Raw genomic sequence first — 126,933 nt, forward strand, 5'->3', positions numbered from 1 at the left:
AAAAGAAAAAAACTATATGTTGGATTTCATTAAAGTCAAGAACTTCAAAAGATATTGTAAAGACAATGAAAAGGTTGAAAGGAAATATTTACAAATCACATACCCAATGAAGGGATTGTATCTAGAAATATATAGTTTTAAAAACTCTAAAAGTTTGATAATAAGGGAAAAAAGAACACCATTTTTTTAAAATGGGCAAAAGATTTGGACACAATCTTTGGATGGGAATTAGGCATGTGAAAAGGAGCTCAGCACCATTAATCTTAGGGAAAAACAAAGCCATGATAGGATACTACTACACACCTATTTAAAATGACTATAAATAACTACACAAACTGACCATACCAAGTGTTGACAAGCACAGGAAGCTTCTTCTTCTTCTTCTTCTTTTTTTTTTTTCAGGAAGCTTCTTAAACTCTGATTTGTCGATGGTAGGAATGGAAAATGGTCAGCCAGTTTGGCACTTTCTTAAAATGTTAAATATATGCCTACCATATGACTCAGCTCTTCAATGCCTAGGTATTTACCTAAGAGAAATGAACTGGAACCTACCCAACTGTCCAGTAACAGGTGAATGGGTAAACAAATAATGGTTTGTTCATACAGTGGACTACTTGGCAATGAAAAGGAGTGTTAATACACTCAATAACATTGATGATTCTCAAAATAGTTATGTTGGCTTACAGAAGCCATTCAAAAAGGAATATAATCCCACTTGATGTAAAAGTCTAAGATTCTAGAAAATGCAAATTTATCTATAGTGACAGAAAGCATATCTGATTGCCTAGGAGTTGGGGGGGACAGGGAGAAGTGGGAGACCAGTATTATTTTGGGGAGTATATTATTATGTTCATTAACTTGATTGTGGTGATGGCCTTATGGGTATATACATGCGCCAAAACTTCTATGTTAATTTCATTCTATGTCACTTATTGCCCCAATAAAACAGCACCTCTGCTATCTCCATACAAAGGCTACCTTCCAGAATCAGAAGAGTGGAAACCATTGAAACCGCTCCTGGCCCTTTTAGGGTTAAGGTCTCAGGATGCATTGTTTCATGCAGTTGTTACAAACATAAATGCTCAGAAGAGAGTTTTAAGAAAGTTATTTATTTCCTATTAAGCAGGAAATGTTACCTTCTAGGGGGTAGGAAAACAGTACAGGAATCAAATGCCTTGAAATTAAAAGTAAAATTTGTTAGTGTTCCTAGAACTTTTTTTTTCACTTTCTAAAAAAGGAAAATTTTACCTTAAAAAATGCAAATAGTAAAAAAAAAATCCAATTGATAGCCAAACAAATTCTAATTTCAGATTAGATGCTTGGATGATAACTTCCTAAATTCTCTAAAATTCTTATTTTGTGAGGATTTAAATCCTGTGGAGAATTCTGGGACATTTTCCCAGAAAAACAGATGTGTGGGAGAGAAAGAACCAAGCGTCTTTCTAGTGCAGAAGATATTACTGTTTCCCATTAATAACTGAGAACTTACATTTCCTACAACAAGCTCCTTAAACCAATTTCTGCAACCTGCCATAAAACATCTGCTGGCTACAATGGTTTTTGCAAAGGGACCTTTGGCGGGATAGATGACGTTTTCTAATTGGTTGAAGGGTTCACCAAATACACCCAGGCTGCTCCCTCAGGATTGGCTAAGTCTGGCTTCCCACTCTCCCTGCTTTCTCAGGATTGGGGAAAACAGACTTTCCATGCCTCCTGCTGCTCCCTTGGGATTGGCTGAGTCAGCTAAGTTCTTCCCGCCTTCTCCCAGCTGCCTTCTTGTTTTCTTCCTCCTTGCCCTCACTAGGGCTAGGGAGGGAGGGCCGTGCTTTTCTTCTGGTTTTGCATTTCTTCCCTTCCCAGGTTCCTCAAGACTTCCCTGTCAAGTAGTGTCCGCATCCCTCACAGTTAGAGAACCTTTAGTCTGAGATCTGGCTTATTCAATGAATGTGGACAAGGAGCTTTGTCAGGATGGGGTGGTTCCCAAGGAGGAGGGAGAGAGAGTAGGCCCTGAGAGAGGTCAGGGTGGATTTCCTCATGGAATGACCGCATTTCTCTCTCCTCCTCTTTTTTAAAGATTTTATTTATTCATGAGACACACAGAGAGAGAGGCAGAGATATAGGCAGAGGGAGAAGTAGGCTCCTCATGGGGAGCCCAGTTCAGGACTCCATCCCCGGGATCACGACCTGAGCCAAAGGCAGAAGCTCAACCACTGAGCCACCCAGGCACCCCTCTTTCTTTTTTTTTTTTTTTTTTTTTTACCCCTCTTTCTCCTTAAAGATGAGAGAGGGCAAGGGATGCAAACGCAACTGTCCTGAACAGTTTCTGTTCTTGTGTTTTAGGTGGAAGAGGAGGGAAGAAAGAAGACATCAGGACAGATGGGCTGTTTCCTCACATGACTCAGTTGGCCTCTCCATTCTGGATAGCTGTTTTTTCTCATGGCCTCTGGGATGGCTCTCCCATAAAGTTTGCTGGCAGCAGGATGGAACACATACTTTTGTTAATGGTGCTAATTTGGTCTTATGCTTCGGAGCTGAGTGTGAGAAAATGGCCATGGTTCAGATCTTAACTCCAATATGTCCTGGTTTTATGACCTCTGCAGGTTACTTAACCTCCAAAAGTCTCAGTTTTTGCACATTTATAGGACTGCATAGCATAAAACCCTGCATGGTACAGTTGTCGCAAGTTACATGTGTGAAGAGCTTGGTACAGTGTCTTAGACTTTGATGTGGTGACAAATGACTGGCCCCAGATTCTGCATGGCTCCACATGACAGGTTTTAACTTCTGTTGTTGATAATACCTGTGATGTGTGTTTGGGGGGGGGGTAGGGTGAGGAGGAGCAGCTGCTCTTCAGTCACTCAGACACCAGGAAGACTGATCAAGAGGTTTTTTTTTCTTTTTTTAAAGATTTTATTTATTTATTCATGATAATCACACAGAGAGAGACAGAGAGGCAGAGACACAGGCAGAGGGAGAAGCAGGCTCCATACACCGGGAGCCTGACGTGGGATTCGATCCCGGGTCTCCAGGATCGCGCCCTGGGCCAAAGGCAGGCGCCAAACCGCTGCGCCACCCAGGGATCCCTGATCAAGAGGTTTTGAAGCTGTACCACTTGGAAAACATGGCCTGACAGGTTGCCGCAGAGAGGATGGAGAGAGTGCAACATCTCATGGAATCTGTGTTAGTTCAGGCTGTTGTAACAAGTAACCATAGACTGGATGGCTTAAACATCAAATATTTATTTCTCCCAGTTCTGGAGGCTGGACATCTAACATGCGCCAGCATGGTTGGATTCTGGTGAGAGCCCTCTTTTGAGTTGCATACTGACTTCTCCTAATGTCACAACTAGCTCTCTGACCTCCTCTGAGGGCTCCACCTTCACACCTAATTACCTCACAAAGGCTCCACCTCCAAATACCATCGCTGGGATTGGGGTTTCAGCCTGTGAATCTTGGGGAGACACACATAACATAATAAAGTTATTACTTTCTTACTCTTTGGTTTATCTATAAACTTCCTTATGTCAAAGAAACTGAAGTGCCCCCTGCACCACAGAGCATGTAACCGCGCTCACACAAGATGCAATATACATTCAGATGGATTCCTTAAAAACACCTAAAAGCCGCTAATACCTTGAACAGCACTCTGTCTGCATACGCTGGTCCCTGGCTTACTGGGTGCGTGCTCTACCTCCAGTAAGGGGGTTTATCCCCATTTTACAGATGAGGAAAGTGAGCCACAGAGAGCCACCCAAAGGTATCAAGGTCTGATAAGCTGGAGAGTTGGGATTTGAGCCCAGGCACTCAGATTCAGAGCCCCAGCTCCACATCTTTGCATAGCTGCTTCTCAGACACAATCTAAGAACACACTTGTTCAAATAGACACAAACATGTTTTTACCTACAGTCATATTTCCATCAACATGATGTCATATAGCCAGCTCTATGCCTAAACAGCAAAGCAGTGTCTTTCTTTTTTTTTTAATTAATTTATTTATTTATTTGAGGGTGAGAGAGAATGCACAAGCAGGGAGAGGGGCAGAGGAAGAGGGAGAGGGAGAGAATTTCAAGGCGACTTCCTGCTGAGCACAGAGCCTGGTGAGGGGCTCAATCTCACAACCCTGAGATCATGACCAAAATGAAGAGTTGGCCGCTTAATCAACTGAGCCACCTAGCCTCCCCAGGTGTCTTTCTTTTACCTTACAGTGTGAGGAGGTTGCAGATCCCAGATTTCTAGGAGTTTGGAGGCTTATTTTTTTTTTTAAGATTTTATTTATTTATTCATGAGAGACACAGAGGGAGAGAGGCAGAGACATAGGCAGAGGAGGAAGCAGGTTCCATGCAGGGAGTCTGACGTGGGACTGGATCCCGGGTCTCCAGGATCATGCCCTGGGCCGAAGGCAGGCACTAAACTACTGAGCCGCGCAGGCATCTCGAGTTTGGGGACTTAATAGGGCATTCTGCTATGCAATGCTGGAATTGTCAGATCATAGGCATGTGACATCTCATAGCTGGAAACTCACTGCACGATCCATCCCTTTGCTCTTTCTGGGTGGAAGTGCTGAAGTCTGGGCAGTTGAAGGGTCTTGACCAAAGTTATCCACAGCAAGGGACAGGCTGTCCCTGCTTGGAATTGTCTTTGCAAATGTGAGCTGACCCCCTCTTTAGGGTGGGACTCTTGTACAGTGCTGCCTTGAGCCTTAAAAGTCCACAAATAAGAGTGCATATCTTTTCCCTGTGGGAGAAGAAAGATGTTTGTAGAGGAGTCTAAAATCTTATTTAGACTAAATCGATCTAAAGTCCACTCCTCCAATGAAATCACCATTGACAATTGTACAGCTATCCTGATCTTTCCCATGACTTTATATGCAAATATAGTAGCTATAGAGGAAGCATAGTAGAGTGCTGTTGTATTCCTATAGGTCTTTTAATCATACAAATTTGAAGTAATGCTAATAAAATATTAATAATCTAATAGCCCCAAATTTAAAATAATACAAATTCATTAAATTATAAATTTAAAATATACTATAGAATAGTAAAGCTGACATGCTTTGCTTGCAATTCAAGATAGTGTCCCTCTAGTTGATATTCAGATGTTAATTCCATTCTTTAGATTCCTGTGAATGAACCATGTCTGGAGTATCCATACTGTTCTGTACTGTTATGTTTGTGGGTTTGTCTTTGTTTGTTTTTAAAAAGACTTTATTTATTTATTTGAGAGAGAGAAAGAGATAGCAAGAGAGAGCATGAGCGAGGGGCAGAGGGGGAGGGAGAAGCAGGGTCCCTGCTGAGCAGGGAGCTTGATGTGGGACTCCATCTCAGGACTCCAGGATCATGACCTGAGCCAAAGGCAGATGCTTATTGATTGAGCCACCCAGGCATCCCTGTCTTTGTTCATTTTTAAAAGCACATATTTGTTGATATTCTTTAGAGTACACAAGCAAATAAAAAAAGGACCCTATCATGTATTTATTTGGTAGTATACTTTGATTCCAAAATCGATTATGAACATTGTAACATGTGAGTTATTTACCTTACATTATTGTTATAAATGACCACCACTGGGGTGCCTGGGTGGCTCAGTGGTTGAGTGTCTGTCTGCCTTTGGCCCAGATTGTGATCCCAGGATCCTGGGATTGAGTCCTACATTTGGCTCCGTGTGAGGAGCCTGCCTCTCCCTCTGTCAATGTCTCTGCCTCTTTCTCTATGTCTCTCATGAATAAATAAAATATTTTTTAAAAATGGCTACCACCTTGTGCAAAATATTTTGCACATTCATTGACTAGACATTTAAATAGTCTATAAATTTATATTGCTTCCATTATTTTTCTATTACAAGTAAATTGAACGTGATTTATATACATACATCATTGGGTGATTATTTCATTAACATTCACTACAAAGTATGGAATTACTAGATCAAAAGGTAGTTTTGTTAATAGAGTAGCTTCCAGAAAGTTTGTATGAGTTATCCTCATACTAGACATGAAAGAAATGAATATTTTTCTAAGTTTGTACCTACCCTGGATATTAGTATTATTTTACCCTTTTCAAATTTTATTTTCCAAAAATATCTTTTTAAAAATTATTTATTTATCTTAAGTAATCTCTATATCCAACACGAGGGTGGAACTCACCACCCCAAGATCAAGAGTCTTATTCTCCTAAGAGTGAGTCAGCCAAAAATGCCCTAAACATTGCATGTCTGTTGTTTGTCATGAAGGACTTTTTCATATATTTATCTTCCACATACAACTTGTCTTACTAATTCCCTTTTCATATCTTAAAGGAGTGACAATAGTAATGCTGATTTTTTCAATGATTTGTAAGAGCTGTTAATAAATTAAGATCACAAAATCTTTTCCTGGTTTGTCTTTAAGCTTTCTTCCAATTTTTAATCTGAAACTGAAATGTGTAACTTTCTAACATAAAACTAGTTAGTTTTCAGCTTAATGATTTCTTAGTGTGCTGTCCCGTGTTTTCCCATCCATGGATTGTATATTCTGAAATTCACTTATGCTTTAAGAATTTGCCTTTGAAAAAAAAAAAAAAAAAGAATTTGCCTTTGAGGGGATCCCTGGGTGGCTCAGCGGTTTAGCGCCTGCCTTTAGCGCAGAGCGCGATCCTGGAGTCCCGGGATCAAGTCCCACGTTGGGCTCCCTGCATGGAGCCTGCTTCTCCCTCCTCCTGGCCTCTCTCTCTCTCTCTGTCTATCATAAATAAATAAACCTTAAAAGAGAAAAGAATTTGCTTTTGAATTTTAAAACCTTGAATCCAGGTGAAACATACTCTGATGTGTGAGCTAGGGACTTAACCTTAATTGTATTTGAGCGTGGTCACTGTTTGAACTAACCATGTATTACATACTTTATTCTCCTACCAATCTCAAAGTCCCCTTCATCAGCGTTACAGTGCCCTCCACCTGTTCTCTGGCTCCTCATGAGCCCTTTTTATTTTTTCTTTATGGTAAAACTGTCAGAAGGATGCACTACTACCCGTTCAGGATAGTCATCTCTGGGAAAAAGTGGGAGATACTTTCGTTTTTAGTGTCTGTGTATTTTGACTTAAAACTTCAGTTTTTGTGTATTATGTCTTAGAAGTTTATTTGCCTTTATTTCATTTTCATTCACATCTTTAAAAATTGCTTGGCTGGGCAACTGATTGCAAGGGCTATTTTTTTTTTTTAAGATTTTATTTATTTATTCATGAGACAGAGAGAGAGAGGCAGAGACACAGGCAGAGGGAGAAGCCAGGAGCCTGACGTGCCGGGAGCCTGACGCGGGACTCGATCCCGGGACTCCCAAGATCACACCTTGGGCTGAAGGCAGGCGCCGAACCGCTGAGCCACCCGGGCTGCCCAACAAGGGCTACTTTGGTCAAAAATTTTCAAAATTTTTGAAAATATAGATTTTCAAAAATCTATATTCCCGAGTGTGTCTGCCTTGTTTGGCAGCTTTGGGGAGGCCCCTCACCACCTGGCAGGAGAGGTGGCAGAGCTGGGGTTGGGGAGACTTGGGAGACTCGAGGTGATGTGGAAGCGTGGAGGGGTGGGAGTGGGGTGATGTGGGGGCAGGGCGGGATGGGATCGAGGTGACATGCAGGCAGGGCGAGGTGCGAGTAGGGTGATGTGGGGTGGGGTGGGGTGGGAGTGGGATGACATGGGGGTGGGGCGCGGTGGGACTGGGGTAACTAAGTGGGGTCTTAGTTGGGTAGGAGTCCAGGTGATGTGGGAACGGAGTGGGGTTGGAGTCAGGGCGAAGTTGGGGAGGAGCGGGGAAAGTAGGAGAAGGGTGATGTGGGAGGTGGGGTGGGGTAAGAGTGGTGACAAGGGGGCGGGCGGGGTGAGAGTGGGCTCATTTGGGGGCAGAGTGCGGTGGGAGTCGCGGTGAAGCTCGGGAGGGGCGAGGGGTGGACGTGGGGCGGTGTGGGGGCGGGGCGGGTGCGCGCAGGCCCCGCCCCTCGTGTGGGCGGGGCCTCCCGCCGGGCTCCCTGCGCGCCAGGCCGGCGGGCGTCGGGCTCAGTGCGCAGGCGCGCTTCTCTCCGCCGCGGGGCGTGCTGGGGGGCTGGGGCCTGCCCAGGGGCGGTGCGGGTGCGGGTGCGGGTGCGGTCGCGCGAGGGCGGGCAGTGTGTCCCAGAGGACCTGGCCGAGGTCCGCGCTGGCGGCCTGGGGCTGCGGCGCGGGGCGTGGGAAGGGGGGCAGCAGACCCCAGCCCGCTGCGGTCGCCCCCTCCCGGCGGGGGCAGTATCCACCCGGAATAAGGGCGCCTCGGGGGGGCCCGAGCGCACGCGCAGGAAGGGAGGCTGCGCTCGCCGCGGGAGTCTCCATCCTCGTAGGTGCCGAGGGGGCCCGACTGCGGCCCGGAGGACCGCGCGCCGGCCGCCCCCGGCGGGGGGGTCGCCGAGGTAGGACCGGGACCCGGTGCCGTGCCGTGCATGCGCTACACCCGTCAGAGCCCGGCACCGAGGCCCCGCACGCGTGACCGAAATGCGCGTGTGACTCCTGGGGCTCCTTAGGGTTTCCCTGGGTTGGTGCACGACTGGGCGCGCGGGAGCCGCGGGGCCGCTCCGCCGTGTACCGCCCCCCCCTCCCCAGGCGCGGGGGACCCGCCTCTGCGCTGTCCGGGGGCTGAGCGCGCTTCTGGGCGGCCAGCCCGCCTTTGTCCTCGGGCCCCTGCTTTGGGTTCCTTGAGAGCAGCCGTGTGTCCTCAGGGAGGCGGGTCTGGGGCCCCCGATGAAGGCTCCAGCTGGAGGGGGTTTGTCCCCTCGGCTCTCCCGGAACAAAGCAGCTCCACTGAGGCAAGAAGAGCCTGGCTTCAGGAACAGGAATCTCACCGGGAGAACCCACCCTCTTCGGAGTTGCAGAAGAGAGGCAGAAAGAGCGAGCCTAGGGGGCACGCCACGGCTCGGGTGGCTTCACCACATCCAGAAGCTGTGAGTCACTCTGCAGTTGGGAGAAGGGAGCCGGGGCCAGGTGCTGGCAGGGGACCCGCTGTGTGACAGATGTCACCTCCTTGGCTCTACAGCTGGGAAGCTTTTATTTCCGCCCCATCCCGAAGGCACTCTTTCCTCCTTTCATTCTCCACTGATTCTTTCCAGAAGGTGGGCAGCTCTCTGACAGCGACTAGTCACCAGGTCAGGCATCTGGAGATGTGTTCTTGTGCCTCCCTGATCTTACAGGGTCAGGTGTCATAGTTCACGGAGAGTTTGCCAGGTTTTCTGGTTTTGTCTCATTTGACAGAAAAGGGGAAAAGAACCTGAAAGGGGAAATGACTCGTGTAAGATTCCTAAGATTTGAATAGAAGCCGAAGTCCCTGACCCCTGGCTTGGTGCTGTCCACACAATCACATCAAAATAAGTTTCCTCTTTTTTAAAGATTTTTATTTATTTATTCATAGAGAGACAGAGAGAGAGAGAGAGAGAGAGAGAGAGGCAGAGACACAGGCAGAGGGAGAAGCAGGCTCCATCCAGAGAGTCTGACGTGGGACTGGATCCCGGGTCTCCAGGATCACGCCCTGGGCTGCAGGCGGCACTAAACGGCTGGACCACTGGGGCTGCCCAAAATAAGTTTTCTCTTAAAAGATCCTTTGAGGTCTGCCCAGAGTCCCGGGATCAAGTCCTGCATCCACCTCCCCACATGGAGACTGCTTCTCTCTCTGCCTGTGTCTCTGTCTCTTTATGTCTCTAATGAATAAATAAATAAGATCTTTAAAAAAGGATCTTTTGAGAAACAGTTTTTTTTTTTTAAAGACTTATGTTTAAGGTACCTATCCCTTTTTCCAAAGCTTTGAGGATTCTTGGACTCAAGGGGTGAATATTATTGTCAGTAAATCAGATACACAAAATAGCCTTTAAGGTTTGTTTTCCCCTGCAACATCAGTTGTTTTATTTTGTTTTTTAAATTATTTAGAAAGAGAGAACATGTGCAAGTAGGAGAGATGCAGAGGGAGAGGAAGCAGGAGAACCCCAAGCAGGCTCCAGGCTGAGCCTGTGGTGGGGCTCAATCCTACAACCCTGGCTGGACCCAGAGTCGATGGCTCAGCCAACTGAGCCACCCAGGCGCACCCTGCAAGATCAGTTTTAATGAAGACATTGTATTTCTTATTTTGACCTGCAGGTATTTGCTTAATAGTTCTGTTTTTAGGGGCACCTGGGTGACTCGGTTGACTCTTGATTTCTGCTCAGGTCATGATCTTGGGGTCATAGGATCAAGTCTCTTGTTGGGCTCTGCACTCAGTGCAGAGTCTGCTTGTCCCTCTCTGCTCACGGCTGCCCCCCCACCCCCCACCCCTCAAGCTCTCTCTCTCAAACAAATAAAATCTTTAAAAAAGTCTTGTTTTAAACATTTCTGTGTTAGTGGGAGAGGGACATAGCTAAGCAGTAGGAAATATTGCAGGTTTAAGAAGTCACAAAGGGACAGATGTTACCTTCCTTGTCTTCTCCAGGATTGGAGATTACCCAGCTGGTGTGTAGAAGTTTGTACAAGAATCAAGGTGCTGCAGGGCCAGCCAGCTCTCATTATCCTGTTGCTTTTTACTTGTCTTATAGGTATGCCTTCCCAGGTTTTGACATTCTTTCAACAACAGAAAATGAACAAATCCCAGGTGAGTTGTTTCTTTCCTTCATTCCCTGTTTCATTTTCCAGGAGATTTTGTGATTCTTGTAAGTGTGTTCATATCTTAAAGTAGAAAAGTAGAAATAGATAAAAAGCTAATTCTGGGTAAATGAAGAGTGAGTGGTACCTGTGTAGCCTGTAGTGGTGGCTGTAAGTCATGTGACCTCACAGTCATCAAAGGTTTGTCCTTTGAGTTTCCTGACCTACGCAGGATTTTTAGTGACCACAAAGAGGAACCAGCCAGTTACTCCTGGGACAGAAAGACTTAGTGACTCTAGAGTCTGGAAAAAAATGTCTTTGAAGCTCTTCAGGTAGTAAGAACCTTATGGTGACCCCCTGCTGCCTGTAGTCCTTCTTTACTGGAAGTAGAGGTCAGAACTCAGGTTTTATTAGGACCAAAGTGCTTCTGGGCTCTGGAGAGCTTTCTGAACATCCGCTCTGATCTGGTGACAAAACCCTAAGGCTGTCTGGAGGCATGAAAGAAATGGATGGCTTTTTCTTAACTCCTTAAAGAGTTGGAAAGCAGGTTGTTCAAACTTAGAGTGTTTGGTAAATGCTTATGCACTATCCATTCACATTTCTTTTACTTTTTAAAAAAGATTTTATTTATTTACTTGGCGGGGGAGGGAGAAGCAGGCTCCTCACTGAGCAGGGAGCACAACATGAGGCTGGATCCCAGGACCCTGAGATCATGATCTGAGCTGAAGGCAGACGCTTAACTGACTGAGCCACCCAGGTGCCCCCGCATTTCTTTTATTATGATAAAATATATATAACAGAATTCACCATTTTATTTTATTTTACTTTAAAATTTTTTTTAAATTTTTATTTATTTATGATAGTCACACACAGAGAGAGAGAGAGGCAGAGACACAGGCAGAGGGAGAAGCAGGCTCCATGCACCGGGAGCCCGATGTGGGATTCGATCCCAGGTCTCCAGGATCGCGCCCTGGGCCAAAGGCAGGCACTAAACTGCTGGGCCACCCAGGGTTCCCAGATCTCACCATTTTAACCATTTAACCATAAGCATACAGTTTGGTGGCATGAATTACATTATGTTGCACATCTGTCACATCTACTTTCATAGCCCCAGACAAATCTCTGTAATACTTTTTTTTTTTTTTAATCTCTGTAATACTTAATCAGTAACTCCTAGCCCCCCTAGTCACTGGTAACCAAATCTACTTTCTGACTCTATGAATTTCCATATTCTAGATATTTTGTATAAGTGGAATTACACAATCTTTGTCCTTTTGTGTCTGGCATCTTACACTTAATATTTTTCAGGGTTCATCCATGTTGTAGCATATATCAGAACTTCTTTCCTTTCAGTGTCTGAATATTGTTCAGATACATTGTACAGATGCATGACCTTTTGTTCATCCATTCATGTGGGTTTTTTTTTAAAGATTTTATTTATTTATTCATGAGAGACAGAGAGAGGCAGAGACATAGGCAGAGGGAGATGCAGACTCCCCATAGGGAGCCTGATGTAGGACTTGATCCCAGGGATCAGGACCTAAGCCAAAGGCAGAGGCTCAACCTCTGAGCCACCCAGGTGCCCCCATGCATGTGTTAATGGACACTTGGGATTGTTTCCATCTTTTGGCCCTTAGTGCTGAGTATCTATTTATCTGTTCACATTTTAATCCCCTGGATGAAACCTCACTTCCCTACTACTTGCCTAAATGTGTCCTGATAAAGCTTGGCAGTAATGTCTTTACAGTGGACGCCAATGGATGTTTTCCAGACCTTACTTTACCAGAACATTTGGCTGCATGTGGCAGTTAACCCACTTTGACCTTCTACAAAGGCCTCTTTCTCTGGTATTTTGTGACATTGTTCTTCTGGCTTTTTTTCTCTGATTTGTCTCCCTCATGGCATCTTCCTCCTCTTTTTCCCATTCTCGTGGCTTATCCCCAAATTTCCATCCTTCACTCTCTCCTGTAAGCCTGCCAGTCCTTTCTATTTTATACACTCCGTGGTGGTAGTACCAAATGTTATTATTATAGCCTGGGCTCTTCTCTTACATCTTGTCCTTCTATGTGCGGGTGACTAGAGGCACCTTTGTTTCTGCAGTTCCAAAATTAAAATGGTTATTTACTGCTTCCTCCCTTGCTGTTGGATGATGGTCCATCTGTGGGACACAGTTAAGGAAGCACCAGAATGGGATTCATCCCAGCCTTCCCTTCCTTAGCCATATCCTGTGTGTAACTCAGCTTTACTACTTTTAAGATGTCAGCAGTTCTTAAACCTGTTCTTCCTACAGAATTCCTCCTCCCTTATCAGAGCTTAATTTTCTCTCCCCTGGACTGTTAGAACAGCTCCTTGCTTCTTTCTCCCCCAGGTTAGGTCTGTCCTCCTGAATAATTATTCTGAAATGTTATTCAGGGGCACCTGAGGTGACTCAGTTGAGGGTCCGGCTCTTGATTTCAGCTCAGGTCATGATCTCATGGGTTGTAGGATTAAGCTCTGCATCAAGCTCTGCATTGCTTGGTGGGAAGTCTGGTTGAAGATTCTGTTCCTCTGCCCCTTATGCCACACCCAGATGCATGTTCTTTCTCTCTCTCTAAAAATAAATAAATCTTTAATATGAAATGCTATTCAGATTATGCCATTGTAATATGGAGACCCTTGAGTAGCTTCCTACCACCTGTAGGGCCAAGGCTAAGTTCTATATAAAATTAAGGCTGTCGAGAGTGTGACCACTTCCTATTCCCCTGTTTTATTAAAAAATGTTTTTTTGAGCTTTGCGCAGTGGCAGTATCGTAGCCAATGAGGTTTATCCGAGGCGCGATTATTGCTAATTGAAAAAATGTTTTTTTGGTTTGGATACTCTTTACATCTTATTCAACATTGGCTTACTGGGCATTTGTTCAATGTACCAGACACTGAATTGTGTGCCACAGACTCCACTCGAAATGATGTAGAAACCTGGTGCTTTTCTAATGGAATTCATAGTTCAGTGAAGAAGGTGGCATTTTAAAAGTAAACCTGTCGTGTTACTCTTTGGTGATTCCAATTCTGACATGGCTCCCTAAACACGTGGGGTTACTACCTGCCTGTGCATTTTTTTCACTTTCCTGCTCTGCTGGCTGACTTTGACCCTTACTGCATTTCCTTTTCGGAGTCTCAGAGCTCCACTGGGGGGAGCCAGGAAACCTTCTCCTCTCTCTTTGTCTGCCTCTAGATTAATTGCCTTTCTCCTCTGTGTTTCCATAATACTCCATGCTGTCCCTGTAACTGTATTTGTCCATTGTGCAGAAATGACTTGTCCCTTCAAAGTCCAGATGCACATCGTGTTCATCTTTATACTTTAATTTCCTCACCCTGTGCCTCACCCCTTGTAGGTGCTTGACACATATTTGTGGCGACTAGACAATCGGTAGGCTTTGTCTTCTTTGGGAACCAAACTCTGCTCTTACTGGGTAAACCATCCTGCCTGAACACCCAGCAGGGCCATCTGGGAGAACTGGGGTTTCCTTTCCCTTCTCTGAATGCTGTCTCAGATCATGCAGGGTGGAGTGTTGTTGTTGTTGCTATTTAAGAACTTGTTTTTTGTTAGAGCAACGTTAGGTTTATAGCAAAATTGAGCAGAAGGTACAGAGATCTCTCATGTACCCCAGCCACCCCCCTCCAACCACACTCTTCCCTATTATCAACCTCCTCCCAGCAGAATGGTACATTTGTTATAATTGATAAACCTATCCTGACATATAATCACCCAGAGTCCATAGTTTATGTTAGGGTTTACACTTGGTGTTCACTCTGTAAATTTTTGACAAATGTATAACATGTATCCACCATTACAGTATCATACAGAGTACAGGGGCACCAATTCCTTGCTCTAAGATTTATATATAACTTTGACTCCCCCAAAACTTAATTACTAATAGCCTACTATTGGCTAGAAGCCTTGCAGATAACGTAAGCTAGAGAAAAAGAAAATGTCATTAAAATCCTAAGGAAGAGAAAATATATTTATAGTACTGTATTTAAAAATCTTGAGTATAAGTGGACTCATGCAGTTTAAACCCTATTGTTTAGGGGTCAAGTGTGTTTTCACTATGCTTAGAAATCCTTTGTGCTTTACCTCCTTAATCCCTCCCTTCTCCCTCCCCCTGGGAACCACTGATATTTGTATTGTCTTCATAGTTTTGCCTTTTCCATGTCACATAGTTGGAATCATATAGTATGTAGCCTTTTTATTTTTATTTTTTTTATGTAGCCTTTTTAGATGAGCTTCTTTTACTTAACTGTATGCATTTATGATTCCTCCATGTCTTTTCGTAGCTTGATAGCTTATTTTATTTTATTTATTTTTATTTATTATTTTTAAAATAAAGATTTTATTTATTTATTCATGAGAGATGCAGAGAGAGAAGCAGGCTCCATGCAGGAAGCCTGACGTGGGACTCGTTCCCGGGACTCCAGGATCACGCCCCAGGCTGAAGGCGGCGCTAAACCCGAGTCACCCGGGCTGCCTGCTCATTTCATTTTAGCACTGAATAATGTTCCACAATCTGGATGGACCCCAGTGTATTTATCCACTCACTTACTGAAAGACATCTTAGTTGCTTTGAAGTATTGGCAGTTGTAAATAAAGCTGAAATAAACGTCCATGTGCAGGTTTTGGCAGGTTTTTGTGAGGACACAAGTTTTTTAACTTTATTGGGTAAATACCAAGGAGTGTGATTGCTGGATTCTATGGTAAGACTTCGTTTAGTTTTGTAAGAAACCATCAAACTGGCTTCCACACTGGCTGTACCGTTTTGCATTCCTACCAGTATTGAATGAGAGTTCCTGTTGCATCCTGACCAGCATTTGGTGTTATCAGTGTTCTGCATTTAGGGCTTCATCCTAATAAACGTGTAGTGGTATTTTGCTTTAATTTACATTTCCCTAATGACATACGATGTGGAGTACCTTGTCATATGCTAATTTGCCATCTATGTGTCTTTGGTGAAGTGTACCTTAAGATCTTGAGTTATTTGTTTTCTCAGTGTTGAGGGTGCTTTTTAGAGTTTGTTTATAAGTAATCTCTATGCCATGAGCTCAGGAGTTGCATGTTCTTCTGACTGAGCCAGCCAGAGGCCCCTCTTACTGTCAAGTTTTAGGGTTCTTTGTATATTTTGGATAAGTTCTTTATCAGATATGTTTATTGCAAATATTTTCTCTCAGTCTGTGGCTTGTCTTTGCATTCTCTTGACAGTATCTTTCACAAAGCAGAAAGTTTTAATTTTAATGAAGTCCCACTTATCAGTTCTTCTGTGGATCATGCCTTTGGAGTTCACCAAAGTGAACCCATTCACCAGTGAAGTATACCAACTATAACAGTGAATTCCTCTCTTTTTCCTTGTAGTTCTTTGAGTTTTTGCCTCATCTATTTGACACTTTGTTAGGCACGTTAAAGAGTTAAACCCGTTAAACTCATTAAAAAGTTTTTACCTTTTCCTGGAGAATTGACCCTTTTAATCATTATGAAAGCTTCTCTTTATCCTTGATAGCATCTCTCACTTTGAAGTCTGCTCTATCTGAAGATATTATAGTCCTTCCTGCTTTTTTTTGATTAGTATAGCATGGTCTATCTCTCCATGTACATTTGATAGGGGTTCCTTCTTACCTTTAATGCAGTTTTTTCCCAGTTTTTTAAATTGTAGTGTATAGGGATCCCTGGGTGGCGCAGCGGTTTGGCGCCTGCCTTTGGCCCAGGGCGCGATCCTGGAGACCCGGGATCGAATCCCACATCGGGCTCCCAGTGCATGGAGCCTGCTTCTCCCTCTGCCTATGTCTCTGCCTCTCTCTCTCTCTCTGTGACTATCATAAATAAATTAAAAAAAAAATCTTTAAATTGTAGTGTATAAAATTTACCATTTTATTTGTTTTATTTTTTTAAAAACTTTTTTCCATTTTAATTATTTTTAAGAGTACAGTTTAGTGGTATTAATACATTTATAATGTGTAACCATCACCGCATCCATTCCCATAACTCTTTTAATCTTATAAAACTAAAGCTCTGTGCCCATTGAACAATAACTTTTTATTCCTCCCTTCCTCTTGTCCCTAGCAACCACCATTCTATTCTGTCTCTATGACATTTTTTAATGTAAGTTATGTCATACAGTATCTTTCCTTTTGTGGCTGGCTTATTTCACTTAACATGATATCTTGAAGGTTCATCTATAGTGTAGCATGTATCAGAACATCCCTCCTTTCTATGGCTGAATAAAACTCTTTTATGTATATACCACATTTGTTTATTCATTCATCTGTCGATGATCACTTAGGTGGCTTCCACATTTAGCTATTGTGAATAATGCTGCTATAATTACAGGTGTAAATATTTCTTCAAGACCCTGCTTTCACTTCTTTTGGGTATATACCTAGAAGTAGAATTACTGGGTCACATGGTAATTCTGTTTTTCACTTTTTGCAGAACTACCATGCCCTTCCATAGAGGGCTGTACCATTCCACATCCCCAACAACAGTGTGCAAGGGATTCAATTTCTCCACATTCTCTCCAGCGCTTGTTTTTTGTGAGTGCATGTTTGTGTGTGTTTTATAGTAGCCATCCTAATGGGTGTGAGGTGGTATTTCATTGTAGTTTTAATTTGCATTTCCCTAATTACCAGTGATGTCGAACATATTTTCATGTGCTTATTGGCCATTTGTGTATCTTTGGAAAAATGTCTGATCAAATATTTGGCCCTTTTTAAAAACAAAACAAAACAAGTTTGTATGTATTCATTCATGAGAGAGACACAGAGAGAGACAGAGACATAGGCAGAGGGGGAAGGAGGCTCCCTTACTGATGAGGATCATCAGGGAGCCTGATGTGGGACTGAATCCCAGGACCCCAGGATCACGCCCTGAGTCAAAGGCAGATGCTCAACCACTGAGCCACCCGCTCAACCACTGAGCCACCCAAGTGTCCCTTTGCCTATTTTTGAATTGGATGTTTGCCGTTTTTGTGGTAGTGGTGTTTTTTTAAAGGAGTCTTCTATGTATTCTGGGAGCTAATGCCTTATCAGATATATAATTTGCAAATATTTTGTCCCATTCTGTGGGTTGCATTTTACTCTGTTAATAGTGTCTTTTGATGCACAAAAGTCTTAATTTTCAGAAAGTCCACAATTTGTCTTTTTTCTTTTGTTTCCTATGCATCATATCCAAGAAATTATAGCCAGATCTAGTGTCATAGAGATTTTGCCTTATGTTTTTTTCTAAGAATTTTACAGTTTTAAATAGTACATTTAAGTCTTTATCTACTTTAAGTTAATTTTTGTATGTGGTGTTATGTAGGAGTCCAGCTTCGAATGAAGCTTTGCCTGTGGATACCCAATATGTCTAGCACCATTTGTTGAAAATGCTGTCATTTACCCATTGAATGGTCTTGGCACGCTTATAAAAAATTGGGACACCTGGGTGGCTCAGAGGTTTAGTGCCTGCCTTCGGCCCAGGGCGTGATCCTGGAGTTCCAGGATGGAGTCCCACATCGGCCTCCCTGCATGGAGCCTGCTTCTCCCTCTGCTTGTGTCTCTGCCTCTCCCTGTGTGTGCCTCTCATGAATAAATAAATAAAATCTTTTTTTTTTTTTAAATTATCTGACCACATATGTGAGGGTTTAATTCTGGGCTCTCTATCCATTGGTTTATCTATTTGTGTACCTGTGCCACACTGTTTTCATTTCTGTAGCTTTGTAGTGAGTTTTGTAATCAGGAGTGTGAGTCCTCCATTTCTTTTTCAAGATTGGTTTTGGTATTTGGGGTCTCTTGAGATTCCATGTGAATTTTACAATGAGTTTTTCTATTTTTGTAAACAAAATCACTGGGATTTTGATAAGGATTTCATCGATTCTGTAGATGGCTTTGGATAGTATTGACATCTTCACAATATTAGGTTCTCCAATCCATGAATATGGGTTGTGTTCCCACTTAGCTATGTCTCTGATTTCTCTAAGCAGTGTTCTGTGGCTTTCATTGTACAATTTTTCACCTCCTTTGTTAATTCCTAAGTATTTTATTCTCTTTGATGCTCTTGTAAATGAGATTGTTTTTATAATTTCCTTTTCAAATTGTTGTTAGTGTACAGAAATGCAGCTGCTTCCTGTGTGGTGATTTGTATGCTTCCCACTACTTTGCTGAATTCACTTATTAGCTCTAGTAGTTTGTGTGTGTGTGTGTGTGTGTGTGTGTGTACTCTTTAGGATTTTCTACATATAAGATCATACCATTTGCAAGTAGATACAATTTTACTTCTTTCTTTCCAATTTGTTTTTTTTTTAATTTTTATTTATTTATGATAGTCACAGAGAGAGAGAGACAGAGAGAGGCAGAGACATAGGCAGAGGGAGAAGCAGGCTCCATGCACCAGGAGCCCGACATGGGATTCGATCCCGGGTCTCCAGGATCGCGCCCTGGGCCAAAGGCAGGCGCCAAACTGCTGAGCCACCCAGGGATCCCCCTTTCTTTCCAATTTGAATGTTACCTTTCTTTTCTTTTCTTTGTTTCCCCCACCTTTTTTTTTTTTTTTTTTTACATAATTGCTTTGTCTAAAATTTCCAGTACTAGATTGAATAGAAGTGGTGCAGGTGGGCATCCTTGTCTTGTTCCTAATGTTAGAGGAAAAACTGTGCTTCCACCAGTAAGTGTTTGCTGTGAACTTTTCATGTACTACTTTCATTATGTTCGGTGGGTTCCTACTTTCTTGAGTCTTTTTTTTTTTTAATATTTTTATTTATTTATTTATTTATTTATTTATTTATTTATTTATTTATTTATTTATTTATGACAGAGAGAGAGAGAGGCAGAGAGGCAGAGAGGCAGAGACACAGGCAGAGGGAGAAGCAGGCTCCATGCAGGAAGCTTGACGTGGAACTCGATCCCAGGTCTCCAGGATCACACCCTGGACTGACGGCGGCACTAAACCGCTGAGCCACCCGGGCTGCCCTCTTGAGTCTTTTTTTTTTTTTTTAATTTTTATTTATGATAGAGAGAGAGAGAGAGAGAGAGAGGCAGAGACATAGGCAGAGGGAGAAGTAGGCTCCATGCACTGGGAGCCCGACGTGGGATTCGATCTTGGGTCTCCAGGATCGCGCCCTGGGTCAAAGGCAGGCGCTAAACCGCTGCGCCACCCAGGGATCCCCTCTTGAGTCTTTTTATAATGAAGGTGGGTGTTGGATTTTCTCAGATGCTTCTTCTGCATCAGTTGAGATTACTGTGTTTTTTCCCCTTCATTCTGTTACTGTATGGTATATTGTGTTGATTGATTTTCATATTTTTTTTTGATTTTCATATTTTGAACCATCCTCACATTCCAGGAATAAACCACACTTGGTCATGGAATGTAGTCCTTTTTATATGCTTTTGAATTTGCTTTGCTGGTATTTGTTGAGGATTTTTGCTTCAGTGTTCATAAGGGATAATGGTCTGTAGGTTTCTTGCGGTCTTTTCCTGGCTTTGGTATCAGAGTGATGCTGGCCTCACAGAATGAGTTAGGAAGTGTTCAGTCCCCTTCAATTTTCTGGAAACGTTTGAGATGGGTTGGTATTAGTTCCTCTTTAAATTTTTGGTAAAATGAAACAGTGAAACTGTGAGGTCTAGGACTTGTGTTTGTTGGGATATTCCCCGTTGCTGACCCAGTCTCCTTACCAGTTACCTATTCAGATAATCTATTTTCCTTCTGACTTAGTCTTGACTGGGTTTTATGTTTCTAGGATTTTGTCCATTTCCTCTTGGTTATCCAGTTTGTTGGCATACAGTTGTTCATAGTACTCTCTTATAAACCTTTTTATTTCAACAGAACTGGTAGAAATGTCCTTATTTTCATTTCTGATTTTAGTAATTTGAGTCTTCTTGTTTCCCTTAGTCCATTTAAGTAAAAGCTTGTCTGTTTTGTTCATCTCTTCAAAAAATTGGCTTTTGTTTTCATTTTATCCATTGTTTTTCTTTTTTGTTTATTTTTATTTATTTCTATTTTTATTATTTCTTTCCTTTGGCTGGGTTTGGGTTTAATTTCTTCTTTTTCTGATTCCTCAAGTTATAAAATTAGGTTGTTGATTTGAGAGCTGTAACACTGATTGCTTTCATGTCCTCGCTGGCTCCTCATTATCTTCAGTGTCATCCCTGCCACCTGCAGAGGGCCCAGGATGCTCCATTGTAAAGGAAACAGTAGGTTGTCTATACTTAACTTTTAGCCAGGGGGGAAAAAAAAGATAAATTAAGCTTGTCATTATTATGTGAATTAGCAGAATGTATATATTATCTATCAAGAAATAAGTAAATTGGGGCAGCCTGGGTGGCTCAGTGGTTTAGTGCTGCCTTCAGCCCAGGGTGTGATCATGGGGCCCCGGGATTGAGTCTCACGTCGGGCTCCCTGCATGGAGCCTGCTTCTCCCTCTGCCAGTGTCTGTGCCTCTCTGTTTTTCTCTGTGTCTCTCATGAATAAATAAATAAAATCTTAAAAATAAATAAATAAATTGGAGGTACCCAAAACTTATCTCTAGGATGGGGTGAACTATTTTGGAGTCATTAAAGTATAGGAATAAACCCAGACTTGTTCTGTAATGTCTCTTTGGACACCTGTACAGATCTTTATCTTCTTACAGTCCTACATACCATTCTCCTGTCACACTTCTGAGTGCTTCTCATGGCTCCTTGGCTCTGCTTATGTAGTGGTGCCACATCAGTGAAAATCTCCTGCTATGTTCTGAAGCCCAACCTGACAACACAAAAGAACCGTATTTTCTACCATTATTTGATACTAATTGTAAATGACTCTAGCACAGTTCTTATGATACCTTATTACAGGATAAATGTTCCAAAATATGATTTGTCTCCTTATTAAGACTTAAGCTCCTGGGGCACCTGGGTGGCTCAGTCACTTGAGCATCTGACTTCTGATTTTGGCTCAGGTCATGATCTCAGGGGCCTGAGATCAAGCCCCCTGTCAGGCTCTGTGCTCAGTGGAGAGTCTGGTTCTCTCCTTTGCCCTCTGCTCCTCTTTCCACTTGCACATGCGTGCACATGTGCTCTCTCTCTGTCTCAAAAAACAGGATTGGTTTAGCTTAATCTTGGAAGGCTAGGACAATTTCAGAAACACAGAAGGAACTTTAGTTTTTTTGTTTGAATTAAGTTAATACTGGGTTTTCCCATCATATCACTTTATCCTACAGGGTATAAACAAGGGAAGGTATAGAATTGGCTGTACTATTTTATGGTAAACTCTCAAACATGTTAAGACTTATGTCCCTTATGTCTGTTTCATGTCACCCAATATTGATCTCTTTGGCTTGAACAGAAACGTGCTGGTCAGGGATCCGTGACATTCAGGGACGTGACTGTGGAGTTTACCCGGGATGAGTGGCTACAACTGACAGGCACACAGAGGACACTGTACCGGGACGTGATGCTGGAGAACTACAACCACCTGCTCTCCGTGGGTGAGGGGTGTTACCATGTGTTTCTTTTCTTCTTTTGTAGCTGCCAGAATTTGTGGGCTGTTGGAGTGTTTAATGATACTGTGTGTACATCTCTTGGGTCAAAGATGTTCCCATTTGGCACAGAAACAATATTGTTCTTGCCTCCCTGATGAAAGGTGCAAACAAGCACCTTTATCATGTGGCTCCTGCAGCTGCACCTTCCTCATCCCCCAGGGGCCCTGATATCCATGCCACTTGTCACAAGTTTTACCCTATATCCCACTCACAGGGTGTCACCTCACCAAACCAGAAGTGATCTTCAGGCTGGAGCAAGGAGAAGACCTGTGGCCATCAGAGGGAGAATTCCCAGACCAGGGTGATCAAGGTGAGTTAGTATTTGTGGAGGAAGAAAGAAGCCCACAGAAATCAGGTCCCAGATGGCTTGGTTTTGAGGTTGGTGTGTGTCTCTGTAGTTCAGTTTTGGTCCCTCAGACTTTCGGATGTGGCTGAACAGCAAGCTAACAGGCCTCCCGATCACCTAAATTGCCCCCACACTGTTACTTGCAAATACCAGTGCTGCCATTTTCTGCCTTCTACTTGCCACTTGTATTCTTGGTGTTGGAGATATGCCAGTGAACATAACAATGTTCCTGAGCTCCTAGAGCTTACAAGCTAGTAGGATAACATAGATGAAAATGAGAAAATTTACTAATCAAATGGTGACAAGACCCCTGAAGAGAATTAAAGCAGGCTAAAAGGAGAGAGAGTGGGGTGTACTCTTTTAAAAGGTGGTCAGAGAATGCATTTTTGATGGAGTGTGCATTAGAGCAGGAAGCAGGATTCTGGGGGTTCCAGACAGAAGGAATAGCTGGGCCATGCTCTTGTGGCAGGTGTTTGCTGAAATAGCAGTGGGCCATTATGGCTATAGGGATGCATTTGAGAGGAACGTTGATAGGAGATGACTTCAGGGACATAGCCAGAGCCCCTATATCTTGCCCTCTAATATCCTACAGAGCAAGGTAAGGACTTTGATTTTGCTTTAGGTGAGGCGGACAACTGTTCATGGATTTCCACAGAAGAATGTTTTAAAAGAATTTCTCTGGCTACCGTCCAAAGAAAATCAGAGATGGGCATGAAGGTAGTTGATGAAGGTAGAAGCAGAGACAGGATACAGAGCTGGCTCCCCCCAGAGGACCACCAGAATCACCTGCTGATATGGCAGATTTGAATTGATTGCTCACACTGACAGTCTCATACTACCTTGGAGGAAAGTGAACAAAGTCAGGTTATTTATAGGATTTGAGGGCATGGTTTCAGGTATATTTGTAACACAGGAGCTTGAGAACTATTGAGTAAGGACCATAACCTAATAGTTTAGGATGTATGGACACAACAAGGATTGAAGAGTCCTGGAGAATAAGTTTATTATTTACTGGAAAGTTGAACAAGTAATTTAAAAGATTTTTGGGGAAGATTCTGAACTGAACAGTAAACTTACTTGCAACTTTTAGTTTCCTGGGCAGGTTTCCTGGAGTAGTAAATTCTTGTTATGAAAACAGAATACTAATCAAGTTAACATAGATAGTGAGTAGGCTGTGTGGGTGTGGATGGTTTCAGCTCTCAGCGGAGCAGACATGTTTGCAGTGGTTCAGATAAGAAATGATGGGGACTTAGAGTTACAAGCTGGTGCAGGTGAGGAGGTTGGCCTGCATCATGCAGAGAGGAGGATTTGCGGCTGAGTCAGACGTGGCCTGTGAGAGAGGGAGTTTGCAAGGGTTTAATCGGAACAACATGATAATGAGGGTAGGTGGTGTTTACTGAGATGGGAGATTGGGGAGGAGTGATTTGGAGGAAGTTTAAAATTTAACATCTAATAATTCTAAAATCTGAAGTCCTTTATATTTTAATTCTATTTTGATAGCCAGTCTGGTAGGTTTGTTAAACAAATCAGTCTTCAAAAACAGTACTACATTCTGTATTACATTTTACCATTTCTTGACTGAAGTTCATTTGCTAGTAGTTTCTTTAAGAATTCATAAAAACAATATTTCCCTGCATTTTTGGATACTCAGACTCACTGGTGTTACTTCATCTGAGTGCCATTTTGTCTACATATAAAATTACTGAGATTTACTTCTAGTCCTTAAGGATTTGTAATTCTTTCTCCAGTGCTTTTAGCACTGAATTCTATTACAGATGTCTGAGATCAGCTTGATTTTTTTTTTTTTTTTTTTGTCTTAAACATGACTTCAAGTTCTGGGGATGTGATGCACAGCAAAGGGTCTATAGCTAATAGTACAGTAAGCACAGTGGAAAGTTGTTGACAGTAGATGTTGATCTTTGTAACCACACACAATTTACCTTTGTTAACTAAGTAAGGTGATAGACATTTTAGTTATCTTGGTCTTAGTAATCATAGGAAATGTATTAACATTTTTAAAGTACACTTCATTTTTCTTACTTATGACCTTATAACTTATGACCTTACAGACAGGAGTGAGGAAGACCAAAATGAACATTTGTGGCGAGTTTTACTCATCAACAAAAAGTCACTGACTAAGAAGAAAGATAATGTTTTCAGAGAAATACCCCATCAGGATGACTCACGTGGAAAAAGTTTGAAAAATGTTTCAGAATCAATTATTAGTGATAAAAATTATTCAAGTAAGAACTCTCATGAAATTAATACATGTGGGAGGTTGCTTTCTGATAATAACCAAGGAGACACTCACACTGGAAAGAAACCTGATGAATATAACCAAGATGAGAAATCCCCAAGCTGTAATAAGGACCGTACTGAGCAACAGAAAATTCAGACTTTGGGACCACTTTTTGAACGCGATGAATGTAGAGAAACCTCCCGTAATAAGGCAGCCATCGTTACACCTCCAAGGACTCAAACAGAAGACAAATCCTGTGATTATAAGGAACTGGGGGGAAATACCAGTGATGAGTCATCCCTGGAAGTTCTTCAGGAAGTTCACACAAGTAAGAATCATTGTGAGGTCACTGAGTGCCTGAAGTCAACCCTCTTAAAACATCAGACAGTTAATTTGGAATCTAATGAAAATGAGAATAAGTCCCATCTCACTCCACCTTCTGAAACTCACAGAGGAGAGAAAACCTTTGAATGTAGTTACTGCAGGAAATCTTTTTACCAGGAGTCCCAACTGACTCAGCATCAGAAGACACACACAAGAGAGAAACCCTGTGGAAGTAATAAATCTGTAAAAACCCTTCAGAAATCACAACCCACAGACCCTTCAAGATCTCATGCAGGAGAGAAACCCAGTGAATGCAGTGAAGCCCCTGTGCAGTCAGCTCTTTCTGATCAACAGAGGGCATGGTCAGAAGGGAAGCTTTATGTGTGTAATGAATGCAAGAAGTCTTTTCGTCATAGCTCAGCCCTCAAAGTCCATCAGAGAATTCACACAGGAGAGAAGCCCTATCAATGTACTGAGTGTGGGAAATCTTTCTATGCAAAATCAAACTTCAATCATCATCAGAGGACTCACACAGGGGAGAAACCATATGAATGTAAGGAATGTGGGAAATCCTTCTGTGTAAAATCGAACTTAACTAAACATCAGAAAACACATACAGGGGAGAAACCTTTCAAATGTAATGAGTGTGGAAAAACTTTCTTACAGAAGTCACAGTTTGCTGACCATCAGAGAACACACACAGGGGAGAGACCCTATGGATGTAATGAGTGCGGGAAGTCTTTCTACTATAAGTCAGCCCTGCATGTACATCAGGGGAAGCATACAGAAGAGAAACCCTATAAATGCACTGATTGTGGGAAATCCTTCTGCTATAAGTCAGCCCTAATTATCCATCAAGTATCTCACACTGGGAAAAAACCCTATGACTGTAATGAATGTGGGAAAACCTTCTGTGTGAAGTCAAACCTTACTAAACATCAGAAAATTCACACTGGTTTGAAACCTTATGAATGTAATGAGTGTGGCAAAGCCTTCTCTATGAGTTCGATCCTAATAGTACATCAGAGAACTCACACGGGGGAGAAACCCTATGGATGCAATGAATGTGAGAAGTCCTTCTATAAAAAATCAGCCCTCACTAAACATCAGAAAACTCACACAGGGGAGAAACCACATGAATGTAATGAATGTGGGAAGGCCTTCCATATGAAATCCACCCTGATCATACACCAGAGAACTCACACTGGAGAGAAACCCTTTAAATGTAATGAGTGTGAAAAATCATTCTATGTGAAGTCACTTCTTAATATTCACCAGAGAAATCACACAGGAAAGAAACCCCATGTATGTAGTGAATGTGGGAAAGCCTTTTCTATGAAGTCTAATCTCACTGATCATCAGAGGACACATTCAGAAGAGAAACCCTATGAATGTAATGAATGTCAGAAGACCTTCCGCCATAAGTCAACTTTAACCGTACACCAGAGAACTCACACAGGGGAGAAACCCTATAAATGTAATGAATGTGGGAAATCCTTCTATATGAAGTCAGCCCTCAGTCAACACCAGAGAATACACACAGGGGAAAAACCTTATGAATGTAAAGAATGTGGGAAAACCTTCTTCCAGAAGTCACACCTCACTAAACATCAGCGCACACACACAGGGGAGAAACCCTATGAATGTAAGGAATGTAAAAAAACCTTCTTCCAGAAGTCCCACCTCATTGAACACCAGAGAACACACACTGGGGAGAAGCCCCATGAATGTAACAAATGTGGGAAATCATTCTGTTATAAGTCAGCCTTAACCATACATCAGAGAACTCACACAGAAGAGAAACCATATAAATGCAATGAATGTGAGAAATCTTTCTGTATGAAATCCCACCTCACTGTACATCAGAGAACTCACACAGGGAAGAACCCTTTTGAATGTAAGGAATGTGGGAAAACTTTTTATGTGAAGTCAAACCTCATTAATCACCAGAGAACTCACACAGGGGAGAAGCCCTATGAATGTAAGCGATGTGGGAAATCCTTCTGTATGAAGTCGACCCTCACGGTTCATCAGCGCACACATACTGGGGAGAAGCCCTATGAATGTAACGAATGTGGGAAGTCCTTCTGCAAGAAGTCGACTCTCACAAAACATCAGGTAATTCACACAAGAGAGATACCCTAAGGTGCGGGAAATGTGGAAAACCCTCATGCGTGAAGTCAAGTTTTGTGAACTTGAGAACCCATGGGAAGAAATCTTATGACTGTAATAAGGTGGAGATCTCTTACTGTGGGGATTTAGTCTTTAATTGGAATCAGAAGACACACATGGTGTGGGAGTTGGTGGACTCTCTCTGGAATGGATATTGGGTACATTACTAAATATCAGAGAACTTGCATGGAGAGAGAGCCCTGAGAATGTCCTGTATGTTAGTGTCTACCTATGAATCTAATATATGTCTCAGAGGAATCAGCCAGAGGTCTAAAATTAGTAAGAATGCAACAAAAGTATAAAGGGATTTACAGAGTCACAACTTACTGATCATCAGGTAATTGATACTGGAGTGGAACTAAATAAAGGTTTTACATGCATGAACGGTGTTGAGGGAAAAAGATCACTCTGTATAAGAAAAGTATTAATATTGAGGGGAAATCTATCAGTTTGGGAATTGTGGATATATTGTTTTCTCTAGAAATAATGTAACACTAGAAGTCATGATTCTGATGTGGTACCAGATTTTGAAAATTGGCATAAGATGTGTCTGATGCTAATGATGCTTATTGTGGGAATATGAGGCCCTTGGAAGAGTATGGTGGCAGTGGCTACTTGACAGCACCAGATGCCTCAGGTACACCTGAGTAATCAAGGCTTTGGTATGTTGTACATAGCATACATATGTCATGTACGTTTGCCTTACATAGCGGGTATTGAAATGGGTGTCCATAGGAAGTATCTTCCCATAGCTTAATAATTATCATGACAGATTTCAGATTAAATGCCCCCAGTGTATGTTTGTATGTGTGTAGTACCGTATGCATTATGAGTGACATGTTTGACAAATTGAAATACTATATCCCAACATACTTTTAAGAAGAAAGGCAAAATACACACCACCGTAGGGCATGCTACTTTCTATGTAAGAGTTGAGAGGAAGTAATATACACATACCCACAATTGCTTATTTTTTGTAAAGAGAAATACTAGAAGGATAAACTACAAACTAATAAAAATGAGTTCCTATGGAGGCAGGAGTGAACATGGTGGAGTCAGGGATGGAAGCAAGATTTCTTTGGACATACCTTTTAATGAAAGTTTGACTTTTGAACAAATGTAAATTATTTATTTGTTCCAAGATAGAAAAATAAAGGCATTCTGAAATTGAAAACACATCAACTTTGTATCAAATTGGTAGCTAAACAGAGAAAATAATTGTTAAGAGAAACTTTTGAACACAGAATTATGACTATATGTCCTTAACAGGGTATGTTTAAGAACAAAGATCTGCAAAAAATTATGAACACCACTCATTAATTTTTTGTTAGTAATACTGGTGTTACTTTGGATCTAGTTTGTGTATATTGTAAGATAAAGCAAAATAAACTGTTAAAGTTAACCAGGAACCAAACTTCCATCTTAAGAGAAGATATGACCATAAAAATGAAAGAACTTACATAAAACTCTGCATAATAAGATACATGAACTGAAAGTATCAGTCATTTTTAAAAGTGTATATATGTCTTAGCTCTGTCCACTGAGGGTCTGGAAGCAGTTGCACCCCTTGTAGATGAGATTTGGCACCAACATGTCCCTCGAGGAACCAGGAGTCCTTGGAAAAACAGCTGCCTCTAGCTCTGGGTTCTGAAGTATCCAGGGTGAGGCTGGGACCTCTTGTGTCAAAAAAGCAAGACGTACTCAAAGATTAAGGGTCAAAGGTCCCAGAAGCTATCTTGGGGGGTTTCTCCCTGGCCAAATTTGATACTCTGATGGTCAGACAGACCTACTGTAATTGGCTCAACATTTGAATTTTTAAAAAATGTGTCCACATCAATGCAGAAAAAGAGAAAGGGGCTTGGGCTTATTTCTGCTGTTGGAGGCGAATCTTAACACAAGCTTCTTATTCTGTAATTAGAAGGAAAGAATTTTCACCCTGCCTTTTTAGTAGGAGCAGTTTCGGGAAGGCTGACTGTTATAGAAGTGTCAGCTAATAAATGTATAAGGAATGTTAGAATTTTAAAAATTGCTAACCCCTAGGACATCTAGGCAAAGATCGTCAGTGGATGCCAGGATCATTAGATGCAAAGGAAACAGTATTTGTGCAATGCCAGAGACTCTCCCACAGATATCTCCCTCACTGACCCTGGAAAATGTACACCTTCACAATGGAATGACTGCCCCACTTTCACCAGTGATAAAATGCAGCAGTCTCAACCGTGGTGACATCGTGTGCCTCTTGCGTGAGGTCTATGCGTTGCACTGTAGCATGCTCTTGCCAGAAAATACAAGAGAGGAAGAGGGGAACAACTTCAGTGGAGAAAACAATCAAATCCAGAATGTGGGGCATCCACCAAGACAGTTGGCCTGGTCTCTTCAGAAGATAGTGTCATTTTTTTTTTAAAGATTTTATTTATTTATTCATGAGAGAGAGAGAGAGAGAGAGAGAAAGGCAGAGGGAGAAGCAGCCTCCAAGCAGGGAGTCTGACATGGTTCTCGATCCCGGATCTCCAGGATCATGCCCTGGGCTGAAGGGGGCGCTAAACCGCTGAGCCACCCAGGGCTGCCCAATTAGTGTCATTTTAAAAAGAGGGAAAAGGCCAGCGGGACTCTTTCAATCCTGATATTAACAAGACATAATCAGATGCAGTGCATGATCCTTGATTGGATCCAAAAAACATCCAGCTCAGAAAGACACCATGTAGGTACTTTGGAGGCATTTGGAGGAATTTATTTTATTTTTTTATTTATGATAGTCACAGAGAGAGAGAGAGAGAGAGAGAGAGAGAGAGGCAGAGACACAGGCAGGAGGGAGAAGCAGGCTCCATGCACCGGGAGCCCAACGTGGGACTTCGATCCTGGGTCTCCAGGATTGCGCCCTGGGCCAAAGGCAGGCACTAAACCACTGCGCCACCCAGGGATCCCTATTTGGAGGAATTTAAATGTGGAATGGGTATTGGAAAATATTAGGGAATTAGAGTAATTGTCTTCAGTGTGATAATGGTTATGAATGTGAGTTTCTAGGACACTGCGCAGAACAGGTGAACTGTCACATCTGCAGCTGTGAAGTGGTTTGGGAAAAGAACGTGTACACAATTAAATGAAGCAAAAAAATAGGAAAACAAAATTTGAGCAAGTGTTGAGCACGGTTGTCAGCACATGGGTATTCACTCTTTCCTAACAGCTCTGACAACTGTTCAACAAAAGCACCTCACCTATTCTCTGCGTTTTTTGGGAATAAATAGTGATGACTGTTGTTACTGATCTCTTCAATAAAGCCAAATGCCTTAAAAAAAAGTGTCTTGGGCTTGCCTGGTTTAATGAACACACATTCATAAAGTGCAGAAGCAGGATCTAGCTGTTAGCAAGCGCTTAAAATAGAGTTGTGTACAGAAAACACCCTTCTCTTTCCAACTCCCGTTGGGATTGGTGAGGGTGCAGAGGCACGTGGTGCAGGCCGCGTGTGAGGAACCCAGCGGCCATGTGCACAGGCACATTGTCAGAGACTGCCCTGATCCTTGCTTCCTGCTGCAGACAGGTTGCTTATAGCGGGTTGGCAGCTCCCATCCCCTTCCTCCTTGATGTGGCCTGCTTATCTTCCCTAACCACGAGGTGTTTGGGACTGGAAGAAGGACCAGAAACTGAAGTATGCAGGTGGTTTTGGGGGGAAGGTTTTGTCATCAATAAAGAATCAGGAACAGAATGGCATTGTCCATCTGGATCCCCATTGATTGCATCTTGTGACTCAGGGCTGACAGGATAGTGAGCTGAGGGAGGGCAGGACCACGAGCAGGGACACTAATTGGTGGATTCTCCAGCTCAGAAGCTGCTGTGTACCAGGAAGACTGAGGTCATTATTAGCTTTTTTAGTTTACGCCTGTTGGAGTTGAGGTTTTTTGATTACTTGGAGCTATGAGGCATCCTAATGTATACAGAGGTATGCATTATTTTTTAATTCTGTAATTTGGAAGTGTTAGATACAGGAATTTGGGAGCAAGAATGATTTGAGAAAATGATTCAGTGACTGCTTTCTGCCCTGTGAATTTCCATGCCATGATGAAATCATGTTATTTCTGGTTTGAAAGAAGCAGGGCACAGGAAATTTCTTTTTACAACCCAGTTAAGTATTATTCTTTATGTGAGATGACTTTTTTAAAAGAAGATTTAGTTATTCATGAGAGACACAGAGAGAAAAGCAGAGACATAGGCAGAGGGAGAAGCAGACTCCCTGCAAGAAGCCCGATGTGGGACTCGATCTCAGACCCCAGGATCATGCCCTGAGCCAAAGGCAGATGCTCAACTGCTGACCCACCCAGGCATCCCAATAGGAGTTGAGTTTTAAAAATGGAATCATTCATTGATCTTTTCCCACTTTTTTCTTGATGTGACTGATTTTTATTTTAACGAAGTGTTAGTTGTCCTTACTCCACTGAATTAATCTTTTTGTCCCCGACTTGAAATACTATCTTTATCACAGACTAAATTATCATTTGCTTTCCTTTTTGTCTGTTTAGTGCTCGTCTCCACATTCTTCCAGAAAGGGAAGCTGATACTACAGAGCTGGCACATTCCCTGGTGGGCCAGTCACAGGACCCACCCTTTGGGCCCAGTTTAGCTGTTCCTGGGATGGACACTTAATCTGAGGCCAGTGGGGGTCCAGGGGAGCTCCTCCTAGGGCTTTTGGTAGACACGTAGCCCAACGGTTGCTGGTTTGAATGGCAGGGCTGCCAGCAGCTTGGTTATCTTGGGTTTTCTCCTGTTTGCAGGCAGTCCTGACTCGCAGCTTGGAATACTGATTCTAGGTATGTTTTCTGTTTTACTGACTTATTTTCTTTTTCTTTTTTAAAAGATACCCCCCTGGGGACCCCTATAGGATTTTTTAAGTAAATATTTTATTTATTTATTTATTCATGAGAGACACAAAGAGGCGGAGACATAGGCCGAGGGAGAAGCAGGCTCCATGCAGGAAGCTTGATGTGGGATTTGATCCCCAGACCCCAGGATCTCAACCTGAGCCAAAAGCAGATGCTCAACCACTGAGCCACCCAGATCCCCCCTTATTTTCTAATCATGCTGAACAAGATGTTTTCAATTACTGTTGCTTTACTATGTTTTTCCATGTATTGAAAAGCACATGTCTCTTCATTCTATTTTTTAAATCTTTCTTGGCTTTTCCCACATTAGTTCTTAGAGATAGTCTCCAGAGTGGACTTACCAGGCTCCTCTCCAAAGCCTCTGGGATTTTGCGTTTAGACCCAATCATCACCCACCAAGAGTGGCACACTCCTGACCTAGCTGGCTGGGACCAATCCCCAGTGACCAGAGACGAGGGATTCGTGGCGACAGAGGTCGGGTTCTCTTTCCTGTGACAGGAGCAGACCTTCTAGTTCCTTTACATCTCTTATTATTTGCTGAAACCTATACTGTTTAATGTTATAATGTGGCAACTCTGGAAACCAGATTCTCACCCTCTCCCAGAGTTTTTGTTGTTTTGTCGGTTCTTTTTATGTGCTTTTTGACTTTTTTGTTTCAGTAGTTATGTATTGTGCAGCCACTAAATTTTGTTCCATCAACCCAAGGGTTAGGTGTGTTTTGCCAGCTGGAGCTGAAAAAAGTATTTAAAAAAAGAGATAGGAGGGGGAAGAAAAAGAGAGGAAAAAATGACCAAGGATGGTCATTCCTTGCCCCAGCTTGCTACAGCCAGGATTTGTGCCTTTCCATGCTTGCAGCACAAACCATCTGGGAAGCTGCCCAGACCTGTGACTGAGTCCAGGAAACATGGGAAAGCCCATGCAGCCCTCCTACAGATGGTGGTCCAGCAGGTGAAACCCACCCTGAAACTGTTTGAGGTCTGTAACTCACCCCCTGGCCTCAGGACTTGGGACCGCAGGCTATTACCATGTGGCAGCTGATTGGAGGTGTGGGGGATGGCAGGTGGGCCATTTAAAGTCCCAGCTCTGGCTGCACAGCTGCCCCCCTCTCATCAAGTCTCCCCTAGTGGTTTTGAGTTTTGGACTAGATTCCAGAGTTTGGCAGAGGTTGCCAGCTCATTAGTTGTTCCTGCAGGGTGGGAGGATAGAGCCCTCCATTTCCCTTGTCTGCCACACCCATCAATTCTTGAGTACTTCCCTTTTACAAGTAAATGTTCTATGCTTTTAGTTTCCTGATCAGCCTTGGTTAAAGAGCTTTGGTTCCATTTGGTGAAGAGTAATATTTAGAAATAAAGATCTGAGCACGCATTTTTCTCAAGATAAAAATACGGCATATTTTATTAGGATTACTGCTGATTCTGCTAGAATTGTATTATAAAGGTTTTGAGTGGGCCGCCCTTAACTCTGCTTTCTTCCCATGACTTTCTTCTAGCCGTGTATGTACCACTAGGTTTGAGAGGAACACATCTGTCACAGTTTAGAAGTGACGGTAGTTCATTTTTGTTGGCTAATTCTGTATTAGTGTTGGATTAGCTGCCAAGATAGACAATTGCTATCTCACATACAATCCCAAACTAACAGGTGGTCCAGGGAGGTAGGATAGCCCCATTCCAGGTTGTTCTCCAGAGAATAGAGTCCTCTTAATCTTGGTACTTTCCCATTTCCTAGAGAGGAGTCACTAAGGTACAGAGAATTCATGGGTCACATTTGGAGTGCTGCCTCTTTGGCACAGCCTGTAAACCAAGAATGGGTTTTACATTTGTAAGTAATGTAATAATCACAATAATAGATCAAAATAATATTTTATGTGATGTGAAATTCAATGAAATTGAACTTTGTGTCCCATAAAGGTTTATTGGGACAGGTACATTCACTACAGAGGCAGGGCTGTTCCCACAAGCCTGAAGTGTTCTCACCTGGCATGTCAGCCAAATCCTGCCCTCAGGTGTTCTCCTTGTTCTCAGGGTAGAAGGTGGCTCAGCACCATGGTTCTGTCACAGCCAAGGAAGGGAGTACAAGGCAGTGGGAAATGACAGTTCTCTTTTAGGACTCAGAAGATGACAAATTACCCCACTCACACCCCCTCGACCTAAATTCAGTCCCTGGCCTCAGCTAGCTGATGCTGGGAAATCAGATCTGCAGTGGTGTGCCTGGCTGAAACTAGACGCAAGGGGGATCTCTCACAGAGGGAAGGAAGGTGGACACTGTGGAGTCCTGAGCAGTGCAGGTTGTCCCACTAAACGAGTCCTATGATGTGATGCAGATAACTTCAGGGTGGGCACTCCCTCATCCCAGGAAGAATGTTTAAAAGGATGTTTTAAATTAAAGTACAGAATGACCAACAAATGGAGCAACTACGACCATTTTACTGGAAGTTGCCTTGAGGTGAAGTTGCTAAAAAGGACACAGACATCATTTAGGCACCTAGGCTGCGAAACTCTGGCTGAAACTTAACAGCATAAAACACTGAGGATTTTTATTTCTCTGGTCCTTTAATTTTTGTGTGTTTTAATGTTTCTGGAGTCTTGGAGAATAGTGTTCATCATAACATTCAATTTAAAACATTGATTTTCAATATTGGCTTCTGCATGGAAACCATTCTTTACCTGATTCTTCATTCCAAACCCTGATTCTATTCTCTTTCCATTCACACTAGTCTGTATGACCTTGAGCACATTCCACAGCAGCCTGTGTAAGGAAATCTCACTCCATTTTTAAAAATTGTCTATCTTTTATCAAATGTGCTACCTCCAGATATGGCATATACTCCTAACTGCTGGATAGCACTCTACTTCTTGATCCGTGTTTTACTTACCTCTTCCTGTGACCTAGGCTATCTCGAAAACCTTGTTGACAAAATCATTCTGTATATACATCCACGTGTGTACAGAGTACCTCTGGGACAGAAAAGTGTATTAGTAGGGCCACTGTGTGGGAAGGCACACATGTGAATTTTAAAAGGTATTTCCAGGCCAGTTTACGCACTTCTACAGTATACAGATATTACCAATTACCGTTCATGTCACTATTGTTTCTGCCACTCTGAGCAGTGTAAGGGGTACTTTACTGGTTTAACTTGCCTATTTCTAATGATGGAGGATTCTAAGCCCTGCCCTTTTTTTTTTTTTTTTTTTAAGCCCTGCCCTTTTTTTTGCTACTTCGCTGGATATCCTCATGTATTCTAGTTATTAGTCTTTAGGTAAACCATTTTGCTTTACAGGCCCGAGACTTTTCTGTATCTTTCCACTTGGCAACACAAAAGCTCTTTTTAATTTCATTCTTTTTTAACTTGAGAAATTTTTAATTCATAATTTTCTTCCCATCCTATCTTAAGAACTCCAGGATACGGGTATTATGTCTACTGTGTTCTGAGTCTGTTTATCACATGCATCTCTTCTTCCTGGCATCCTGGGCAAACCACTTGCTGTTATCACACAATCCACTAACTGGTTTTTGGCTGTGTCCATGCCCTGTCCCCCACCTCTTTTAGAGTAACTGTTCTTACTTCATATAACCAATACACTTCTTTTGAAATCTGGATTTCTACATTCCATTAAGCTTGCCAGTTGTGCAGACGTGTGGTGCAGCTCTTAGTAAACTTATAGGTTTGCTTTTTCTAGCATTAATTTTCACTTGGGAATCTGCAAATCTCGGATGATATGACTAACAGGGTGATGGTCTAATCCCTCGTTCCTGTTCTTCAGGGTGGCTTCAGTAGACCTATGTATTACAGGAAAAAGCCCACCCCCAGCCACGAGGCACCCCCTTCCTGATGGATCCTCTGCTCTCAGGGCATGGTATCATCACCTAATGGTCCTCCTCCATCCAAAACAGAATGTGCCCACTTACTGTAATGACCTGGCTGTGGAGTGAGAAGAGGATGCTCCAGGCCAGCACTGTGCCTGTGTCTGTTGTGTCCACTCCTCATCTAGCTGATGCATCCTTTCTGTCTCATGAAGGCACCGTGCTGGGCAATAAGGTGCTTGGGATGCTACATTAAGAGCAGCAGAGTGTAGATCTCAATCCCAAGGTTCCCCAGCACCTGCTTCACCACTGTCTGGCTGCTCACACCTCATGCAGGAGCCCCTCCACTGTAGTCTCCTGGATGTGCAAACCACTCTTACTTCCATGGCAGCCCAAGTTGGGCTCTGGGAACAAGTCAATAGCCCATGTCAGTTCAGTCTGGCAGACATCACAGACTTTAAATTCAGGGAAGGGAAAAGCAATTTATCTGTGATGTAGTCACCTCTGTGATGAAAAGGATAAGGAATTTGCTTATTTACAGGCATTCTATAAAGTGGGCAGTATCTGGGCTGTAGTCATATGGATTATACAGCCTCCCTTGGGGAGCTTAACTGGACAGCCACCCAGGCACACAGCTATGGAATAAAGAGGGTGACTCTGGGATCTCTGAGAGGATAAGGCCTTGGTGTTATCGCCATAGCTTCAACTAGACCTATTTGATAAGTATGAATGAACCACTGTTTCACTGACTCAATGATACAAAAAATTGGGGGAATCTCACATGGCCACCTGCCAGAAGGGCTATTCCTTCTGCTGAGCCCTTGAAAACCCCTTTCAGAGTTCATCATCCATTCACACTTCAAATTATAAGGTGACTATATATAACGCACAAAAGCTCCCGCTCTGCCCCAATTCCACATTCAGTCCTTGCGCAGGATAGGAGACCTGACATCCTGCTAGTGCTCTTTCATGAACTCAGGCCTGTGCATCTTACACTCTTGCCAGGAACAGTTAAAAACTTTTCAAAAACTACATTCCATCAAATTTAAGACAAACCATTATTTTAAGTGCCTCTAGGGAAGAAGAAAAAAAATGTCACTATAGAAGAACATGCCACTGATTCCACTTTCAGAGATACAGAATGAAATTGCTGGTATCTTTGAAACTACAAACTAATCACATGACTACGTCATCAGATAGGCAGTTCAAGACCATTCCATGCACCAGGCCCTTTCCTGTGCAGGCACTCCGTAAGAGAAAAAGAATGTGGTGAATCATTTAAACTTTTAAAATATTTTACTTAAAATGCATACTGTGTATTTAAGCTATAATGACAAACTACTGTGGGAACTCTTTATAGGTATCATTTCAACAAATACACTATCAGTATATTTTCCTACACAAATCTATACAATCTACCAGACTTTTCATTCCTATTATATAGCATACTCACAATCAGCTAGAAGAATATGGAGGGAAAGTGCTGAGCAACAAAAACTGGTGCCACAAATGATCAGAATACATGAAAAATACGGCATTTCATCTCAGTGGGCAGGTGTCAATTATTCAAATATAGGCTATGGGGCTAATCACTGGAAAGCAAACGTCCTTACCTCCACACCATATATTATGAATTAACAGTGGAAAAATGATCCATGAATAAAAGAAATTAACCTAAACAAAATTTATGTCATGCATTGTAAAAAGGAAGGTATATCTGGCATTGTTATCAGGTTCTAAATATTCTTAGGTCAATGATGTAACCATTCAAGGAAACATACACATTTAATTGTTTCAAGTTGACTGGTAGTGCCCCGACTATTTACATCAAAATTTACAGAAAATTAGATCAACCTCTCTATCAGTACTTCTAAATAAATGATTTACCTAAAGTCCACTTCTCAATTGCATAATTCCTACAAAGGTATAACTTTGTATCTTCAGCTATCTGCTAACAGAGCAACCTAAATCAACCTGCTCCAAGGTAAATTTCATCTCCTACAGAAGCGACAGTCCAGAAGCAGAGGAGCCACAGAGGAGCCACAGCTGGTTCAGCGGCTCAACATCATTCAGGTCCCAGTCCTCCCAGTCTTTCTGCTCTGCCATGTTTAAATTATAATTCATTGTTGAAAGACACAGCCAGGCATCACATGCAATGAAGGCAATGTTCAACAGAAGACTCTGCTTAACTCTGCAGGATTCATTATTTGAACCTTTCAGAAATAACCTGTCAGCTATCTCCTTTATCTGCATAGAACTGGGTCCTGTGACCATTCTAAACCAATTGCTGGCAATGAAAAAGGATTATCATTATTAACTGAAACCTGTCAGGATTTCCCCCCATTCCATGAGGAGAAATGGACACCCAAACTCCGCCAGCAAACAATAAAGAGTGAGTAACCAGGATCACTCAACAGTGTCTGCCAAAAACCCATATGAAGAGTTCTTCATTCATTTACATAGGAATAGAGCACAATTTTTAAAAACACTATCGTTATAAAAAAAAATACAGATAATTCCTAAGTTACATAGTATGTGTGCTCTGCACACTTAATGTAAGCATCCAAATAAAACAACAGATGGAGAAAAAAAAACCTGATACAAATGGAAATATTTTAAGTACTTAAATATTTTAAGTAAATATAACTGATAGAGTACAGTAAATACTATAGGTGCTTCTTAGACTACTGGAAATATCTGGCAGTAACATCTTAAAATTATCTATGCGCTTTTCTACCATATGCATAGATTTCTAACTCTTGCTGACTCAGATACAGCTGAACATGTTCTAAAGACATTGGCTTCTTCACAGAAGACTTAGTTCATTAACAACAATCAAAGACATTTATGAACTCCAGGCGAGAGTACAAGAAGCAGCATACTTTATACTATCAGATGTTAGTTCAGGGGCAGTGAATATCAGGATCCTAACATGGTAGAGCTATTTAAAATGGGTTACCTTACCATGTATTACAAATTATTCTAATAAGGATACAATGACTTTTCAAACATGATTCAAACTGAACATACATTTCATGTAGCATCCTAAAAAGCAAGCAAAGAAACTGAAGACCCCTCAAAAATGTTAAGTCCTACATTCCCAGGAAGCACTCCCATGTGAGTGTAAGGTTGCTATGCTGTGGTCTTGATTACTATCAGGTGGTTTTACAGCTTCTATTTACATAAGTATCTTTATCTTCTGTATTTTTGTTTTCAAGAAGCTTAGTACTACATCAGAAGCATAACATTTTGTAATTTCCAAAGGAGTACATTTTCCACCTTCCTTAAAATGGAGAGATTTTTCCCTTGGCATGAATTCCCTGATATGTAAAACAGTTTGAGTCCACGGTGAAGTGCATACACATTCTAAATACATATAAATTTTTACTCCTGTATAGTTTGTTATCCAACAAGTCCTGTGGTCTTGGTACAGTTGGGGTTTCTACCCTGTGAACTTTCAGGCTTCAAGTCTAACACAAAGGCTTGTGCAGATCACCCGTGTAAGCTCTGATGTGGGTCAGCAGGAGTTGCCCACTCACCACATGGAAAGGTTCTCTGACTTCAGAGAAGCCTCCCCACATCCAGTACATTCACATTCCCTCTCCTGTGAATCCGCTGATGGCTATTGAAGGCTGATTTGTGATAGAATTTTTTCCCACACTCGTTACATTCGTAGGGCTTCTCTCCTGAATGAGTCCTATAGTGTACAGTGAGGTATGACATCCGAGAGAAGGCTTTTCCACATTCATTACATTCAAAGGGCTTCTCTCCCGAATGGATCCGATGGTGGATGGTGAGATAGGACATCTGAGAGAAGAACTTCCCACATTCGTAACACTCATAAGCTTTCTCTCCTGTGTGTGTCCTCTGATGTCTGTTAAGGGCTGAATTCTGGCAGAAGGTTTTCCCACACTCATTACATTCATAGGGTTTCTCTCCTGAATGAATTCGATGGTGTATGGTGAGGTACGACATCTGAGAGAAGAACTTCCCACATATATAACATTCGTAGGGCTTTTCTCCTTTATGTATTCTCCGATGTCTGCAAAGGGCTGAGTTCTGGTAAAAGGTCTTCCCACACTCATTACATTCGTAGGGTTTCACTCCTGAATGAGTTCTGTGGTGTATAGTGAGGTACGACAGCTGAGAGAAGAGCTTTCCACACTCGGTACATTCGTATGGTTTCTCTCCGGTGTGCACTCGCTGGTGTCTCATGAGGGCTGAATTCAGGTAGAAGGTTTTCCCACACTCATTACATTCGTAGGGCTTCTCTCCTGAATGAGTCCTGTAGTGTACAGTGAGATAGGATAACCGCGAGAAGAATTTCCCACACTCATTACATTCGTAGGGCTTCTCTCCGGTGTGTGTCCTCTGATGTGTGGTGAGAGTAGACTTGCGGCAGAAGCACTTCCCACATTCGTTACACTTGTAGAGCTTCACACCTGTGTGAATTTTCTGATGGTCATTAAGTGCGGACTTCTGGGAGAAGGTTTTTCCACAGTCATGACAAACATAGGGTCTCTCTCCTGAATGTGTTCTCTGGTGTTGTGTGAGGTGCGTCTTCTGACAAAAGGATTTTCCACAGTAACTACATTCATAGGGCTTCTCTCCTGAGTGAGTTCTCTGATGTTGAATGAGGTGTAACTTCTGGTAGAAGGTTTTCCCACATTCGTTACATTCATAGGGTTTCTCCCCTGTGTGTGTGCGCTGATGGACAGTGAGGGTCCCCTTCTGGCAGAAGGATTTCCCACACTGATTACATTCATAAGGTTTCTCTCCTGTGTGAGTCCTCTGATGTATGATAAACTTTGACTTTTTACAGAAGGATTTCCCACATGCACTGCATTCAAAGGGCTTCAATTCCATATGAGACCTCTGGTGTGCGCTGAGGTTGGACATTTGCAGAAAGGCTATTTCAGATTCATTCCATTTATAGGGCTTCTCCTCCATGTGATTAACAAAAACTGTATCCTTTTGAAAGGCTTTCTGGCATTCAATATATTCAAAGGGTTTCTCCAAAATATGAATGTTCTGATAAATACTTTCTTCATTTAGACTATAAGCTTCCCCATTTTGATTAAATTCATAAGATTCATCTCCTGGATGAGTTTTCTCAAGTTTAACATGGGGAAGTGGTTTCCCACATGCACTACATTCATCAGGCTTTATGCTTGCATAGCTGCCATCACTACTAATATATTCAGAAACAGATTTCAAACTCTTTTCACACGAGTCACATTTATAGGACATTTTTCTTGAAGGAATGGGGTTCGTTTCCACATTAAAAGTCTTACCAAGAACATTACCTCTCTCTTCAATCAGGGTTTTGCTGTTGAAGGATACAGCTTGCTTTGAATATTTCCCTTCATTTTCCTGGACTCTTTCTACCAGATCATCGGCTTTCCAGACTTCTAAAAAGAGGCAAAATTAACATAATTTTATATATCTTCCTACATAAGATATGGAAGGTGACTTACAGGCAAGCATTTCATTTTGGTGTAAATGTGAGCTCCATGGACTCACTGCAAGTGTACCTCTTTCCCCTATTGTTATGGTTTATAATAAACACACACATATAATAAACACGCACGCATGTGCATATACACACATACTTCTGAGGTAAGGAAAGGGAAAAACACAAGCACATTTGATCTTTGCTACTTTGTAAGATTTTGTTCAAAACTGGATACAAACAGTAAAATATAAACACAGCAGTTACAGGGAAAGGAAGGACAGTAGATGCATAGCTGACAGGCAGCAAACGGGGTGAATGAAGGGTGACAAGGAGCACTGCCAAGGAGGAGTGGTGCACAGGCGCCTCAGAGGCATCAGGTGTGGAGGAGGGGACCAGCACTGGGCACTATACCGCTCTGCAGCAAGTTGGAAGAAACAACTATAGTCTCAGGCACCATCACCTTTTACTGAGATTTTGTGGCAACATTCTCACTGGCCTAGGTCATTCCAAACTATTTTGCCCAGATTCCACACAGTAGGGCCAAATCAGCTTCTACCCAAACCCATGTTTAGAGTAGCAGCCGTGTGGCCAGGACTCTAGCTAATTGTGGTTCTATGTCACTTGGGAAGAGAGCCCCGGGAACTCTGTATCTCCAACAGGAAGAATAAAATAGACCAGAGCATAACAGCTCTTCAGAAGTTTAAGGTTTTGTAAATACTCTATTGATGTTATGATTTAAACTGACCTCATTCAGACTATGAACTTTACCTGTTTCTATCTGGACATGTATTCTGGCTGGGTGACCTGGGGAGAGTCCTTATGTCACCTGTGGCTCAGGATCACCCACAGGTGACATGGAGACAATGGTACCTAAGTTATATGGTTGCTGTTGGATTACGCCAATTCATAATGTGCTCAGATCAGCATGTGGCACAAAACACATGCTCAGTAATGCAGCAACTGTTTTTCCCATTTTCAATCTCCTGGCAATTTCCTTAAACTAGTCTTGCCTCTGATACACTGGTGTCACTTAATTCTGACTGTGAACAGACTTCACCACTCCTGATTTTCATTTAGTTTCATTTTCACTTACAAACCTTAAAAATCAGATTCCCCAAATTGCTATTTTTACTTATCTTACAAGATTTTAGACAAACTTGACTGTTATACTTGCTTTCATCCACATCAAATGAAACTGTACTGTGTCCTCCCAAGGATAAATGGAAGATAACATCTGACAAAGAATACTTTCCACCTAGATCTACAGTATGAATTCCAAACTGGGTTTATACTAGTCTACAAAGAATAACTTCTGCTCCAGAAAAACCAAGCTATTTGTTTGGCAAAGAGTGTCATCTGATATACCCAAGGGGGCTTGGGTGTGTGTGTGGAGGAGGGATCAACACTGGGCACCACACCACTTCATAATCACTTGGGAGAGATGGAGTACTATCTCAGGCACCATTAGCTTCTTCTGAGATTGCTGAGGTGCCAACAACGCCCAGCTAACCTTCAAACATAAGTCTCTGCTCTTATTGTTTTATTCAGTTCACTGGACCACCACCCTGATATACTCAAAACCATTCAGGGAGTCTCCATATTAAAAAAACAAAAACAAAAACAAAAACATAAATGTCTCAAATCCTTTCTCACCTCATTAGTGCCATCTCCCCTTAAAACTGAAAATAATTACTCTCCATGCAATGACTTTAACAGCGGTTCAGCTGTGCATCAGATCATCAACATTCCACATGAAATGCTGAGTTTTAAATTACACCATGCAACTCTCTTAAGCAAATCCGGTCTCTTAGAAAGTATGATCCTATTCCATATTTCCTTTAAACTCTTAAGTAGAAATCAGAGCAGTTGCTCTTAACCTGAATCCCATGCGTATCTTTCAGTCACCTGCAGAATAAATGGGGATGTGACTTAGGCATGCATATTTAGAATTGCTTATAAATTATTTTCCAATAGATGGACTAGAAAGTTCTTTCACCCGCCTGGCTCCTGATACTCAAATGCAGACTACACATTACATACTAAGGGGCAAGGGGGAACATGCCCTTCTCTTTATGGGATTATAATCTAGGGAAGAAAGAAGCTCAAGCAAAAAATATGTACTACCAAATAACAGATTACTTGATCAGACTTAACTTTTTTCAAGGTCTGGCCATGAGGTGGTCACCTTAGGAGAAGGAGCAGACTGGAATAATGATAAGAGCTAGGAGGGAAAATGTGGAGGAGGGGGTGGAAATGCTGAGTTCCGTCTGGAAGGATGTGTTGTTATCTGCCAACAGAGCACACCCCTCTGAGGTAAAGCTCCAGGGACAATGAGCACATCAACAGAAGGCATTTAGGAGTGAGGGCCCCATGGAGTTTAGCAAGAGTTCTGTGAAAACACAGGTAGCACAGGGAAGAGGAGGAATCAACAATCCCTCCAGAAGTGGCAAGGAGTCACTGAAGGCTCCTCCTGGGCAGCCAGTGACAAGGTCCCCTGGAAACTCCAAAGAACACATCCTGCCAGTGCCCTGAGCAACTACCACAGGAGATATTGGACGGGGGACAGGGATGGTAAAGCATCAGACAGTCAAATAACAACCCTAAGGACAGAGGTAGGAGGAGCACTTTGAAGAACTCAGAAACCAGAACCCACTGAAGGGGGAAGTAGACCTTTCAGGAAAAGGAATCATAACTCCTATGTACCACACTGAGTGTCACAGAGGACAGGATGCTAGTTGAGCGCTGGGACAGAACAGTAAGAGACAAGAGGGGCAGGCAGGAGACCCAGACACTGCTGTCACCAAACATAAGGCCTGGTTCTCAGGGAGGATGAGCAGCACCCAGGCATAGTGCCACACAACTTCCTGTCTCAGGCTCAGGATGGGGTTGAGAATTTGCCCTCGGAATAGTGAGCTGTGAAACCGGGGACAGAAACCAGTGTGAGGCATTTCACAGAAAAGAGGAAATAAAAAGGAAGGTGGCAAGAACCGAAGAGTCCCATTAGTTACTTTTCAATGACAGATTTATGGACACCTGAAAACAAAGAACCCGCGACATCGGGTGGCTGAAAATGCTGTGAGAGCAAGTGAGACGTGAGGCATGGGGGAAGGGGGACGTGACTGGTGAGGGCTCTGGGAAGGGGCACACATGGCAGTGCTCTGCAAACCCAGATTCTCATAAGGAAGAAGGTGCTGGGAGCGGGACCCAGGCTGCCAGAGCACACAGATGACTGTGTGTAGTCACTTCTGCAGCTTTGGGGCCATGAAGAATCCCCGGGAAAACCCTTCCAAAGCACCAATCTCCGCACTGCCTGCACTAACACACCTGGGTAACTCTGTGGTAGGAATTCTCCTCCTACTATCCATGGCTCTTCTCCTTGCTCCAACTTGATGATAACTTCCGGTTTGATAATGTGACAGCCTGTTAACAGAAATGAAAGAGAACTTGAGCCTGACTGCAGGGCTGCTGGGTCTCTGTCATCTGAGGATGGTGCTGCCTCATGACCAGCACCACACTTAGAACCTTTCACTGAGGAGGTAGAGACCAAAATGCCCTGCCTGGTCCCCAGAACAGGCCACTCACATCAGTCCCATCAAATTCAAAGTGAAAGTCGGCACATTCGAGGGAAATCCTGTGTATCTTAGCAATAGAGAAAGCGGGCTCTCCTTACCCACTGAGACAAGGTGGTTGTAGTTCTCCAGCATCACATCCCGGTAGGTGGTTTTCTGCTCAGGGTCCAGCTGCTGCCACTCTTCCTGGGTGAAGTCCACAGCTACATCCTTGAATGACACTGGCCCCTGTAACAGTACCATGATCAGAACTGGATAAGGTGAAGGCATATGAGGACGACAGCTTTCCAAGCTCACTGGTGAAGTTAACTATAAACACTGTATACCTTCTTTATTGTGGAAAGAAAACAAAGATATCAGAAATATGCCAAGATAAGTTCATTCAGTATACACAAAAAAGAAAATACCATCTTGCACTATAAGCCCGGAACAATCCTGGCTGCTGGGGACCCAAAGGCCACCAGATACAGCTCCTGCCCCAAGAAGCACAGGTCTGACCGGCACTCATAGAAATGCAGGATGCACTTTACTCCTCCTTTCTGCTCCCATAATATTATCAATGTTAGCTCCCCTCTGACCTCTCCTGCTGCTCCTTCTGTCTCCTTTACGAGCTTCCCTGTTCTCTATGTCATCCTGAAGTTAGAGGGCCATGGCTATTTTTGGTCCTTTACTCTTTCCTGTCTGCACCCTGCTGTGACCCTACAGGACCTCATGGCTTTAATTCCCATTTATATGTCAGCATGTCCCAAATGTATACCACCCACCCAGACTTCGCTCTTAAACTCCACACACATGTCCCAGATCCAAACTCAACAGCCCGAAATTCAACTGCTGGTTCTGCTCACACCTGTTCCTCCTACAGCTTACAGGAGCTGATCTGCTATACTGGCCACAACCAAGCAACAAGCAAGCTCGGCAAGAAACATTCCAGTTGTGTATTTTATTGCAAGGTAAGCATACACAGATCTGATCACGGCTGCCATATGAATTGTCAGCAATTGTTTGGTTCAGCTGTTCCTAATTCCCAGCCAGGGAATTCGGAATCCCCTTTCTTCCCATTTACACATTCCAGGGGGCCAGGAGCACAGTTCTGAAGAGGGCAAACAGCTCATAACAGACCCAGAGGCTGCCCAAACCAGACCTTTAAATGTGGGTCGTCTTCTTCTCTTTTTTTTTTTTTCTTCTTCATCTTTTTTCTTAAAGATTTTATTTATTTATTCATGAGAGACACAGAGAGAAAGAGAGGCAGAGACACAGGCAGAGGGAGAAGCAGGCTCCATGCAGGGAGCCCGACGTGGGACTCAATCCCGGGACCCCAGGATCACGCCCTGGGCCGAAGGCAGTGCTAAACCGCTGAGCCACCCAGGGATCCCAAATGTGGGTCTTCTGAATACTGTTCCATTCAAATACACTGGCCATTATAACGTCCTGCAGTATCACTAACTCTAAGATAAAACTAATAGTAAGGCCTTTCACATAACATAGTACCCGCATCAAATGGGCTAATCCATGGAAAGCCCTCAGCAAAGTTCTCTGGATATAATACATACTTCTCAATGACACCTATCTATGTGTTACTGTTGACCATCTGTTATGCGTCTTATTGCTCTTTTCAAATAATGACAGGAACTAATCAGAAGACACAGAAGTTTAAGCAACTAAAGGCAATGCAGGTATCAAGCTTATGCAGCCACCAAGGAAAAAATCATAAAGCAGTGTCAACGTGCTGTTAACAAAGAGGCCCCATGGATTCTGACAAAACATTGAGGAAGGAGTGGTGCAGAAGGCAGTGAAGGGAAAGGCGTGTCAAGGTCAGGGGCCATTGGAAAGGACCATATACTCTTGATGACAACTGGAAATCTAAGCTTCTTGATGTGGGACGATCAAAGAGTACAGAATGTGTCCTGTTGGCAAGATCCCCGAGATGCCTGGTCACTGGAACCTGTTATTCTCCCAAGCTCCAGGTGAGAGGACATCCAGGGGCCACGTTCTGCTGGCCTGGGAAGGGTAAAGGTGCTGGGGTCAGAGCACCAGCTGCTGGTGGGGCACTGAGCACTTTATAAAGTGGTCCCTGCCCAATCCAAACCAATGTGTGTGCAGAACTGGCCCAGCCTGGCCTCAGAAGATGGTCTCGCAGAGCAACAGTGAGCAGGTCTTTGAGGAGCTCTGCCCACCCTTCATTCAGACATCTCCAGCTAAGCCTGTGGCCACCCTGATGAAGATCGGAGCCCAAAACTTCACAAAATGTACAATTTACAAGGGTATTTTTTAGTGCTTGCATTTCTGCCTCATTAGGAAAAAAATTTTTTTAAATGATAGTTTTTGTTGTTTATGATGCACATAAAATACACACACTGTTGCTGCTTAAAAACAGCATTATTGTGAATGTTCCAAACTGAGTTTCTCTTTACTGATTGGTGTGAGTCACTTGGCAAGTTCACACTCACATGCAAAGGGAGGAGAAAACTGTATTGTTCTTTCTCCAGCTTCAAGCAAGCAGCTTTACAAATATTTGAAACTCAAAGAAAATGGGCTTCAGAAAACCTGATTAACGAATTAAGAAGCCAGCCAGAACTGCAGATATTTAGGGATTTAGGTGTGTTTCAAAAGGGAACAAACCTTGATGTCTTAAAAGAACACTGAGTATAATTAATATTCCAGAGATAGCTTCATAATCAAGACCTCAGAGCTGGCTACGTATCTTCACAGAAGCTAGATCAGATGTGTGAGTGAGGATACTCTGTGACTGTCTCAATTTGACAGTGCTGCTCCCTCCCCTGCCATGGGGTCGGGAGGAGGGGGTGGTGGTAGTTGTGATTGATGACAGGTTTTCTTTCCCCTTCTGAGATTCCTTTCACAAGGAAAGGTAAAGCACTGGCACTGCACCAGTAAACTGAGAAAGAATAGACCTCAGAGGAGTCTAGACAAAAATTCAAGCACAAAGAGACTCTAAAAAAGAGCCTCTGTGTGCCACAGCCACCTGTGCGTGTCACAGACGTCACTTGCATTGCTGGGACCCAAACAACAGAGACAGCAAGAGCCTCCTGGGGCCAGAAGACAGTAGTCCACGGGGCCCCACCGAGCCAGACTGCTGAACATCCAGGAGAAAGGACATTCTCGGACACACGAGGCCCTCCAGAGTTCGGAAGTCAGCACACTACGATGTGGCCTATCCAAGGAGAACAACTGCAGCCATCCTCCAGAGCCAGGAGAGGAAAATAAAATCTAGAAGGAAGCATGAGAGCATAAATTCCTCCCCACTTGCCACCATTGACTGTGAACAAAGCCATGGCACCAGTGCTGGCTGAGGAGGGTACTCTGAAACTAGGAATCCTATCCTCGCAAACATGCTCACCTTGAGAAATTTTAAAAATGTATAGTATGCAACTCATCAAAATGAAAATATTAAAAAGTTAAATGTTAATGCTGAAATGAAGTTAAGTTTTCTACGTAATGAAGATACATAGCCAGCTCTGAGTTCTTTCAGTAATGCCAAAAACACTGAAGTTTGGAAGAAAATGTTTACTAATGTAATTCAAGCAGGAAAAACATACAAATGTTCAAGTCTACTGTGTAAGTCATTAAGAAAAACAAAGAACAGTATTGTGACAGAAAGCCTGGCAGTGGGCATGAGCAAGCACTTCACACAAAAATCGAAACGGGCCCATCTAAAAAAGCCACAGGTTGTATGACTCCAACTGAACAACTGTATGAGTCCTTTGAACAATGCAGAGCTTAGGGACACTGACCCCACAGCTCAAAGTCCACATACAACTTTTGACACCCCCCCCCCCAAATTAACGACTAACAGTGTCCTGCTGACCAGAAGCCTTACTGGTAACATAAACTTGATTAACACGTGCTTAGTATGTTATGTGTGTGATAAACTGTATTCTTATGATTCAGTAAGCGAGAAAATAGTAGGAAAATATCTTTATTGGTACTATGCTGTATTTATTGAAATAAATACATGTATAAGTGAACCCACACAGTTCAGGCCATTCTGGAAAGGGCAAAATTATACACACAGTGAAAAGATAGGTAAGGGGAGGGAGGAATGAATACGTGGTACCCAAGGAAGGAGCTTTTAGGGCGGTAAACATGTTCTGTAGGATACTGTCATGGTGGACACACGCAATTATACAGATGCAGGACCCAAAGTGCACAACACAAGCCGTGACTTCTAACATTAATGACAGGCTTCAGATAATAACCCATCACCACTGACCCACCCAAGGAAACAATGTACCACACGAAGATGTTCACAACAGCGGGGAACTGAGACAGGGAGGGGTTGATGGTCTCCCTGTACCATCTGGCTAATTTTCCTACCAACCTAAACTGCTCTAAAAAATAAGCTTACTAATTGAAAAAAAAAAAAAAAGAAACATCTTCCAAACATGTGAAAATATACTTAAGCTCACTGGTGATTAAGAACAAACCCAGGGCCACCCACGTAGTATCAGGGCCTAGCCCAGCTAGAACTCTCTGTGTCTCACCAACAAGCCAAGCTTGCTTCCCCGCCCCCAGTCCCCACATCCACATTTCCTGCCACTCACTCAGGGAGCCCCTGAGGTGCTTTCCGAACGGTGGTAAAGCGATGTGATTAACATTTATGGAGAAATGCTCAATGTGGAAAATATACTTGAGCCAGCAGAGGAAGGAAGTAGCATAGAACAGAAACTTCTTTAATGGTCCATGGATGAAAGAACGAGCAATTTTAATGTGGCAAGAAAGGGATGAAGGGGAAGGGAGAGAAGCCACTTACAGGTACCAGGTACCACAACAACAAGGATAACACAGGATGGAGAAAGAGCTCAGAATGAATCCCATTCTTCTGGACAGAGTGACAGGCAAGGTAATGGAACAAAGGGCGGCCGGGGACAAGAGCAGAAGGCAAGGGCAGGGGGCTGCAAATAATTACTTCTGGATCTACTGGATCTATTAACCTGAGGTGTCCTCTGGACAACCTCCATGGAAACGCTGGCAGGTGGCCACACAGAGGCATCTGGTCCACATGGGAGAACTGACATAGTGGGCGGTTCAGAGCACTGGAGGGTGAGGTCCGACAGGTGTAAAGCAAAAAGTCATGAGTGGGGGTGCAAGAAATGACATATGGAGAGGTCAGAAGCAGCAGTCAGGAAGAGAGCAGGAGAGGCTCGTCACTGAAACCAATAGGGCAGACTCTGCAGAGGGAAAAGGCGGCAGAGTGGTCAAAGGCAAGGAGTGGCTCGACCAGGTCAGGTTCCGGGGAGGGGCTGGGCAGAACCGAGACTGTAGGCTATGGGAAAAACATGAGTGGGAAATAAGCAATCCTTGCCAGAGGTGTCACTGCCCAGTCTGAGAGGCAAATCAGACAGATGATCAGAGAGAAATATTTAGTGAGACTTACTGGAGGGTGGGAAGTCCATTCCTCGAGATTCCTCATCCTACCCCTGGCTTGAGCAGTAAAACCGATGCACTTATGGGATGCTCTTTTAGTTACCAGAGAAAGTATGCACTGGGAGCTCCCTGGACAGTATGCCTCCTTTACATGAGGCAGAAGTAAGGCACCACTGGCCATGGTTTAGGGACTGTCACTTAGAAAGCCTGTTCACAATTACAGCAACACAAAGAAATCGCAAAATGCACAAGAAAACAAAACTGTTTCAGCAGGTACGTGTAAGTCAAGCAATGAATAGTATTTGTCATTTTTTGAAACTAATCTCAAGCACAAGCAGCGTTCGTACTTTACCTTTAAGGGCTCTGAAGGATCATGCTATCCACACATATGAACATGACAGAGGTGCTTGCTGCAACTCTGGCACTCCACGTGCTGCCCAACCACACCTCTCTTCCCCTTCTACCTTCGCATCCCCACCTTAAAATCTGAACTCCTCACCTCGTAGGGAATATTATATAAGCAAGTGTGGAAAAATTCATAAACAGAAACACTCACCACAGATTTATTCATTTTCTACTGCTCTTGGAAAAACACAGAGAACAGTGAAAGTAGGAGCACACCTGGAGAAAGAAAAGAGAAGTAATGAAGTTGTGTGAGATGGGGATTGCCAAGGAAAGTACTCTCAAGAAACATTCCTTAAAGGACACCTATGTGACAACATACCTTAAAACCTTCAGAAGTGACTGGAAGAATGAGGGGGCATCTACCACTCTGCAGCTCCCACCTGACCATGTGGCAACTGAGTGAATATGCATCTGTCTCACTAGTGAACAAACACTAAATCATACTGAAATGATCCTCTACCATTAAATACAAGATAAAACAAGATAGCCTCTTACATTCACCTATTTTCTTACTACCTCCTTTAACTACTTAGATCAGGACAAGGTGCTCTCGGCAAAGAGGTGGACTCAGGCACGATGTTTCAAAATTATTCACAAGAACTTAAATGTGCTGCTGTAAGGATCATTTAAGAAACTTATTCTGTGTAACAGTAACAGGGCGGCCAGCACGCGCGCCCAGGAGCTCAGGCCCGAGAGCAAGCCCACCCACGGACCCCGTCGCCCTGGACAAGCCGCCTCCCTTCTCAGGCCCAGGCTCCTCTGTCAACCAGGCAGCCGCAGCCCGGCCCTCCTCGCACACCGGCCCTGCGCTCCACCGGCAGATGCCCCAGGGCACAACGCAGCCGGCTCCGCACACACTCCTGGGCGCTTAGAGACCCGTCTGCAGGCTGGACAGGGCGACGGCGCAGCAAGCGGGGGACGGGGCAAGGGGAGGCGGGAGCCCCTTGCGCCCCCGGGAAGCCGGGACCCCACGAGTCCCGCGTCCCGGGGGAGCGCCCATCCCTCCCCGCCCGCGCGCACTCTGGCCGCCCGGAAGATCCACAACCGCCAGGAGGCCCGCGAGCGCACGACCTACCCCGTCGGGACCCGCCGAGCTGCCCCAAGGCTCGCGAGGGATCCGGGGCGGGGGCTGCTCCTCCTGCGCCTCCCGGGGCCGCCGTTCCCGGGGCGCCGGCTCTGGAACTAGCGCGCAAACTCACTTCGGGCCGACCACCCTCCGGGGCCCCAAACGGCCGCCTGACGCCTCGCCGTCCTGCGGCCGCAAACCGGCCGGACCCGGGCCCCGCCGCCGCCGCCGCCGCCGCCGCCACTCGACCGCCCGGCTCCTCCGGCCCAGGCCCGCGGGCTCCGGGGCTCGCGCTGGGGGGATCCCGCTCGCGCCTCCGCCCGGCCCGCGCGGACCCGCGCCCGCTGGGTGCCGGCCCGGCCGGACGGCGGACAGCCCCGCGGGTACCGGGGAATCCTCGGCCGCCGGAGGCCGAAGCCTGGGAACCGCGGCGAGCGGTGACCTGCGCACGCACAGGAAGCGAGAGCAGCGCGGCCGCACTGCGCCTGCGCCAACACGCACACAGGCCGAGCTGCACATGCGCACCACGGCGCCGGCGTGCGGCCCGGGTCCTGCGGGAGCCCCCTGGGGGAGCGGCACAAACACCCGGACTCTGTTTCCCGGGAGTCCAAGCGCCCACACGCTAGGGGACGTCTCGAAAGTCTCCACCTCCTCGGGTGGGTAAGAAGCACCGTGCTCAGAGGATTGACCATCCGGACCTACTGCCCGATGTCCCAGTCGTCTTCGCTCCCGTGAGGAATCGAGGAGACGTGTCGCTTCTAGCAGCGGCTGTGCCTGCGTCCTGGATCCCTGGTCCTTTCCTTGCCCTGAGGTCTGTCTGTCGGCTTGGCACGGAGACTTCCACAAGCAGGAGAGGACGGGGAAGGGTGCACGTGTGCACGTCACTGAACTTTGACAAGTTGCACCAACACACTGGGATACGATTACTACTCAGCGAGGACATAAGAGAGGCGCATGGTTTCTCCAAGAAAGGAGAAGGCAAATAGAAAAGGTAGCTTGTCCAAGTTGCACAACGAATGCAAAGTACAGACTGTGGAACAACCGGGTTTCACACACACACAAACCCGAACCATATCCCTGGGAATTTGCCCGTCCGACGAATTAAATGTCTGTTAGGTTAAAGTGCCATGTTTTGACGAGGAGGTCCTAAGGACAAGGATTGAGCAGTATTTTGGGGGAGAGATTATATAACGGCGCGCCTGGCCAAGTGCTTCTTCGACGCCGCGGGGTGGTGGAGATTAAAAGGAGAATCTCCCGGTCGCCTGGGTGGCTCAGCAGTTGAGCGTCTGCCTTGGGCTCAGGCGGTGATGCCCAGGTCCAGGGTGGAGTCCCGCATCGGGCTCCCTGCAGGGGGCCTGCTTCTCCCTCTGCCTGCCTCTCTGCCTCTCTCTGTGTCTCTCAGGAGTAAATAAATCTTAAAAAAAAAAAACAAAAAACAAAAACCTTCTCCTGCCATCCAGAAAATCCTCTCCACAAATATAGAAAGAAGAGAACGATTGTTATGTTGGTTTAAACGATTTATTTGAGAGAGAGAGGGGGAGAGAGAGGGCGTGAGAGCAGGGGGAGGGGCAGAGGGAGAAGAAGAGAGAATCCCCAGCTGACTCCAGGCTCAGCCAGCAGCCCCACGGAGGGCTTCATTCCACAACCCTGACATCCGGACCTGAGCCCAAACCAAGAGGCAGCTGCTTACCTGGCTAAGCCACCCAGGCCCCCCATCCTACCGTTAAATAACCTTTAAACCAGACTGTGTCGCACATCACAGGCAAACCACTAACAAGTTTGCAAGGAGAACCCGGAGACTTGTCTTTCCTTGTAGCTCAGCCCATAGTTCTCATCCTAAGTGGTAAACCTGTTTCACACCTACAGGACTCGTCAGCACCATTTGCTATGCATTTTTTCATAGTTCATCCTAAATTCACCTGGTAATCGGGGTGCTGGTCCATCCTAGTTGTCTCTGTGTGAAGGAGGAGAAAAAAGTTCTTACCTTTCTCTGTCAAGCAGGTAGTTTACAGCTCATAGCAAGATGCCTAGAGACCATGCTTACCCCCTCCCGGAGACACAGAGGGACACTATCTTCCTTGAGGTTTACAGGTCAAAGAGATGGCTCCCAGGCCCTTAAGAACAACCTTCCTGGGTTGTAATGTGGGCAATACAATTGTTCAGCTTCAAACGATATTTAGATACATATGAGATCAACAGAGGAAGTATTTATATTACAAGTTTACTCAGGTAATGCTTTTATCTTTTTAAAAGATTTCATATTCCTGAGACACACAGAGAGAGGGAAGAGACATAGGCAACTGGAGAAGCAGGCTGCCTGTAGGGGGCCTGTTGTCGTGTTGTGGGACTCCATCCCAAGACCCCAGGATCACACCTGAGCCAAAGACACCCGCTCAACCAGAGCCACTCAGGTGCCCCACTAACACTCTTATGTTTTTGTGGGTTTTTTTTTAAGATTTTATTCATTTGTTCAAGAGAGACACAGAGAGAGAGAGAGAGGCACAGACACAGGCAGAGGAAGAAGCAAGCCCCCGGCAGAGAGCCTGATGCAGGACATGATTCCAGGAGCCCGGGATCACGACCTGAGCCTAAGGCAGATGCTCAACGACCGAACCACCCACGGCCCCCCGCCCGCCGCCCCCCCCCCCCCCGTAAATCTCTTCTAAAAAGTAACAGTAAGTACTCTTTTATACCAATGAACGGGCACATAACCCATTCCCGATTTCCCTTAGCCGAGCTGCTGCATCAAACTAATCCCTCACAAAGGGTGTGCTTCTCCCGAAGCTGCCGATGGCAGTGGCAGTGTAGCCAGGAGCAGTCTTGCCCAGCTCTTGCTGCTAGGAAGTGTGGCTGGTGCCGGAATGCTCACCGAAGGAGTGCTGCAGTTGGAGCCAGGCGGTCACACCTCCCCTGGGCCTGAGCCTAGAAGATCTCCAGGCACATCCCTTCCATATCCTTTTCCGTATTCAGCAGGTAAAGGACAGAAGGTGCGCTGAGCACGTCGGTGAAGACAGGCAGAACCCCAGTCCCCTGGGTCCTGGCCTTCAGCCCCTGCTCCCCCCACCACCACCCCAGTGCACTGCCTGGCTCAGCTGAAGACCGGGACACCCTCCCACCTCTCCCCTCTGGCTCTCTGCCTGTGAACTCTGGCTGCCGTGCCCCTCCCCGTGAACATCCTACTGCGTTCCTGCAACTGACACACGTTGGGCTGCCCCACAACCTCAGCCCCCTACCTCGGCCTCAATACTCTCTGGGCACTGAAATGGACACTCTTTTTTTTTTATATTTTTTTTAAATTTTTATTTATTTATGATAGTCACAGAGAGAGAAAGAGAGGCAGAGACAGGCAGAGAGAAGCAGGCTCCATGCACCAGGAGCCGATGTGGGAATCGATCCTGGGTCTCCAGGATCGCGCCCTAGGCCAAAGGCAGGCGCCAAACCGCTGCGCCACCCAGGGATCCCTGAACTGGACACTCTTAAGGCTCACCCTTCACTCCAGATAGCTAAAATCTGTCATTTCATATTTTCATCTATCTCCTCCTTCTAGAAACCTATTTAACCTGGGAGGGCAAATCTTCACCTCGTGTGTCCGTCTGGGCCAGAAGCAGCAGACCTGCATCATTTCATATTGTTTAAAATCTCTTCATTCATTAGTATTTAAAATAAAAAGTTTTCTCTTTCTGTATTTGGAAAAAACACAAATATTTCTCCCAATTTATCATCGAGCTTTATTTATTCTTTTTCTTTCTTCTTTCTTTCTTTCTTTCTTTCTTTCTTTCTTTCTTTCTTTCTTTCTTTCTTTCTTTCTTTCTTTCCTTCTTTCTTTCTTCCTTTCTTCCTTTCTTCCTTTCTTTTTCTTCTTTCTTTCTTTCATTCATTCATGAGAGATGCACACAGAGAGGCAGAGACACAGGTGGAGGGAGAAGCTGGCTCCCCCAGGGGAGTCCGACGGGGGCCAATCTGGATCTCAGGACCCCAGGACCATGCCCTGGCCAGAAGGCAGAGACCCAACTAAAAAGCCACCCAGGCGACCCAAGTCATTGATCTTTTTAACCTAATGTTTTACTTTATTTTCTGTCATATGGATATTGTTTCTGTGTTCAAATCGTTCACTTCCTCTTCATACTTTTCATCTGTTTAGACACTGTCTTTGAAGAAGCCTTTCCCACCCTTAATTTCCTAAGTAGTTGCCTCGGTTTGCTCCCGTTTATTTTTCTCTCTTTAATGCATCAGTTTTATTAAGCTAACTGACACCCATCTTCAAGATTTGTAAATCATTCTTCTCTTGAAGTCTTTCCACCATGTTTTCCAAAATGAACAGTCACCTTGACCAGGAAATGCCAGAGGCTAAGAAAGCTCAAGGTTCTAATCTGTGTGAAAGAACCCATTCTTCTTTGAAGCCTCCGGACATGGACGCGTCTTGCTTTGGGGAAAGGGGCAGCAGAAGTATCAGGAAAGTGACTGTCAAATCTGAATTCCCTCTTCTTCAAAAATACTGTGTGGATCTGCCTACAGGGAAGCTGTAACAAAGTAAGACAAACCAGGCAGCTTTCAGGCTGTCACGACAAAAATACATTCTCTCACTGTTCTGGAGGCTGGGAGTCTGAGATTCAGGTGTGGGCAGGGCTGGTTCCTTCTGAGTGCTGTGGGGGAGGGGCTGTTGCATCCTCCCGCCCTGGCTGGTAGATGTCAGTCTTCTCTCCCTGTGTCATCCCATTCTCTTCTCTGTACTTGGATGTTTGCGTCCAAATTTTCCCTTTAAAAAAAAAAAAAAGTTATGCATTCATTTTACAAAGAGAGGACAAGCAAGCCAGGGGAGGGGCAAACGGGGGGGGGGCAGGGAAAGGGAAAGAGAGAGAGAGAGAGAGAGAGGAGAGAGAAGCAGACACCCCTCTCGGGTGTGGAACAGACACCTCTCTGGGGCTTGATGTGGGGCTCAATCTAACAACCTTGAGAGCAGGGCCTGGACCAAAATCGAGTTGGATGCTCAACGAACTGCGCCCCCCAACCCCCCCCTCAATTTTCCCTTCATAAAGGACAGCATGCTACAGACCCCACTTTACCTTGGTTTCTTCCATAAGGACCCCACCACTAAATACAATCACATTCTGAGGTACCAGGGCGTGGTACACATGAATGGGGTGGTGGGGGTGCGAGGGGGCACACAATTGAACCCTAGCATTTGTACACCTGGTCATGTCAAATTGGCTCTCTCACTGCCTTGGTTATGCTGTAAGGGAAGAGCGCTTACACATTATCTTATCTAAGTATTTTAGTTTACAGGTGAAGAAACGGGGGCCTGGAAGAAGGAAGGATTTGCCTAGGGGCACAGGCTGCTTTGTAACAAAACCATATCGTTCCCACCTCCCCACCACCCCCATCTTTTAGCCAGGTATTCTATCTCCTGCTTTATGTCCTCCAGATTGTCTATCCTCAGGAGTCTGGGCAGACAGAGAAGGGGACAGAGTGAATAGGTTACAGGATTTGAATCAAAACAGCTGAAGTGAATCCTGGGGTCCGCTTTGGTCTTTTGGGTTTCACAATCCTTGTTTCCAGAAAACAAATCCTAGTACCCTGCTCTCTCAACGCAGCAAAGAAAAGGAGGACACATTCCTCCTGCAAATGTCTTATAAAGGATAGATCTTTGATTGAAAACAAGATTTGCAAACAAACATGGGCAAATTGGTAAGTAGACACCATTTCAGAACATTTCAAAGAGGCGATAATAACAGACGATACACCTTAACCTGACTTTGGGACCCACCAAGTATATGTCAGCCAGGGTGCAGGGGAGTATAAAAGTCAAAGACTAAGATTTACCTTTAACACTGAGCTTCAGACACCAGATCTTCGAAGTCGGTATCCAGAACCTCTTCCCGTCTCCCCATCCCAGAATTCTGTTCTGTGAGTTAGCACTGCAAGCCGTCTTCCTAGGGTGTCTCTAGGTCTTAAGGGTCACAGAAGGGAAACACAGAAACCATTACTCACTAGAGAATGACAGGCCAGGGTGAGCAGCCCCTGGCTAGCTGTGACTTAGTGGAGAGGGCAGGTGTTGTTGTTGTGTGATTTTTTTTTTTTCTTGAGTTTTCATTCATTTATTTGAATGAGAGAGAGAGTGAGAGAGAGAACACAGGCAGCGGGGAGAGAGGAAAGCAGGCGCCCCATGAGCAGGGAGCCTGATATGGGGCTTCAATGGGTGCAGACTTCCAGTTTGAGGGAAGATGACCAAGTTCTAGAGACGGAAGTTGCTGATGGCAGCACAACAACGCAAATGTGCTTAAGGCCACTTAATGATACGCTCACCAGTGATTAAAATGCTGTATTTTATGTTGTGTTATTTTATCACCAAAAGAAGGAAAGAGCAAGCAAGACTCAGATGCCCAGGTGAAAAGCAGAGGAAGGAGGTACGAGGTGTGGAAGAAGCTTCCCCTGATACCACAGGACAGCCAGTCAGTTATTTTGTGACTGCATCTGTGCTCCTGGGGGCTTCCCACCTTCTCAATAAAACAGATTCTGCCTCCAATTGGAGGTTTTTCCACTCAGCCTTTGTGGGCACGTCACAGTTTATTCATAGGATACACAAGGAGTAGTGAAATTCCTAGGTCAAGGGTAATACACATGCTCAAAATTTTACATGCAAGCTAGAGCTGATTAACTGCAATCAAGGGGCAGGTTTTGGGTGATCCATGGACTTCTGAAGTCGGGGACAGCATCTGATGTGTGTGGGAGCACACGTACAATTTTCTAGGAGTAGGCTCTCAAAATACCTCTCGGGCTCAGGGACACCGGAGAGTAGAGCATGAACGCTCCCCCAGCACAGAATCCCCAACACAGCATCAGTAAAACAAGTGAGAGAGCTCTGCCAAATTAAGCGACGTAAACTAACTTTTCAATCCAACAAGTCCATGTGCCTGGACCTTCCCTACATACTTATTTCACTCTTGTAAGATCTTACCTTCCCTCGTCTGTTTCCTCCCTCTGCTGCCAGACTGCACCGTGAAACAGGAATAGAAGGATGCAGAGAGCCCCGCATCTGCTGGAGAGGAGTAGAGTGATCCAGACACCCCGAGGACAGTTTTGGAGGACGGTTGCAGGCTGGATCGGCGACATGAGATAGCCTTGATCCTGAACTCCAGAAGTGGACCTCGGTCTCGCAGTTGCACGTGTCTTCCTTCAAAATGGCTGCCAGGCTGGAATGGTGCATGACATCAGAGGCTTCTGACCTTCCTGATTGGAAAGACTGGACTCCATGGTTCTTGGCAACGGAGGTGGACAAGAGCATCTTCGCAGAGCATGTCCATACTCCTAGCTTGGCCCCGGCTTAGAGAAGGGATAACAGGGCTTGGGTTCACCCAGAAGCCAGAAGGGGAGTTTGAGAAGAGGAGGGTCTGAGTCTCCTGGGAGGGCACAAAGAGCTTGGGAGAAATCATGGCCAGTTGTCAACCGTCCGCCCAGTCTGAGGGCCAGAGCCCCCAGCCTAGCACATCAGGGTACCCCCCGGAGGCCGTGGTAGATGAAGAAAGCCCAGGACCATCAGGTGAGGAAGCAGGAGGGAGAAGGGACTTGACAGGCTTGACTAGTGAGTACAAATGGGTACAGAAGCCAGGAAGGTGTGTCTGACTAGACTGCACGTGACAGGAGAGATTCAGAAAGCCAGGGATTGGAGAAGAGAGCACGGGAGCCGGGGACAAGGGTATCGCACTGGAAGGAAAACCCAGGAAGCAAGGAAGGAGGGTTAGGAGATGACATCCAAAGAGGAGATAAAGGAAGACAGGAAATTATCCCATTATCCTCATGGGAGAAATGATCTACCAGGAAGAGTTTTGAGGGCGTGGTGGGAGGTATGAAACAGTGGCAAAGATGAATGGGGGCAAATGCATATGAATGAAGGACAAAGATGAAAGGTGGTTTTGGAGAGGCCAATCATCTATGAGGCCACAGAGAAATGAAGAGGGAGTTTGGGTTTGGGGGTGTGGAAAGCGTGGCTGAATTCCAAAGACAGAAGAAGCTTTGTACTGTAGCCTGGTTTCTTCACTCAGCCCCCTTTGTAGACCCCTGCCCCTTGCCTCAGTCCCGCGGAAGGAAGAGAGACATCGAATCCGATGAGGAGACAGCCCCTGAGGCCAACGACATCTGGGTGGTGGAGACACTGAGTGGCCTCAAGATGAAGCTGAAGAGACAGCGGCTATCTTCAGTGCTCCCTGAGCACCACGAGGCGTTCAACAGGCTGCTCGGTAGGAACAGCACCCTCCAACCTTATTCTTTTTTCCTGAAAACACCAGAAACTTCCAACGGCGACGCTTTTCCAATGGAAAATAATTCTTTGCAGGTCGCTGAGCTCTCTCTCTCCATCCTTGGAGGACTCCATACTGACCCCTCATCGGGGACACTTAAAAATGACAGAGGGATGAGAAAGCTTAGCTGCAGTTGCACTCCTGAGACATCTTAGCGCTTACTGGCCTTTTGAATCTAAGTGCCTTCGGCTGTGTCGGGGCGGGGGCGGGGAGGGGAGGACAGGCCATCTTTGTACCCCGATGCCACTGTGGAATGAGAAAATGACAGCGGATGATGTTATGGTCTCTGCAGTGGCACATCCATGCATGATGAGACAGCATCACTACTTACTTCAGATCCCATCCTGCAGATGCACTGCTGACACCTGCCTCTCTCTCAGTCACCCGACAAGGGGGAGCCGCCAACTTTTCTTGGCCAGTCCATGGTCTTTTCTCCCCTCTGCCCATCAGCCTCACCCTTGGCTACATCCTGAAACTTCCCCAGGGGAGGTACTGTTCTCTTTGCTCTGGAACGTTCCCACAGTAACCCCATTCCAGTTGCCAACTTGACAGACATCTGCCCTCTTTTCACAGAGGATCCTGTCATTAAAAGATTTCTGGCCTGGGACAAAGATCTGAGAGTATCCGACAAGGTATTGTTGTTCTCCACTAAGATAGACTCTTGCTCCAACACCTGTCCTGGGGCAGGGGAAAGCCTCCTCAACCCTCTCTCCAACCTCATGCCTACCAAGACTTCTGGTCGGGGACCTCGTGGCTTTTGCAGAATCCCTGGGACCTGAGCACCAGGTGTGCCCCTCTGGCTGTTGCTACCTTAAGTCCCTTTGCCTCTCTGCTCTTGGGGGGCTTCCTTTGGCTCCAGCTTATCAAAGACCCTCCTGAAGCTGGCTGTCCTAAACACAAGCCCTCAAACCAGCACAACCTCCCGTCCTGGGAGCACCTGAAACTCTTCCCTTGCCTTCCCCAGTTTGTAACCAACTGTCTGACACCAAAGAAGCAGGTTCACCCAACATGTCAAAGAGGCACCACCTGCTCCAGCCTCCTGTCCCCTCACCTCACTGGTCTTCCTCTCCCAGGATGGGACCCTTCTATGACGGCTTTTCTCCTCTTTCCGCCAGTATCTCTTGTCCATGGTCATCGCCTATTTTAGCCGCGCTGGTCTCTTCTCCTGGCAGTACCAGCGAATTCATTTCTTCCTGGCACTGTGAGTATTTCGCCTCATCCATCAGCAGTAGTCAATAACCTGGGAGGAAGGAGGGCAGAAGTGGGACTCTGATCTTTCGGCTCTTTTTTTCAACCTGTTTGTAACTCTTTAAATCTTGCGGGTTTTATTTATTTATTCATTTATCTTTTTTTTTTTTTTTGAGCTGTTTAGTCTGTGTATAAAAACAGTAGAATTAGAGTATAGGGGTTTTTTATACTATTATTTGCAAACACAAATGCCCCTAACATCAGCTAAGAGACCCCCTGAAGAGAAGGAAACAAAAACTCTCCAAAGAGGAGTGAAGGAAAGAACAGACGCTGCCTTGCCCCAAGCAACTAGGCTCAAGCAGCAGCCAGTTCTGATCCTTGAGATCTGTCTTCTTCCCATGGCAATACCAAGCATAACTGTCCTCCTCCTCTGCATTCCCAGCACAAATGCCTCAATTCAGCCTCAAGACATAGCACAGATCTGTCGTAAAGGCTCCCGCTGGTGTTTCTTACAAATCCGTCCCAAGCCAGTGGGTGCTATATGCCTGAAGTCTTTCCAAAGCATCGTCTCCTGCTCTGCGCTCCATAACAATCTCATGGGCCAGGGGTGCTAGTGGTCAAGGTCAGAGTTTCCAGCTTAGCTCCAACCCCCTCGTCTCCGTCCAACTTGTGCACCCTCTTCGTGTTTCATCCTTCCAAGGACCCTTCCCTCCGTTTCTGTACTGTGTTTCCTGTCTAGGTGATTTTGCACGTCTCCCTGAAGAAAACGACCTTTCCTCAAGATTGATTCCAACCCCAAAATCTTCAGATGCCCCCCTAACCTCCCTGACTTCTGCACCCTAGTAGCACTTCTGTTAAAATTCTAGTCTCATGGGCATTTTGGACCACCGTTATTTCTCATTCACTACCCTCTTCTGCCCCTTTCCCCCCTTCCCCAATCCCATTACACGAGACACCTGTTGAGGCAGGTCTTGTCAAAATATTACCAGGCTCTCAAAAACACTCAGACAATTCCTTACATTTTGCAAATGTTTAAGTTAGGTCGGGTCTACGAGGAGGTAATCAGTATTGCCCTTGACCGTGAGAGAAAGCATTCATTTATTCATTCAACAAAAACTTACAAAGTACATCTGATGTGCCAGGGACCATGAGGCGATGGGAAGAGAGAAACAAGAAGTGCATGTTGAATTACTGCACCTACATGAACCCAGTCCTATATTAGTCATTTGGGAGGAAAGCCAGGACTACAGAAATAGAGCAGGAGCTGTATACATGCCCCTGCTCCACAGGGCGACAGGGGTGTGTACAGACAGGCTGAAGGGAAGGGGGTGGGCTCAGGGATGGGAAAACAGAGCAGCATATGCCCTCAAGCTTCTGGGTGAGTTGTCTTTCTCCTCAAAGCGGGAGAAGTCTCTGCCCAGCCGCGCCTTCTTGATGACTGGGGGGCGCTCTACGACGCTGGGTAGGAAGCCGACTGCATCTTTTCTGGGAAGCTGAGCTCAGGTGGGGGGTCCTTCCTGTCCTGCTCCTCCTGACCAGCAACCTCATGTCTTTCTCCAGCTACCTGGCCAATGATATGGAAGAGGACAACCAGGCCCCCAAACAAGCCATCTTTTCATTCCTTTATGGGAAGAACCGATCCCAGCGTCCCTTGTTCCACAAACTGCGATTGCAATTCATCCGATCCATGGGCTGGAGGACCAGGGTGTCCAGGGAAGAGTGCGAGGAGGTGGGTGGGCTGTGGGGATTTGGGGTGGGACAATGGAAGGGGGGGGGACGTGGAGGGACATGGGATTCAGGACGAGACTGCAGAGTGGGAGGGAGGGGGAGTCCACTTGGAGGTTGTCTTCTCAGGGATCTCTTTGTCTTCCAGATCCAGGCTTTCGATCCAGATCTGTGGGTGTGGGGGCGAGATCGCACCCTCATACCCTAGAGGGACCATGGAGGCCCGAGGTCATCGGCCTGAGGGGAGGTACGTCTGTGTCCTCACGGGTCCAGGCACCATGACTTATTGTGTATTGAGGAAATCTGAGGAATCCAATTGCTAGACCACGCTCCTCTCCCCTGCCCCACACATGAGCCTTCCCATACACTGTAAAGTCGAGCAGCCACGCAGCCAGACGCTGACTCAGGTCCCAGCCACATGCTCACAACCACACATAGGCATGACCTCAGGGAGATGTGTGGGGGCCAGACTAGGGGAAACCAGTTTGTCACAGAGGCATGGCTGAAATAATTCCATTCACGGCAATGGGGCCCAAATGATAGCTTTCATGAAATGTTGATTTTCTGTGGAAAGTGAGTAAGTTTTCAATTGATTCCATAAATTGTGTATTCACTTTCTTTCTTTCTTTTTTAAGAGTTTATTATCCAGGGCAGCCGCGGTGGCGCAGCGGTTTAGTGTCGCTTGCATCCCGGGGTGTGCTCCTGAAGACCCGGGATCCAGTCCTGCGTCGGGCTCCCTGCGTGGAGCCTGCTTCTCCCTCTGCCTGGGTCTCTGCCTGCCTCTCTCTCTCTGTGCCTCTCATGAATAAATAAGTAAAAATCTTAGGAAAAAAATTTATTTATCTATTCATGAGAGACACAGACACAGAGAAAGAGAGAGAGAGACAGAGAGAGAGACAGAGAGATAGAGGCAGAGACATAGGCAGAGGGAGAAGCAGGCTCCACGCAGGGAGCCTGATGTGGGACTCGACCCCGGGACTCCAGGATCATGCCCTGGGCCGAAGGCAGGCGCCAAACCGCTGAGCCACCCGGGGATCCCCAGACTTTCTAATTCATTTTTGGCCTTTCATCCCTCACAGGTATCAACCACAGGGACTTATTTACAACAAAGTACATGTCTAACAGTAGGATATTTGATGGAAGAGTCGACCTATCTAGTAATACAAAAGAAATTATGTCTAGTTATGCTTTCATCCAAATTTCCTTTCAAGCACATTGCTTACGGCCAGATTGCCTGTGCATTTTTCATGTTCCCTGCCTGCTTCCGGACCAGTGTCCCATTTTGTTCAATTATACCTTTCCCCTCAGGTTTTTGGTCAAGGAAGTTTGTCAGAACAAGTGAAGCTTAAGAAATAATAGTTTCAGCATGGCTTATTGTGATCGACACATAAACTTATAGATTTGGGTAGAGGATTAAGTAAAGATTGGGTTTAACTCATGTGAACTATAGCTCTGTTAGTCCATTTAGGCTCCTACATCAGAGGACTACAGAGTGGATGGATGGCTTATGAACAACAGACATTTATTTCTCACAATTTGGAGGGGACAAGTCTGCGATCAGAGTGTCAGAACCTTTACTGGGTTGGTCAGACCTTTCCTGGGTTGCAGATTGCCACCTTCTGGCTGTGTCCTCACATGGTGGAAGGGGAGAGCCAGGTCACTGGGGTCTCTTTTATCAGAGCACTAATCCCATTCAAGAGGGCCCCACCCATGCCCTAATCATCCCAGTGGCCCCATCTAGCACCATCACCTTGTGGGTTAGGATCTCAATATATGATTGGGGTGTGCGTGTGGGATACAAACATTCAGACCACATAGCACTGACCAACTTTAGGACTAGGTGTTATGGTTGAACATCGGGATGTAGGGTTAGAATGGGGGATTAGGCATCTGGACTCATGGTTCATGATGTTGATGTGTGAGTGATGTTTGCGGTATGGTGATTAGTTCAGACTCTAAGTAGCACAAAAGGACCAAGGTGAGTGTCCAGTCTAAAGCAACATCCTCTCAAGGTTGTTTGTTTTGGTCCCTGAACAGAATCACCTAGAGCCCTGGCTATAAAGTAGATGACTGGGCCTGTTCTTAGGTACATGAAGAAGTTTTTGGAGCCAGGATCACCAAAGTCCAAAAGTCATACTTGAAAATGAACTGGGGTTTAGAACGAATGATTAGGGATAAAGTGGACTTATAAATTCGTCTCAACTCTGATTACAATGGACTGAGAAGGTGAATAATCTCTATATCTGGAGAGTTGCCTCCTTACAATCTGACGTCCTTCCTCTCTTTCTCAATTGCAGATCCCTGAGCCCCGGGGAGACGCACGTTTTCGGTAGGAAGTCAGGAACACAGGAGTTTCTTTCACAGATAATCTAGAAGAACCCAGGACCTTCCAGAACGAGCTCAATGGAGTTATCGTGTTGTACTCCTAGGAGCTGGGAGTCCATGGAGGAGTCCATGGAGAGACAAAAAGAAACCAGGGTTTTTTCACGTCCATCCCCTCCTGGGCCACCATCAAATATTTCACATTACTTAATTTGAATCTCTGCTGAGGTAGAGGTTGGAGGTCCCATTTTTCATGCACTGGGACAAAGGTGAGGAGGAAATTACCTCAAAAATATAAAATTAGAACCCAAAGGATTGTGACAGCCAAACATACGTCAGGAATTTCAGTTGTTCATTTTGAAAATGTTGCCCTTAGATTATACTTGTTTCTCTAGTTTTTATTTACGTATTTATTTTAAATAGTTCTGAAACAGTCATAGTTTCCAACACATGCTGTTCCAACGTAGTTTTGTGATGAGATTTCAGCTGCTGCATAACTATAACTTTGTTTACATATTCTGGATAGGTTTTGTTTTTATTATACTTATATAATACATCAGTTATACTTATAACCAGACGGGTTAGTTCCCTCATGTTCTTCTAACTGTAAATGTTTGTTTGATAGTCTTCGTTATTAAACTGTGAGAACCAGGTGTCATTTTTTAACTTGCCTTGATGACATGTTTGTATGTTATTTTAGGTTATTAAAGAGGACACTGAAAGGTGTCTCTCGGGGAATCATAATAAAGAGATGTCTTCTTCCCTTCATGATGTTTGTGGTCATCACAACCAGTCTCATCTGTTCACTGTTCAATGATACTGTCGCTTAATGGGGATGTGGTCATTTAGCCACGTTTTTCTTTTCCTTTCCTTTTTTTTTTTTTAATATTTACGACTATGTGTCAAGAATTTATTTTAGATTAAGGTGGATAGTGCTGATTTCTCTTCAAGAGGACATGGCCTCCATATTCTTCTTCTTTTTAAAAAACAAACACTTCAATTAATTAACATATGATGGATTATTGGTTACAAAGGTAGAGGTCAGTGATTTATCAGCCTCATGTAACACCCAGTCCCTCCTTAATGTCCCTCCTGAATGTCCGTCACAGAGTCGTCCTATTCCCCCACTCCCCTCTCTTCCAGCGACCCTCCATTTGTTGCCTATGATTAAGAGTCACTTATGGTTTGTGTCTTTCTCTGATATCGTCTTGTATTTTTTCCTCTCTTCTCCTATGCTCCTCTTCTTTGTTTCTTAAATTCCATGTTTAAGTGAAATCATATGATAATTGTCTTTCGATGATTTTTTTCGCTTAGTGGAATAGCCTCTAGTTCCATCCATGTTGCTGTAAATGGCAAGACTTCACGTTTTGATGGATGAGTAATATTCCATTACAAACACACACACACACACACACACACACACACACACACACACTACGTCCTCTTGATCCATTCATCTGTTGTAGACATCCGGGCTCTTTCCATAGTTTGGCTCCTGTGGACATTGCTGCTATGAACATTGGGGTGCAGATGCCCCTCTGCATCACTACACTTGTGTCTTTGGAGTAAATACCCAGTAGTGCAAATGCCGGGTCATACGGTAGGTCTATTTGGAACTTTCTGAGGAACCTCCAGAGTAGCTACACTAGCTTACGTTACCACCAACAGTGTACAAGGGTCCCCCTTTCTCCACATCCTTGCCAACGTCTATCATTTCCTGACTTGTCAATTTTAGCCACTCTGACTTGTGTGAGGTGGTATCTCAGTGTAGTTTGATTTCTATTCCCCTGATGCCAAGGCATGTGGAGCGTAGTCTCATGTGTCTGTCGGCCATTTGTATGTCCTCTTTGGCGGAATGTCTGTTCATGTCTTCTGCCCATTTGAGTTTTAAAAATATTTTGTTTATTTATTCATGAGGGACACAGAGAGAGAGGGAGAGACACAGGCAGCGGGAGAAGCAGGCTCCTCGCAGGGAGCCTGATGTGGGACTCAATCCCAGGACTCTGGAATCATGACCTGAACCAAAGGCAGGTGCTCAACTGCTGAGCACCTTTTTTTTCTTCTCCCCATTTCTTGTTGGATTATTTGTTCTTTGGGTATTGAGTTTGAGAAGTTCTTTATAGATCTTGGATACTAGCCCTTTATCTGATATGTCATTTGCACATATCTTCTCCCATTGTGTTGGGTATCTTTTGGTTTCCTCGACTGTTTCCTTTGCTGGGCAAAAGCTTTCAATATTCATGGAGTCCCAATAGTTCATTTTTGCCGTTGTTTCCCTTGCCTTTGGAGACACGTGTCGTAAGACGTTGCTGCAGCAGACGTCACAGAGTTTGCTGCCTGTGTTCTCCTCTAGCATTTTGATCGACACCTGTCTCATAGTTAGGTCTTTCATCCACTTTGAGTCTATTTCTGTGTATGGTGTGAGGAAATGGTCCACTTTCATTCTTCTGCATGTGGCTGTCCGATTTTCACAGCACCGTTTGTTAAAGAGACTGTCTTTTTTCCACAGGATATTTTTCCTGCCTTGTCGAAGATTAGTTGAAGGTCCATTTCTACATTCTCTATTCTGTTCCATTGATCTATGTGTCTGTTTTTGTGCCAGTACTATGCTGTCATTTGAATATTGCTTTGTAACAGAGCTTGAAGTCTGAAATCGTGATGCCACCAGTTTTTCGTTTTGTTTGTTTGTTTGTTTGACACTCCTTTGGCGGCTACTCAGGGTCTTTTCTGGTTCCATACAAATTTTAGGATTATTGGTTCCAACTCTGTGAAATAAGTTGATGACATTTTGACAGGGATTGCACGGAATGTATAGACTGCCCTAGGTAGCACAGATGTCTTAACAACATATGTTCTTACAATCCATGAGCATAGAACGTTTTTCCATTTCTTTGTATCTTCCTCAATTTCTCTCATGAGTGTTCTACAGTTTTCTGAGTACAGATCCTTTGCCTCTTTGGTTAGGTTTATTCCTAGGTATCTGACGGTTTGGGGTGCAATTGGAAACGGGGGAGACTCCTTAATTTCTCTTTCTTCTGTCTCATTCTTAGTGTATAGAAATGCAGCTGGTTTTTGTGCATGGATTTTTATTTCCTGCCACTTTGCTGAATTCCTATACAAGTTCTAGCAATTTTGGGGTAGAATCTTTGGGGCTTTCCATGTAGAGTATCATGGCATCTGCAGAAAGTGCGTTTGACTTCTTCTTTGCGGATTCTGATGCTTTTTACTGCTTTATCTTGTCTGTGGAGGCCCAGACTTCTCGTACTGTGTTGAACAGCAGTGATGAGGGTGGACATACCTTCTGTGTTCCTGACCTTAGGGGAAAAGCTCTCAGGTTTTCCCCATGGAGATGATATTTGCTGTGGGTCTTCCGTAGATGTCAGCCACATTTCTTAACTTTCAAAACTAACTCTCAGTTATTTTTCATGTAGAAAAAACTGAAGACAAGGAGGATCTTCAGCTGGTGTCTTCTTTTGTTTAAAGATTTATTTATTTTGGTGAGAGAGAGGGCAAACACAAGCAGGGGGAGGAGCGGAGGGAGAAGGAAAAACAGACTCCCCACTGAGCAGGGAGCCTGACCTGGGGCTCCATCTCAGGGCCCCGGGATCATGACCTCCACTGAAGGCAGGTGCTTAGCCAACTGAGCCACCCAGGCACCCCCTGAGCTAATGTCTTTAAGTAGGAAACGAGAAGATATTGAGGGAGAAAAGGGGGGAGAAAAGGAAGATAGCGCTATGGGGACCTAGACAGTAATCTGAAATTTACAATGAAGGCAAGGTGACTCGGCAAGATTACGCATTCCAGGAGATGGTCCAAGGCAAGCAGATCCAGGAGTGCAGGGAACACAAGCATTCTGTGTTCAATATTCAATCACAGTAGGCGTCCTTTGCACAACCCCCAATTCCAGTTTTTTTGTGGCAGAAGAAAAAAAACAGTGTGTGATGAAATGGTAACAACTGCATAGAAATGACGGCTTTGGAGAACTTTCTGAGAAGCACAATAAGATAAGAGGAGCTAAAGCTCAAATAAGATAAGCATGGAGAAGAAAGAGCTAATGACATGAATCCTGCATTTTGGAGAAAACCATCTTGGGCAACGGTAGCAGCAGAGAACACTTTAGTGTCCTCAGGATGCATCATGCTCCTGGCACATACATACATGTGTATCACCAGTCAGGAAGCTCACCCAAGTGTGGTGACCGGAATTTTTACTGAAGTTTCATTATGGGAGTGTGATTAATTCAATCATTGGCCATACGCTGAACTCAATCTCAGGCTCCCTTCCTTCCGCTAGAGATTGGGCTGATATCAAGTGGTTCAAAAGCCCCAACCCTGTTGGTGTTCCTGATATAGCCGGCCCCTATCCTTAGCATCAACTCAGGTTTGGTCCAAGAGGCCTACCAGGATAACAAACACTCCCATCACTTAGGCAATTCCAAAGATTTAGAAGCTCTCTTCCAGGATCCAGGCAGAAGACCCAGACAAATTCTTTCCACAACACATTGGCTATGGTCAGGAGTCTGTCAGAACTCAGGTGGTCAGGGAAGATACAGATTTGAGGACAGATCAATCACAGGAGATACCGGAGAAGTTAAACAGATAAGGATTGAAGTAATGGGGTGCTCACAGGGATTTGGAATAGCCCAGGTGATGCGAGAAATTTAGGATATGAATATAGGTGCACCTATATATCTCTATATAGGAGCACCTAATGACAGTGAGCAACTGAGGAAAGAGAAGCCAAAGGAAAAACCGTGTTTGTGTGTGCGTGTGCGTGCGCACTTGCGCGCGTGTGCTGCGGTGGGGTTGCAACTCTAGTAAATGACATGAGCTGATAGGCATGGAGCGATTTCAGAAAGTGAAACCACCAAGGTCAAAAGGGCAAGGGACATTAAAATCTAATTAGAGCAGCTCTAGAACAGGGACAACATTAAGAAGTGGGACACACAGTTGATGGACTCAGGGTAGCAGAGAGACTAGATTGTGCAGACATGGAAACAAAGAGGAAAAACACTCTGACAGCTTGGAAACAGACACGACTTATGAAACATCTAGGATTTAAAATGTATATTTAGGAAGCTCTAGGCCTCTGTAGGATGGCAGGTGAAGGCAGGTTAGGAAACAGCTCAAATGACCTCAAGGAAATGATGCAAGAAACAAGATGATGGTTCCAAACAATAAAGAAATAGCAAACAGGCGGCAAGAGAACAGATGTGAGAAGACAGTAGAGGAACATGCCTGAAGTACAGGAGATAAACCAGCAAAGCTGCCTTGAAACAAAACCAAGGCACAAACACACACACACACACACACACACACACACAAAAGCATTTTTGGACATGAGAGCTGAAAGAATTCATTAGCAACTACAAGAAATGTTCCAGGGCCCCTGGGTGGCTCATTTGTTGATTTCAGCTCAGGTCATGATCTCAGAGGCCTGGGATCAAGCCCCAAGTCCAGCTCTGTACTCAGAGCTCAGTCACCTTGGGAATTCTCTCTCTCCCTCTGCCCCCTCCCTCCACTTGTGCTCTCTCTTTCTCTCAAATAAATAATCCTAACAACCACCAAAAAAAGGGTTCCAAAATCTATAAAAAAGGACTTATCAAACTCAACATCCAAAAAGCAAATAGTCCACTTAAGAAATGGGCAGAAGACACGAAGAGACAGTTTTCCAAAGAAGACACCCAAAGAAGACAGACACATGAAAAGATGCTCAACATCACTCATCACCGGAGAAAGATATCAAAACCACGATGAGATATCAACTAACACCTGTCAGAAACCCCAAATTAAATTAAACATACAAGAAACAACATCCCTCTTGTACTGTTGCTGGCAATGCAAACTGGTGCAGCCATGCTGGAAAACAGTATGGAGGTTCCCCAGAAAGTTAAAAATAGAGCTACCCTAGGATCCACCAATTGCACTACTGGCTAACTATTTACCCAAAGGATGCAAAAATACAGATTCAAGCATTCTGATGTTTATAGTGTTGGGCTGGTGAGACTGGGGACGTCAAAACAGCCCACCCGAGGCCAGCAACCTCCCAATAAAGGCGCCTTGCCGCCCCACCCCCATCTTCCTGCCAAAGCTGCCTTGCTGCCCTACACTATCTTAGCTTACAAAACACAGATCACCCCCCTACCCCACCCCACCCCCGACGCCCACCACCCTGTAACCCTTGCCCCAACCCGAATGCCGCCCTGGCCCCATCTTCCCGCCAAAAACTCTTTATAAACACCCCTGCACTTTGCCTGGGTGCGGCTTCAGGGAGCCACACCAGGGAGCGCTCCCCATTAAAGCACTCTCAAACCTACCACCTGGTTCTGCTGTCTTGAATTGTCTCCGCCCATCATTAAAAGAAAACCTGACATATATCAGCATTATCAACAACAGCCAAACTATGAAGAGAGTCCAAATGTCCATTGAGTAGTGAATGGATAAAGAAGATGCGGTGTATATACACAACGGAATGCTACTTACTCATCAAAATGAACGGACTCTTGCCATTTGCAATGACATGGATAGAGGTACACTATACTAACCTAAGCAAAGTAAGAGAGAAACAAATACCGTATGATCTCATTCATATGAGGAATTGAAGAAAGCAGATGAACATATGGGAAGAGGGAAAAAGGGAGATAGGGAAACAAACCATAAGACTCTTAAGGATAGAGAATACACTGAGGGTTGATGGAGGGAGCTGATTGCAGGAGGGGCTAGATAGGGGATGAGTATCAAGGAGGGCACTTGTTGTGATGAGCACCGGGTGTCTTATATGTGATGAATCACTGAATTCTACTCCTGAAACCGATACTGCACTGCATGTTCACTACCTAAAATTTAAATTAAATATTGGAAAAGAAAAAAAAAAGCCTCAAAGTGCTCAAGGATGTCCTTCAGGCTGAAGGAAAATGACAGGAGATCTAAATCTGGACAGACATAAAACATAAAGAAACCAAGTGCACCAGAAATGGCAACGATGTTATTTTAGTATTCCTTAAAAAATAACGCTTTACCCAAAAATCACAATGTCTTGGGGGATTGATTCTACCTGTGAAAGTAATATCCGGGCAGCCTGGGTGGCTCAGCAGTTTAGCCCCGCCGTCAGTCCAGGGCCTTACCCTGGAGACCCAGGATCCACTCCCGCGTCGGGCTCCCTGCATGGGGCCTGCTTCACCCTCTGCCTGTGTCTCTGCCTTTCTCCCTCTCCCTCTCTCTCTCTCTCTCTCTCTGTGTGTGTGTGTCTTTCATGAATAAATCAATAATAAGTCTTAAATAAGAAGAAAAAAAAAAGTAATAGCCAACAACAACATAAGGACCAAGAGGGGAGAAATGGAAATAACCACAGGCTCACTATAGTTGAAGTGAAACAGTACATTACCTGAAGATGAACTGTAAAATATTAAAGCTGCATAACAGAAACCCCAAAACAATAAAAACATAACAGTGTTAGAGCTAAACTCCCCGCAAGAGATGTAAAACAGAATCACAAAAAATACACAATCCATTGAAAGGAAAGAAGTTCACAAAAGAAGAAAAAAGAAACAAAGCCAATGGTACAAAGAGAAAACAAAACCAGACTACAACCCTTACTGGTTATATCAATAGTCAGATTACATGTAAGGTGGTCTAGGCAACCCAATTAATAGGCAGAGACTGTCAGACTGGATTTAAAAACAGCAAGATCCAACTATCTGCACTTGAAGCATAAAGATGGAAATAGGTTGAAAGTAAAAGGGTGAAATCAGATGCCAACACGTCTCAAAAGAAAGCCAGACTGGCTACATGAGACTGTTACAATAATCTTCCACTTCCGGAATTCAATCCATCCATCAATATCCTTGATCTTAGCAGGCATAATCTGAAAACGGACAAGACAGATGACACCCACTCTCAAATGATTCAGGTAAGAAATATACATACAGACACACACACACACACACACACACACAAAGAGAGCTAATAAAGCAAATGTGGGGACAGGTAAAAAAACTGGTGTATCTGGGCAAAGGGAACATGGAAGTTCTCTAAGATCCTTGCGACTGTTGTGTAAGATTGAAGCTTTTTCAAAATAAAATGCTGAATAAAAACGAATGCTATCAAATACACAGAGGATGTTGCAAAAGGACTCAGAAACCCATCTGCAGGGATTCCTCTGGTCAAACACAGAACCACTTGGACATCAAAGAGAGAAACGACTTCAATGTACTGAAATACTTAAAATATGTGTAAACCCATGAGCTCATAATGGTAACAAAATGAATCAAAAAAAAAAAAATCCCAGTTGCTTAGGAGCCTACTGGATATTGTGAAAATAATCCTCTCTGTAAGTAACACAGAACTATTTAAAGAGATGTTGTTCTTTAGGAATGTATTCTAGCTGGGAAACAAAGAAATGGTAAAGTAACATACCACCACCTTGTCTCCCCTAAAGAACTGGGGGATCTTGGCAATGAACATCAACCAATGGATGCTAACGTCACAAAAACAAAGGAAGATGGTACGGGCCTCCAGGGGAAAGAGGACGAGAGTCAAGGGCAGCAAAGTCTTGCAAAAGAACTGAACAGAACTGGGTCAACGTCCAGAGCTAACTACCAATTATAGAAGGCATATGGGTAATGACAAAAGTCTTCAAGTTAGAATGACAGCAACGTGGTCCACACAATCCAGACTACCGGAAACACAGGATAAACACAATTTCTTCAAAACATAGATTACAAAGCAGTAACATAAGAGACATACAAGGAAACCATCAGTAAATGATTTAAAAGACTTAGTTAGCCACCTGGAGGGTGGTCTCTGTGTATCCTGATTGAAAAGAACCACCTCAAACACATCCAGAAGATGGCGAAACTTTGAACACCAGATATTATATACTCAGAAAAATAGGTATTGCAGGTTACCCTCACCTACTTTTTCAAACACCCCTGATCAGCTAAAGAGCAAAACTATCTGCAGGTGAACCTTTTTAAAAGCCAAGCAAAGGGAGACTCCACGAAGAAAAGACACGTGGAAGTAATACGTCAGACGAATGATCACGGGAGGTAAGAGCTGGATGATGTCTGATGCATCTGACTGTACTGAGATCACCGCGATTGATTGATTGATTGATTGATTGATTGATTTTTATTATTTGATAGTGAGCAACACAGTGAGAGAGAGAGCAAGAGAGTGAGAGCACACACAAGTGGGGGGAGGGACAGAGGGAGAAGCAGACCCACAGAGCAGGGAGCCCAACTCAGTGTTCGATCCCAGGACCCGAGCATCATAACCTGAGCCAAAGGCAGACACTTAGCTGCCTGAGTCACCCAGGGGCCCAGGTCACTGCTAATCTGTAGCAATATGTTCCAGAGAGGGGTGAGGACAAAATCAAGATGCTAAGAATTGAAATGGGAACGGCAGTGACTGCATATTTACTAGGGAATACCTCGCTGTATTATGTACTGCACAACCCGAACAAGTAGGAATAACAGAAGCCACCTGAAGGATGCGCAGGCCATTACACTCACGACTCAGCTTTTACCCCTGGACAAAACAGTAACAATGAAAATATGTCTCCTTGGATCACGGTATTTTGGTGCCTGGAAAAATTATATGTACCAGGTCCTCAGTTTAGATAAGCAACAAACATGTCATAGGTTGCAATGATTCAATGATCATCATCAGGAAAGCTACCCACAACTACATCAATTTCACAAAGACAGTTTCTCAAGTCCGAAGAAATCTTTAAAACCCACAAGTTACAAAAATGGTTTCCTCTTACGCTCCATTCAAATCATGTAACGCACGGTACGCTCCTTTTCTGGGACTATCAGGCACCTGACTCACGTATGTAGCCCCACCACATAGGGGTAGCTCCGCACACATGAACTCGACAAAAGACTCTGGGTGTGTGGAGGCTGAGAATATTAGGGCCATTCAAGCTTAACACTGGCACAAGTACAGTCATTGTAGCTTCGGTAGCCGTCTCAGGCCACTGTGACCAGGTACTGAACTCTACCTTCCCCCGGCTACACGAAAAACCACAAAGCACGCCCTTATCGGAATAAGGAAGCAAGAGCTCGTGAGACCTCTTTACTGCAGATTCTCACACCCCCACGCTTTACTGAAAAACACCACCTTACCCCTAGATCAGCCCATAAAATCCCAGCCGTAACCCACCTCAGGTTCCAAGTCCCTGCTCCGCTGTGTCGGGTGTACTTGGACCCAAGCTCGAGCTTCTCAATAAACCCTCATGTACTTGCATCGGCCTCGGCTCCTTGGCGGTTTTCTCGCATTCGCAATCTTGGGCACAACAGGTGCTGATCTGACAGGGTGAGAAGTGCATGTTACGTGATAACGTCTTTTATTTCCATACTCCCATTTTAAAATCTGGACCCATATAAATCTGCTGAAATGCATTACAAAACCAAGCACGGACACAGGAAAACTCACCTGGGATTCATTCATTTTCTGCTGCTCTTGGAAAACCATAGACTGTTAACGGTGGACCTGGGGAAGAAGAAGAAATGATAGAAGTCACTGGTCATCCTGCATAATACCTCCAAAGAAATCTCATTCCCTGTGAACACTCAGAAGAGGCTAAAAATGTGAGAAAAGAGAAAGGTACAAGAGAATTGGGGTCCCTCCCACGTATCACGAGGTGATCAGATGCGTTACTCTTTCTTTTTCTTTTTAAGATTTTATTTATTTGTTTATTCACAAGAGACCCAGAGAGACAGAGAGAGAGAGACAGAGAGAGAGAGAGGGGCAGAGACACAGGCAGAGGGAGAAGCAGGCTCCATGCAGGGAGCCCGACGTGGGACTCCATCCTGGATCTCCAGGATCACACCCTCCGCCGAAGGACCCGTGAAACCACTGAGCCACCCGGCTGCCCTAGATGGGTTACTCTTCATTGGTTAATATAAACATCGGCTCATTTTTCAAACCGTTTGCCTTCATTACACTAACGCTGAAAAAAACCCTCCTCTTCACGGTGCTCTCTCCGTCTTTCCTTACCTCTTCAAATGACTTAAAATCACGTATGCACAGGAACAGAAAACACCAGGTCTCTAAAGCAGGGTAAAGGTGCATCAAGGCGCACTTGTTTTCCAATGCTCTCCCTTCACTGGCTTGTGCGCTAGCTACACCGAAGAACCTTTTGATCACGAAAACTAACAGGGCGGCCAGCACGCGCGCCCAGGAGCTCAGGCCCGAGAGCAAGCCCACCCACGGACCCCGTCGCCCTGGACAAGCCGCCTCCCTTCTCAGGCCCAGGCTCCTCTGTCAACCAGGCAGCCGCAGCCCGGCCCTCCTCGCACACCGGCCCTGCGCTCCACCGGCAGATGCCCCAGGGCACAACGCAGCCGGCTCCGCACACACTCCTGGGCGCTTAGAGACCCGTCTGCAGGCTGGACAGGGCGACGGCGCAGCAAGCGGGGGACGGGGCAAGGGGAGGCGGGAGCCCCTTGCGCCCCCGGGAAGCCGGGACCCCACGAGTCCCGCGTCCCGGGGGAGCGCCCATCCCTCCCCGCCCGCGCGCACTCTGGCCGCCCGGAAGATCCACAACCGCCAGGAGGCCCGCGAGCGCACGACCTACCCCGTCGGGACCCGCCGAGCTGCCCCAAGGCTCGCGAGGGATCCGGGGCGGGGGCTGCTCCTCCTGCGCCTCCCGGGGCCGCCGTTCCCGGGGCGCCGGCTCTGGAACTAGCGCGCAAACTCACTTCGGGCCGACCACCCTCCGGGGCCCCAAACGGCCGCCTGACGCCTCGCCGTCCTGCGGCCGCAAACCGGCCGGACCCGGGCCCCGCCGCCGCCGCCGCCGCCGCCGCCACTCGACCGCCCGGCTCCTCCGGCCCAGGCCCGCGGGCTCCGGGGCTCGCGCTGGGGGGATCCCGCTCGCGCCTCCGCCCGGCCCGCGCGGACCCGCGCCCGCTGGGTGCCGGCCCGGCCGGACGGCGGACAGCCCCGCGGGTACCGGGGAATCCTCGGCCGCCGGAGGCCGAAGCCTGGGAACCGCGGCGAGCGGTGACCTGCGCACGCACAGGAAGCGAGAGCAGCGCGGCCGCACTGCGCCTGCGCCAACACGCACACAGGCCGAGCTGCACATGCGCACCACGGCGCCGGCGTGCGGCCCGGGTCCTGCGGGAGCCCCCTGGGGGAGCGGCACAAACACCCGGACTCTGTTTCCCGGGAGTCCAAGCGCCCACACGCTAGGGGACGTCTCGAAAGTCTCCACCTCCTCGGGTGGGTAAGAGGCACCGTGCTCAGAGGATTGACCATCCGGACCTACTGCCCGATGTCCCAGTCGTCTTCGCTCCCGTGAGGAATCGAGGAGACGTGTCGCTTCTAGCAGCGGCTGTGCCTGCGTCCTGGATCCCTGGTCCTTTCCTTGCCCTGAGGTCTGTCTGTCGGCTTGGCACGGAGACTTCCACAAGCAGGAGAGGACGGGGAAGGGTGCACGTGTGCACGTCACTGAACTTTGACAAGTTGCACCAACACACTGGGATACGATTACTACTCAGCGAGGACATAAGAGAGGCGCATGGTTTCTCCAAGAAAGGAGAAGCAAATAGAAAAGGTAGCTTGTCCAAGTTGCACAACGAATGCAAAGTACAGACTGTGGAACAACCGGGTTTCACACACACACAAACCCGAACCATATCCCTGGGAATTTGCCCGTCCGACGAATTAAATGTCTGTTAGGTTAAAGTGCCATGTTTTGACGAGGAGGTCCTAAGGACAAGGATTGAGCAGTATTTTGGGGGAGAGATTATATAACGGCGCGCCTGGCCAAGTGCTTCTTCGACGCCGCGGGGTGGTGGAGATTAAAAGGAGAATCTCCCGGTCGCCTGGGTGGCTCAGCAGTTGAGCGTCTGCCTTGGGCTCAGGCGGTGATGCCCAGGTCCAGGGTGGAGTCCCGCATCGGGCTCCCTGCAGGGGGCCTGCTTCTCCCTCTGCCTGCCTCTCTGCCTCTCTCTGTGTCTCTCAGGAGTAAATAAATCTTAAAAAAAAAACAAAAACAAAAAACAAAAACCTTCTCCTGCCATCCAGAAAATCCTCTCCACAAATATAGAAAGAAGAGAACGATTGTTATGTTGGTTTAAACGATTTATTTGAGAGAGAGAGGGGGAGAGAGAGGGCGTGAGAGCAGGGGGAGGGGCAGAGGGAGAAGAAGAGAGAATCCCCAGCTGACTCCAGGCTCAGCCAGCAGCCCCACGGAGGGCTTCATTCCACAACCCTGACATCCGGACCTGAGCCCAAACCAAGAGGCAGCTGCTTACCTGGCTAAGCCACCCAGGCCCCCCATCCTACCGTTAAATAACCTTTAAACCAGACTGTGTCGCACATCACAGGCAAACCACTAACAAGTTTGCAAGGAGAACCCGGAGACTTGTCTTTCCTTGTAGCTCAGCCCATAGTTCTCATCCTAAGTGGTAAACCTGTTTCACACCTACAGGACTCGTCAGCACCATTTGCTATGCATTTTTTCATAGTTCATCCTAAATTCACCTGGTAATCGGGGTGCTGGTCCATCCTAGTTGTCTCTGTGTGAAGGAGGAGAAAAAAGTTCTTACCTTTCTCTGTCAAGCAGGTAGTTTACAGCTCATAGCAAGATGCCTAGAGACCATGCTTACCCCCTCCCGGAGACACAGAGGGACACTATCTTCCTTGAGGTTTACAGGTCAAAGAGATGGCTCCCAGGCCCTTAAGAACAACCTTCCTGGGTTGTAATGTGGGCAATACAATTGTTCAGCTTCAAACGATATTTAGATACATATGAGATCAACAGAGGAAGTATTTATATTACAAGTTTACTCAGGTAATGCTTTTATCTTTTTAAAAGATTTCATATTCCTGAGACACACAGAGAGAGGGGAAGAGACATAGGCAACTGGAGAAGCAGGCTGCCTGTAGGGGGCCTGTTGTCGTGTTGTGGGACTCCATCCCAAGACCCCAGGATCACACCTGAGCCAAAGACACCCGCTCAACCAGAGCCACTCAGGTGCCCCACTAACACTCTTATGTTTTTGTGGGTTTTTTTTTAAGATTTTATTCATTTGTTCAAGAGAGACACAGAGAGAGAGAGAGAGGCACAGACACAGGCAGAGGAAGAAGCAAGCCCCCGGCAGAGAGCCTGATGCAGGACATGATTCCAGGAGCCCGGGATCACGACCTGAGCCTAAGGCAGATGCTCAACGACCGAACCACCCACGGCCCCCCGCCCGCCGCCCCGCCCCGTAAATCTCTTCTAAAAAGTAACAGTAAGTACTCTTTTATACCAATGAACGGGCACATAACCCATTCCCGATTTCCCTTAGCCGAGCTGCTGCATCAAACTAATCCCTCACAAAGGGTGTGCTTCTCCCGAAGCTGCCGATGGCAGTGGCAGTGTAGCCAGGAGCAGTCTTGCCCAGCTCTTGCTGCTACGAAGTGTGGCTGGTGCCGGAATGCTCACCGAAGGAGTGCTGCAATTGGAGCCAGTCGGTCACACCTCCCCTGGGCCTGAGCCTAGAAGATCTCCAGGCACATCCCTTCCATATCCTTTTCCGTATTCAGCAGGTAAAGGACAGAAGGTGCGCTGAGCACGTCGGTGAAGACAGGCAGAACCCCAGTCCCCTGGGTCCTGGCCTTCAGCCCCTGCTCCCCCCACCACCACCCCAGTGCACTGCCTGGCTCAGCTGAAGACCGGGACACCCTCCCACCTCTCCCCTCTGGCTCTCTGCCTGTGAACTCTGGCTGCCGTGCCCCTCCCCGTGAACATCCTACTGCGTTCCTGCAACTGACACACGTTGGGCTGCCCCACAACCTCAGCCCCCTACCTCGGCCTCAATACTCTCTGGGCACTGAAATGGACACTCTTTTTTTTTTATATTTTTTTTAATTTTTATTTATTTATGATAGTCACAGAGAGAGAAAGAGAGGCAGAGACACAGGCAGAGAGAAGCAGGCTCCATGCACCAGGAGCCGATGTGGGAATCGATCCTGGGTCTCCAGGATCGCGCCCTAGGCCAAAGGCAGGCGCCAAACCGCTGCGCCACCCAGGGATCCCTGAACTGGACACTCTTAAGGCTCACCCTTCACTCCAGATAGCTAAAATCTGTCATTTCATATTTTCATCTATCTCCTCCTTCTAGAAACCTATTTAACCTGGGAGGGCAAATCTTCACCTCGTGTGTCCGTCTGGGCCAGAAGCAGCAGACCTGCATCATTTCATATTGTTTAAAATCTCTTCATTCATTAGTATTTAAAATAAAAAGTTTTCTCTTTCTGTATTTGGAAAAAACACAAATATTTCTCCCAATTTATCATCGAGCTTTATTTATTCTTTCTTTCTTTCTTTCTTTCTTTCTTTCTTTCTTTCTTTCTTTCTTTCTTTCTTTCTTTCTTTCTTTCTTCCTTTCTTTCTTTCTTTCTTCTTTCTTTCTTTCTTTCTTTCATTCATGAGAGATGCACACAGAGAGGCAGAGACACAGGTGGAGGGAGAAGCTGGCTCCCCCAGGGGAGTCCGACGGGGGCCAATCTGGATCTCAGGACCCCAGGACCATGCCCTGGCCAGAAGGCAGAGACCCAACTAAAAAGCCACCCAGGCGACCCAAGTCATTGATCTTTTTAACCTAATGTTTTACTTTATTTTCTGTCATATGGATATTGTTTCTGTGTTCAAATCGTTCACTTCCTCTTCATACTTTTCATCTGTTTAGACACTGTCTTTGAAGAAGCCTTTCCCACCCTTAATTTCCTAAGTAGTTGCCTCGGTTTGCTCCCGTTTATTTTTCTCTCTTTAATGCATCAGTTTTATTAAGCTAACTGACACCCATCTTCAAGATTTGTAAATCATTCTTCTCTTGAAGTCTTTCCACCATGTTTTCCAAAATGAACAGTCACCTTGACCAGGAAATGCCAGAGGCTAAGAAAGCTCAAGGTTCTAATCTGTGTGAAAGAACCCATTCTTTGAAGCCTCCCGACATGGACGCGTCTTGCTTTGGGGAAAGGGGCAGCAGAAGTATCAGGAAAGTGACTGTCAAATCTGAATTCCCTCTTCTTCAAAAATACTGTGTGGATCTGCCTACAGGGAAGCTGTAACAAAGTAAGACAAACCAGGCAGCTTTCAGGCTGTCACGACAAACGTATATTCTCTCACTGTTCTGGAGGCTGGGAGTCTGAGATTCAGGTGTGGGCACGACAAAAATACATTCTCTCACTGTTCTGGAGGCTGGGAGTCTGAGATTCAGGTGTGGGCAGGGCTGGTTCCTTCTGAGTGCTGTGGGGGAGGGGCTGTTGCATCCTCCCGCCCTGGCTGGTAGATGTCAGTCTTCTCTCCCTGTGTCATCCCATTCTCTTCTCTGTACTTGGATGTTTGCGTCCAAATTTTCCCTTTAAAAAAAAAAAAAAAGTTATGCATTCATTTTACAAAGAGAGGACAAGCAAGCCAGGGGAGGGGCAAACGGGGGGGGGCAGGGAAAGGGAAAGAGAAAGAGAGAGAGAGAGAGAGAGGAGAGAGAAGCAGACACCCCTCTCGGGTGTGGAACAGACACCTCTCTGGGGCTTGATGTGGGGCTCAATCTAACAACCTTGAGAGCAGGGCCTGGACCAAAATCGAGTTGGATGCTCAACGAACTGCGCCCCCCAACCCCCCCCTCAATTTTCCCTTCATAAAGGACAGCATGCTACAGACCCCACTTTACCTTGGTTTCTTCCATAAGGACCCCACCACTAAATACAATCACATTCTGAGGTACCAGGGCGTGGTACACATGAATGGGGTGGTGGGGGTGCGAGGGGGCACACAATTGAACCCTAGCATTTGTACACCTGGTCATGTCAAATTGGCTCTCTCACTGTCCTTGGTTATGCTGTAAGGGAAGAGCGCTTACACATTATCTTATCTAAGTATTTTAGTTTACAGGTGAAGAAACGGGGGCCTGGAAGAAGGAAGGATTTGCCTAGGGGCACAGGCTGCTTTGTAACAAAACCATATCGTTCCCACCTCCCCACCACCCCCATCTTTTAGCCAGGTATTCTATCTCCTGCTTTATGTCCTCCAGATTGTCTATCCTCAGGAGTCTGGGCAGACAGAGAAGGGGACAGAGTGAATAGGTTACAGGATTTGAATCAAAACAGCTGAAGTGAATCCTGGGGTCCGCTTTGGTCTTTTGGGTTTCACAATCCTTGTTTCCAGAAAACAAATCCTAGTACCCTGCTCTCTCAACGCAGCAAAGAAAAGGAGGAGACATTCCTCCTGCAAATGTCTTATAAAGGATAGATCTTTGATTGAAAACAAGATTTGCAAACCAACATGGGCAAATTGGTAAGTAGACACCATTTCAGAACATTTCAAAGAGGCGATAATAACAGACGATACACCTTAACCTGACTTTGGGACCCACCAAGTATATGTCAGCCAGGGTGCAGGGGAGTATAAAAGTCAAAGACTAAGATTTACCTTTAACACTGAGCTTCAGACACCAGATCTTCGAAGTCGGTATCCAGAACCTCTTCCCGTCTCCCCATCCCAGAATTCTGTTCTGTGAGTTAGCACTGCAAGCCGTCTTCCTAGGGTGTCTCTAGGTCTTAAGGGTCACAGAAGGGAAACACAGAAACCATTACTCACTAGAGAATGACAGGCCAGGGTGAGCAGCCCCTGGCTAGCTGTGACTTAGTGGAGAGGGCAGGTGTTGTTGTTGTGTGATTTTTTTTTTTTCCTTGAGTTTTCATTCATTTATTTGAATGAGAGAGAGAGTGAGAGAGAGAACACAGGCAGCGGGGAGAGAGGAAAGCAGGCGCCCCATGAGCAGGGAGCCTGATATGGGGCTTCAATGGGTGCAGACTTCCAGTTTGAGGGAAGATGACCAAGTTCTAGAGACGGAAGTTGCTGATGGCAGCACAACAACGCAAATGTGCTTAAGGCCACTTAATGATACGCTCACCAGTGATTAAAATGCTGTATTTTATGTTGTGTTATTTTATCACCAAAAGAAGGAAAGAGCAAGCAAGACTCAGATGCCCAGGTGAAAAGCAGAGGAAGGAGGTACGAGGTGTGGAAGAAGCTTCCCCTGATACCACAGGACAGCCAGTCAGTTATTTTGTGACTGCATCTGTGCTCCTGGGGGCTTCCCACCTTCTCAATAAAACAGATTCTGCCTCCAATTGGAGGTTTTTCCACTCAGCCTTTGTGGGCACGTCACAGTTTATTCATAGGATACACAAGGAGTAGTGAAATTCCTAGGTCAAGGGTAATACACATGCTCAAAATTTTACATGCAAGCTAGAGCTGATTAACTGCAATCAAGGGGCAGGTTTTGGGTGATCCATGGACTTCTGAAGTCGGGGACAGCATCTGATGTGTGTGGGAGCACACGTACAATTTTCTAGGAGTAGGCTCTCAAAATACCTCTCGGGCTCAGGGACACCGGAGAGTAGAGCATGAACGCTCCCCCAGCACAGAATCCCCAACACAGCATCAGTAAAACAAGTGAGAGAGCTCTGCCAAATTAAGCGACGTAAACTAACTTTTCAATCCAACAAGTCCATGTGCCTGGACCTTCCCTACATACTTATTTCACTCTTGTAAGATCTTACCTTCCCTCGTCTGTTTCCTCCCTCTGCTGCCAGACTGCACCGTGAAACAGGAATAGAAGGATGCAGAGAGCCCCGCATCTGCTGGAGAGGAGTAGAGTGATCCAGACACCCCGAGGACAGTTTTGGAGGACGGTTGCAGGCTGGATCGGCGACATGAGATAGCCTTGATCCTGAACTCCAGAAGTGGACCTCGGTCTCGCAGTTGCACGTGTCTTCCTTCAAAATGGCTGCCAGGCTGGAATGGTGCATGACATCAGAGGCTTCTGACCTTCCTGATTGGAAAGACTGGACTCCATGGTTCTTGGCAACGGAGGTGGACAAGAGCATCTTCGCAGAGCATGTCCATACTCCTAGCTTGGCCCCGGCTTAGAGAAGGGATAACAGGGCTTGGGTTCACCCAGAAGCCAGAAGGGGAGTTTGAGAAGAGGAGGGTCTGAGTCTCCTGGGAGGGCACAAAGAGCTTGGGAGAAATCATGGCCAGTTGTCAACCGTCCGCCCAGTCTGAGGGCCAGAGCCCCCAGCCTAGCACATCAGGGTACCCCCCGGAGGCCGTGGTAGATGAAGAAAGCCCAGGACCATCAGGTGAGGAAGCAGGAGGGAGAAGGGACTTGACAGGCTTGACTAGTGAGTACAAATGGGTACAGAAGCCAGGAAGGTGTGTCTGACTAGACTGCACGTGACAGGAGAGATTCAGAAAGCCAGGGGTTGGAGAAGAGAGCACGGGAGCCGGGGACAAGGGTATCGCACTGGAAGGAAAACCCAGGAAGCAAGGAAGGAGGGTTAGGAGATGACATCCAAAGAGGAGATAAAGGAAGACAGGAAATTATCCCATTATCCTCATGGGAGAAATGATCTACGAGGAAGAGTTTTGAGGGCGTGGTGGGGGGTATGAAACAGTGGCAAAGATGAATGGGGGCAAATGCATATGAATGAAGGACAAAGATGAAAGGTGGTTTTGGAGAGGCCAATCATCTATGAGGCCACAGAGAAATGAAGAGGGAGTTTGGGTTTGGGGGTGTGGAAAGCGTGGCTGAATTCCAAAGACAGAAGAAGCTTTGTACTGTAGCCTGGTTTCTTCACTCAGCCCCCTTTGTAGACCCCTGCCCCTTGCCTCAGTCCCGCGGAAGGAAGAGAGACATCGAATCCGATGAGGAGACAGCCCCTGAGGCCAACGACATCTGGGTGGTGGAGACACTGAGTGGCCTCAAGATGAAGCTGAAGAGACAGCGGCTATCTTCAGTGCTCCCTGAGCACCACGAGGCGTTCAACAGGCTGCTCGGTAGGAACAGCACCCTCCAACCTTATTCTTTTTTCCTGAAAACACCAGAAACTTCCAACGGCGACGCTTTTCCAATGGAAAATAATTCTTTGCAGGTCGCTGAGCTCTCTCTCTCCATCCTTGGAGGACTCCATACTGACCCCTCATCGGGGACACTTAAAAATGACAGAGGGATGAGAAAGCTTAGCTGCAGTTGCACTCCTGAGACATCTTAGCGCTTACTGGCCTTTTGAATCTAAGTGCCTTCGGCTGTGTCGGGGCGGGGGCGGGGAGGGGAGGACAGGCCATCTTTGTACCCCGATGCCACTGTGGAATGAGAAAATGACAGCGGATGATGTTATGGTCTCTGCAGTGGCACATCCATGCATGATGAGACAGCATCACTACTTACTTCAGATCCCATCCTGCAGATGCACTGCTGACACCTGCCTCTCTCTCAGTCACCCGACAAGGGGGAGCCGCCAACTTTTCTTGGCCAGTCCATGGTCTTTTCTCCCCTCTGCCCATCAGCCTCACCCTTGGCTACATCCTGAAACTTCCCCAGGGGAGGTACTGTTCTCTTTGCTCTGGAACGTTCCCACAGTAACCCCATTCCAGTTGCCAACTTGACAGACATCTGCCCTCTTTTCACAGAGGATCCTGTCATTAAAAGATTTCTGGCCTGGGACAAAGATCTGAGAGTATCCGACAAGGTATTGTTGTTCTCCACTAAGATAGACTCTTGCTCCAACACCTGTCCTGGGGCAGGGGAAAGCCTCCTCAACCCTCTCTCCAACCTCATGCCTACCAAGACTTCTGGTCGGGGACCTCGTGGCTTTTGCAGAATCCCTGGGACCTGAGCACCAGGTGTGCCCCTCTGGCTGTTGCTACCTTAAGTCCCTTTGCCTCTCTGCTCTTGGGGGGCTTCCTTTGGCTCCAGCTTATCAAAGACCCTCCTGAAGCTGGCTGTCCTAAACACAAGCCCTCAAACCAGCACAACCTCCCGTCCTGGGAGCACCTGAAACTCTTCCCTTGCCTTCCCCAGTTTGTAACCAACTGTCTGACACCAAAGAAGCAGGTTCACCCAACATGTCAAAGAGGCACCACCTGCTCCAGCCTCCTGTCCCCTCACCTCACTGGTCTTCCTCTCCCAGGATGGGACCCTTCTATGACGGCTTTTCTCCTCTTTCCGCCAGTATCTCTTGTCCATGGTCATCGCCTATTTTAGCCGCGCTGGTCTCTTCTCCTGGCAGTACCAGCGAATTCATTTCTTCCTGGCACTGTGAGTATTTCGCCTCATCCATCAGCAGTAGTCAATAACCTGGGAGGAAGGAGGGCAGAAGTGGGACTCTGATCTTTCGGCTCTTTTTTTCAACCTGTTTGTAACTCTTTAAATCTTGCGGGTTTTATTTATTTATTCATTTATCTTTTTTTTTTTTTTTGAGCTGTTTAGTCTGTGTATAAAAACAGTAGAATTAGAGTATAGGGGTTTTTTATACTATTATTTGCAAACACAAATGCCCCTAACATCAGCTAAGAGACCCCCTGAAGAGAAGGAAACAAAAACTCTCCAAAGAGGAGTGAAGGAAAGAACAGACGCTGCCTTGCCCCAAGCAACTAGGCTCAAGCAGCAGCCAGTTCTGATCCTTGAGATCTGTCTTCTTCCCATGGCAATACCAAGCATAACTGTCCTCCTCCTCTGCATTCCCAGCACAAATGCCTCAATTCAGCCTCAAGACATAGCACAGATCTGTCGTAAAGGCTCCCGCTGGTGTTTCTTACAAATCCGTCCCAAGCCAGTGGGTGCTATATGCCTGAAGTCTTTCCAAAGCATCGTCTCCTGCTCTGCGCTCCATAACAATCTCATGGGCCAGGGGTGCTAGTGGTCAAGGTCAGAGTTTCCAGCTTAGCTCCAACCCCCTCGTCTCCGTCCAACTTGTGCACCCTCTTCGTGTTTCATCCTTCCAAGGACCCTTCCCTCCGTTTCTGTACTGTGTTTCCTGTCTAGGTGATTTTGCACGTCTCCCTGAAGAAAACGACCTTTCCTCAAGATTGATTCCAACCCCAAAATCTTCAGATGCCCCCCTAACCTCCCTGACTTCTGCACCCTAGTAGCACTTCTGTTAAAATTCTAGTCTCATGGGCATTTTGGACCACCGTTATTTCTCATTCACTACCCTCTTCTGCCCCTTTCCCCCCTTCCCCAATCCCATTACACGAGACACCTGTTGAGGCAGGTCTTGTCAAAATATTACCAGGCTCTCAAAAACACTCAGACAATTCCTTACATTTTGCAAATGTTTAAGTTAGGTCGGGTCTACGAGGAGGTAATCAGTATTGCCCTTGACCGTGAGAGAAAGCATTCATTTATTCATTCAACAAAAACTTACAAAGTACATCTGATGTGCCAGGGACCATGAGGCGATGGGAAGAGAGAAACAAGTGCATGTTGAATTACTGCACCTACATGAACCCAGTCCTATATTAGTCATTTGGGAGGAAAGCCAGGACTACAGAAATAGAGCAGGAGCTGTATACATGCCCCTGCTCCACAGGGCGACAGGGGTGTGCACAGACAGGCTGAAGGGAAGGGGGTGGGCTCAGGGATGGGAAAACAGAGCAGCATATGCCCTCAAGCTTCTGGGTGAGTTGTCTTTCTCCTCAAAGCGGGAGAAGTCTCTGCCCAGCCGTGCCTTCTTGATGACTGGGGGGCGCTCTACGACGCTGGGTAGGAAGCCGACTGCATCTTTTCTGGGAAGCTGAGCTCAGGTGGGGGGTCCTTCCTGTCCTGCTCCTCCTGACCAGCAACCTCATGTCTTTCTCCAGCTACCTGGCCAATGATATGGAAGAGGACAACCAGGCCCCCAAACAAGCCATCTTTTCATTCCTTTATGGGAAGAACCGTTCCCAGCGTCCCTTGTTCCACAAACTGCGATTGCAATTCATCCGATCCATGGGATGGAGGACCAGGGTGTCCAGGGAAGAGTGCGAGGAGGTGGGTGGGCTGTGGGGATTTGGGGTGGGACAATGGAAGGGGGGGGGACGTGGAGGGACATGGGATTCAGGACGAGACTGCAGAGTGGGAGGGAGGGGGAGTCCACCTGGAGGTTGTCTTCTCAGGGATCTCTTTGTCTTCCAGATCCAGGCTTTCGATCCAGATCTGTGGGTGTGGGGGCGAGATCGCACCCTCATACCCTAGAGGGACCATGGAGGCCCGAGGTCATCGGCCTGAGGGGAGGTACGTCTGTGTCCTCACGGGTCCAGGCACCATGACTTATTGTGTATTGAGGAAATCTGAGGAATCCAATTGCTAGACCACGCTCCTCTCCCCTGCCCCACACATGAGCCTTCCCACACACTGTAAAGTCGAGCAGCCACGCAGCCAGACGCTGACTCAGGTCCCAGCCACATGCTCACAACCACACATAGGCATGACCTCAGGGAGATGTGTGGGGGCCAGACTAGGGAAAACCAGTTTGTCACAGAGGCATGGCTGAAATAATTCCATTCACGGCAATGGGGCCCAAATGATAGCTTTCATGAAATGTTGATTTTCTGTGGAAAGTAAGTTTTCAATTGATTCCATAAATTGTGTATTCACTTTCTTTCTTTCTTTTTTAAGAGTTTATTATCCAGGGCAGCCGCGGTGGCACAGCGGGCCAGCCGCGGTGGCGCAGCGGTTTAGTGTCGCTTGCATCCCGGGGTGTGCTCCTGAAGACCCGGGATCCAGTCCCGCGTCGGGCTCCCTGCGTGGAGCCTGCTTCTCCCTCTGCCTGGGTCTCTGCCTGCCTCTCTCTCTCTGTGCCTCTCATGAATAAATAAGTAAAAATCTTAGGAAAAAAATTTATTTATCTATTCATGAGAGACACAGACACAGAGAAAGAGAGAGAGAGACAGAGAGAGAGACAGAGAGATAGAGGCAGAGACATAGGCAGAGGGAGAAGCAGGCTCCACGCAGGGAGCCTGATGTGGGACTCGACTTCGGGACTCCAGGATCATGCCCTGGGCCGAAGGCAGGCGCCAAACCGCTGAGCCACCCGGGGATCCCCAGACTTTCTAATTCATTTTTGGCCTTTCATCCCTCACAGGTATCAACCACAGGGACTTATTTACAACAAAGTACATGTCTAACAGTAGGATATTTGATGGAAGAGTCGACCTATCTAGTAATACAAAAGAAATTATGTCTAGTTATGCTTTCATCCAAATTTCCTTTCAAGCACATTGCTTACGGCCAGATTGCCTGTGCATTTTTCATGTTCCCTGCCTGCTTCCGGACCAGTGTCCCATTTTGTTCAATTATACCTTTCCCCTCAGGTTTTTGGTCAAGGAAGTTTGTCAGAACAAGTGAAGCTTAAGAAATAATAGTTTCAGCATGGCTTATTGTGATCGACACATAAACTTATAGATTTGGGTAGAGGATTAAGTAAAGATTGGGTTTAACTCATGTGAACTATAGCTCTGTTAGTCCATTTAGGCTCCTACATCAGAGGACTACAGAGTGGATGGATGGCTTATGAACAACAGACATTTATTTCTCACAATTTGGAGGGGACAAGTCTGCGATCAGAGTGTCAGAACCTTTACTGGGTTGGTCAGACCTTTCCTGGGTTGCAGATTGCCACCTTCTGGCTGTGTCCTCACATGGTGGAAGGGGAGAGCCAGGTCACTGGGGTCTCTTTTATCAGAGCACTAATCCCATTCAAGAGGGCCCCACCCATGCCCTAATCATCCCAGTGGCCCCATCTAGCACCATCACCTTGTGGGTTAGGATCTCAATATATGATTGGGGTGTGCGTGTGGGATACAAACATTCAGACCACATAGCACTGACCAACTTTAGGACTAGGTGTTATGGTTGAACATCGGGATGTAGGGTTAGAATGGGGGATTAGGCATCTGGACTCATGGTTCATGATGTTGATGTGTGAGTGATGTTTGCGGTATGGTGATTAGTTCAGACTCTAAGTAGCACAAAAGGACCAAGGTGAGTGTCCAGTCTAAAGCAACATCCTCTCAAGGTTGTTTGTTTTGGTCCCTGAACAGAATCACCTAGAGCCCTGGCTATAAAGTAGATGACTGGGCCTGTTCTTAGGTACATGAAGAAGTTTTTGGAGCCAGGATCACCAAAGTCCAAAAGTCATACTTGAAAATGAACTGGGGTTTAGAACGAATGATTAGGGATAAAGTGGACTTATAAATTCGTCTCAACTCTGATTACAATGGACTGAGAAGGTGAATAATCTCTATATCTGGAGAGTTGCCTCCTTACAATCTGACGTCCTTCCTCTCTTTCTCAATTGCAGATCCCTGAGCCCCGGGGAGACGCACGTTTTCGGTAGGAAGTCAGGAACACAGGAGTTTCTTTCACAGATAATCTAGAAGAACCCAGGACCTTCCAGAACGAGCTCAATGGAGTTATCGTGTTGTACTCCTAGGAGCTGGGAGTCCATGGAGGAGTCCATGGAGAGACAAAAAGAAACCAGGGTTTTTTCACGTCCATCCCCTCCTGGGCCACCATCAAATATTTCACATTACTTAATTTGAATCTCTGCTGAGGTAGAGGTTGGAGGTCCCATTTTTCATGCACTGGGACAAAGGTGAGGAGGAAATTACCTCAAAAATATAAAATTAGAACCCAAAGGATTGTGACAGCCAAACATACGTCAGGAATTTCAGTTGTTCATTTTGAAAATGTTGCCCTTAGATTATACTTGTTTCTCTAGTTTTTATTTACGTATTTATTTTAAATAGTTCTGAAACAGTCATAGTTTCCAACACATGCTGTTCCAACGTAGTTTTGTGATGAGATTTCAGCTGCTGCATAACTATAACTTTGTTTACATATTCTGGATAGGTTTTGTTTTTATTATACTTATATAATACATCAGTTATACTTATAACCAGACGGGTTAGTTCCCTCATGTTCTTCTAACTGTAAATGTTTGTTTGATAGTCTTCGTTATTAAACTGTGAGAACCAGGTGTCATTTTTTAACTTGCCTTGATGACATGTTTGTATGTTATTTTAGGTTATTAAAGAGGACACTGAAAGGTGTCTCTCGGGGAATCATAATAAAGAGATGTCTTCTTCCCTTCATGATGTTTGTGGTCATCACAACCAGTCTCATCTGTTCACTGTTCAATGATACTGTCGCTTAATGGGGATGTGGTCATTTAGCCACGTTTTTCTTTTCCTTTCCTTTTTTTTTTTTTAATATTTACGACTATGTGTCAAGAATTTATTTTAGATTAAGGTGGATAGTGCTGATTTCTCTTCAAGAGGACATGGCCTCCATATTCTTCTTCTTTTTAAAAAACAAACACTTCAATTAATTAACATATGATGGATTATTGGTTACAAAGGTAGAGGTCAGTGATTTATCAGCCTCATGTAACACCCAGTCCCTCCTTAATGTCCCTCCTGAATGTCCGTCACAGAGTCGTCCTATTCCCCCACTCCCCTCTCTTCCAGCGACCCTCCATTTGTTGCCTATGATTAAGAGTCACTTATGGTTTGTGTCTCTCTCTGATATCGTCTTGTATTTTTTCCTCTCTTCTCCTATGCTCCTCTTCTTTGTTTCTTAAATTCCATGTTTAAGTGAAATCATATGATAATTGTCTTTCGATGATTTTTTTCGCTTAGTGGAATAGCCTCTAGTTCCATCCATGTTGCTGTAAATGGCAAGACTTCACGTTTTGATGGATGAGTAATATTCCATTACAAACACACACACACACACACACACACACACACACACTACGTCCTCTTGATCCATTCATCTGTTGTAGACATCCGGGCTCTTTCCATAGTTTGGCTCCTGTGGACATTGCTGCTATGAACATTGGGGTGCAGATGCCCCTCTGCATCACTACACTTGTGTCTTTGGAGTAAATACCCAGTAGTGCAAATGCCGGGTCATACGGTAGGTCTATTTGGAACTTTCTGAGGAACCTCCAGAGTAGCTACACTAGCTTACGTTACCACCAACAGTGTACAAGGGTCCCCCTTTCTCCACATCCTTGCCAACGTCTATCATTTCCTGACTTGTCAATTTTAGCCACTCTGACTTGTGTGAGGTGGTATCTCAGTGTAGTTTGATTTCTATTCCCCTGATGCCGAGGCATGTGGAGCGTAGTCTCATGTGTCTGTCGGCCATTTGTATGTCCTCTTTGGCGGAATGTCTGTTCATGTCTTCTGCCCATTTGAGTTTTAAAAATATTTTGTTTATTTATTCATGAGGGACACAGAGAGAGAGGGAGAGACACAGGCAGCGGGAGAAGCAGGCTCCTCGCAGGGAGCCTGATGTGGGACTCAATCCCAGGACTCTGGAATCATGACCTGAACCAAAGGCAGGTGCTCAACTGCTGAGCACCTTTTTTTTCTTCTCCCCATTTCTTGTTGGATTATTTGTTCTTTGGGTATTGAGTTTGAGAAGTTCTTTATAGATCTTGGATACTAGCCCTTTATCTGATATGTCATTTGCACATATCTTCTCCCATTGTGTTGGGTATCTTTTGGTTTCCTCGACTGTTTCCTTTGCTGGGCAAAAGCTTTCAATATTCATGGAGTCCCAATAGTTCATTTTTGCCGTTGTTTCCCTTGCCTTTGGAGACACGTGTCGTAAGACGTTGCTGCAGCAGACGTCACAGAGTTTGCTGCCTGTGTTCTCCTCTAGCATTTTGATCGACACCTGTCTCATAGTTAGGTCTTTCATCCACTTTGAGTCTATTTCTGTGTATGGTGTGAGGAAATGGTCCACTTTCATTCTTCTGCATGTGGCTGTCCGATTTTCACAGCACCGTTTGTTAAAGAGACTGTCTTTTTTCCACAGGATATTTTTCCTGCCTTGTCGAAGATTAGTTGAAGGTCCATTTCTACATTCTCTATTCTGTTCCATTGATCTATGTGTCTGTTTTTGTGCCAGTACTATGCTGTCATTTGAATATTGCTTTGTAACAGAGCTTGAAGTCTGAAATCGTGATGCCACCAGTTTTTCGTTTTGTTTGTTTGTTTGTTTGACACTCCTTTGGCGGCTACTCAGGGTCTTTTCTGGTTCCATACAAATTTTAGGATTATTGGTTCCAACTCTGTGAAATAAGTTGATGACATTTTGACAGGGATTGCACGGAATGTATAGACTGCCCTAGGTAGCACAGATGTCTTAACAACATATGTTCTTACAATCCATGAGCATAGAACGTTTTTCCATTTCTTTGTATCTTCCTCAATTTCTCTCATGAGTGTTCTACAGTTTTCTGAGTACAGATCCTTTGCCTCTTTGGTTAGGTTTATTCCTAGGTATCTGACGGTTTGGGGTGCAATTGGAAACGGGGGAGACTCCTTAATTTCTCTTTCTTCTGTCTCATTCTTAGTGTATAGAAATGCAGCTGGTTTTTGTGCATGGATTTTTATTTCCTGCCACTTTGCTGAATTCCTATACAAGTTCTAGCAATTTTGGGGTAGAATCTTTGGGGCTTTCCATGTAGAGTATCATGGCATCTGCAGAAAGTGCGTTTGACTTCTTCTTTGCGGATTCTGATGCTTTTTACTGCTTTATCTTGTCTGTGGAGGCCCAGACTTCTCGTACTGTGTTGAACAGCAGTGATGAGGGTGGACATACCTTCTGTGTTCCTGACCTTAGGGGAAAAGCTCTCAGGTTTTCCCCATGGAGATGATATTTGCTGTGGGTCTTCCGTAGATGTCAGCCACATTTCTTAACTTTCAAAACTAACTCTCAGTTATTTTTCATGTAGAAAAAACTGAAGACAAGGAGGATCTTCAGCTGGTGTCTTCTTTTGTTTAAAGATTTATTTATTTTGGTGAGAGAGAGGGCAAACACAAGCAGGGGGAGGAGCGGAGGGAGAAGGAAAAACAGACTCCCCACTGAGCAGGGAGCCTGACCTGGGGCTCCATCTCAGGGCCCCGGGATCATGACCTCCACTGAAGGCAGGTGCTTAGCCAACTGAGCCACCCAGGCACCCCCTGAGCTAATGTCTTTAAGTAGGAAACGAGAAGATATTGAGGGAGAAAAGGGGGGAGAAAAGGAAGATAGCGCTATGGGGACCTAGACAGTAATCTGAAATTTACAATGAAGGCAAGGTGACTCGGCAAGATTACGCATTCCAGGAGATGGTCCAAGGCAAGCAGATCCAGGAGTGCAGGGAACACAAGCATTCTGTGTTCAATATTCAATCACAGTAGGCGTCCTTTGCACAACCCCCAATTCCAGTTTTTTTGTGGCAGAAGAAAAAAAACAGTGTGTGATGAAATGGTAACAACTGCATAGAAATGACGGCTTTGGAGAACTTTCTGAGAAGCACAATAAGATAAGAGGAGCTAAAGCTCAAATAAGATAAGCATGGAGAAGAAAGAGCTAATGACATGAATCCTGCATTTTGGAGAAAACCATCTTGGGCAACGGTAGCAGCAGAGAACACTTTAGTGTCCTCAGGATGCATCATGCTCCTGGCACATACATACATGTGTATCACCAGTCAGGAAGCTCACCCAAGTGTGGTGACCGGAATTTTTACTGAAGTTTCATTATGGGAGTGTGATTAATTCAATCATTGGCCATACGCTGAACTCAATCTCAGGCTCCCTTCCTTCCGCTAGAGATTGGGCTGATATCAAGTGGTTCAAAAGCCCCAACCCTGTTGGTGTTCCTGATATAGCCGGCCCCTATCCTTAGCATCAACTCAGGTTTGGTCCAAGAGGCCTACCAGGATAACAAACACTCCCATCACTTAGGCAATTCCAAAGATTTAGAAGCTCTCTTCCAGGATCCAGGCAGAAGACCCAGACAAATTCTTTCCACAACACATTGGCTATGGTCAGGAGTCTGTCAGAACTCAGGTGGTCAGGGAAGATACAGATTTGAGGACAGATCAATCACAGGAGATACCGGAGAAGTTAAACAGATAAGGATTGAAGTAATGGGGTGCTCACAGGGATTTGGAATAGCCCAGGTGATGCGAGAAATTTAGGATATGAATATAGGTGCACCTATATATCTCTATATAGGAGCACCTAATGACAGTGAGCAACTGAGGAAAGAGAAGCCAAAGGAAAAACCGTGTTTGTGTGTGCGTGTGCGTGCGCACTTGCGCGCGTGTGCTGCGGTGGGGTTGCAACTCTAGTAAATGACATGAGCTGATAGGCATGGAGCGATTTCAGAAAGTGAAACCACCAAGGTCAAAAGGGCAAGGGACATTAAAATCTAATTAGAGCAGCTCTAGAACAGGGACAACATTAAGAAGTGGGACACACAGTTGATGGACTCAGGGTAGCAGAGAGACTAGATTGTGCAGACATGGAAACAAAGAGGAAAAACACTCTGACAGCTTGGAAACAGACACGACTTATGAAACATCTAGGATTTAAAATGTATATTTAGGAAGCTCTAGGCCTCTGTAGGATGGCAGGTGAAGGCAGGTTAGGAAACAGCTCAAATGACCTCAAGGAAATGATGCAAGAAACAAGATGATGGTTCCAAACAATAAAGAAATAGCAAACAGGCGGCAAGAGAACAGATGTGAGAAGACAGTAGAGGAACATGCCTGAAGTACAGGAGATAAACCAGCAAAGCTGCCTTGAAACAAAACCAAGGCACAAACACACACACACACACACACACACACACAAAAGCATTTTTGGACATGAGAGCTGAAAGAATTCATTAGCAACTACAAGAAATGTTCCAGGGCCCCTGGGTGGCTCATTTGTTGATTTCAGCTCAGGTCATGATCTCAGAGGCCTGGGATCAAGCCCCAAGTCCAGCTCTGTACTCAGAGCTCAGTCACCTTGGGAATTCTCTCTCTCCCTCTGCCCCCTCCCTCCACTTGTGCTCTCTCTTTCTCTCAAATAAATAATCCTAACAACCACCAAAAAAAGGGTTCCAAAATCTATAAAAAAGGACTTATCAAACTCAACATCCAAAAGCAAATAGTCCACTTAAGAAATGGGCAGAAGACACGAAGAGACAGTTTTCCAAAGAAGACACCCAAAGAAGACAGACACATGAAAAGATGCTCAACATCACTCATCACCGGAGAAAGATATCAAAACCACGATGAGATATCAACTAACACCTGTCAGAAACCCCAAATTAAATTAAACATACAAGAAACAACATCCCTCTTGTACTGTTGCTGGCAATGCAAACTGGTGCAGCCATGCTGGAAAACAGTATGGAGGTTCCCCAGAAAGTTAAAAATAGAGCTACCCTAGGATCCACCAATTGCACTACTGGCTAAACTATTTACCCAAAGGATGCAAAAATACAGATTCAAGCATTCTGATGTTTATAGTGTTGGGCTGGTGAGACTGGGGACGTCAAAACAGCCCACCCGAGGCCAGCAACCTCCCAATAAAGGCGCCTTGCCGCCCCACCCCCATCTTCCTGCCAAAGCTGCCTTGCTGCCCTACACTATCTTAGCTTACAAAACACAGATCACCCCCCTACCCCACCCCACCCCCGACGCCCACCACCCTGTAACCCTTGCCCCAACCCGAATGCCGCCCTGGCCCCATCTTCCCGCCAAAAAACTCTTTATAAACACCCCTGCACTTTGCCTGGGTGCGGCTTCAGGGAGCCACACCAGGGAGCGCTCCCCATTAAAGCACTCTCAAACCTACCACCTGGTTCTGCTGTCTTGAATTGTCTCCGCCCATCATTAAAAGAAAACCTGACATATATCAGCATTATCAACAACAGCCAAACTATGAAGAGAGTCCAAATGTCCATTGAGTAGTGAATGGATAAAGAAGATGCGGTGTATATACACAACGGAATGCTACTTACTCATCAAAATGAACGGACTCTTGCCATTTGCAATGACATGGATAGAGGTACACTATACTAACCTAAGCAAAGTAAGAGAGAAACAAATACCGTATGATCTCATTCATATGAGGAATTGAAGAAAGCAGATGAACATATGGGAAGAGGGAAAAAGGGAGATAGGGAAACAAACCATAAGACTCTTAAGGATAGAGAATACACTGAGGGTTGATGGAGGGAGCTGATTGCAGGAGGGGCTAGATAGGGGATGAGTATCAAGGAGGGCACTTGTTGTGATGAGCACCGGGTGTCTTATATGTGATGAATCACTGAATTCTACTCCTGAAACCGATACTGCACTGCATGTTCACTACCTAAAATTTAAATTAAATATTGGAAAAGAAAAAAAAAAGCCTCAAAGTGCTCAAGGATGTCCTTCAGGCTGAAGGAAAATGACAGGAGATCTAAATCTGGACAGACATAAAACATAAAGAAACCAAGTGCACCAGAAATGGCAACGATGTTATTTTAGTATTCCTTAAAAAATAACGCTTTACCCAAAAATCACAATGTCTTGGGGGATTGATTCTACCTGTGAAAGTAATATCCGGGCAGCCTGGGTGGCTCAGCAGTTTAGCCCCGCCGTCAGTCCAGGGCCTTACCCTGGAGACCCAGGATCCACTCCCGCGTCGGGCTCCCTGCATGGGGCCTGCTTCACCCTCTGCCTGTGTCTCTGCCTTTCTCCCTCTCCCTCTCTCTCTCTCTCTCTCTCTGTGTGTGTGTGTCTTTCATGAATAAATCAATAATAAGTCTTAAATAAGAAGAAAAAAAAAAGTAATAGCCAACAACAACATAAGGACCAAGAGGGGAGAAATGGAAATAACCACAGGCTCACTATAGTTGAAGTGAAACAGTACATTACCTGAAGATGAACTGTAAAATATTAAAGCTGCATAACAGAAACCCCAAAACAATAAAACATAACAGTGTTAGAGCTAAACTCCCCGCAAGAGATGTAAAACAGAATCACAAAAAATACACAATCCATTGAAAGGAAAGAAGTTCACAAAAGAAGAAAAAAGAAACAAAGCCAATGGTACAGAAGAGAAAACAAAACCAGACTACAACCCTTACTGGTTATATCAATAGTCAGATTACATGTAAGGTGTCTAGGCAACCCAATTAATAGGCAGAGACTGTCAGACTGGATTTAAAAACAGCAAGATCCAACTATCTGCACTTGAAGCATAAAGATGGAAATAGGTTGAAAGTAAAAGGGTGAAATCAGATGCCAACACGTCTCAAAAGAAAGCCAGACTGGCTACATGAGACTGTTACAATAATCTTCCACTTCCGGAATTCAATCCATCCATCAATATCCTTGATCTTAGCAGGCATAATCTGAAAACGGACAAGACAGATGACACCCACTCTCAAATGATTCAGGTAAGAAATATACATACAGACACACACACACACACACACACACACAAAGAGAGCTAATAAAGCAAATGTGGGGACAGGTAAAAAAACTGGTGTATCTGGGCAAAGGGAACATGGAAGTTCTCTAAGATCCTTGCGACTGTTGTGTAAGATTGAAGCTTTTTCAAAATAAAATGCTGAATAAAAACGAATGCTATCAAATACACAGAGGATGTTGCAAAAGGACTCAGAAACCCATCTGCAGGGATTCCTCTGGTCAAACACAGAACCACTTGGACATCAAAGAGAGAAACGACTTCAATGTACTGAAATACTTAAAATATGTGTAAACCCATGAGCTCATAATGGTAACAAAATGAATCAAAAAAAAAAAAAATCCCAGTTGCTTAGGAGCCTACTGGATATTGTGAAAATAATCCTCTCTGTAAGTAACACAGAACTATTTAAAGAGATGTTGTTCTTTAGGAATGTATTCTAGCTGGGAAACAAAGAAATGGTAAAGTAACATACCACCACCTTGTCTCCCCTAAAGAACTGGGGGATCTTGGCAATGAACATCAACCAATGGATGCTAACGTCACAAAAACAAAGGAAGATGGTACGGGCCTCCAGGGGAAAGAGGACGAGAGTCAAGGGCAGCAAAGTCTTGCAAAAGAACTGAACAGAACTGGGTCAACGTCCAGAGCTAACTACCAATTATAGAAGGCATATGGGTAATGACAAAAGTCTTCAAGTTAGAATGACAGCAACGTGGTCCACACAATCCAGACTATACCGGAAACACAGGATAAACACAATTTCTTCAAAACATAGATTACAAAGCAGTAACATAAGAGACATACAAGGAAACCATCAGTAAATGATTTAAAAGACTTAGTTAGCCACCTGGAGGGTGGTCTCTGTGTATCCTGATTGAAAAGAACCACCTCAAACACATCCAGAAGATGGCGAAACTTTGAACACCAGATATTATATACTCAGAAAAATAGGTATTGCAGGTTACCCTCACCTACTTTTCAAACACCCCTGATCAGCTAAAGAGCAAAACTATCTGCAGGTGAACCTTTTAAAAGCCAAGCAAAGGGAGACTCCACGAAGAAAAGACACGTGGAAGTAATACGTCAGACGAATGATCACGGGAGGTAAGAGCTGGATGATGTCTGATGCATCTGACTGTACTGAGATCACCGCGATTGATTGATTGATTGATTGATTGATTGATTTTTATTATTTGATAGTGAGCAACACAGTGAGAGAGAGAGCAAGAGAGTGAGAGCACACACAAGTGGGGGGAGGGACAGAGGGAGAAGCAGACCCACAGAGCAGGGAGCCCAACTCAGTGTTCGATCCCAGGACCCGAGCATCATAACCTGAGCCAAAGGCAGACACTTAGCTGCCTGAGTCACCCAGGGGCCCAGGTCACTGCTAATCTGTAGCAATATGTTCCAGAGAGGGGTGAGGACAAAATCAAGATGCTAAGAATTGAAATGGGAACGGCAGTGACTGCATATTTACTAGGGAATACCTCGCTGTATTATGTACTGCACAACCCGAACAAGTAGGAATAACAGAAGCCACCTGAAGGATGCGCAGGCCATTACACTCACGACTCAGCTTTTACCCCTGGACAAAACAGTAACAATGAAAATATGTCTCCTTGGATCACGGTATTTTGGTGCCTGGAAAAATTATATGTACCAGGTCCTCAGTTTAGATAAGCAACAAACATGTCATAGGTTGCAATGATTCAATGATCATCATCAGGAAAGCTACCCACAACTACATCAATTTCACAAGACAGTTTCTCAAGTCCGAAGAAATCTTTAAAACCCACAAGTTACAAAAAATGGTTTCCTCTTACGCTCCATTCAAATCATGTAACGCACGGTACGCTCCTTTTCTGGGACTATCAGGCACCTGACTCACGTATGTAGCCCCACCACATAGGGGTAGCTCCGCACACATGAACTCGACAAAAGACTCTGGGTGTGTGGAGGCTGAGAATATTAGGGCCATTCAAGCTTAACACTGGCACAAGTACAGTCATTGTAGCTTCGGTAGCCGTCTCAGGCCACTGTGACCAGGTACTGAACTCTACCTTCCCCCGGCTACACGAAAAACCACAAAGCACGCCCTTATCGGAATAAGGAAGCAAGAGCTCGTGAGACCTCTTTACTGCAGATTCTCACACCCCCACGCTTTACTGAAAAACACCACCTTACCCCTAGATCAGCCCATAAAATCCCAGCCGTAACCCACCTCAGGTTCCAAGTCCCTGCTCCGCTGTGTCGGGTGTACTTGGACCCAAGCTCGAGCTTCTCAATAAACCCTCATGTACTTGCATCGGCCTCGGCTCCTTGGCGGTTTTCTCGCATTCGCAATCTTGGGCACAACAGGTGCTGATCTGACAGGGTGAGAAGTGCATGTTACGTGATAACGTCTTTATTTCCATACTCCCCATTTTAAAATCTGGACCCATATAAATCTGCTGAAATGCATTACAAAACCAAGCACGGACACAGGAAAACTCACCTGGGATTCATTCATTTCTGCTGCTCTTGGAAAACCATAGACTGTTAACGTGGACCTGGGGAAGAAGAAGAAATGATAGAAGTCACTGGTCATCCTGCATATACCTCCAAAGAAATCTCATTCCCTGTGAACACTCAGAAGAGGCTAAAAATGTGAGAAAAGAGAAAGGTACAAGAGAATTGGGGTCCCTCCCACGGATCACGAGGTGATCAGATGCGTTAACTCTTTTTCTTTTAAGATTTTATTTATTTGTTTATTCACAAGAGACCCAGAGAGACAGAGAGAGAGAGGACAGAGAGAGAGAGAGGGGCAGAGACACAGGCAGAGGGAGAAGCAGGCTCCATGCAGGGAGCCCGACGTGGGACTCCATCCTGGATCTCCAGGATCACACCCTCCGCCGAAGGACCCGTGAAACCACTGAGCCACCCCGGCTGGCCCTAGATGGGTTACTCTTCATTGGTTAATATAAACATCGGCTCATTTTTCAAACCGTTTGCCTTCATTACACTAACGCTGAAAAAAAACCTCCTCTTCACGGTGCTCTCTCTCCTCCGTCTTTCCTTACCCTCTTCAAATGACTTAAAATCACGTATGCACAGGAACAGAAAACACCAGGTCTCTAAAGCAGGGTAAAGGTGCATCAAGGCGCACTTGTTTTCCAATGCTCTCCCTTCACTGGCTTGTGCGCTAGCTACACACCGAAGAACCTTTTGATCACGAAAACTAACAGGGCGGGCCAGCACGCGCGCCCAGGAGCTCAGGCCCGAGCAAGCCCACCCACGGACCCCGTCGCCCTGGACAAGCCGCCTCCCTTCTCAGGCCCAGGCTCCTCTGTCAACCAGGCAGCCGCAGCCCGGCCCTCCTCGCACACCGCCGCCCTGCGCTCCACCGGCAGATGCCCCAGGGCACAACGCAGCCGGCTCCGCACACACTCCTGGGCGCTTAGAGACCCGTCTGCAGGCTGGACAGGGCGACGGCGCAGCAAGCGGGGGACGGGGCAAGGGGAGGCGGGAGCCCCTTGCGCCCCCGGGAAGCCGGGACCCCACGAGTCCCGCGTCCCGGGGGAGCGCCCATCCCTCCCCGCCCGCGCGCACTCTGGCCGCCCGGAAGATCCACAACCGCCAGGAGGCCCGCGAGCGCACGACCTACCCCGTCGGGACCCGCCGAGCTGCCCCAAGGCTCGCGAGGGATCCGGGGCGGGGGCTGCTCCTCCTGCGCCTCCCGGGCCGCCGTTCCCGGGGCGCCGGCTCTGGAACTAGCGCGCAAACTCACTTCGGGCCGACCACCCTCCGGGCCCCAAACGGCCGCCTGACGCCTCGCCGTCCTGCGGCCGCAAACCGGCCGGACCCGGGCCCCGCCGCCGCCCCCGCCTCCCGCCGCCACTCTACCCCCTTCTCCTCCCCCCGCCCTCTCTCCGTTTTCTCTCTCTTTGGTTTATCCCTCTCTCCTCCTCCCTGCCCTCCCGCTCTTCCCCCGTCTCCCTCTCTTTTTTCCTCCCGGCCGACTTCCCTCGCCCTCTACCTGACTCCTCTTCCCGCCGGAGGCCGAAGCCTGGGAACCGCGGCGAGCGGTGACCTGCGCACGCACAGGAAGCGAGAGCAGCGCGGCCGCACTGCGCCTGCGCCAACACGCACACAGGCCGAGCTGCACATGCGCACCACGGCGCCGCGTGCGGCCCGGGTCCTGCGGGAGCCCCCTGGGGGAGCGGCACAAACACCCGGACTCTGTTTCCCGGGAGTCCAAGCGCCCACACGCTAGGGGACGTCTCGAAAGTCTCCACCTCCTCGGGTGGGTAAGAGCACCGTGCTCAGAGGATTGACCATCCGGACCTACTGCCCGATGTCCCAGTCGTCTTCGCTCCCGTGAGGAATCGAGGAGACGTGTCGCTTCTAGCAGCGGCTGTGCCTGCGTCCTGGATCCCTGGTCCTTTCCTTGCCCTGAGGTCTGTCTGTCGGCTTGGCACGGAGACTTCCACAAGCAGGAGAGGACGGGGAAGGGTGCACGTGTGCACGTCACTGAACTTTGACAAGTTGCACCAACACACTGGGATACGATTACTACTCAGCGAGGACATAAGAGAGGCGCATGGTTTCTCCAAGAAAGGAGAAGCAAATAGAAAAGGTAGCTTGTCCAAGTTGCACAACGAATGCAAAGTACAGACTGTGGAACAACCGGGTTTCACACACACACAAACCCGAACCATATCCCTGGGAATTTGCCCGTCCGACGAATTAAATGTCTGTTAGGTTAAAGTGCCATGTTTTGACGAGGAGGTCCTAAGGACAAGGATTGAGCAGTATTTGGGGAGAGATTATATAACGGCGCGCCTGGCCAAGTGCTTCATTCGACGCCGCGGGGTGGTGGAGATTAAAGGGAGAATCTCCCGTCGCGCTGGGTGGCTCAGCAGTTGACGTCGCCTTGGGCTCAGGCGGTGGATGCCCAGGTCCAGGGTGGAGTCCCGCATCGGGCTCCCTGCAGGGGGCCTGCTTCTCCCTCTGCCTGCCTCTCTGCTCTCCATCTTGTGTCTCTCAGGAGTAAATAAAAATCTTAAAAAAAGAAAAAAAAACAAAAAACAAAAAACAAAAAACCTTCTCCTCCTGCATCCAGAAAATCCTCTCCACAAATATAGAAGAAAGAACGATTGTTATGTATGGTTTAAACGATTTATTTGAGAGAGAGAGGGGGAGAGAGAGGGCGTGAGAGGCAGGGGGAGGGGCAGATGGAGAAGAAGAGAATCCCCAGCTGACTCCAGCTCAGCCAGCAGCCCCACGGAGGGCTTCATTCCACAACCCTGACATCCCGGACCTGAGCCAAACCAAGATGCAGCTGCTTACCTGGCTAAGCCCCCAGGCCCCCCATCCTAAAACCGTTAATAACCTTAAAAACCAGACTGTGTTCGCACATCACAGCAAACCACTAACAAGTTTGCAAGGAGAACCACCGGAGACTTGTCTTTCCTTGTAGCTCAGCCCATAGTTCTCATCATAAGTGGTAAACCTGTTTCAACACCTACAGACCTCGTCAGCAACCATTTGCTATGCATTTTTCATAGTTCATCCTAAATTCACCTGGTAATCGGGGGTGCTGGTCCATCCTAGTTGTCCTCTGTGTGAAGGAGGAGAAAAAAAGGTTCTTACCCTTTCTCTGTCAAGCAGGTAGTTTACAAGCTCATAGCAAGATGCCTAGAGACCATGCTTACCCCACTCCCGGAGACACAGAGGGACACTATCTTCCTTGAGGTTTACAGGTCAAAGAGATGGCTCCCAGGCCCTTAAGAACAACCTTCCTGGGTTGTAATGTGGGCAATACAATTGTTCAGCTTCAAACGATATTTAGATACATAGGAGATCAACAGAGGAAGTATTTATATTACAAGTTTACTCAGGTAATGCTTTTATTATCTTTTAAAAAGATTTCATATTCCTGAGACAACACAGAGAGAGGGGAAGAGACATAGCAACTGGAGAAGCAGGCTGCCTGTAGGGGGCCTGTTTGTCGTGTTGTGGGACTCCATCCCAAGACCCCAGGATCACACCTGAGCCAAAGACACCCCTCAACCAGAGCCACTCAGGTGCCCCACTAACACTCTTATGTTTTTGTGGGTTTTTTTTAAGATTTTATTCATTTGTTCAAGAGAGACACAGAGAGAGAGAGAGAGGCACAGACACAGGCAGAGGAAGAAGCAAGCCCCCGGCAGAGAGCCTGATGGCAGGGACATGATCCAGGAGCCGGGATCACGACCTGAGCCTAAGGCAGATGCTCAACGACCGAACCACCCCGACGGCCCCCCGGCCCGTAAATCTTCTTCTAAAAAGTAACAGTAAGTACTCTTTTATACCATGAACGGGGCACCTAACCCATTCCCGATTTCCCTTAGCCGAGCTGCTGCATCAAACTAATCCCTCACAAAGGGTGTGCTTCTCCCGAAGCTGCCGATGGCAGTGGCAGTGTAGCCAGGAGGCAGTCTTGCCCAGCTCTTGCTGCTAGGAAGTGTGGCTGGTGCCGGAATGCTCACCGAAGGAGTGCTGCAGTTGGAGCCAGTGCGGGGCTCACAAACCTCCCCTGGGCCTGAGCCTAGAAGATCTCCAGGCACATCCCTTCCATATCCTTTGCCGTATTCAGCAGTAAAGGACAGAAGGGTGCGCTGAGCCAGTCGGTGAAGACAGGCAGAACCCCAGTCCCCTGGGTCCTGGCCTTCAGCCCCTGCTCCCCCCACCACCACCCCAGTGCACTGCCTGGCTCAGCTGAAGACCGGGACACCCCCTCCCACCTCTCCCCTCTGGCTCTCTGCCTGTGAACTCTGGCTGCCGTGCCCCTCCCCGTGAACATCCTACTGCGTTCCTGCAACTGACACACGTTGGGCTGCCCCACAACCTCAGCCCCCTACCTCGGCCTCAATACTCTCTGGGCACTGAAATGGACACTCTTTTTTTTTTTTTTTTTTAATTTTTATTTATTTATGATAGTCACAGAGAGAGAAAGAGAGGCAGAGACACAGGCAGAGAAGCAGGCTCCATGCACCAGGAGCCGATGTGGGAATCGATCCTGGGTCTCCAGGATCGCGCCCTAGGCCAAAGGCAGGCGCCAAACCGCTGCGCCACCCAGGGATCCCTGAACTGGACACTCTTAAGGCTCACCCTTCACTCCAGATAGCTAAAATCTGTCATTTCATATTTTCATCTATCTCCTCCTTCTAGAAACCTATTTAACCTGGGAGGGCAAATCTTCACCTCGTGTGTCCGTCTGGGCCAGAAGCAGCAGACCTGCATCATTTCATATTGTTTAAAATCTCTTCATTCATTAGTATTTAAAATAAAAAGTTTTCTCTTTCTGTATTTGGAAAAAACACAAATATTTCTCCCAATTTATCATCGCTTTATTTATTCTTTCTTTCTTCTTTCTTTCTTCTTTCTTTTCTTTCTTTTTTTTTTTTTTTTTTTTTTTTTTTTTTTTTTTTTCTTTTTTTTTTTTTTTTTTTTTTTTTTTTCCTTTTCTTTTCGGTTCTTTCTTTTTCTTTCTTTTCTTTCTTTCTTTCTTTCTTTCTTCATTCATGAGAGATGCACACAGAGAGGCAGAGACACAGGTGGAGGGAGAAGCTGGCTCCCCCAGGGGAGTCCGACGGGGGCCAATCTGGATCTCAGGACCCCAGGACCATGCCCTGGCCAGAAGGCAGAGACCCAACTAAGCCACCCAGGCGACCCAAGTCATTGATCTTTTTAACCTAATGTTTTACTTTATTTTCTGTCATATGGATATTGTTTCTGTGTTCAAATCGTTCACTTCCTCTTCATACTTTTCATCTGTTTAGACACTGTCTTTGAAGAAGCCTTTCCCACCCTTAATTTCCTAAGTAGTTGCCTCGGTTTGCTCCCGTTTATTTTTCTCTCTTTAATGCATCAGTTTTATTAAGCTAACTGACACCCATCTTCAAGATTTGTAAATCATTCTTCTCTTGAAGTCTTTCCACCATGTTTTCCAAAATGAACAGTCACCTTGACCAGGAAATGCCAGAGGCTAAGAAAGCTCAAGGTTCTAATCTGTGTGAAAGAACCCATTCTTCTTTGAAGCCTCCCGACATGGACGCGTCTTGCTTTGGGGAAAGGGGCAGCAGAAGTATCAGGAAAGTGACTGTCAAATCTGAATTCCCTCTTCTTCAAAAATACTGTGTGGATCTGCCTACAGGGAAGCTGTAACAAAGTAAGACAAACCAGGCAGCTTTCAGGCTGTCACGACAAACGTACATTCTCTCACTGTTCTGGAGGCTGGGAGTCTGAGATTCAGGTGTGGGCACGACAAAAATACATTCTCTCACTGTTCTGGAGGCTGGGAGTCTGAGATTCAGGTGTGGGCAGGGCTGGTTCCTTCTGAGTGCTGTGGGGGAGGGGCTGTTGCATCCTCCCGCCCTGGCTGGTAGATGTCAGTCTTCTCTCCCTGTGTCATCCCATTCTCTTCTCTGTACTTGGATGTTTGCGTCCAAATTTTCCCTTTAAAAAAAAAAAAAAGTTATGCATTCATTTTACAAAGAGAGGACAAGCAAGCCAGGGGAGGGGCAAACGGGGGGGGGGCAGGGAAAGGGAAAGAGAGAGAGAGAGAGAGAGAGAGAGAGAGAGGAGAGAGAAGCAGACACCCCTCTCGGGTGTGGAACAGACACCTCTCTGGGGCTTGATGTGGGGCTCAATCTAACAACCTTGAGAGCAGGGCCTGGACCAAAATCGAGTTGGATGCTCAACGAACTGCGCCCCCCAACCCCCCCCTCAATTTTCCCTTCATAAAGGACAGCATGCTACAGACCCCACTTTACCTTGGTTTCTTCCATAAGGACCCCACCACTAAATACAATCACATTCTGAGGTACCAGGGCGTGGTACACATGAATGGGGTGGTGGGGGTGCGAGGGGGCACACAATTGAACCCTAGCATTTGTACACCTGGTCATGTCAAATTGGCTCTCTCACTGCCTTGGTTATGCTGTAAGGGAAGAGCGCTTACACATTATCTTATCTAAGTATTTTAGTTTACAGGTGAAGAAACGGGGGCCTGGAAGAAGGAAGGATTTGCCTAGGGGCACAGGCTGCTTTGTAACAAAACCATATCGTTCCCACCTCCCCACCACCCCCATCTTTTAGCCAGGTATTCTATCTCCTGCTTTATGTCCTCCAGATTGTCTATCCTCAGGAGTCTGGGCAGACAGAGAAGGGGACAGAGTGAATAGGTTACAGGATTTGAATCAAAACAGCTGAAGTGAATCCTGGGGTCCGCTTTGGTCTTTTGGGTTTCACAATCCTTGTTTCCAGAAAACAAATCCTAGTACCCTGCTCTCTCAACGCAGCAAAGAAAAGGAGGACACATTCCTCCTGCAAATGTCTTATAAAGGATAGATCTTTGATTGAAAACAAGATTTGCAAACAACATGGGCAAATTGGTAAGTAGACACCATTTCAGAACATTTCAAAGAGGCGATAATAACAGACGATACACCTTAACCTGACTTTGGGACCCACCAAGTATATGTCAGCCAGGGTGCAGGGGAGTATAAAAGTCAAAGACTAAGATTTACCTTTAACACTGAGCTTCAGACACCAGATCTTCGAAGTCGGTATCCAGAACCTCTTCCCGTCTCCCCATCCCAGAATTCTGTTCTGTGAGTTAGCACTGCAAGCCGTCTTCCTAGGGTGTCTCTAGGTCTTAAGGGTCACAGAAGGGAAACACAGAAACCATTACTCACTAGAGAATGACAGGCCAGGGTGAGCAGCCCCTGGCTAGCTGTGACTTAGTGGAGAGGGCAGGTGTTGTTGTTGTGTGATTTTTTTTTTTTCTTGAGTTTTCATTCATTTATTTGAATGAGAGAGAGAGTGAGAGAGAGAACACAGGCAGCGGGGAGAGAGGAAAGCAGGCGCCCCATGAGCAGGGAGCCTGATATGGGGCTTCAATGGGTGCAGACTTCCAGTTTGAGGGAAGATGACCAAGTTCTAGAGACGGAAGTTGCTGATGGCAGCACAACAACGCAAATGTGCTTAAGGCCACTTAATGATACGCTCACCAGTGATTAAAATGCTGTATTTTATGTTGTGTTATTTTATCACCAAAAGAAGGAAAGAGCAAGCAAGACTCAGATGCCCAGGTGAAAAGCAGAGGAAGGAGGTACGAGGTGTGGAAGAAGCTTCCCCTGATACCACAGGACAGCCAGTCAGTTATTTTGTGACTGCATCTGTGCTCCTGGGGGCTTCCCACCTTCTCAATAAAACAGATTCTGCCTCCAATTGGAGGTTTTTCCACTCAGCCTTTGTGGGCACGTCACAGTTTATTCATAGGATACACAAGGAGTAGTGAAATTCCTAGGTCAAGGGTAATACACATGCTCAAAATTTTACATGCAAGCTAGAGCTGATTAACTGCAATCAAGGGGCAGGTTTTGGGTGATCCATGGACTTCTGAAGTCGGGGACAGCATCTGATGTGTGTGGGAGCACACGTACAATTTTCTAGGAGTAGGCTCTCAAAATACCTCTCGGGCTCAGGGACACCGGAGAGTAGAGCATGAACAGCACAGAATCCCCAACACAGCATCAGTAAAACAAGTGAGAGAGCTCTGCCAAATTAAGCGACGTAAACTAACTTTTCAATCCAACAAGTCCATGTGCCTGGACCTTCCCTACATACTTATTTCACTCTTGTAAGATCTTACCTTCCCTCGTCTGTTTCCTCCCTCTGCTGCCAGACTGCACCGTGAAACAGGAATAGAAGGATGCAGAGAGCCCCGCATCTGCTGGAGAGGAGTAGAGTGATCCAGACACCCCGAGGACAGTTTTGGAGGACGGTTGCAGGCTGGATCGGCGACATGAGATAGCCTTGATCCTGAACTCCAGAAGTGGACCTCGGTCTCGCAGTTGCACGTGTCTTCCTTCAAAATGGCTGCCAGGCTGGAATGGTGCATGACATCAGAGGCTTCTGACCTTCCTGATTGGAAAGACTGGACTCCATGGTTCTTGGCAACGGAGGTGGACAAGAGCATCTTCGCAGAGCATGTCCATACTCCTAGCTTGGCCCCGGCTTAGAGAAGGGATAACAGGGCTTGGGTTCACCCAGAAGCCAGAAGGGGAGTTTGAGAAGAGGAGGGTCTGAGTCTCCTGGGAGGGCACAAAGAGCTTGGGAGAAATCATGGCCAGTTGTCAACCGTCCGCCCAGTCTGAGGGCCAGAGCCCCCAGCCTAGCACATCAGGGTACCCCCCGGAGGCCGTGGTAGATGAAGAAAGCCCAGGACCATCAGGTGAGGAAGCAGGAGGGAGAAGGGACTTGACAGGCTTGACTAGTGAGTACAAATGGGTACAGAAGCCAGGAAGGTGTGTCTGACTAGACTGCACGTGACAGGAGAGATTCAGAAAGCCAGGGTTGGAGAAGAGAGCACGGGAGCCGGGGACAAGGGTATCGCACTGGAAGGAAAACCCAGGAAGCAAGGAAGGAGGGTTAGGAGATGACATCCAAAGAGGAGATAAAGGAAGACAGGAAATTATCCCATTATCCTCATGGGAGAAATGATCTACCAGGAAGAGTTTTGAGGGCGTGGTGGGGGTATGAAACAGTGGCAAAGATGAATGGGGGCAAATGCATATGAATGAAGGACAAAGATGAAAGGTGGTTTTGGAGAGGCCAATCATCTATGAGGCCACAGAGAAATGAAGAGGGAGTTTGGGTTTGGGGGTGTGGAAAGCGTGGCTGAATTCCAAAGACAGAAGAAGCTTTGTACTGTAGCCTGGTTTCTTCACTCAGCCCCCTTTGTAGACCCCTGCCCCTTGCCTCAGTCCCGCGGAAGGAAGAGAGACATCGAATCCGATGAGGAGACAGCCCCTGAGGCCAACGACATCTGGGTGGTGGAGACACTGAGTGGCCTCAAGATGAAGCTGAAGAGACAGCGGCTATCTTCAGTGCTCCCTGAGCACCACGAGGCGTTCAACAGGCTGCTCGGTAGGAACAGCACCCTCCAACCTTATTCTTTTTTCCTGAAAACACCAGAAACTTCCAACGGCGACGCTTTTCCAATGGAAAATAATTCTTTGCAGGTCGCTGAGCTCTCTCTCTCCATCCTTGGAGGACTCCATACTGACCCCTCATCGGGGACACTTAAAAATGACAGAGGGATGAGAAAGCTTAGCTGCAGTTGCACTCCTGAGACATCTTAGCGCTTACTGGCCTTTTGAATCTAAGTGCCTTCGGCTGTGTCGGGGCGGGGGCGGGGAGGGGAGGACAGGCCATCTTTGTACCCCGATGCCACTGTGGAATGAGAAAATGACAGCGATGATGTTATGGTCTCTGCAGTGGCACATCCATGCATGATGAGACAGCATCACTACTTACTTCAGATCCCATCCTGCAGATGCACTGCTGACACCTGCCTCTCTCTCAGTCACCCGACAAGGGGGAGCCGCCAACTTTCTTGGCCAGTCCATGGTCTTTTCTCCCCTCTGCCCATCAGCCTCACCCTTGGCTACATCCTGAAACTTCCCCAGGGGAGGTACTGTTCTCTTTGCTCTGGAACGTTCCCACAGTAACCCCATTCCAGTTGCCAACTTGACAGACATCTGCCCTCTTTTCACAGAGGATCCTGTCATTAAAAGATTTCTGGCCTGGGACAAAGATCTGAGAGTATCCGACAAGGTATTGTTGTTCTCCACTAAGATAGACTCTTGCTCCAACACCTGTCCTGGGGCAGGGGAAAGCCTCCTCAACCCTCTCTCCAACCTCATGCCTACCAAGACTTCTGGTCGGGGACCTCGTGGCTTTTGCAGAATCCCTGGGACCTGAGCACCAGGTGTGCCCCTCTGGCTGTTGCTACCTTAAGTCCCTTTGCCTCTCTGCTCTTGGGGGGCTTCCTTTGGCTCCAGCTTATCAAAGACCCTCCTGAAGCTGGCTGTCCTAAACACAAGCCCTCAAACCAGCACAACCTCCCGTCCTGGGAGCACCTGAAACTCTTCCCTTGCCTTCCCCAGTTTGTAACCAACTGTCTGACACCAAAGAAGCAGGTTCACCCAACATGTCAAAGAGGCACCACCTGCTCCAGCCTCCTGTCCCCTCACCTCACTGGTCTTCCTCTCCCAGGATGGGACCCTTCTATGACGGCTTTTCTCCTCTTTCCGCCAGTATCTCTTGTCCATGGTCATCGCCTATTTTAGCCGCGCTGGTCTCTTCTCCTGGCAGTACCAGCGAATTCATTTCTTCCTGGCACTGTGAGTATTTCGCCTCATCCATCAGCAGTAGTCAATAACCTGGGAGGAAGGAGGGCAGAAGTGGGACTCTGATCTTTCGGCTCTTTTTTTCAACCTGTTTGTAACTCTTTAAATCTTGCGGGTTTTATTTATTTATTCATTTATCTTTTTTTTTTTTTTTGAGCTGTTTAGTCTGTGTATAAAAACAGTAGAATTAGAGTATAGGGGTTTTTTATACTATTTGCAAACACAAATGCCCCTAACATCAGCTAAGAGACCCCCTGAAGAGAAGGAAAAAAAACTCTCCAAAGAGGAGTGAAGGAAAGAACAGACGCTGCCTTGCCCCAAGCAACTAGGCTCAAGCAGCAGCCAGTTCTGATCCTTGAGATCTGTCTTCTTCCCATGGCAATACCAAGCATAACTGTCCTCCTCCTCTGCATTCCCAGCACAAATGCCTCAATTCAGCCTCAAGACATAGCACAGATCTGTCGTAAAGGCTCCCGCTGGTGTTTCTTACAAATCCGTCCCAAGCCAGTGGGTGCTATATGCCTGAAGTCTTTCCAAAGCATCGTCTCCTGCTCTGCGCTCCATAACAATCTCATGGGCCAGGGGTGCTAGTGGTCAAGGTCAGAGTTTCCAGCTTAGCTCCAACCCCCTCGTCTCCGTCCAACTTGTGCACCCTCTTCGTGTTTCATCCTTCCAAGGACCCTTCCCTCCGTTTCTGTACTGTGTTTCCTGTCTAGGTGATTTTGCACGTCTCCCTGAAGAAAACGACCTTTCCTCAAGATTGATTCCAACCCCAAAATCTTCAGATGCCCCCCTAACCTCCCTGACTTCTGCACCCTAGTAGCACTTCTGTTAAAATTCTAGTCTCATGGGCATTTTGGACCACCGTTATTTCTCATTCACTACCCTCTTCTGCCCCTTTCCCCCCTTCCCCAATCCCATTACACGAGACACCTGTTGAGGCAGGTCTTGTCAAAATATTACCAGGCTCTCAAAAACACTCAGACAATTCCTTACATTTTGCAAATGTTTAAGTTAGGTCGGGTCTACGAGGAGGTAATCAGTATTGCCCTTGACCGTGAGAGAAAGCATTCATTTATTCATTCAACAAAAACTTACAAAGTACATCTGATGTGCCAGGGACCATGAGGCGATGGGAAGAGAGAAACAAGTGCATGTTGAATTACTGCACCTACATGAACCCAGTCCTATATTAGTCATTTGGGAGGAAAGCCAGGACTACAGAAATAGAGCAGGAGCTGTATACATGCCCCTGCTCCACAGGGCGACAGGGGTGTGCACAGACAGGCTGAAGGGAAGGGGGTGGGCTCAGGGATGGGAAAACAGAGCAGCATATGCCCTCAAGCTTCTGGGTGAGTTGTCTTTCTCCTCAAAGCGGGAGAAGTCTCTGCCCAGCCGTGCCTTCTTGATGACTGGGGGGCGCTCTACGACGCTGGGTAGGAAGCCGACTGCATCTTTTCTGGGAAGCTGAGCTCAGGTGGGGGGTCCTTCCTGTCCTGCTCCTCCTGACCAGCAACCTCATGTCTTTCTCCAGCTACCTGGCCAATGATATGGAAGAGGACAACCAGGCCCCCAAACAAGCCATCTTTTCATTCCTTTATGGGAAGAACCGTTCCCAGCGTCCCTTGTTCCACAAACTGCGATTGCAATTCATCCGATCCATGGGATGGAGGACCAGGGTGTCCAGGGAAGAGTGCGAGGAGGTGGGTGGGCTGTGGGGATTTGGGGTGGGACAATGGAAGGGGGGGGGACGTGGAGGGACATGGGATTCAGGACGAGACTGCAGAGTGGGAGGGAGGGGGAGTCCCTGGAGGTTGTCTTCTCAGGGATCTCTTTGTCTTCCAGATCCAGGCTTTCGATCCAGATCTGTGTGTGGGGGCGAGATCGCACCCTCATACCCTAGAGGGACCATGGAGGCCCGAGGTCATCGGCCTGAGGGGAGGTACGTCTGTGTCCTCACGGGTCCAGGCACCATGACTTATTGTGTATTGAGGAAATCTGAGGAATCCAATTGCTAGACCACGCTCCTCTCCCCTGCCCCACACATGAGCCTTCCCACACACTGTAAAGTCGAGCAGCCACGCAGCCAGACGCTGACTCAGGTCCCAGCCACATGCTCACAACCACACATAGGCATGACCTCAGGGAGATGTGTGGGGGCCAGACTAGGGGAAACCAGTTTGTCACAGAGGCATGGCTGAAATAATTCCATTCACGGCAATGGGGCCCAAATGATAGCTTTCATGAAATGTTGATTTTCTGTGGAAAGTGAGTAAGTTTTCAATTGATTCCATAAATGTGTATTCACTTTCTTTCTTTCTTTTTTAAGAGTTTATTATCCAGGGCAGCCGCGGTGGCGGGCAGCCGCGGTGGCGCAGCGGTTTAGTGTCGCTTGCATCCCGGGGTGTGCTCCTGAAGACCCGGGATCCAGTCCGCGTCGGGCTCCCTGCGTGGAGCCTGCTTCTCCCTCTGCCTGGGTCTCTGCCTGCCTCTCTCTCTCTGTGCCTCTCATGAATAAATAAGTAAAAATCTTAGGAAAAAAATTTATTTATCTATTCATGAGAGACACAGACACAGAGAAAGAGAGAGAGACAGAGAGAGAGACAGAGAGATAGAGGCAGAGACATAGGCAGAGGGAGAAGCAGGCTCCACGCAGGGAGCCTGATGTGGGACTCCAGGATCATGCCCTGGGCCGAAGGCAGGCGCCAAACCGCTGAGCCACCCGGGGATCCCCAGACTTTCTAATTCATTTTTGGCCTTTCATCCCTCACAGGTATCAACCACAGGGACTTATTTACAACAAAGTACATGTCTAACAGTAGGATATTTGATGGAAGAGTCGACCTATCTAGTAATACAAAAGAAATTATGTCTAGTTATGCTTTCATCCAAATTTCCTTTCAAGCACATTGCTTACGGCCAGATTGCCTGTGCATTTTTCATGTTCCCTGCCTGCTTCCGGACCAGTGTCCCATTTTGTTCAATTATACCTTTCCCCTCAGGTTTTTGGTCAAGGAAGTTTGTCAGAACAAGTGAAGCTTAAGAAATAATAGTTTCAGCATGGCTTATTGTGATCGACACATAAACTTATAGATTTGGGTAGAGGATTAAGTAAAGATTGGGTTTAACTCATGTGAACTATAGCTCTGTTAGTCCATTTAGGCTCCTACATCAGAGGACTACAGAGTGGATGGATGGCTTATGAACAACAGACATTTATTTCTCACAATTTGGAGGGGACAAGTCTGCGATCAGAGTGTCAGAACCTTTACTGGGTTGGTCAGACCTTTCCTGGGTTGCAGATTGCCACCTTCTGGCTGTGTCCTCACATGGTGGAAGGGGAGAGCCAGGTCACTGGGGTCTCTTTTATCAGAGCACTAATCCCATTCAAGAGGGCCCCACCCATGCCCTAATCATCCCAGTGGCCCCATCTAGCACCATCACCTTGTGGGTTAGGATCTCAATATATGATTGGGGTGTGCGTGTGGGATACAAACATTCAGACCACATAGCACTGACCAACTTTAGGACTAGGTGTTATGGTTGAACATCGGGATGTAGGGTTAGAATGGGGGATTAGGCATCTGGACTCATGGTTCATGATGTTGATGTGTGAGTGATGTTTGCGGTATGGTGATTAGTTCAGACTCTAAGTAGCACAAAAGGACCAAGGTGAGTGTCCAGTCTAAAGCAACATCCTCTCAAGGTTGTTTGTTTTGGTCCCTGAACAGAATCACCTAGAGCCCTGGCTATAAAGTAGATGACTGGGCCTGTTCTTAGGTACATGAAGAAGTTTTTGGAGCCAGGATCACCAAAGTCCAAAAGTCATACTTGAAAATGAACTGGGGTTTAGAACGAATGATTAGGGATAAAGTGGACTTATAAATTCGTCTCAACTCTGATTACAATGGACTGAGAAGGTGAATAATCTCTATATCTGGAGAGTTGCCTCCTTACAATCTGACGTCCTTCCTCTCTTTCTCAATTGCAGATCCCTGAGCCCCGGGGAGACGCACGTTTTCGGTAGGAAGTCAGGAACACAGGAGTTTCTTTCACAGATAATCTAGAAGAACCCAGGACCTTCCAGAACGAGCTCAATGGAGTTATCGTGTTGTACTCCTAGGAGCTGGGAGTCCATGGAGGAGTCCATGGAGAGACAAAAAGAAACCAGGGTTTTTTCACGTCCATCCCCTCCTGGGCCACCATCAAATATTTCACATTACTTAATTTGAATCTCTGCTGAGGTAGAGGTTGGAGGTCCCATTTTTCATGCACTGGGACAAAGGTGAGGAGGAAATTACCTCAAAAATATAAAATTAGAACCCAAAGGATTGTGACAGCCAAACATACGTCAGGAATTTCAGTTGTTCATTTTGAAAATGTTGCCCTTAGATTATACTTGTTTCTCTAGTTTTTATTTACGTATTTATTTTAAATAGTTCTGAAACAGTCATAGTTTCCAACACATGCTGTTCCAACGTAGTTTTGTGATGAGATTTCAGCTGCTGCATAACTATAACTTTGTTTACATATTCTGGATAGGTTTTGTTTTTATTATACTTATATAATACATCAGTTATACTTATAACCAGACGGGTTAGTTCCCTCATGTTCTTCTAACTGTAAATGTTTGTTTGATAGTCTTCGTTATTAAACTGTGAGAACCAGGTGTCATTTTTTAACTTGCCTTGATGACATGTTTGTATGTTATTTTAGGTTATTAAAGAGGACACTGAAAGGTGTCTCTCGGGGAATCATAATAAAGAGATGTCTTCTTCCCTTCATGATGTTTGTGGTCATCACAACAGTCTCATCTGTTCACTGTTCAATGATACTGTCGCTTAATGGGGATGTGGTCATTTAGCCACGTTTTTCTTTTCCTTTCCTTTTTTTTTTTAATATTTACGACTATGTGTCAAGAATTTATTTTAGATTAAGGTGGATAGTGCTGATTTCTCTTCAAGAGGACACGGCCTCCATATTCTTCTTCTTTTTAAAAAACAAACACTTCAATTAATTAACATATGATGGATTATTGGTTACAAAGGTAGAGGTCAGTGATTTATCAGCCTCATGTAACACCCAGTCCCTCCTTAATGTCCCTCCTGAATGTCCGTCACAGAGTCGTCCTATTCCCCCACTCCCCTCTCTTCCAGCGACCCTCCATTTGTTGCCTATGATTAAGAGTCACTTATGGTTTGTGTCTCTCTCTGATATCGTCTTGTATTTTTCCTCTTTCTCCTATGCTCCTCTTCTTTGTTTCTTAAATTCCATGTTTAAGTGAAATCATATGATAATTGTCTTTCGATGATTTTTTTCGCTTAGTGGAATAGCCTCTAGTTCCATCCATGTTGCTGTAAATGGCAAGACTTCACGTTTTGATGGATGAGTAATATTCCATTACAAACACACACACACACACACACACACACACACACACACACACTACGTCCTCTTGATCCATTCATCTGTTGTAGACATCCGGGCTCTTTCCATAGTTTGGCTCCTGTGGACATTGCTGCTATGAACATTGGGGTGCAGATGCCCCTCTGCATCACTACACTTGTGTCTTTGGAGTAAATACCCAGTAGTGCAAATGCCAGGTCATACGGTAGGTCTATTTGGAACTTTCTGAGGAACCTCCAGAGTAGCTACACTAGCTTACGTTACCACCAACAGTGTACAAGGGTCCCCCTTTCTCCACATCCTTGCCAACGTCTATCATTTCCTGACTTGTCAATTTTAGCCACTCTGACTTGTGTGAGGTGGTATCTCAGTGTAGTTTGATTTCTATTCCCCTGATGCCAAGGCATGTGGAGCGTAGTCTCATGTGTCTGTCGGCCATTTGTATGTCCTCTTTGGCGGAATGTCTGTTCATGTCTTCTGCCCATTTGAGTTTTAAAAATATTTTGTTTATTTATTCATGAGGGACACAGAGAGAGAGGGAGAGACACAGGCAGCGGGAGAAGCAGGCTCCTCGCAGGGAGCCTGATGTGGGACTCAATCCCAGGACTCTGGAATCATGACCTGAACCAAAGGCAGGTGCTCAACTGCTGAGCACCTTTTTTTTCTTCTCCCCATTTCTTGTTGGATTATTTGTTCTTTGGGTATTGAGTTTGAGAAGTTCTTTATAGATCTTGGATACTAGCCCTTTATCTGATATGTCATTTGCACATATCTTCTCCCATTGTGTTGGGTATCTTTTGGTTTCCTCGACTGTTTCCTTTGCTGGGCAAAAGCTTTCAATATTCATGGAGTCCCAATAGTTCATTTTTGCCGTTGTTTCCCTTGCCTTTGGAGACACGTGTCGTAAGACGTTGCTGCAGCAGACGTCACAGAGTTTGCTGCCTGTGTTCTCCTCTAGCATTTTGATCGACACCTGACTCATAGTTAGGTCTTTCATCCACTTTGAGTCTATTTCTGTGTATGGTGTGAGGAAATGGTCCACTTTCATTCTTCTGCATGTGGCTGTCCGATTTTCACAGCACCGTTTGTTAAAGAGACTGTCTTTTTTCCACAGGATATTTTTCCTGCCTTGTCGAAGATTAGTTGAAGGTCCATTTCTACATTCTCTATTCTGTTCCATTGATCTATGTGTCTGTTTTTGTGCCAGTACTATGCTGTCATTTGAATATTGCTTTGTAACAGAGCTTGAAGTTGAAATCGTGATGCCACCAGTTTTGCAACTGCGAGACGAGGTCCACTTCTGGAGTTCAGGATCAAGGCTATCTCATGTCGCCGATCCAGCCTGCAACCGTCCTCCAAAACTGTCCTCGGGGTGTCTGGATCACTCTACTCCTCTCCAGCAGATGCGGGGCTCTCTGCATCCTTCTATTCCTGTTTCACGGTGCAGTCTGGCAGCAGAGGGAGGAAACAGACGAGGGAAGGTAAGATCTTACAAGAGTGAAATAAGTATGTAGGGAAGGTCCAGGCACATGGACTTGTTGGATTGAAAAGTTAGTTTACGTCGCTTAATTTGGCAGAGCTCTCTCACTTGTTTTACTGATGCTGTGTTGGGGGAGCGTTCATGCTCTACTCTCCGGTGTCCCTGAGCCCGAGAGGTATTTTGAGAGCCTACTCCTAGAAAATTGTACGTGTGCTCCCACACACATCAGATGCTGTCCCCGACTTCAGAAGTCCATGGATCACCCAAAACCTGCCCCTTGATTGCAGTTAATCAGCTCTAGCTTGCATGTAAAATTTTGAGCATGTGTATTACCCTTGACCTAGGAATTTCACTACTCCTTGTGTATCCTATGAATAAACTGTGACGTGCCCACAAAGGCTGAGTGGAAAAACCTCCAATTGGAGGCAGAATCTGTTTTATTGAGAAGGTGGGAAGCCCCCAGGAGCACAGATGCAGTCACAAAATAACTGACTGGCTGTCCTGTGGTATCAGGGGAAGCTTCTTCCACACCTCGTACCTCCTTCCTCTGCTTTTCACCTGGGCATCTGAGTCTTGCTTGCTCTTCCTTCTTTGGTGATAAAATAACACAACATAAAATACAGCATTTTAATCACTGGTGAGCGTATCATTAAGTGGCCTTAAGCACATTTGCGTTGTTGTGCTGCCATCAGCAACTTCCGTCTCTAGAACTTGGTCATCTTCCCTCAAACTGGAAGTCTGCACCCATTGAAGCCCCATATCAGGCTCCCTGCTCATGGGGCGCCTGCTTTCCTCTCTCCCCGCTGCCTGTGTTCTCTCTCTACTCTCTCTCTCATTCAAATAAATGAATGAAAACTCAAGGAAAAAAAAAAATCACACAACAACAACACCTGCCCTCTCCACTAAGTCACAGCTAGCCAGGGCTGCTCACCCTGGCCTGTCATTCTCTAGTGAGTAATGGTTTCTGTGTTTCCCTTCTGTGACCCTTAAGACCTAGAGACACCCTAGGAAGACGGCTTGCAGTGCTAACTCACAGAACAGAATTCTGGGATGGGGAGACGGGAAGAGGTTCTGGATACCGACTTCGAAGATCTGGTGTCTGAAGCTCAGTGTTAAAGGTAAATCTTAGTCTTTGACTTTTATACTCCCCTGCACCCTGGCTGACATATACTTGGTGGGTCCCAAAGTCAGGTTAAGGTGTATCGTCTGTTATTATCGCCTCTTTGAAATGTTCTGAAATGGTGTCTACTTACCAATTTGCCCATGTTGGTTTGCAAATCTTGTTTTCAATCAAAGATCTATCCTTTATAAGACATTTGCAGGAGGAATGTCTCCTCCTTTTCTTTGCTGCGTTGAGAGAGCAGGGTACTAGGATTTGTTTTCTGGAAACAAGGATTGTGAAACCCAAAAGACCAAAGCGGACCCCAGGATTCACTTCAGCTGTTTTGATTCAAATCCTGTAACCTATTCACTCTGTCCCCTTCTCTGTCTGCCCAGACTCCTGAGGATAGACAATCTGGAGGACATAAAGCAGGAGATAGAATACCTGGCTAAAAGATGGGGGTGGTGGGGAGGTGGGAACGATATGGTTTTGTTACAAAGCAGCCTGTGCCCCTAGGCAAATCCTTCTTCCAGGCCCCCGTTTCTTCACCTGTAAACTAAAATACTTAGATAAGATAATGTGTAAGCGCTCTTCCCTTACAGCATAACCAAGACAGTGAGAGAGCCAATTTGACATGACCAGGTGTACAAATGCTAGGGTTCAATTGTGTGCCCCCTCGCACCCCCACCACCCCATTCATGTGTACCACGCCCTGGTACCTCAGAATGTGATTGTATTTAGTGGTGGGGTCCTTATGGAAGAAACCAAGGTAAAGTGGGGTCTGTAGCATGCTGTCCTTTATGAAGGGAAAATTGAGGGGGGGGTTGGGGGGCGCAGTTCGTTGAGCATCCAACTCGATTTTGGTCCAGGCCCTGCTCTCAAGGTTGTTAGATTGAGCCCCACATCAAGCCCCAGAGAGGTGTCTGTTCCACACCCGAGAGGGGTGCTTCTCTCTCCTCTCTCTCTCTCTCTCTCTTTCTCTTTCCCTTTCCCTGCCCCCCCCCCGTTTGCCCCTCCCCTGGCTTGCTTGTCCTCTCTTTGTAAAATGAATGCATAACTTTTTTTTTTTTTTTTAAAGGGAAAATTTGGACGCAAACATCCAAGTACAGAGAAGAGAATGGGATGACACAGGGAGAGAAGACTGACATCTACCAGCCAGGGCGGGAGGATGCAACAGCCCCTCCCCCACAGCACTCAGAAGGAACCAGCCCTGCCCACACCTGAATCTCAGACTCCCAGCCTCCAGAACAGTGAGAGAATGTACGTTTGTCGTGACAGCCTGAAAGCTGCCTGGTTTGTCTTACTTTGTTACAGCTTCCCTGTAGGCAGATCCACACAGTATTTTTGAAGAAGAGGGAATTCAGATTTGACAGTCACTTTCCTGATACTTCTGCTGCCCCTTTCCCCAAAGCAAGACGCGTCCATGTCGGGAGGCTTCAAAGAAGAATGGGTTCTTTCACACAGATTAGAACCTTGAGCTTTCTTAGCCTCTGGCATTTCCTGGTCAAGGTGACTGTTCATTTTGGAAAACATGGTGGAAAGACTTCAAGAGAAGAATGATTTACAAATCTTGAAGATGGGTGTCAGTTAGCTTAATAAAACTGATGCATTAAAGAGAGAAAAATAAACGGGAGCAAACCGAGGCAACTACTTAGGAAATTAAGGGTGGGAAAGGCTTCTTCAAAGACAGTGTCTAGGGATCCCTGGGTGGCGCAGCGGTTTGGCGCCTGCATTTGGCCCAGGGCGTGATCCCGGAGTCCCGGGATCGAATCCCACGTCGGGCTCCCGGTGCATGGAGCCTGCTTCTCCCTCTGCCTGTGTCTCTGCGCCTCTCTCTCTATCATAAATGAATAAAAATTAAAAAAAAAAAAAAAAAAAAAAAGACAGTGTCTAAACAGATGAAAAGTATGAAGAGGAAGTGAACGATTTGAACACAGAAACAATATCCATATGACAGAAAATAAAGTAAAACATTAGGTTAAAAAGATCAATGACTTGGGTCGCCTGGGTGGCTTTTTAGTTGGGTCTCTGCCTTCTGGCCAGGGCATGGTCCTGGGGTCCTGAGATCCAGATTGGCCCCCGTCGGACTCCCCTGGGGGAGCCAGCTTCTCCCTCCACCTGTGTCTCTGCCTCTCTGTGTGCATCTCTCATGAATGAAAGAAAGAAGAAAGAAGAAAGAAAGAAAGAAGAAAAAGAAAGAAAGAAAGAAAGAAAGAAATAAAGCTTGATGATAAATTGGGAGAAATATTTGTGTTTTTTCCAAATACAGAAAGAGAAAACTTTTTATTTTAAATACTAATGAATGAAGAGATTTTAAACAATATGAAATGATGCAGGTCTGCTGCTTCTGGCCCAGACGGACACACGAGGTGAAGATTTGCCCTCCCAGGTTAAATAGGTTTCTAGAAGGAGGAGATAGATGAAAATATGAAATGACAGATTTTAGCTATCTGGAGTGAAGGGTGAGCCTTAAGAGTGTCCAGTTCAGGGATCCCTGGGTGGCGCAGCGGTTTGGCGCCTGCCTTTGGCCTAGGGCGCGATCCTGGAGACCCAGGATCGATTCCCACATCGGCTCCTGGTGCATGGAGCCTGCTTCTCTCTGCCTGTGTCTCTGCCTCTCTTTCTCTCTCTGTGACTATCATAAATAATAAAAATTAAAAAAAAAAAAAAAAAGAGTGTCCATTTCAGTGCCCAGAGAGTATTGAGGCCGAGGTAGGGGGCTGAGGTTGTGGGGCAGCCCAACGTGTGTCAGTTGCAGGAACGCAGTAGGATGTTCACGGGGAGGGGCACGGCAGCCAGAGTTCACAGGCAGAGAGCCAGAGGGGAGAGGTGGGAGGGTGTCCCGGTCTTCAGCTGAGCCAGGCAGTGCACTGGGGTGGTGGGGGGGGAGCAGGGGCTGAAGGCCAGGACCCAGGGGACTGGGGTTCTGCCTGTCTTCACCGACGTGCTCAGCGCACCTTCTGTCCTTTACCTGCTGAATACGGAAAAGGATATGGAAGGGATGTGCCTGGAGATCTTCTAGGCTCAGGCCCAGGGGAGGTGTGACCGCCTGGCTCCAACTGCAGCACTCCTTCGGTGAGCATTCCGGCACCAGCCACACTTCCTAGCAGCAAGAGCTGGGCAAGACTGCTCCTGGCTACACTGCCACTGCCATCGGCAGCTTCGGGAGAAGCACACCCTTTGTGAGGGATTAGTTTGATGCAGCAGCTCGGCTAAGGGAAATCGGGAATGGGTTATGTGCCCGTTCATTGGTATAAAAGAGTACTTACTGTTACTTTTTAGAAGAGATTTACGGGGGGGGGCCGTGGGTGGTTCGGTCGTTGAGCATCTGCCTTAGGCTCAGGTCGTGATCCCGGGCTCCTGGAATCATGTCCTGCATCAGGCTCTCTGCCGGGGGCTTGCTTCTTCCTCTGCCTGTGTCTGTGCCTCTCTCTCTCTCTGTGTCTCTCTTGAACAAATGAATAAAATCTTAAAAAAAACCCACAAAAACATAAGAGTGTTAGTGGGGCACCTGAGTGGCTCTGGTTGAGCGGGTGTCTTTGGCTCAGGTGTGATCCTGGGGTCTTGGGATGGAGTCCCACAACACGACAACAGGCCCCCTACAGGCAGCCTGCTTCTCCAGTTGCCTATGTTCTTCCCCTCTCTCTGTGTGTCTCAGGAATATGAAATCTTTTAAAAAGATAAAAGCATTACCTGAGTAAACTTGTAATATAAATACTTCCTCTGTTGATCTCATATGTATCTAAATATCGTTTGAAGCTGAACAATTGTATTGCCCACATTACAACCCAGGAAGGTTGTTCTTAAGGGCCTGGGAGCCATCTCTTTGACCTGTAAACCTCAAGGAAGATAGTGTCCCTCTGTGTCTCCGGGAGGGGGTAAGCATGGTCTCTAGGCATCTTGCTATGAGCTGTAAACTACCTGCTTGACAGAGAAAGGTAAGAACTTTTTCTCCTCCTTCACACAGAGACAACTAGGATGGACCAGCACCCCGATTACCAGGTGAATTTAGGATGAACTATGAAAAAATGCATAGCAAATGGTGCTGACGAGTCCTGTAGGTGTGAAACAGGTTTACCACTTAGGATGAGAACTATGGGCTGAGCTACAAGGAAAGACAAGTCTCCGGGTTCTCCTTGCAAACTTGTTAGTGGTTTGCCTGTGATGTGCGACACAGTCTGGTTTAAAGGTTATTTAACGGTAGGATGGGGGGCCTGGGTGGCTTAGCCAGGTAAGCAGCTGCCTCTTGGTTTGGGCTCAGGTCCGGATGTCAGGGTTGTGGAATGAAGCCCTCCGTGGGGCTGCTGGCTGAGCCTGGAGTCAGCTGGGGATTCTCTCTTCTTCTCCCTCTGCCCCTCCCCCTGCTCTCACGCCCTCTCTCTCCCCCTCTCTCTCTCAAATAAATCGTTTAAACCAACATAACAATCGTTCTCTTCTTTCTATATTTGTGGAGAGGATTTTCTGGATGGCAGGAGAAGGTTTTTTGAAGGTTTTGTTTTTTGTTTTTTTTTTTAAGATTTATTTACTCCTGAGAGACACAGAGAGAGGCAGAGAGGCAGGCAGAGGGAGAAGCAGGCCCCCTGCAGGGAGCCCGATGCGGGACTCCACCCTGGACCTGGGCATCACCGCCTGAGCCCAAGGCAGACGCTCAACTGCTGAGCCACCCAGGCGACCGGGAGATTCTCCTTTTAATCTCCACCACCCCGCGGCGTCGAAGAAGCACTTGGCCAGGCGCGCCGTTATATAATCTCCCCCAAAATACTGCTCAATCCTTGTCCTTAGGACCTCCTCGTCAAAACATGGCACTTTAACCTAACAGACATTTAATTCGTCGGACGGGCAAATTCCCAGGGATATGGTTCGGGTTTGTGTGTGTGTGAAACCCGGTTGTTCCACAGTCTGTACTTTGCATTCGTTGTGCAACTTGGACAAGCTACCTTTTCTATTTGCTTCTCCTTTCTTGGAGAAACCATGCGCCTCTCTTATGTCCTCGCTGAGTAGTAATCGTATCCCAGTGTGTTGGTGCAACTTGTCAAAGTTCAGTGACGTGCACACGTGCACCCTTCCCCGTCCTCTCCTGCTTGTGGAAGTCTCCGTGCCAAGCCGACAGACAGACCTCAGGGCAAGGAAAGGACCAGGGATCCAGGACGCAGGCACAGCCGCTGCTAGAAGCGACACGTCTCCTCGATTCCTCACGGGAGCGAAGACGACTGGGACATCGGGCAGTAGGTCCGGATGGTCAATCCTCTGAGCACGGTGCTTCTTACCCACCCGAGGAGGTGGAGACTTTCGAGACGTCCCCTAGCGTGTGGGCGCTTGGACTCCCGGGAAACAGAGTCCGGGTGTTTGTGCCGCTCCCCCAGGGGGCTCCCGCAGGACCCGGGCCGCACGCCGGCGCCGTGGTGCGCATGTGCAGCTCGGCCTGTGGCGTGTTGGCGCAGGCGCAGTGCGGCCGCGCTGCTCTCGCTTCCTGTGCGTGCGCAGGTCACCGCTCGCCGCGGTTCCCAGGCTTTGGCCTCCGGCGGCCGAGGATTCCCCGGTACCCGCGGGGCTGTCCGCCGTCCGGCCGGGCCGGCACCCAGCGGGCGCGGGTCCGCGGGGCCGGGCGGAGGCGCGAGCGGGATCCCCCCAGCGCGAGCCCCGGAGCCCGCGGGCCTGGGCCGGAGGAGCCGGGCGGTCGAGTGGCGGCGGCGGCGGCGGCGGCGGCGGGGCCCGGGTCCGGCCGGTTTGCGGCCGCAGGACGGCGAGGCGTCAGGCGGCCGTTTGGGGCCCCGGAGGGTGGTCGGCCCGAAGTGAGTTTGCGCGCTAGTTCCAGAGCCGGCGCCCCGGGAACGGCGGCCCCGGGAGGCGCAGGAGGAGCAGCCCCCGCCCCGGATCCCTCGCGAGCCTTGGGGCAGCTCGGCGGGTCCCGACGGGGTAGGTCGTGCGCTCGCGGGCCTCCTGGCGGTTGTGGATCTTCCGGGCGGCCAGAGTGCGCGCGGGCGGGGAGGGATGGGCGCTCCCCGGGACGCGGGACTCGTGGGGTCCCGGCTTCCCGGGGGCGCAAGGGGCTCCCGCCTCCCCTTGCCCCGTCCCCCGCTTGCTGCGCCGTCGCCCTGTCCAGCCTGCAGACGGGTCTCTAAGCGCCCAGGAGTGTGTGCGGAGCCGGCTGCGTTGTGCCCTGGGGCATCTGCCGGTGGAGCGCAGGGCCGGTGTGCGAGGAGGGCCGGGCTGCGGCTGCCTGGTTGACAGAGGAGCCTGGGCCTGAGAAGGGAGGCGGCTTGTCCAGGGCGACGGGGTCCGTGGGTGGGCTTGCTCTCGGGCCTGAGCTCCTGGGCGCGCGTGCTGGCCGCCCTGTTAGTTTTCGTGATCAAAAGGTTCTTCGGTGTAGCTAGCGCACAAGCCAGTGAAGGGAGAGCATTGGAAACAAGTGCGCCTTGATGCACCTTTACCCTGCTTTAGAGACCTGGTGTTTTCTGTTCCTGTGCATACGTGATTTTAAGTCATTTGAAGAGGTAAGGAAAGACGGAGAGAGCACCGTGAAGAGGAGGGTTTTTTTCAGCGTTAGTGTAATGAAGGCAAACGGTTTGAAAAATGAGCCGATGTTTATATTAACCAATGAAGAGTAACCCATCTAGGGCAGCCGGGTGGCTCAGTGGTTTCACGGGTCCTTCGGCGGAGGGTGTGATCCTGGAGATCCAGGATGGAGTCCCACGTCGGGCTCCCTGCATGGAGCCTGCTTCTCCCTCTGCCTGTGTCTCTGCCCTCTCTCTCTCTCTGTCTCTCTCTCTCTGTCTCTCTGGGTCTCTTGTGAATAAACAAATAAATAAAATCTTAAAAAGAAAAAGAAAAAGAGTAACGCATCTGATCACCTCGTGATCCGTGGGAGGGACCCCAATTCTCTTGTACCTTTCTCTTTTCTCACATTTTTAGCCTCTTCTGAGTGTTCACAGGGAATGAGATTTCTTTGGAGGTATTATGCAGGATGACCAGTGACTTCTATCATTTCTTCTTCTTCCCCAGGTCCACCGTTAACAGTCTATGGTTTTCCAAGAGCAGCAGAAAATGAATGAATCCGGGATCCCTGGGTGGCGCAGCGGTTTGGCGCCTGCCTTTGGCCCAGGGTGCGATCCTGGAGACCCGGGATCGAATCCCACGTCGGGCTCCTGGTGCATGGAGCGCCTGCTCTCCCTCTGCCTGTGTCTCTGCCTCTCTCTCTCTCTCTCTGGACTATCATACTAAATAAAGATTAAATAAAAAAATTTAAAAAAAAAAAAAAAAAAAAAAAAAAAAAAAAAAAAAGAAATGAATGAATCCCAGGTGAGTTTTTCCTGTGTCCGTGCTTGGTTTTGTAATGCATTTCAGCAGATTATGGGTCCAGATTTTAAA

General features: G+C 46.3%; 5 protein-coding genes, 4 long non-coding RNA genes and 2 pseudogenes across 33 annotated transcripts in view; 7 read left to right on the forward strand and 4 right to left on the reverse strand.

Moving 5' to 3' along the window:
• The first annotated feature begins 8,148 nt into the window (after nt 1-8,148).
• Nucleotides 8,149-27,301, forward strand: LOC479758 (zinc finger protein 33B-like). Its single transcript, XM_038539498.1, has 5 exons — nt 8,149-8,932; nt 10,547-10,602; nt 21,913-22,054; nt 22,323-22,418; nt 24,524-27,301. Exons 2-5 carry the CDS (start codon nt 10,549-10,551, stop codon nt 27,160-27,162), a joined length of 2,931 nt encoding a protein of 976 aa, XP_038395426.1. The 5' UTR covers nt 8,149-8,932; nt 10,547-10,548; the 3' UTR covers nt 27,163-27,301.
• ZNF12 (zinc finger protein 12) lies at nt 8,607-51,967 on the reverse strand. Of its 22 annotated transcripts, none has more exons than XR_005360619.1 (6): nt 44,990-45,146; nt 44,644-44,739; nt 41,171-41,275; nt 21,231-21,333; nt 10,426-10,676; nt 8,607-9,255 (listed from the first exon to the last, which is right to left on the reverse strand). XR_005360619.1 is itself a non-coding variant. In XM_038539509.1 (5 exons), the coding sequence occupies exons 1-4, from the start codon at nt 45,129-45,131 to the stop codon at nt 21,260-21,262; spliced, it is 417 nt and encodes a 138-aa protein (XP_038395437.1). In that variant the 5' UTR covers nt 45,132-45,146; the 3' UTR covers nt 8,614-9,255; nt 21,231-21,259. The 22 variants fall into 22 exon arrangements, 17 of the variants coding, with proteins under 17 accessions (XP_038395437.1, XP_038395434.1, XP_038395439.1 ...); XR_005360618.1 differs by having other exon boundaries at nt 41,159-41,275; XR_005360622.1 differs by lacking the exons at nt 8,607-9,255; nt 10,426-10,676; nt 21,231-21,333 and adding exons at nt 20,688-20,802; nt 34,037-34,111; nt 34,936-35,017 and having other exon boundaries at nt 41,159-41,275.
• LOC119876400 lies at nt 13,360-13,517 on the forward strand (annotated as a pseudogene).
• A 3,647-nt stretch (nt 51,968-55,614) lies between the features above and the next one.
• LOC119872161 lies at nt 55,615-75,694 on the reverse strand. Of its 2 annotated transcripts, none has more exons than XR_005360628.1 (5): nt 75,434-75,694; nt 61,087-61,275; nt 58,697-60,130; nt 57,562-57,688; nt 55,615-56,497 (listed from the first exon to the last, which is right to left on the reverse strand). It is a non-coding gene; the product is annotated as an uncharacterized LOC119872161 (long non-coding RNA). The 2 variants fall into 2 exon arrangements; XR_005360627.1 differs by having other exon boundaries at nt 58,697-60,281.
• On the forward strand, nt 56,618-66,049 carry LOC607286 (speedy protein E4-like). The gene is made up of 7 exons (XM_038539539.1): nt 56,618-59,278; nt 59,781-59,975; nt 60,609-60,667; nt 61,151-61,236; nt 62,784-62,952; nt 63,097-63,195; nt 65,246-66,049. The coding sequence occupies exons 1-6, from the start codon at nt 59,170-59,172 to the stop codon at nt 63,154-63,156; spliced, it is 678 nt and encodes a 225-aa protein (XP_038395467.1). The 5' UTR covers nt 56,618-59,169; the 3' UTR covers nt 63,157-63,195; nt 65,246-66,049.
• A 5,164-nt stretch (nt 75,695-80,858) lies between the features above and the next one.
• Nucleotides 80,859-100,744, reverse strand: LOC119876358. 2 transcript variants are annotated; one of them, XR_005360630.1, is made up of 5 exons: nt 100,579-100,744; nt 86,224-86,412; nt 83,834-85,267; nt 82,698-82,824; nt 80,859-81,628 (listed from the first exon to the last, which is right to left on the reverse strand). It is a non-coding gene; the product is annotated as an uncharacterized LOC119876358 (long non-coding RNA). The 2 variants fall into 2 exon arrangements; XR_005360629.1 differs by having other exon boundaries at nt 83,834-85,418.
• On the forward strand, nt 82,979-91,199 carry LOC119876355 (speedy protein E4-like). Its single transcript, XM_038539538.1, has 7 exons — nt 82,979-84,415; nt 84,918-85,112; nt 85,746-85,804; nt 86,288-86,373; nt 87,918-88,086; nt 88,231-88,329; nt 90,398-91,199. The coding sequence occupies exons 1-6, from the start codon at nt 84,307-84,309 to the stop codon at nt 88,288-88,290; spliced, it is 678 nt and encodes a 225-aa protein (XP_038395466.1). The 5' UTR covers nt 82,979-84,306; the 3' UTR covers nt 88,291-88,329; nt 90,398-91,199.
• Nucleotides 100,745-106,062: 5,318 nt separating the features above from the next.
• On the reverse strand, nt 106,063-111,638 carry LOC119876357. 2 transcript variants are annotated; one of them, XR_005360626.1, is made up of 4 exons: nt 111,422-111,638; nt 109,036-110,467; nt 107,909-108,035; nt 106,063-106,835 (listed from the first exon to the last, which is right to left on the reverse strand). It is a non-coding gene; the product is annotated as an uncharacterized LOC119876357 (long non-coding RNA). The 2 variants fall into 2 exon arrangements; XR_005360625.1 differs by having other exon boundaries at nt 109,036-110,618.
• LOC119876356 lies at nt 108,903-116,363 on the forward strand (annotated as a pseudogene).
• Nucleotides 116,364-118,277: 1,914 nt separating this feature from the next.
• LOC119876359 lies at nt 118,278-121,279 on the forward strand. Its single transcript, XR_005360632.1, has 3 exons — nt 118,278-118,464; nt 119,455-119,581; nt 120,644-121,279. It is a non-coding gene; the product is annotated as an uncharacterized LOC119876359 (long non-coding RNA).
• Nucleotides 121,280-125,280: 4,001 nt separating this feature from the next.
• RBAK (RB associated KRAB zinc finger) overlaps nt 125,281-126,933 on the forward strand; it is a 51,968-nt gene continuing 50,315 nt past the window's right edge. Inside the window, exon 1 of the mRNA XM_038539543.1 lies at nt 125,281-125,481. The gene's annotated coding sequence lies outside the window, so the exon portion shown is untranslated. The remainder of the gene's footprint in view (nt 125,482-126,933) is intronic.

This window comes from Canis lupus, chromosome 6 (assembly GCF_011100685.1).
Source record: "Canis lupus familiaris isolate Mischka breed German Shepherd chromosome 6, alternate assembly UU_Cfam_GSD_1.0, whole genome shotgun sequence".
NCBI lineage: Eukaryota > Metazoa > Chordata > Mammalia > Carnivora > Canidae > Canis > Canis lupus.

Coding starts and splice junctions, on each gene's coding strand:
- ZNF12 (XM_038539499.1), bottom strand. Junction 44,740..44,989: donor CAACCACCTTGTCTCAGTGG/GTAAGGAGAGCC, acceptor TTCTGTTAACAG/GCTGTCACATTATCAAACCG. Junction 41,276..44,643: donor CCTACCACAGAGTTACCCAG/GTGTGTTAGTGC, acceptor GCCTCTTTTTAG/AAGTCTGGAAAGCCGATGAT.
- LOC607286 (XM_038539539.1), top strand. CDS start 59,170: ATGGCCAGTTGTCAACCGTCCGCCCAGTCTGAGGGCCAGAGCCCCCAG. Junction 60,668..61,150: donor ATCTGAGAGTATCCGACAAG/GTATTGTTGTTC, acceptor TCTTTCCGCCAG/TATCTCTTGTCCATGGTCAT. Junction 62,953..63,096: donor CCAGGGAAGAGTGCGAGGAG/GTGGGTGGGCTG, acceptor TTTGTCTTCCAG/ATCCAGGCTTTCGATCCAGA.
- LOC119876355 (XM_038539538.1), top strand. CDS start 84,307: ATGGCCAGTTGTCAACCGTCCGCCCAGTCTGAGGGCCAGAGCCCCCAG. Junction 84,416..84,917: donor AGAAAGCCCAGGACCATCAG/GTGAGGAAGCAG, acceptor TTCTTCACTCAG/CCCCCTTTGTAGACCCCTGC. Junction 85,113..85,745: donor GGCGTTCAACAGGCTGCTCG/GTAGGAACAGCA, acceptor CTCTTTTCACAG/AGGATCCTGTCATTAAAAGA.
- LOC479758 (XM_038539498.1), top strand. CDS start 10,549: ATGCCTTCCCAGGTTTTGACATTCTTTCAACAACAGAAAATGAACAAA. Junction 10,603..21,912: donor AGAAAATGAACAAATCCCAG/GTGAGTTGTTTC, acceptor TGGCTTGAACAG/AAACGTGCTGGTCAGGGATC. Junction 22,055..22,322: donor CAACCACCTGCTCTCCGTGG/GTGAGGGGTGTT, acceptor TCCCACTCACAG/GGTGTCACCTCACCAAACCA.